The sequence below is a fragment of the Tyto alba genome, unplaced genomic scaffold, assembly GCF_018691265.1.
Source record: "Tyto alba isolate M040663 unplaced genomic scaffold, T.alba_DEE_v4.0 Super-Scaffold_9, whole genome shotgun sequence".
Lineage (NCBI taxonomy): Eukaryota > Metazoa > Chordata > Aves > Strigiformes > Tytonidae > Tyto > Tyto alba.
Window position 1 is genome coordinate 41,777,601 of NW_024881330.1, and position 122,389 is coordinate 41,899,989.

Genomic DNA, 122,389 nt, shown 5'->3' on the forward strand with positions numbered 1-122,389 from the left:
CTATACCCTGTATAATATGGTCACCAGTGCTTTCTAGCTGTACATCATAGTTTATAACATTATCTTGCAAAAGACTAAAAATTGAGTTTCACAGATGCATGGCAGTACTTATTAATTTCCTGGCAACTTTGTTTAAACATTTTTTAAAGTTGTTTATCTCACTGAGTGTTTTCCATGACTGTAAAACCCTTGTTTACTTGGAGTTACTTAGTTTTGTAACTTTTCTTACAAAAAAAAAAAAAAAGTATTTGTCAAGTGCTCCTAACCTCTGTGTTTGCAGTATTTCTATTATAAAGTGTCAGAACTCAGCTGGTAGAGCGGCAACAAACTGTACTGGCCTGGTCATGGGTCTGATTAAATCTCATTTGTGCCCTCAAACTTTCACTTCAAGTGGGATATGAAATTTTGGCTCAATTTTTCAGCTCAGCAGTGCTTGCAGTGCAGGGTTTGTGAGAAGGACAGACACTGCATTTCCACAACCTGCCTCATTCTGCAGATAGATCACTTAGCCAAGCCATGGCTGGGTCTCTCAGAGGCCAGGTTTTTTCCCAGAGTGTCTAGTGAAGATGTAAAATATCAGAACAGTGTATTATTTCAGAAGATCACTGCACTCCTATCTTCTCTCTCCAGAAGGCTGAGGGCAGGTGGTGAGGGGTGGCTGTTGGTTGCCGTTTTGCTCACAGATGACTTGGTCCAGCCTGGGGGGTTGCTTAGTTGCTTGCTGTTTCAAAATAAATGCTCTCTGAGTCATGACTCATCCAGCATGATTATTTTATTTGCAGGCAGACCTCCACTAGGTTTCATCTTTGCTGTTTGCTGAGCAAATGACAGGACAGAATGAAGAAAGACATGACCAGAGGAGGCAAAGATATTGGGTCTGTCACTTTAGAGCAGAAGCTCAAATTTTTGATGAGAAGCTGGGATAGATGCAGGGACCAATCTACTTTAGACATCCAGTTGTATTCATTGCCCCAGCTGGGTTGGTGTCCTAATACATTGGGAGAGTTTCTTTCCTGGGTGCCAAATATCTTCATGTGGTTTGAGTGGTCCCTAGTCAGGAAAAAATTCTCTCTACCAGCCTCAATGTTTCAGAGATAGGATGTCGCTGACAGTCCCTTCCTTCTGTCCCAGTTCCCTCTCTGTTATTTTACTATATCAGTCAGTGACTGCAATATACAGTGTATGACCTGGTGTCACAAAACAGATGTATTTTTTTTTATTCTTTTGTAAAAATTCAAGTGCAGTGTCAGCAAACTGCTGATGTGTTGGGTTTTTCATCCAACCATTCCAGTAACCAGTTCCACCTTTTCAATCAGAGTGTTTGGACAGGTAGAGAAGAATGCTTTACTGTTCAGTGCTTATAGGAATTTATAGCAACCTGTTTTGGGTAGGCTAGGGAGGTCTGATGATTGGTGATTGACAGAAACAAAGGATTCTGAAGAAAGCCTAAGCATCTGGTAGAATCAAGCAAAACCACTTTTAGGTCTTGCTTAGTCTTTTGTCTCTTTTATTTCTCTTTTGCTCTCTCCAAATAGAAGAGAATTTCCAGTGGCTTTTTGTTTTAAGATACCATTTGACTTAGACCCAGTAAAATGCAAAAGCTCTGCTCCTCTTTACTACTCTGGGACCCCAAGACAAGTGCAATGCATTTCAGAAAAAAACACATGTTGATCTGTAAGACATAACTGCAACTGACTTTAAATGCATCATTTTATTTTATATTGCTTGCCTTGTGAAGAACTGCCTATCCCCAATTTTTGAACTTCAGCTTTGAAAAACAAATTAATTTCTTTGTTTCTTTGGCTTCAGAATGTGGTCCTTTAATATCAATGCTGCAGAAAAACACTCAGACAAAGAGCTTAGAAAGGCTCAAAATGAATGAGATTTGTAATAAACTCAGCTGTGGAGATAGGCTGCAAGCTTGTAAAGTATATAAAGTTTTGTGGTTTTAGATAAAAGACAGTTCCCAAATACCAGGAGCCGAAGAGAAACTTCCCTCATAACACAATGGCAAGAGCCAGCCTTAGCACAGCAATTCTGTTTCATGACAACTTGGGAGATTTTGGAATTCATTTTCATCCTTCACTGGAAAGAAAATGAAACCTCTCCTATATTTTCACAGAGTCGTGATAATCTCAAAAGGTCTTTTTTTTAATTTAAATTCTTCTCTCTCTCTTGTTTTCCCTACAGAAATGACCAGAAAGGTTGCCCTGAACCTTAGAAACCAGAAAACATTGCCTAAGTCTTTAAGCCCCTCAGCTACCCAGTATGCTCACACACACACATACACAGAGGCAAAAGGCAGCAGCAGCCCCCCCCGGCCAGAGTAACGCTCTCCGGCTGTTGGGAAGCACCTTGCCCCTCACAGAGAGGCGTCAGACGCTGGCCGCTTTCTGGAAACGGGTCTGAGACTGCACCCCGTGGGAGCAAATTCTCGGTTGCTAAACATCACAGCAGCTAAAGACCGATAAGAAAATTCCCAGTACTGGGGCGTTTTGTTTCTCTCGTATGCTCCGCATGCCCGTGGCAGGATGCAGCCCCACAGGAGCGCGCAGGGGACAGGGACACAGCTCCGAGCAGCCACACACACTCCTCCAGGTGACACCGAGCACTTGGACCCAGGGCAATAAGCACCTCGGTGCCTCCCTTTGCTTCAGCCAAACACCCCGTGCTGAGCAAGAGCACTAGCTTCAGGACATCCAGAGTTCAGACAAATCCCGTCACATGAAACAGGCCAAGGGCGACACTCCATTAGGAATTTAAATAGTGTCCCATTTGTTTTCTCTCTTTGGGCTTTTTTTCCTCATCTGTTTATTTGCCTTTGTCTCTACTAGGATTTCCATCTTTTTTTCCCTGTTATTTAACATGACCACTCATTTGGCTCCATGACTGACAGCAGCAGCATTAAAAAGGAGACAAGAAACCAGCTCTTGAAAGGATTAAACAGCATGAAACCCACAACAGCTGCTTTTCCAGGAGGCCTTCTCCACCCAATCGCTCCCTGATGCTGCTGCCACCAGTGGCGAGGAACAAATGGGTCTGACAATGGGGAGAAAATTTAGGGATGGGGGAGTGGACAGAGGGGACATTCGTGCAGCCACAGCCTTTGTGAAAGCAAAGAGAGCACATACACAGCACGGATCTGGAGGGGCAGGGGAGCCAGCAATGTCATGTGGAGACCTGCTTTAGATTTCCCTGGTTTGCAGCTGTTTGAGTCATAAAACTGGCCCACACAGCCTCTGCACAAAACACCTTTCTATTCCCACCACTACCAGACTCCTGAAATAAAAATTATTTCAAAAAGTTTAACACCTACCCCTTAAAAAACTAGATTTCTATTTTGGGTGAGCAATATTCAGCTTCTCTGAAAATCAGGACTACGAGGCCTTTCTCCTTATTGTGAAATGGCTTCATTGTGCATATTTTAATGTTGCTATTTTGAGGTAGCTTTAAGAAGCAGTATTTCATACAAAATGGTGGAGACCACAGTGCTAAATTCAGGGAACAGCTGGAATTTGTTGAATTGGCTTTTATACAGCTATTGTTGTGCCATTTTTCCACCCAGCTCTACTCAGAAATGCTGAATTAAATTGTATGAGGAAATTAATGTAACGGTCAGTCTAATTCAGAAAAGCTCAGTAGATAAAATAGAAATTATTACATTATTTGCTTGGGACAGACTGTATGTTCAGGGAGAGAGGGAACAGATTAGAACAATAATATGACTAAGAAGATGTAACTTTGCAAGCAATGAAGTTTTAATTCCTTGTCTTATATTATGCTGCAAATCAGGGAAAGAGTGGGTAGGAGATAGAGATCTCAGTTTGACAACTCTCTGTCTCTGGAGACCCTGGGGGGGCACTATCTCTCAGCTAGACACTCCGAGAAATATCCAGAAATAAGGCAACATCTCCATCAGTGTTTCTGAAATGGTGTAGGGAGGTTTCCTTATAAAAGAAGACCTACAACTAGAGGAGGGCCTGGAAGATCCCAATCCAGATGCGGTCCAAAAGCGAGTGAGTCAGCAGGGAGAGGAAAGGATTGCAGCCTCCCAGGAGGTGGGGACAGCTCTGCAAACAGGGTGGACAGCCCACCTTGAGCCTGGGTGTGCCAGCAGTGGGAGACTGGGACTGCACAGCCTGTGGAGTTTTACAGTTAACTGGTAGCAACCTTCTTCAAAGAGGGATTTTCCTGAAGAGAGGGAAAACGTTGGCAGCTGAATGCAATGAACATTTCTTAAAGAAAATGTAACCATTAGGAACAACTAACAGGTTTGCTGTATGCGATAAATGTTATGATAGCACATGTAATCTGGATCTTGGAACGTTTTTTTGGGTGAATGGTAAATTCAATGAGAAATCACTGTTTCTGGAAGAACAAAAACATTTCTAAAAATTGAATCAAATTTCATTAAAAATTTCAGCCAATTAAATGAAGTCATAGAATTTTGCTTTAAGCTGTTTTGAGCATTTCATGTAAAAAATATCTAAGTATTTAATATCTATTTTATCTTGTCTTACCTTTACATTTTGAACAGTTCTTTTCATTAAAAACATTCTAAGGTATTAAAATGAAAAACTTTTCTATGTTTGGATTTTGGTGATTTATTCAGCCTGCATAAGGGATCTCTCCAGTGAACCGATGAAATCCTGGAAATAATTTTACTTCACCTGCTATTAAAATTCAGGGATCAAGCACAGTCTTAATCCTTGCAGTACATCAATGCATAGCCTCTAGAAGATATCCAGATGCTTTCATGAAAATAGAACCTTCGGTACCAAATCTGACGATACTTTAAGCACATGCAATAATTAAGACTAGCTATACAACAGGTAAAATGGTGTAGCCGTGTTTCTTAAGTTATGTGATAAAAGCTCTTCTGCATGTCCACAAAGAAGCAGAGATACTTGGAGGGGGGACCCCAAATAATACCCTGCCAGGCTAGTCCATGACCATCTCAGGAGCCGTCAACCCATCAAAGACCCATTTCCACAAGTGCAGAGGATCACAAGGGCAAGTGCAAACCCAGATTAAAGACTCAGAGGAAGTGACACCCTGTCCAGACCCCTCCCAGGGCTGTCCCAGGAGACTCTCGGCCCCAGCATCCAAACATGAAACCCATCACAATGAGTCAATGCCAGAACATCTTTCAGACTGCGGGGGTTTGCTGTCTAAGGGTGTCAGACACAATACAGGACACAGAGGAAAATCATTTCAGGATTGCACAGGACTTAGTATGGGATGTTTAGGAGAAGAACAAAAGGTGAGGAAAGGGCTAGTTCTAGGTGATCTGGGGAGGAAGAAGTGTGGGAAAATAGAGGGATCAGGAGATCAAAAGTGCCAGTTGCTCACCAGAGTGAGCAAAATCAAGTGCCAGCCTCTGGGGTGGAACCTGAGCTCAGAGGCTTGTGCATCCATGGTGCCACCGAGCTGGAGAGACTGGGATCCAGGGGCAGCTGCTGGGAAGACTTGAACATCTGAGCCCAGCTGCTGGAGGTGTCCTCATTGCATATACATATATATGCACACACATTTATTTCCACTAGCAGCACTCCATCCTGTTTACCCAGAGAGGGGTTCAGGATGAGGCCCTTGGTGCTGTCTCTGTTCATGTGAACTGTCTGTGTGTCTATCAGTGTTGATCTGTATGGCTGGCCATGTATATATGTATTTATGCACTGTATATGTGCGCATGTACCTACTGGGAACAATGCTCAGCCTTGCTGCTGGTTGTACCTGGGGGCATGGGGCTGTGGGAGTCTCATCTCCATCAGGCTCTCAAATCTGTCCCAGCTCCCCTTATGGGGATGATTTGGCAAAGAGCTGTGATAACAGAATATTACAAAATCTGAAATCTGTGCTGATAGTTTTCCCATATTTTCAAATTCATATTAAGTAAATTATTTACTTTTGGCAACCACCAGCATTCAATCCCAAAGAGACAGCTTCCAGATTCTTGGAAATAATAATCATCAAATATTATCTAGCATTGCAAGATTATTCCCCAAACTATTATTCTTCTGTGGTATGTCAAGAAATTGACAGTGAAAAACTTCAGAAAACTGATCAGTCTGAAAGTCATTTAATTTTATTTTGCTTTCTCCCCTTAGAATTTGTTCCACCTGCATTTAAATATTTTCTCTCCAAATTGGACCAGTTACCAAACCAGTTTGGTAAAGGTGCAGTGGCATCTGGCACTGTTGCAAAAGTCTATGTTCTAGCCACACACACATTAGAAGAACTGGAGGCATCCATCCCTCTGGCTTTATAACATGACTTTCCCCCCAGGAAAGCCAATTGCTCTGTTATATGTTCAGAAATAGGAACTGAGTTCACTTTGTCTTTGAGGAACGTGCTTGGTACTCTTTATCAGTTTAATTCCCACTGGGCTATACCCTATAAGCAATAGAACTACATGACTGCTGGGAAAAAAAAAAAAAAAAAAAAACCCAAACAACAAACAAACAAACAAACAAAAAAAAACAACAACAAAACAGGGATTCAGGTAATGGGAAATGAAATGATGTTCCCTTTCTCCTCTGCTCCAGGAATGCTTCGATGAAACATGAACCTGTGAAGTATTTGAGCTCTGCCCAGGTGATTGATGAGCAGGAGGTTTCCAGCTGCTGTGTTGATGTTCACCAGGCTTTCATCAGCACGGGTTAAAAAGAAAAGGGGAGGCAAAAGAGATTTTCATCCTCTGCTAGTGAAGCTGCCTGCTTTGTGCCTGCAGCACAAATGCTTAGGACAGAAGCAAAAAAACACCTCTTTACTGGAGAACAGTCAGTTCCTGAATTTGCATGACAGGTTTTTGTTCTTGATTAGGTCTTTCCCATGTTCTATTAGATTCATCCATTTTCCTAAGGGAGATAGCCACAGACTTTCCCTCCCTTCCATCCAGTGTTCTATACAAGGAGATTACCAGTGAATGATTAGCCACAACATAAGGATCTGTAATTCTTCTGTGCTGAAGAAAAAGGAAATAATTTTCAACTGTCTGCATATTTTCATTCCAATTTTTAATTCATCAAGTTGATGGCCTTACCTAGATGTTCATTTTTCAGATACAAATGCCCCTTCCAAGTCTGATTTGCCTGTTTGTTCAAAAATCAAAATAAAATGTGAGTACAGTAAACCAAAATTACTGATCTAGGCTGGTGTAACTGAAAACTCTGCGTACTTGTTACATCAACAGCAAAGAAGAGCTTGACTAAGAATACTATATTTCACTCACAACATGGAAAGGGAAGGTGTTGAAAGTCTTGGCAAAAGCTAATGTGAGAAATGATGGTCTCTTGGTGGTTGCCCAAGGCCCAGACCTCTAAGCCGTGACTTGTGCTAATGATGGTACAAGTCAGGAGCACAATTTCAAGGTCAGAACCTGCACCCCACCTCGGCAATGGTGTATCCCAAGAGCCAGCTATGAGACTACAAATTTTTCTATTGAAAGGTCAGCATTATCCATTATTATATAGTGTGATGGTGTCTGAGACCTTGTGTACATCATTGATGCTGTGCTTACAATATTAAAATATGTAATGGCTAAATAGGTCTGGACAGATGATGGCTTCATCAACCCACGGGAATTTTTGAGGTTTTGATGTTTTGTCTCAGCCCATTTCAGAAAGAAAAACAATTGCAAAGATTTTCATCCACAGTCAACAAAAATAAAAATAATACCTCAGCTCACTAAAAATTTTGGGTTTTTTTTACTATTTTTACCTCTCCAGAGGTAAACTATAACTAACATTTTGAAATAAAGATGTCTTAAAAATAAAAAAAAAAAAAAAGAAGAAACCTCCTGGCTCTAAGACATTGAAATGGCTGTTTTTGCAACTACCATTTTTAATTTTTATTCTTTAACTAGGAGATTTATTAATACCAACTTTTTAAAAGAACAGTTTAATTGTATTAATGCATATCTGTTGCATATGCAGCAGTATATGTAACCAAGTGGTCAAAGAGGAACTTGAATCGGATGTTTCATAAATGAGAACTGTTTGTTAGCATCGACAACAGATTTTCATGTAACCTTAACTTGTGATTTCCATTTTCTCTAACATGGAGGAGCAACAGTCTGCATGAAGCTCTTCTCACCACTTATATTTGCTAACAGCACACTGGCTTCATAATTACATATTGCTGATGAATTTGAAATTGTAGACTCTCTAGGATAAAGGCGGTACAGTAAGAGGTGTCAACAGTCCCACAAATGCTTTTAGATTGACTTTCTGAAAACTCAGCAAGTAATATTCCTTTTAAGATTTTCATCTTTGCAACTGTCTATATTTCTAAAGATGTCTTACATTTTTGCCCTGTCTTCATCTCTCATCTTTTAGAGACCATAATAATTTTCTTTGATGTGCAACTTCCAGAGTCCTCAGCCACTTTTGCCTGTTCTTTCTAGGCTTCAAATAACCATTTGTTGAATCAATGAAGAAAGTCAGTGCAAAATCACCTTTCTCCCTTCCTATAAGAGGTTAATCTTATACATATAGCCTATTATGTCGTATTAATTCTTATCCCCTTCCATCCACTCAAGGTGAATTACGTGAGAACCTGTTAAAAAGATGCATATTTACTTTCCCTGAGGATGTCACACTAGAACCATCCCTTTAGCAGATCTGAAATGCAAAAGCCTTAAGTTATGTACATGCCACCCCAAATATCCCTGAGATTAGAAACATGGCCTTGTCACAAAAATGGATTAATATTGTATCTTTTACTCCTGTATTTTTATTTCCGAACAGATTGATCTGCTTTCAATTTTTGATATAATCTGTGCCTGAGTACTGAAGCATGAATGAATGAAACACAGCAATATATTGCAATAAACCATTCTTGTGAGAAAAACTTTTGCTTTGAATAGAAATGAAAAGAGGGTGTTTATCCTTTATGGAAACAATCTTATCTTGAAATGAACACAAACAAAAGGTCCTGCAGCTATAATTTCTTACAACAAAGACAAGATGAGAATGTGAAATGATACTAAATCCACTTTGATTCATGATAGTTTAAAAGAGCATACAGTCATGTTTTCCTTCTGTATTCCTTAATACCGGTAAGTGACAGTGAAACACAGTGGGATTAGCATGTATACACAGGAAACTCCCTAAAATTATGCTCTTAGAACAACCAGCACAGCAAGTTTTCCGACTCAGCCATGAATTGCTCAGATCCCACACCTCCTGTTGCTCTTTGCCCCAGTAGCTCTGAGCTCAACCCCTGATGTTGTAAAGCCACAGACACAGCCCAGTGTGAGCATCAGGGGTGCCCATCTCTGTTGCTTCCTGCATCACCGAGCGGGTCTCAGTGGAACTTTTTATCAGTATCAGCATGGGATATCTTGTTTCAGTATGAGACAAAGGGCTTAGTGAAGTCAAAACCTGTCTCTCCAGCATCATCTATTTCACCATCTATCTTGAAACACTGACCAGCACCATCCTACATGCCAATGCTCAAGTAGCTTGACATGATCTTCAGAGAGCCCTTCCCTGACACCCACTGATCCATCTGCTCTATGTCCATTAATTTAGTTCTGTATTATGTTTTCAGCTCAGCTAAGCAAAAGGATAACTTAATTTTCCATCTCTCAGTATTTGATTTCTCTGTACTTTTCTTTCCCATCTTTTCTGTTCTTTTGTAGGTGTTTGAGTTTTTACGGGTGATTTGGTGACTTGCAGGAGCCATCTGGCAGCCCTGTGGTGTGCCAGGGCTCACGCTATACAGTGCTGATCTGTTAGGACTCAGCTGTCAGAAGAGGCAGACCTCTGCCAGGTTCCTCAGCTTCGAGTGTTAGAAAACGCATAGCATGGGTGTAAAATTAACTAAGAAAATAAAACAGTTGAATTATAAAGTACTTGAAAGACCCAGAACAGCTGAAGCTCTCAGTAATCTTGAAAGAAGTTTAAATGTTTGATGATAATGTTTAGGCCACCATCACCACACTTTTCTGAATGGACAGAGAAACTCCTTTGTAATGGTGAGCAGTGCAAACAAAATAGTGCTTATTTTTGCTGACTAAACCAAGAACCTAAGGCCCCTTCTTGTAAGAAAGAGGTGGATGTGGGATACAGAGAAACTGAAGGAGATAATCTAGAGGCCCCTCTTACAAGATACACAGACAGCAAAAGTAAATTGTCTGGAGATATCTCCAGGATGGCTGTTTGCACAGTTGCCAGATGATGGTGTAATCAGAACTGGAAATCAGTTGTTTGTGTTGTAGTTGCACTAAAGAAAACTGAGTATCTTCTATTCAGAAAGGCAAGGAGGATTTGACACAGGGAAATATCTGACACTGCCACATTTTGAAGTACAAGACTGATCTTAGACTTTTCTTCATGTGAATGCAGAGCCTTGCATTTAGCTTAAACTATAGGTAACTTTGACAATAAGGAATATTGAACAAATATCTCACTGAACCTCAATCAGTCATTTCAGTGCTGTGAGTGGTTGCCAGCTTTTCAACTCAATACCAGAAAAAAGACAGTTGTTTTCCATTGAATGTTACAGATTAAATCTGCCACACGGGGGGCATGGCATGAAATCTAACAGTATTCCAGAGTGTGTCAACTCTCGTTAAGTCACACTTCCGTAATAGGGAGGGACGATGCCCATTTTCTTCTCTTCCTGCTGCAATACTAAACCCAACAGGGGACCTTCAACATTTTGAAGGGAAAAGAGGAAATTGAAGGCCAGTACAAGAGATATATGCAAAGTTTATCCTTTGCATACGTGTCGCAGGGATACAGTGTAAGTACGTCACTCTCAAAAGCAGGAAATCATTTCTTTCAATGCAATCTGCTCTGCTTTAGAGGGATTGAAGTAACTGCTACTGTAACCTCTATGCACTCTGTGATGATTTTAATAACTTCTTTTCATAACCAGGTTCTCAGGTATATTTAAACTTAGTATTATTCACAAATGAAATGTTCCGTTTACTTTTGCAGTCCCACCACAAGAGTCTGCAGAGGGAGGAATCCTAGCCATGTGAACATTTAGAAGGGATACAGTTTCTATCAGTGTGTGAAAAGAGAACAGGGCACAATAGAACAAAAGATTACTTTTTTTATTTCTTCATGAAGGCTCTATTCCTTCTTTGAATGGAAAATTGGAAGCCCCAACCTCATCCTTTATCGGTTAATTACAGATATTTAATGTAATTCTCTTTTATGCTTCCTTTGCCAAATCAAGGTTACATATAATGCCTAATAAATCTGGTAAATTACCTGTAAAGCTGATAAAAGTTCAGACAGAACCATAGCTATATTTATACAATATAAATGAGGGAGGAGTAAAGCATTCAATGAAATAAAGCCTTTTAGCAACACTGCTTTGATCTGTTTGTATCTAAGACCACACAGAGCAACTTTTCTTGAAAATTAAGAGTTAGTATTATATCAAAGAATGAAATGTTCTTGAAAACTACAAAAAGATCGTGATGCAAGTATAACTTAGGTTAAAAAAATATGTCCTAAACAGACAAAAGAAAAAGATTAATGAAGAAGACTCCGCTGGCATTTTGTAGAATTTTATTTTACTTATAGAAATATGAAAGACAAAAAGAAAATAACAAAAAATGACATAATTAATTCTTTTTTGAATGGCTTTCATTTAAAAAATATACTTGGAACAACATGATTTTGTCAAACTGTGCAATTGTTAGGATTGGGGTTTTTTGCTTTTTTTTTTTTTTGGAAACTGCATCCTTTCATTGTCATCTCAGATGAGATCAGAAATTCCTCAGCTCAGTCTGTGAGCTGTTATAGCACTCAGCAATGAGACAGTGGGTTGCCAGCAGCACTGGTCTCAATCTGAGGTCTACAGGCAATGTCATACCATAGGAATACAAACGGTATTTAATATCATAGGTATTATGCAGTGGGCTTAAAATTATTTTCCAAAATAATGTTTGTTGTTCTTCTAAGGCGTGTTTTTGAGATGCAAACACTTTTTAGCAAAGTCATAATGGTTATGGCTACAGAACTCTCCAGGATAATCTGGGGACTTTTCTGGCCCAGAAACCAAGTATTACAGCACAGCTCAAGTCCTTACAGCTACACTTTCATCCACCACCTCCAGATATTTGAAATGTCTGCTGATGCAAGCTGGTCCTCAACCTTGCCTGACCATTGCTTGGGACACCATTGGGACACATGAGTGAAAAACTCCAGGAAGCATGCTAACAATTTAACAGTGCAAACTAGAGCCCTACGCCCAAATTACTTTGTTAATACAGACATAACCTATACTGAACATCTTTCCCACCATCTGGTGTTCTGACGACTTCTGAAAATAAAGCCCATAAAGAAACAGAAGTCTACTTTTTCACTTCATGTGATGTACAATTTATTGACCTGAAGAGAAGAGCCTTAGGACATCAAGGTGGTAGGTTGAAAAGCCAGGAGACCAGTGCCTCTGTGGGACTTGGAAAGATGAAATTTCTTGTGGTGCTGTCAGTAATGCTTCCTACCCTACTGTGAGAGCTTTGTAGGATCTACCAGAAATGTGGTGTAGGAGGAGCTGTTCCCATATGTTTGCATACTGACATCACTTGATACCTATCAAAACTGGAGAACTAGTAGCCCTTTTTGACTTACTATAACTAAATGTTTCTAAGTTCCCTTTCTAGTCTGGCAACAGCCCCTGAACCCCAGTCAGCAGCACCCAGGCTGTTTCAACTAGCTGAATACAAGCAGCGAATTGCAGATGACTATTATTTTTGTGTCAATCATTAAATGTTATTTGCAAGCACAGTGTTTCCTGTCCCTGATTTTGCAGGTCATGTCTTAAACCCATACTGCATATTAATATTATATAAATAATAGAGGGAAACAAACCCACTTGTCCATTCTGTTTTGGCAAATAAAACCTTAAACTTTCACAGTTACAAAGTGCTTGCCATATAATCACATCTAGTTCTTAAGGAGGCGTTTTCATAATTTGGCCTCAGAACAGTGTATGAAGGATGGAAATACTATCGCTGCCATCCCTGGCAATGAACTTGAGGAGCAGAATAATAAAGTGATATCTCCAGCATCTCTCCAAATAAATGAACTGAAAGCCATTGGCTTCACATTGTATACATAAGATTGTATCAGCTATGGCAGGTGATAATAGAAATGCCATAAAGCTTTTGTGTTATTCAGGCAAATGACAACTTTATTCAGCAGATATTGGAAATGCTTGGGAGACCATCTACATGAAGAATGTATTAGACTCCTTAGGCAATGCCTGACTAGACCAAATTACTGTCAATATTAGGTACTTGTGTTGCTGAGCATTCAGGAGAGATCCACACCAGTTTGCAATCAGGCAGCACAGTTGCTAGAGCAAACTCTTGATGAATCACGATGAAAATTCAGAAGGCAGGAGTCAATGTAATCTCCAGAGGTACAACACACCAATTCCCTTCTCTGTGCCAGGGTGTTACATAGGTGCATCTACAACTACTGCCAGTTTGCCTAAACTGGATCAAGGTTGATTCTAACTGTAGGCAAAGTGACAGTGTTCCTTGCTTCACAGTAGAGACTGCCAAAGCAAAACCACAGGATTAAGAGGTGACAGGGTGCTTGAACAAATAGTTTTTCTTTTAATAGAGGTTCATATAAACAGAAGGAAAGCCAAAGGCATCAATCCTGATGCATTCTGAAAATGCAGATATTTCAGAATATCTGTAGCAGTCGAGTCAATTTCTAAAGTGTTAAACACACACTTCCTGACAGAGGTTTTCTCGTGATGCTGTTTGCTCTGCATCACCATCCACGGCAGTTCCTGGCCAGACCATAAACAAGAGTTGTGAGTACAATTCTGATGCAGTAAGTTTCAGAGGCATGAGAGCATCTATGTCTAAAGGAAGCTATATTTAATAAAAGGACAAATGCCACAGGTAATTGTAAAAATTTATAGGAGTTCTTGATGAAGGAGAAACAAGCGCTGCTCAGATAAGAGCCCACACCACTTACATCCTAGGGGAAACCTTCGCTGTCATCTCTGACTGCTGCTTGTGTTACATATTAGAAAGAAGGGAATAGATTAATGGACTTGCTAATGACCTTCCTGCCTCAATCAGGAATTTAACTTCTGTATCCTGCCTTCCACTCATTGTTGGAAAGTAACTGATACTACGCTATGACAGAGATAAGTCATCAAGGTTCATCAGAATACAATTTGAAGGTGATCAAATCTTCATTCATTCTGGGCCCGTTTTTATTCTGTTCAGGCTTGGTACCCTGTAAATCTTTCCAAAGGGTATATCAGTGCATCTCTGTGCCTATGAATGCCAGTATTTCTGTTCTTTTCTGTCATCTTGAATAGAGATTGCACATGCAAACAGATGATCTTAAGGAATCAGTCATAATTCCGGTATTGGAAGCCATCTCAGGATAGGGATTTCACCTTCCTAAACTGACTCAACATCTGCTCTGATTAGATACTTTGTGTGCATTTTGACTTATATTCAGTTGCATATTCACTCCAAGATAAAGAAACACCTGGCTTTATACATGTATGTTAAGAGATGTCTTCATTTGCACATGTAGAACACGGGAAGATATGAGCTTTCATACTGAAGAACTGGTATCAATACTTACTAAACGGTATAAACAGTTAAAAGGAAAGAAACTAAAATGCACCTAAGACTTCTCTTCTATTGACAACTATAAAGCTGATGACTGCTATTCCAGCACTTTTACTCCAGTACCATTCTCTTATTGTGTTGCATTTTAACCACATGCCCAAGACCTGCTGAGGACTCCTCTTTCATCACAGGATTATCTATGTTCTAAAATGGCAATAGAGAAAACCAGCAGACAAATTAACAAATTTAGTGTTTTCATCACCCTAGGGAACATGAAAATGACAATGTGAGATGTAGAATCCACTTTGACATTCCAGGATACTGGCAGAGGTGTGGAAAATAGCAACGTTTCCCTCCCTCGTTGCCTCCTGCAGTCAGGGGAGGAGCAGGAAGATAGCTGCTCTCCATCCCTGGGCATCCTGAGCCATTCCTGGGACTGCAGAGACAAGTTTTGTCTCCCTGAGTGCTAGGAGAAGCTGCAAATGAGTTGAAATAAAAAAGTATCACTGAAGGCTGATTCCCTACCTGGAATAAATCTTTACTATGAAGCCTGTGATGATATTTCAGTTCTTTGAGCTATATCAAAATGATACAGAGATAATCTTTAATGATGAGACACGCTGACTTCATTGAAGCATAATTCATGCAGCAGTTAGTGCAGAAAACTCTGATGTTTATGAAAACAAATAACTGCTGCTTGGAAGCATGGATTTAAGTGCTCCAGTTTCAATCCCTAAGAGGAAACGATATCAAGAGTTTTCCCAAGAGTTTCACCTCTCTGATCTGGCAGGATGGCAAAATGACAATACCATTTTTTACACTTGATACAGTTGATTTAGCCAGAAACAGAATCAAATAAGTAAATCAATACTTTTTGGCATGTGAATGAAAAATATATGTTCAGGTCACTATAGATATGCTAACTGTAAATGAAGTTAAACCATACCCAAGCTCAAACTGATAGAAAATTTATAAAATTATCTTTTATGTCATTTCTTACATTTTTCCTCTGCAACTAATCAATGTACCCTCTGCAATATGGTATATGATTTGGCTTGTAATTTTGATATTAATCTTCTTATTCCTGTCTATTTATCTTCACAATGACGGCAAAGTTCTATGGGCTTAAATAAATTGTCCATGGTAAATACACCTTATTGGAAGTACTTACCCAGAAACAGGACTACTTATTCTTTTTTTTTTTTTTTTTTTTTTTTCATTTAAAAGGAATCCAAATAAACTTACCATCTACCAGGGCATGGAGTATAACCAACAAAAGAGGAGATGGTTATTCCTCATGGAATATTTAGCCTCTGACCTTGGATAGAAAGACATTAACATTTCTCCCTCAGAAAGAGCCACTTAACCCATAAACAATTCTGTCTTGGGGCAACCCCCTATGATGGAATAGGAGAAGTTACACATCCCACATCCTCCCCTCCCAAAATAGGCGGTGCTGGCAGGGGTGATGGTGACTGCTTCCACGCTGAGGCAAGTGAAATGTCTGTCTGGGAGCTGGATCTGAACCACATCTCGTGTCCTTCTTCCCGGATTGCTAAATGGGAGGGAGGATGTGCTGAGGTGGCCTGGCTTTGCCCAGCTGGCTGAGCACACCGGGCACTGCTTGCACTGCTCTGCTGCAAGCAGACTCGCCGGTCTCACCAGAAAGGTGGATGTGAGACCATCCCACGTCTGCCTTTCCCTCTCAGGAAGATTTACTTCTTCAAATATGGAAAGATGTACATGTGAGGTTGGTTAAGGATGGACACTGTCTCGCTAAGCTAGTAAAGAGGGCTTTAAACAAGACTCATGGGAAATGTGGATATGTGTAAGAAAAACTTAAATTGGACAATCTCTCTCCTGAGACTGGGAGACAAGGTTACTCAGAACAGGATTGAAGGATGGAGAAGAATAAGTGTGTCAGTCCACAGAAAACATGGGGAATAAGCCAGGCGGGGATTGTAAGGTTTTAGCTAGAACAAAGACTTAATTGGTGTAACAGGATATGGAAGAATAATACACATGACTAATAAATCAATATAAATACATAGAAATTAATGCAAATGGCCTGTTCTGGAAGAACAGGCAAGGCAAAGAGAGGAAATGCTGGATAAATTGAAAATAGAGTATCCAGGCTGCTTTGGTAGGTGTCAGTTACAGACCAATACACCAGGCAGGGCAGAATCCTCCAGAGCACAAAATGTGGTTCCTCCAGGGGATTTTAGCTGATTGAATGCCAGATGGAAAAGCAACACAGTAGGACACAGTCTGACCCTGTACATGCACCATATACTCTCAATACATGGAACCCGGCTAGAAATCTAACCAGGTCTGAATCCAGGTTATTTGCAGAAGATTCAACAGTAAAAGTCTTGTAACCACCTCTTCATCTCATGACTGGATATCAAATATTTTAACTGATTTTACTTTTTTCACAGGAACGTCAGATAATTCTTTAGACTTTCATGCTGGCACCCAATATTTTCCATGAAAATCTATCATTTTGTAAAATGAGTATGTGGAAAGGAAATGAGAACAAAAAGTGGAGTTTTGTTTAACAGAACTTAAAACTGATAATTATTGCTAATATTCATTTGTGATGCATATCACACTGAGCTGCCAAAGAAAATTCTTGCTGCCCTGTAATGTTGAAATGCTTTCCACCAAGATCTGAGTAATTTTGCCTGTCAGGAAAACAATCAGCATGCTTTATTCCATAGACTGGTTCCACCACCATCTCTCGTTCTTCTTCAAGGGGCAGAATACACTCTCTGCTTAACTTTCCCATAAACACCTGCTTGACGTTTCTTTTAAATACCACACATTGTCACTGTGTGCAATTAACAATCCTTGGCTAAGTGAGGAACCTTATGCACATTTCAGACAAACTGACAGGTGACAGATTTACTTCCCACATTCATACATTGTTATGAAGCACAACTCCCCCACTGAAGACTGACAGCTGCTTGCATTTACAAAGCCAAAGACCTGCTCAGACTGATTTGTACCAATACACTAGGCAAGATCGGGAAAATGTTCCTATTGATTCTTACACCCACACTCTAGGTGATAAAACTGGTTGGGTGATCAGGTTTTTCATGCTGCCATAAGCAATTGTCTGATTTAACATCCAGAGTTCCTAGAACAATTCACTGTCATTTCTGGAGGCTGTTTTGTGCTTTTTCCCTTCAAAAAGCTTAACAAAATACCATTTGCTACACATTGCATGGCTTCTTACTCCTTCCTACCATTTATGCCACAGATTAAAGGTTTATCTTCATATACTGCACAGTACGTGAACAAGTGTTTGTAGTTCAACGGCTATTTCAGCAGATGCCAGTTCATCTAAAAGACTTTCTGATAAACTGTGTACTTTCCCTGGTATATAAGGACTTCCCACGTGATTGAGGTAACTGAGCCACAAGTCTACCTGGTGTGACATGTAGAAAAGCAATATCATTCAACGTTGCTGGAGGACTCCACACGAGGTAGGACTGCCAGATTAAGACCTTTATCAAGGATTTTCAATTACAGCCTTGGTTCTGGTGATGTGACTTCTTCCACCATACTGGATTGTAATATTAGGGGCTTCAAAGCAGATGAGAGGAGCTTGCTCGGGGGAAAATGAGGATGAAGTCTTTCATCCTCAGTTGATAGTCAAGGAAACTTTTTGAAATTAAATGAAGGTGACAGTTCAAATATTGGATGTATCTGCTTGTTCTTGTCCTCCTTTTGCCTGGCTGCTAATCACACTAAATTAAACTTCACCCTGTAAGTAGCACCCTAGAAGCGAGTGGAAATATCCAGCAAGGTGGTACTCGCTGCCAGAAAAAGCATCAGCCTTTGAAGAACATTTACATGGTATTAACTTGTGAAAACATTATCTTTTTGTTGTCAATAAGGACAGTGGCAGGAGTTTTTCCAGGCAGAATAAACAGTCAGTCATCCCAAGGGGACCACAATCCAACATCATCTGGGCTTTGATCTGTGCTGCAGGAGAAACAAGGAGAGAGAATAAGAGCTGCTTAAATTGCTTCTCCTGCCAGTGGAGGGAGGGATGTACCTTGACACCTGCAGATGGGGGTCCAGTCATCTAACATAAGGGTTTCCCTTAGTCCGCAGACTCTGTAGATATCTTCAGTGACTCTAAATACAACCCAGTCCACTTATATTTTAACAAGGGAAGATGCTAACTTTACCCAGTCTTTTTGAAGACGTGTTGTGTACTGACTAAGGAAGAGCCAAAGAATATTGGAAATTTAAAAGACCTGTAGTGGACAGACTGTGACTACATAACACAAGATATAAAAGAGATCGAGCAAAATGGGGAAAGATTAAGACATAGAAGCATATTTATGTGGATTGTGAACTGCTTACTAAAAGTGGATGGGGATAGCTGCTATCTAGATGCAAATCAAATAGCTTTATTCCTAGAAATGAAACTGTGAAGTGGCATGCATTCCGCCTGTCTGTGTTCATATACACGGCAGGAACTTTTCTGAGGGACAATCCCAAGAATTACCAGTGGGATTTGCAATTTCTTGATAAAACAGAAGAACTGTTGAGGAAACAGGCCCCTCAGATCATCTAATCTGTGCCCAGAATCTATTAAGCAACATCATTTCTTGTTTTGACAGAACTTGATTTCAATTAAATCGTGAAATGAATGCAAAGCCCTATGTTTCATTATCACTGAACAAATCCACATCAAATATTTTTAATTAAATTATAAGGAGATTAAAATACCTTGGAGATGATATAATTATTCTTCAGTGTTTGGCATGTGGACATGGGGATTTAAGAAAATGATATAAAAAACAGGCAGAAACTTTTTTCTCCGTGCTGAAAAAGAATATACACTTGAAAGCAGATGATGAAGAACTGAAAACTCTTAGGCAACTCAGACTGTAAAAATTAAAATTCACAGAAATTCTGCAATAGAGCTGAAAATATAAAAGTAGAATAAAGTGCTTGATTTCTAGCAACAGTTTCCATTTTTACCATTTAAATTATATCATTACATCAAGGTTTTCTTCATTATGAGAAAAAATTTTTTAAAAATCTATGCATGAGTTTCTGATTTGCAAGTTACTTATACAAATCTATACTGATAATATACAGTCTTGTTATACCTAACACCTTTATCAGATGGGTCCAAGCCAGCTCCTGTCAATGCAGAGGTAAGCACAATGGGAGCCAACCTGGTTGCTTAAGACAGGGCTTTGCTATCCTTTATGAGTAGCTATATGAACTATAACAAACTTGAGCATGTCCAGATATCCAGAAATTTGAAACTTTACATTTTCTAGTGGCTCAAAAAGGAAGTCCAAGGACAGAAGAATGTCTGTCTTTATCTGGGTTTTAGTTAAGAGCTTTCACTTTGGAAAAGGTTTATTACTGCTCTGTCTAAGCCTGATCCTAAACACTTTGGAGGAGAGCTTCCAGTCATTAGTGGTATGTTTTTTTCTTCAGTGGACATCTGTTCAATTTGGGGCTGAATACTGTTCCCAGAAAGAATAATTAATTTAGGGTAGGAGGAGCACATTCTGTGGTCACAGCTTGCAAAAAAAATTTCATGACTTTATCTTAGCATACAGTCTTGGTCTTATTCCCTGCCCTGGCCATGTGCATGCTTTAGACTATGCTACAGAGTCACAGACCCTTTTGCCTGAGGTTCCTTCTAGAAGACCCTGTGGATAAGCACCACCCCAGCACCGTGTGTAAGGTGCTGGCTGCAAAGGCCCAGGTCAGTGAGGGGGGCAAAAGTGTCATCCATTGAACCACACTGAGATTTTCAGTTCTTGTCAGGAACAAACTGTGTATTGGGCAATAACATTTATCATGTCTCCACAAGCAAACAGAAACCCAAGAAACTGTCCATTTTTGCCAGTCCTTAAGCAAAGGTTGTGCCCGTACCACCTGGTGGTCTCTGTCAGTACCAGGATCAGCTTCTCAGCACCCTCAGCAATAGGGCCACCCAGCCCTTGGTTGCGTGCCAGAGGGACAATGAAAGCCATCATGATGTATTTCAGCTCTGAAGCCTTCATGGGAAAGGTACCCTGCACCATCACTTTGCTGCTGGGAGCTGGTGGGACAAACCAGTGCTGTACGGGCTTTCCAGCACAGGTTCAGATAGCTACCACTGGGATGTCATGCACAGCTGACAACCCAGAGGATCTTCTCTCACTCGTCACCACTATCCTCCACTCATCTGCTGACAGACGGTCACAAAAAACAGCAAATTCTCTTAATACAGGGTATTGCAGTAGAGTCCTGGGCTGAGAAAATAGCAGAGTATGGGGACAAGAGTTACCCTGGAGGTCTCTCATGGGGAGCCAAGTGGAGCCTGCCAGCCTCTACTTCCAACTTTGAGGTTTCTTGATTCGCTATCATCTCACCTCCCAGAGATAAATGCTGAGACTTACTCTGAAGACCATGAGTAGCAAAGCTAGTGCAGCATGTGTACTGGGAGAGGGAGAAAGAGCACAGCTCAAGAGTACCACAAATGGTAATTGTGTTCCTGAGTTCATTCACATGTGTGATTAGAGGAAAAACATGAGAGAAGTACACCCCAGATTTTAAGATTACAAGTGTTCCATTAAACAATGAGAAATAACCTCAGTGGGATAATATCACTGACAAACTGTCAAGACATCCTTATTTTGCATAACTAAACTGCTATTCCTGACCAGCAGGAATCATTAAGGGTCTCTGCATGCAGCCCACTGACATAACTGCTTTGGTCTTACTAATATCATATTTTAAATATTCATTTTACTGATATTCCTTCTGAAGGTAGAGAAAAATATAATACTCATCAAAGGTTCCCTTATCATTGCCAAGGCACAGACACAGCATCAACTCTATTCTCGCTAAGCTGAAATTTAACATAAAATTATCATCTGCAGTGATATTCAATGATTAATTGTCTTTGCACATCCCTAGCCAAAACCCCCATGGTCAAACTTATTATGAAATGAGTACCAATAGCTATTAGTACTGCTTTGAAATTATAATCAGTGACTGATGGCTCAAAAGATGACATAAACCCTCCCTGTAGAAGAACCTCAGAATATATTTTTGTAGAGGGGAAAATTATCATTTTCAACTGACATTGAAACATGGCAACTACTAAGAAAATGTGCCACATTCATTCTCTTCACTCTGGGAAATTATTTCTGTGCCTTCTTTCCATTTAAAACAGGACTGAAATAAATTACCTTACAGTTTGAATCCGTTTACGAAGAGCAACATCAGATGATAACTGCTCTTTCTGGAAAAATCAGGACATGTATGTAATCCAAACAGCAAAACTACATATACACTTATTAGCGTGAAGGTTTATTGAAAAATATGTACTGGGACTGCAAGCACAAGCATGTCAGGAGAGGTGCTCTGGGAAACAACCTCAAATAAGCAGTGGTCCACATAGCCAGTACTGCTTTTAGACAACAGATAAAAATAGAGATATAACTGTAGCTGTAAGACAGTGAGGAGAGCTGAGTTTCTTGCCGCCACGTTAACTCTTAGTAACAGGAGCCAAGACAGTCTATGTTAATAGACTAATTTACCACAGAGACTTCTGTGACCTTTATTAGCATTCATGTCATGTTTGTGCCCCCTAAAAATTAATAAATGTCAGAAATGTTACTCCATCTTTTCTTAAGTTACTGTTTGGAAATTGCAAAGGAATTGATAAGTATAGCACAACTAGAAGAGTTTACTCTTTGTTCCTGATGAGCCCAGTACAAAACCTGCTGAAAACAATATAAGCTTTCTATCATCTTTGGTGGATTTGATTCCAGTCTCCCTCAGGGCTATGTAATATGCAAGTTACCTAACACAGTCAAAAAAGAGAAAATTAAAGTGCATTACCAGATAGCTTGAATCAAATCAACACCAATTCTTTGATTACCACTGAAAAGCAACAGTTTCGTTCATAGTAGGAAATATTAGTTTTTAGCACAGTATTGCTATCCATCTGAGAATTTTTTTATTGAATTTTATAAATATGGGAATATTATGAGTTTCACAGTGGTGTATGGTATCATCAAGAATAATAAATCAGAACAATTTTGAAGTTTCTGGTGTTGGAAGTATAAAAACATAAAGACCTGTTTGCATTAGAGGTAAAGAAATTAAATATCAAAGAATTATTTCAATCTTGAATTAAACAAAAGTCAAAATCTTGAAAAAAGCTTATAAAAATGATCTTCCCAAAATTAGTGAGAGATTTCACAAAATTATCTGTTTTAAATAATTTTAAAATAGTTTATTTTGAATGCCTCCTTTAAAGGTTTATTTTACCATTAATTGAATTGTAAAGTCAAAAATATAGTTTCAGCAAAGCACAAAGCTTCTCATTTTGAAAACATCCAAGGAGAATAACCTGGTTATTTTGAAAAATCTCACAAGGGTGAAATAGATAAAAACTGATATTTCCTTATGAAACATTATGAATTAAATGAAATTATGTTTTACAATAAATGAAACATTGCTTCAGAAAAGTCCTAAGGGCAGATGGAAATGTAGTGACTTAGGTCAAGGAGAGGAAGTCAGGGGGCAAGAAAAATCACTTTGCCAGAAAGTTTTATTCTGAATCTGTATTAAAGTTCCCTTAGGGCTATTCAGCTGTCAATTTAGCATACTTTTCATCCATGTCCATGATAGAATTGGTTCTATATGGCCACGTAATCAGATAAGAAGTGGGTCTTTTATTTTCTTTATACCTGAGTTCCAGGTCTGCCTTCATAGGTAAGGCTACCACTGGTGCTCTGGCTTCCCCCGTGCTGAAGTTAGAGTTATGTGCAAAATGACAAATGGTTAGACGGAATTTAAGCACCTTCAGAGCTTACTCCCTCTGAGCTGGAGATGATCCCATCCTCCCACAGGGAGGCTGAAGGGGCGGACATGGGAATCAGACCGGCACAGCTGCGGTCCAGGCGATGGCCCTGGGTGACCCAAGTGGCTGGGAGGGAAAGAGGCATCGAGCTTGACAGCCCCAAATCACCTCTCCTCTCACATCTCAAGCAGGTCTCACCCCACTGCAGGCGCATGCAGAGCCCTCAGCACAAGCTCCTCTGTGCTCTGCACCCCCCGTGGAGTCTCCACTGGCCCTGGAGAGGTGAGAGGGGGCTCACTTGCCCCCTCGCCCTCCCCTGCCCCGTGCCGCACTCTTTGCCATCCCCAGTAAGGAAGACTTGCCATGAAGTAGAGGCAAGAGTGGCTCCTGGGAGAGCCCTGACCACAAACTGGGTGCAAGACCCAACACAAAATACCGATTAAGGAGGTTGGCAAAGTTCTGTCTCCTGCTTACAGCTGGCAGAGGGCACCCTCTGGACTGACCCCAAACACAAGGGCAGACCCACCCCGAGATCCCTGCTCTCACATCTCTTGTCACTCAGTTCAGAAAGGCACAAACTCAGGTTCATGCTTATGTGTGGGAATAGCCCACACAAACAAACTTAAACTCCAAATTTTCTAGCTATGAAACCTAAGAAGGAAAGTATCAGCCACTTCCAAGTGCAGTAGAACTGGACCAGTGGGACTAGCACTGGTCTAACAAGAAAATTATAGAACAAGTTCTTTCAGCTTTTCACTCCCTGTTAATTTAATATTTTCCCTATTAATTTCAACATCTGCAGAACTATTATTCAGCTGAACAGCACTAAGATCACAGACATTCAACTGACTGTTTATCTTCTACAGTCAAACACAGCTTTTATTTTTACCCTGCCCAAGATGCAGCATGATAATCCATGTTAAAGACGGGTTTGTGACATTAGCAGTCAGATTTGATAACTGTTTACAATTCCAGCTGGGCAATTAAACAGTGTTAACTTTTGGAACCCTACTTCACTCAATAATATAACAGGCACTTTCCTGATTGATAAGAAATTAGACTATCCATAAACTCTCTGCTGGATGCTGAAAGCTTTGTTGTGACAAAAGTCTTTCATTGTGTGACAATTAAGGCATGCATCTAGCTTCCTAGTTTCAAAATCTTCCATGCGTTGTTATTCTCCTCTGTCGTCATTGCATCCACAGAAAATGCATAATATCTTCTCATAGACATCTGCTCAGAGTCTGACTCCAAAAAAGGCTACATGAAAAGTGGTGGTACTGAAATTCTGTTTCTGAAATATGAAAGATTTAAAAACCAATTTAACCGCAATAAAGGGGAGAAATTATTTTGCTGAGTAAAAGCCACCCATAAGTACAAGACCAAGATATGAGACAGGATGATCTACACCAATGTCTAGGCTGCAGCAGTGACTGCTGCACCCTCTCTCTCATATTAATTGATCTTGGGTTTCGGTGGTTTTAGTCTTGAGTCATGAAGACTTTAGTCTTTTGAAGTATTCATGATCTACCTGATCTTACTCCTTACATGACTTACTCCTATACGCAGTCAGTGTCGAACATCTACAGAAAGAAGTCATTAGGGAGTGATGATGTCCCACAATTTTGCATCTCCAGCCACAGCTGAACTGAGTTTTGCCCTGAGTTTAGCAGATGGGCTAAAATGTAGAGCTGATTATTCACTAAATTGTTACTCGAGTCCACATACTAGGAAGGTACAAATTGCCCTAGTTCATATTTTGAAAAACAGTCTTTGTTATTTAGCTCAGAGTCCTTTCCTTAAGGCAATGAAATCTAAACAAGTATTTCCCTTTTCTTATACCTCAGGAAAAGATATATGGAAAAATTATAAGTAAATGAAAACAGCTAGGAAATCAATGTTCAGAAACATAGAAGTTCTCCAAGTTAAAATGCTTTTTGTTGCTGAATATGCTCTTTTTAAAACATTGACTGTACCATTTCTTAAGCTCCCAAAGTCAATTCAAAAATTGCTCCAAGAAAGAGGACAACATAATATTCAATTCTCACAGTTACTAGTTTTCACATTCCTTATGGCTTAATCAAGATTCTCCTAAATTAGTCAGCAAAATGTTTGCTATGGGGACATGGACCCACATCACAAGCAAAGATTCAGGCACAGCAAATACAAGGAGCTTGAGATGAAATCCCGATTTTGAAATAAGAATGCTGTGGAAGCTTTTTCAGGTCCCAGATACTTTGTTAATGAAAAAAGGTAAAGTATGTCCTTTTTATTAGAATTGCTAATGTTTTAAATTAAGCTTGAAAATTATAAAAATCCTGGAATAAGTTTTAAACAAAAAAAATCAGTATCCACATGATCGATGGTAGGACCTGTGAGGTGGGTCAGGTTTTGTGAATCAGGTCATCTATCAACAATGATGCATCCATTGTATCTTGAAATCCCATTAAGTAGGCCAGTATTTTTTGTATCTATGTCAGTTTACAACTCCTGGAGATGCTCCCGTCCCTGTTCCTGTTGGTTATTCCAACTGTGGTATAGGCATCACTTAGGCAAGAGACATAATCAAATTACTATGATTTAGGTAAATCATAAAGAGGAAAATGTGAGATAAAATTTGTTAATACCTTATTAAAATAATAGGTACCATTTGACAGACAAAAATTGCATTTCTATACACTAGATGCTTGGCTTTTCATGGCTTTCATATAAAAAAAAAAAAAAAAGACAAAACAAAATAAAAAATCTATTGGTTGACTGATGTTTTCCTAATTATCTGCATCACAGGCAACAAAGTTCTTCTGACACCACTGTTACTACTAAATTGAAAAGGCAAGTATTATATATATACTACATTATATATACATACACAATTACAACAAAAAACGAGACAAGTACACTCACAGTTATTTTAATATAACATTTATGAGTAAATTGGTAGTGAAGAAATAGTGACACATGTTATAGTACAAGAATGCAACCATGGTTCTTATCTAGGATCCTCCTTTTTCAAGGGAAAAAAGGCCACTAAGGCCCAACACAAGGTCTCATACAGACCACAGACTTGAAGTTCCCAGTAGTCACCCAGCGAGGTAGAGGTGGAAGGTTGGTCTTTAAAAATGTTTGTCTATTTGTTTCATGACTGCAAAGGATAAACTTTTTTTTTTTTTTTTCCATAATAGTAGAGTCAAAAAATTTGCTTTCTCCCCAGCTAGGAACAAAAACAATAATGGAAGCTCTTCAAACTAATGTTCAAAAGAGGAAAAGAGATCCAACAGATTATTAACGTCTCAGCAGGGAAGACATTATTACAGTAAAAAGACTTCAAAATCCCTTCTCTTATGCGATTCATTAACAGACTTCCAGACCTCTTTGTCCTCTGAAGAAGCATGTATATATTTCTTCAGTGGTGTGTCTTCTGGGAAGTTGAAGCTAACAGTGCAAAGCCTGTTGTCCAATTATTTGTCTCAAATATGGCACTTTTGTAAATGTCAGTGCTAGATGGATATTAAAGTCATCCATCAGTGCATGGTCTCTGAGCTTTGCTAAACAATAAAAGAAAATTACGTCACTGCACTCTGGAAAAAAAAAAGAAAAAATTAAAATCTTTTATATTTCCTCACTACCCAGCACAAGATATTAAGATATTAAGATATCAAGATATTAAGACATTAAGCAAATATCTAATGCAGATCCTACATATTACTGTGACTTCTAATACTAAGTTAATGGCAAATTTCAAAATGGGAGAAAAATCCATCTCCTTTCTACCATAAAAAAAACAAAAACCTCTTGAAAATTATACTGTAGTACCCATTGTGGAGCATTATTTTGGCTTTTGGGATATATTTTTCTCTTTTCAGATAAAAATACATTTTCAAGATCAAGCTTACATTGTAAGCACTTCATAACATTATCTGAATTTATCAGTCACAAATAAATAGTTGTCACTTAATAAAGGTATCCTATTATCATCATTAATAACTCTATGTTATAATTGTCCTGAGTATTTTTTTTAAAGTTTACTAGCAAAAGCATTTATGGAATTAATTTTCTAAGACAACAAATACCTGCCCAATATTTGCAGCAAGATCAGGCTCACAACTGTGAAGACCTTTACTGGAATTTTAAGTTCTACCGATCCAAAAGAAGAAAAAGAAGTATGTAAAATGTGCTATAAATAAAATCCAGATATAAATTTCAAATATGAATGCATATAAGACACAGGAATAAAGACAGTATCATTAATATATTTAAAGAAATCACAATGTGACTAAAAACATATAGAAATACTGAATACATTCACACAAATCAATATAGACTTTTGCTATATTTGTAGCTTAAAGATATCAGACTGATTACCTCAAACAAGAAAATTATAAAAACGTATCCTCTAGAACTGACTCATTCTTCAAACCATTAATGGTATAATTGCTTTCCTGAGACTCTATAAACTGACTAAGAAGACATCTCAACTGTATGGATGTATTACCCCCCTTTACCCCAAAAAAAAGATAATTACAGTAGCAGAGAAGTGAATTTTGGGTGGGTGTACGGTACAAATAAATCATTCTTCCTGCTACCCAGTATAGCACACAATGAGAGCACATTCTGTAGTACACAGATGTGTCCTCTGTTTTTGTTTGCTACAAATAGATAATTCCTCCTAGAAACTATGTCCAGTATATAATTAATGATATTCAATTTTTTACAAAAAAATAAATGTATAAAGTGAAATCATAGACAATTGTCTTTATCAGTTCAAAATGTATAATCCCAAATTAAGACTATAATAAGAATCTACTTTAAAAGTCTTAATTTAACTTTAATAACATTGTGGAACAAGAATTTTGCCAGTCACATAAACTTAAGAACGGTACCCTGTACAGTATTTTACTAAAAATAACTATGTGGCAAACTGATACTTGAGTGACCATAAGCCCATTGTGGTTTTGTGATTGTGCACAAAGCTGAACTTCTTTGATTTATACCATCTCTGTAAATATTTTTTAAACATTTCAGTTTTATTATAAAATAAAAAATCTGTAATGCTTTGGAGAAACTTCCTTTCACTGAGAATTTTGAAATTTCTGAGCCAAAGCTAAATCCAAAGGCTTAAACCTTCTCACAGGAAAACTTTAGAAGCAAAGGTTAACTTCTGAGCAATGGAAATATTTTCTTTCTATTTTCTTATTTTGACTACTTAAATTTGTATCTAATATTTAAATTGACTCAAACAAGAATGTCATATTCAAAAACTGAAATGTTTTATTCCAAAAGTTACTGCTTTGGAGACATTAACATTCTCTGAAATTTTCCTCAAAATTTTCTTGTAAACAAATCTTCTATGAAATCAAGTTTTCATTAGAAATAAACTTTTCAAGACATCCACTCAATGTGAGAATACAGGCTTGTGAGACATTTTTAATTTCTAACTGTAACCTACCAAATATAAAACCTTTTGGTCTGCAGCCCATCTTTAATTTACAACATCCTGTAACAGGTCTTTGTTATGAGTTATAAAGTTTAGCAGTTATCTAAATAATTATTCTTGTAATAAAAGAATGTTTATCAGCATGCACATATCCACTATTATCTGCCCTTCACCCAAAAGGTCAATTTAGTAGAAATATAAAACAATTTGCTCGTTCATTTCTTGATTAGAAATTATAATATCTGCAGAGCAGCTGCGACGCAGGGGTACATTTAGATCCTCTTTTGTACCAAAGCAGGTGGCAGAGCCCCGTTCAGTACCCCCTACAATCATGTATCCCTGCATATAGCTAGGCTTATTCTCGATTATGGTTATTCTTACTCCTCGCCTTTCCCTGGTTGCAGCACATACCCTGCTTGAAGCCAAACCCCTCAGCCAGCCCTGTCCCAAAGCTTGGTTTTGACCCTAGGCTTGCCTGGTTTTTAGCTTGTTCCCTGCTTTTTCCATCCCGCGTGAGTTATGTTTCCCATTTGAGATTAAAGTCATGAAAAGAACAACAGTTGTGCCGTTTATTCTCTGAGTCCAGAATTTCAACCCTAGTGTTCCAAAACCACCAAATATTGTCGTCACTTTGTTCCCAAACATGGGATGACTGTACTAAGCGTTTGGCACCAGTTGCTGGCTGCACCGGGCACTTACAGATGGAGGAGTTGCCGGCAAATAAGGTGGCTTCATGAAACAGTCTTCTGCCTGTCTGCCCATCTCTTTTCCCTTACTGCATGATGACTGTTATGACTACATAGAAATCCAGAAGCAAAATGGGCAATTATTTGACATCTGGTTTTAATTTCTCTTGAAAAAAAAAAAAAAAAAAAAAAATTAAATGGTCTCAATTTTTAGAAATTTGAAGTGAAAATGAAGTGAGTCTTTATAAGGCATTTTCCTGAAATTGTTAATCAAACATTAAGCAAGAATTTGGGAAATCAAGAAAGCAGAAGAAGATACTTTCTAGAAAAAATAAATAAATAAATAAATTCACCTTAGCAACAGCCTGCTATAGCCCCTGCAACGTCACACACTGTGCGCTCCTTCTTGGCAAACAGGCTGCAGAGTGTGCTACCAAACAGGCATTTATGGTGAGAAACAAAGTTAGAATTTCTCGAGCTCCATGTTGATTAATACTTTCCCTTCTCAGTTACTCATCTGTGGCCCTTCTTCGGTGCAGAGACTAGAGGCTCTCACAGGGCACATGGGACATGGGGCCGCAGAATGGGCAGGGAGAGGGAAGCCTCCCCTCCCGCTCTGCACCACGATCTGCACGGACTTCAGGGATCTCTTTCCACGCAACTGTGAGAGAGCTGTTAAGCCAAAATCTATTAAATAAGCCATCAGAAATGTCCATAATCAGTCTCTAACTATAGGTAGCACCAGGTGGGAGGAGATTCCCTCAGACACGGGAGCTAAGAGGTCTCCCACTGGTGTCTGTCTCAGAGGTATATGCGATCAGACTATGGCCAGGCGGCTGCAGCTCTCTTTCCTGCCATCCGCCTAGGTCTGTATCACACTTGACATCAATAAACTGATGTAGAAGAGCATTAGAAAATGGAGGATTTCATTGCAGAGGTGGCAATATTACAGCCTTGGCATTATTCAATGTTTGATCTTGTTATAGGTTTAAAAGTTTAAAAGCTTTGACAACTTATCGTACTTAAGCCTGAATTCCTAGTCCCACTAATGTATTCACACATGGAATACATTCAATTAATTTCTAATATAGTCTTTAATTTTCCTGTGTCTGTGCTAACAGGACATTACATGGGGCTGTGGCAAACTAAGACACATTTTATAAAAAGAGTTTCTTAACCACCTGAGTGAGAGCTGAGTGAGGGAAGCAAACTGGGAAGAAAAAGCACTAGGGATAAAAATCATGCAGCAGCATGCATCCAGCTGAGCACTGGAAGGAATAAAAAGATATTTTGGGTGAGAAATAAAGCAGTGAAAAAGTAGTCTGAATTTATAGGAAAATTATATTTAAATCAATACCTAAAGCAGTATTGTTTTTTTTCAATCTCATAGCCTTTTTTGCTTACAGTGGTAAAATGGTAATAAAAATTCCTAGTGGCTCTTCTGTTAAATGGGCTGATGTGCTGTCAACTAAGTGAAAAGGTCCCAGATGTCTGACTGGGTGGGCATGCCGTCCTTCACCCTTGATAGCAGCTGCCTCTAACACTGTCCAGGCTGGACCCAGCTGGGCTGAATCTGGAGGGAAGGAGAGCTGTGGAATGGTCGGTAGACTGCTCGGCTATGGCAGAGCAGGGCTGTTTTCCTCCAGGTCCCTCCTCAACTGTTTCCACTCTTGGCTGTGTCAGACGTTTCTCTCGATATGCTCCGCAGAAACCACCATAAGCAGAAGTGTCAGACACACGTCAGCACAGCCTTTCTCCCGTCAGAATGCTACCCTGCTGCAGAGGACTGAAGCAGACACACTGCAACACATTTAGATTAGGATGCAGCAAATTAATTTTGTAAAGTGCAGGGGACGTGGATCTGTGGCACTCTTACACTGTGAAATGATAAATTAAAGTGTAATGGATTATAAAGTACAGACATTATGCAAGCAAATGTACATGAATATTGTGTACATTAATATTATCCAAAAAAATTAAAGAGTAATCAAACTTCTGTAAAAGAGCAGTTGTCACTGGATATAGACTGCCTCTTCAGTTGTTCACAGAAGCTTACTGGAGGAGATAAAAATCTACCAACTAGTAATTAGCATAACAGTAATTTCTAACAATTCTCAAGGCAAACAAAGGCATTTAGAGACCAGTCACAATGAATATACAATCTTATGGGCCCATTTCATATTTGCACTCAGGCTAAGAGTAAAGGAGCAAGTAAATCTACATGTGCAAGGTATAAAATATGGATGAAATTAAAAGCAGGGGATTTAAAGAGAGGCACAAAAAGTACACCAAAAATAGAGGAACAATCATCGGGACATTACATTTTATTCTCCTGTTTTAATCATAATCATGCAATAAAGGACAGTTTGAAAAATAGAGTAAAATCAATCTTGATGTGATAGAAAATGGAATTTTTATGGTTTATCAAAAAGAGTTTCAGGGTGAAAAAGAGCAAACTGTCAGCCTCCTGTCAGCTTTGAAACACCACCTTTCACTCCTAATCTCAATATCCGATATTAAAATCAATGGTGCCCAAATCCAGGAATTGAAACTGTTGTGATATCCTTGTATTTGTTTGGTCTGTCAACTGTCTCTGCCTTAATCCATTCTTATGGTCTGAAAAATTATTGCAATCGGTAAGAAAGCTGTATTCAGGGGTTTTTACAGTGTCAAAACTGACATGGATGGTGAGGGCTGCTACATGTCAACATACAGTCACAGCATGCCTGGGGTCTTGAGGATGTGGCTGGTGCCTCTCCCCCTGAACAGGTGAGAGATAAAGAGGCTACAGAAAAATTTTAACCCCAAGTTCACCAAGTAGAGATTGCACGTGTTGTCCATCATCTCCTCTACTGCCAACATGATTTCCAAAATCTTAACTCAGGGTCTGTGAGTCAGGACATCAAAAAAACACTGCTCCACAAGCAGCATATTCATGTAACTAACGATCTTTGCTTCCTCTGGCTGGTTGCTCTTTGTGCCCTAAACATCACCACAAAAATCCTCCCTCTACCCACATACACTCCGGTACTCCACCTCTACAGCAGTTTTGTGCTGGCTGGCCACTGCCCCAGGGATGACTGCCAGCTAGCTGATTATAACTAGACCTTTAACAGCTGCCCCTATTTTTTTTCCTTTTTTTTTTTTTTTTTTTCCCAACTCACTCTTTGTTCATTAAGTATTCACCAGCCTGCACAGAACTAGGGAAGGATTACACAGTGTACATGTGGTTTGCAAACGTACACAAAACAAATAAATGATCGTTTTTGCTTCCTTTACTTATTAAACCGAGTTAAGACAGGTAGAAGTGAAAGTCTTTCTATTTTCTTCTCATTGAGGATATTCTGACATTTACTTTTCAGGTTCTTCTCTTTGTCACTAAGACAGCTAGAACAACACACTCCTTTCTGTTATAGGTGAATTGGAAGACTCACCTCTACGTCTGCCACAAGCCAGAGCTTTAGCAAACAACACTGGGAAACTGGTGCCACAAGGTTGGCAACACTGCTGTGCTGCAGCCCCATAGCTCACCTGTTAAAAAAGTACTTTTATGGAGGAACAATATTTTAGTGATGCCAGGGACTGTGAAGGCTATAAAGTGCCAGTGCATGATGCATGGAATGACTTAGGGGGAGATTGAATATGCATTTATATAAACAGTTGTAAAAATAAGTATTTTATGCAAATAAATGCAAGCTATGCAGCAGGGGCAGAGTATGACAGAAATGGAGAAGGAGAGTTGGAGTGGAAAGCTCTCAAACAGAAAAAACCTGAGAACCATGCAACAGAGCACAGAGCTGGCGACCTTCACCATGTGTGGCTCAGCCTGGAAACGCAGCGGCTGCTCCGCAGCAGCAGCTGCCCTTGCAGGCAATCAGCTACTGGCAGGTGAAAGAAGAAGAGCAAATAGTGTCAGGAGCCATTGGTCCTTCCGCTTACTTATGTCATTGCTCATGTGATGGGAACTGTGAAGGGGAGTGGGCTCACAAAACAAAAACTTGAATATGGTCAACTGGGAGATAGTGGTACCTGAAAATATGACCCTGCATTTATCTTTTCCTCTTGGTAGTTCACAACTGCCTTCACATTGTTACTCAGTGAATAATCTGGGGAAATGTGCGCAGGGATGATTAAAATAATTTTTACTTGCACCTTCTGAAACAACTTTATATCCCCCTCCCCAGCCCTTGCTCTCCAACCAACTAGTTATACAAGTTCTAGGAGATAATCATCAGGAAAAAAAAATTAGCTGACATTCCTAAAAGCAAAAAGTGCCCAGTACAGTTAAGGATATCTGTACAACCTGAAACCACCTCTATATCATTTTAAGAGACAAACTATGCTTCAAATCTGTCTTTCTGGCTGTAATCTATTTAGTCTATAGGTTAATAGACCTAAAGAAGATAGTCTATAGAACAAAAATGTTGCAATAAATGGGTACAAGCAGATGAATTGTCATACAAGCAGTGTGGCTGGATTCACACAGTACTTCACAACAACACTTGCAGTTCCTTGGCTCATAAATACTGGAGTCATCAGTCTTGCTGGTACAAGTTCAACAGTGCTAGTGTTCCCTTGTGTTCCCATGTGTAGGCACAGACCCACGGCCATGAACTAAAATGGAATATGATGTACTGAGGACAAGCAGAGAGCAAAGGAGAGCTCACCATCATAGTGACAAAATGCTGGATGGGTAGATTTCCTTGACCTTCCCCTTCTGCATTGTATGGTCACCCGTGCATCACTGCTAGCTGCCCTACCTTCTTAGTGAAGTGACCTGAGCGATGGATTGAGTGGAGGGAGGCAGATCCAGCGAGGCACAGCAGATCCTCAAAGTAAGGCAGGAGGGCTTGGGAAGGCACATCCAACAGTGAAAAGTATCTCCAAGGTCTGTTTCCCTCTCTTATGTGAATGATCAAAGGAATGAATAAGGGTTTGAAACAAAGTGAAATACAGATTTTTGTTATGCTTGTGTATTTTTTTCACAATACATTAAAATAGCTTGCATAAGGTAGGTTACTTCTTTCATTCTTCAGAACAAGTGTGAAATAATGCATTTGGGCAATGGGAGAAAAAAGGATTTATATTGAGCTTTGCTAGCCCTTAACATACTGAGATATTGCAAAATCTGAATGCATCCTGGGAAAAGTTGGTAACATATCTCTTGACCAATAATATATTTTACTGAATATTTAATACAGATCAAACCAAAAACTCATTATTTAGAAATGGAACCATTTAATTTAAGTATGAAGTACAAGCTTCCAGATAGTTATTAGAAAGATAAATTTATGAACACGACATGAAAATTACAATAGTCATAATGAATTTCAAGAAAACACCAGGTCACCGTGGGTCTGGATGTTGGGTTTTACAGGCCGTTCACTCCAAAGATTTTCCCACATTGCACTAAAGCGTACAATCAAGTGTTAGATAATGCCATTCAACCACAAAGCCTCAGGGAACCACTGATTATGACTGCCAGTGTCCACATCCCCAAACACAGTAGACTTTTCAATTGTACAGATTTGTATTAAACATGCAATTGTCTTCTCACTGCAGTCTAAGGAGCATTTGCCCATAGTCTGTGGGGAGCTGGCTGATCTCCTTTCTCTCCAGCTGCCAAAATGCATTAATGGATTAAAAAGCATACACAAGAGACATTCCTAATAGTATTTGTCAGTAAACAACAGCAGTCATGCCACAGAGATGTTATGCAACTGAGAGTGCAAGCCATGATATAATTTCCATATTAACACGAGGCCAATACACTTAAGTGTCCCAGAAGCACAGAACAAAGTGGAAAGCTTTGTTAGCTAACCTTGGTTATCCATCCTTTCTTTTCTTCACAACCTAGTCAAACTGCCAGATTTCCTCTCTGTTTATACTAGCACAGCCAAAACTCTGCAGCAGCTCAGAAATCTGAACCTTTCCATAAATGGACCATGGGTCAGCTTCAGCTATCTTTTCCTATGGACAATTTATGTCCTGCTACAGACTTGTTTTGCATGCTGTTTTTCTCTATTTCAGCTTCCACAAGGGAGTAGCTGTTGTACTTCCTCCCCTTTGCAAAACTAGTCCCTGTATTTCATGAAATCCCTGGGATAAGGTTTACCGTCAACATCTTTTGATTCCTAATGTTTTCAGGTTAAATTGGATGAAGTATAACTGTAGCCCAAACCCTTTCTTCCTACAGTTACCCAGGATACATGGTTTTAACTGGAGGATCACCCTACCTCCCAACTAAGCAGAGGGCTACTTTAGACTCCTTGATGGTCCTCCTGGGAGTGCAGGTCAAGAGACTGACAAAGTTTCAAGGCTCTGTCAAAACTACTCTGAAGTCCCATTTGTGCATTCCCATGCAAAATGCTCCAATGTCATCCCATGTATCTCTAGCTACCAAAGCTGTAGTGACTGCAAATGATACTAAAAGAAAGCTTCTTCAAGGTCCTGAGTCATAGAAACCTTATGGGAGTTACTACTAGTCTCTGACTGTGCCCAGTTCACAAAGGATAGTACTTACCCTAGCTTCAACTTCTAACCAGCACCTGTAGCTCAAGCAACTTCTCTCATACTTTTAGTTCTAGAGATCCTTTGTTCAAACTCCTGAACAAACTCCCAGTGCAATATCAAACACCATAAACACACAGACTAGTAAGGGAGAAAGGATCAGAGAATGAATATGAACCTTTAAGGAAAAAATCCTTCATCACAAGAGTGAGTACAACTGAAGTAGGTGGCCCAGGAAGGTTGTGGCATCTCCATCCTGAAGAATTTCAAAACTTGACTGAAGAAGGTCCTGGGGGACTTGCTCCAACTTTAAGCAGGAGTGTGAACTAGATGATCTCCAGAGATTCCTTTCAACCTACTTTTTGCTGTGATTCTTTATTCTCATGTGCATTACTGTGTCTTGAATGGACACTACCTGCACGGGAGTAGAAGTGCCACAGTAAGCTCTAACAGGACTCTTGCTATGGCCAGCCATTAAAGAACTTCACTCTGTCAGGCAAGTGAGACGATACTACAAGGAGAGAATACTATGAGCAGCATGAGAAGATACTTGGATCCCTAAGAGGCTCCTGATTCCAGTCCCAAATACAATATAGCCAGCTGTGGTTTGGGGAAAAAGAAAACATCAAGGCTGCTGAGTATAACGAATTCTGCAATTTATTAAATAATTATCTAAAAGAGAGGGGTGCTTTGAAATTAAATATTCCTAACTCCTCTTCTCTCAGAACACAGAGCTGGTAATGCCCAACTTGTTTTCTGCACTGTTCAGGAGGGATCCAAAACTGCGATACAGAAGGTATTGATGGTCTGTTAGGCTTAAGTGAGACACATCTACTTCATATTTATGGTTTTATTTTTTTACACTCAATCATAGGTCAGTGTTAAGTCTACTGCCATGACAACATAATGTCAAGTGTTATTCTTTCTTCTTGCAAGTACTGCCATCTTTTAACTAAATGAGTATTTTAAGTAGTTTTTTAGTGTCTCTTCTCCTTAGGTTCATGTCTGTGTTTTCCTTGAGGCTTCCTTTCCTCCCTCTTTTAATAATCACCCCATAAACTATGACATGCATGTTCAATAAGAATATGCAATATTGAATTTACACAAATCAGCAAAAGATTACTATGTAATTTATGCAGGTCTTCAGTATTGCACCTTTGCTATTTCTCCCTGCTTTCTCCCCTGAAAGTGCCCTCACATAGATGTGTTGCGTTTTCACTGTGGGTGTCACACACAGCCGCAGCAGTCACCGCACTCATGTGCAGCTTCATTTCTGACCCATCATAGCAAGTAACTTTTGGAATTCATTCCAATACTACAGCCCTGATCCTGATGAACTTACTCAGTATTCATGTGAAAGGGGCACACATTCTCTTTCATTATAATTTAGTAACTGTCAGGACTCACAGTTTTTCCCATTTTTCATGGTGAAGGTAAGCCTTGTAACATCTTTCAGGATTAATAAAGCCTTGAAGGAATGACACTGGGAAAGTCTCTAAAGACAAGTAATTTGATAAAAAGCAGAATTAATGAAACTCAAATTTCAGGTTTCTCTCTTTACTCTCCTCTGCGGATTCTGTTGTCTGATAAAGGGTGAGGCTCTTAGTCTTTCTATCTACACGGGCACTTGTTCTCCAAAGTCTTGTAATAACTTACCAGCTGAGAGGTTTTCACCCTTCCATTAAAGAGGGTTGAAGCTGAGCAAGTTCAAAACTTGTTACAGGGAGTCTGATACAAGCACAGGCACACACAGTAGGACTGCACAAGTCTTACTTCCTGCAGAAATCTAGGTATAAAAAAAAAAAAAACAGGATATGAAAGTAAAACATACCTTTGGAGCAAAAGTGAGAAAAGTATAAAAAAACCCTCCACTATGGTCCTGGGAAAGGAAAGTGTCACACGAAAAAAAAGCACAAGCAACCACATTTCTGCTCAGAAGTATCTTTGAGTGTGCCATGACATCCTGGTAAAAGACAGATAACTTCATCCATTGAAAACTGACATGCCTTAAACTACACTTCATCTTAAGCACATTGAGGAGAAGGGAAGGGGGAATTTACAGTAGCCTTCGGAGTTTCCATTACCTGGCATTTCTTTGTTGCATCCCATTTATTTTTGTTAAGTTTTGTAATAATGAAAGATCTTGAAAGCTACTAAGAAATGCAGCATCAAAGTATTTAATGTATTTCATGTGTGCTGTCACTGTATGTTTTATAGTAATAAGATAATGATAGCAAAAAGTATCTCTTACCATGATAGACATTTATGAAACGCAGAAAAAAAGCCAGCACGCTATCAGCAATGACAGATACACAAATGTGCCATGTCCCACTATGGTTAAAAGGGTCAGAGATTGACTGAGGTCACAAAAGTTCTTGTTGATTTTGTCAATTTAGTGGTAGCTGGTAAAGTAAATACAGAAAATAGTTTTAAATAGTTTTGGGTGGGGTAATAAATACATATATAGATATATAAATGTATATCTAGCATGTCACATCAAAAAGTAACATTATATCTCTATTTTAGTCTCCACAGTAAATTAAATTTTCACTTTCTGAAGCAAAATCATGTCTTTTCACAGAAAAAAATAAATGTGATTGTGAGTGGCAGACAAAAAAAATATGCTTATCCAATGAAATTAGATTTACAGAAAGTGAATCAGGGCAATAATTCATCTTTCTTGCCACTGATTTTACACATTAGTCACTGCCACAAGGTTTTCACCCCTGTAAATTACATCCTCCCAAATCACTACAATGAATCACAGATCTTTTTGATTAGCTGTTTTTATTTAGCTCCATAATCATTTGAGTCTCTCCATGCAAGTAAAAAACAGAGCTGTGATCCATCTGTTAAGTTATAGACCATAAGTTTCCATCTGTCGTCCATGGACCAGTGGTAGTCCCCAGAGCACTCTCTGCCTGTCTGCAGAGAGTTGGCTGCTCTCCTGGTGCTGCCTTCTCCTCATCTCCAGCTGTTAAATCACATTAAAAGATGGGTAAAGAAACACAGAAGAAAAAAAATGTGAATAGCCTTAATTTTCCATGTAAACAGTTGCTTTAGCTGCAAGAGGGATGTTATGCAATTGTGGGTGCACAGAGAGGAACCTCAGAGCCACGTGCCTTTCTCGGCAACAGCTTTGTGAATGCCAGGTCCCTGCCAGCAGCAAAGGCTCCGAGTGGGGACATCTGCGGCTTCAGGGTGCTCCTCCAGAAACCCAGGGCCCTCATTTAAGTGTCAGCACCGTTAACTGGTTCACTGCCATTTGCTCCATCTACCGCTTTAGGGAAGAAAGACTTGATTTGGATTAGGATGGATCGGTTGTCCCCGCTCCCTTCCAGCGGTTCATCTGCTCCTGCACTCGAAGCACCAGCTCAGACCACGGCTGAGCAGTCTTGTGACAGTCTGGGGTAGGAAACGACGTTTTTGTTTACTTCAGCCTGCTAAGTTCAGCAAGTACTACAGACCTCACTCCTGGAGAGGAGGAATCAGTGGGGCGTTTCAATCATTGCAGTTCACCCGGCCCCCGTGCGCAAGGTGACGCTGCCCAGTCCCTACCCCTTGTTCCACGGGACAGCCCATGGTAGGGCAGCAGCAGTGGTTTCTGTTCCCTCCATCCTCCCAGCCCACCTGCCCAAGGCTACTGACCCCAACAACGTCACAGCTGAACATGTTATCCACCCACCTCACTCACAGCCCGGCATATGAGTGAAAACGCCATCAGTTCTGCTTTGGTTTAAAATAGCTCAGGCCTTCGCATCCCCAATCCCTGACAGATGATCTGCCGGGGTAAATTCTTCACCTATCATGTCAAAATCTGACTGAGATCCTTAAACCTATAATACGGTCACAAACTGTCCCACAGATACTTGAACCCATCACACGGTCCCTCAGTCAGCACCCTCCGGACATTGCACACAATATTGCCATTACAGATTAGACTGAAAGCCGAAGATGTAAGAACAGCATAACCAATCAAGATTTCATTTCATATAAGAGTACCTGAAGGGAGGGTAGGTGCAGCAGTGACTCTGTTATCAAGTTTTACTCACATTTAACTCAAAAACATTTCCCATTTTAACGTGTGCCAAATATCTCAAAGTGTCCCTGCACACAGTGCCAAAGAAACACAGGCAAGTGCCACATGGCAAAATGAAGACTTAGGTGATTGTGAAGTTGATACATGATATTTATTGTCATCTGCACAGGATAAGCTGACACACATGGGTTACCACCCTATAGCACTTTGCCCGGCTGATTCTATTTAGTAAAGCAAATCTATTTCTGTGACCAACAGCACATCCGAGAGTACTACAGCTGGCATCCATCATGAGTTCAAACAGCCCAGCACCAATTTACTGCTGGGTCTGGTGGGAACATCCTTACACACACAGCTGGGACAGAGCTTCAGTTCATACGTGTGGATTAACACTGAGATGGCTCTGCAGCTCTGCTGCCAGTCCTGAGAACACCAACGTGTCTAAAAACAAGCTGACGTGGAAATGCTCTGACACAAAGTAAAATATCATCCCTTACTTAACTGTCCCCAGAAGTGCTATTTCAAACCTTAACTCCTCATTCTTGGAGCACACATGCATGTACTTACTGCCTAGTAAAACCAGACCTACTGACTATATTTGAAAGTCTCTGTGGTTGAAGACAAACATATTTGTAGGTGTCCACAGCAGTAGCTTCTTGGGGTCAGTAGTGCCAGGCTCAGGGCTGTTTGGTCTCTTCAAATTCAGCATGTGTTTAAGCACTTTGTAGTGTTTAATTCTGGGTTTATCAGAGCCTAGAATACTCCACACACTAAATATATTAAGCACTTGACAGTTGGGCCCTCAGTGTCTCTCAGTTATTCATTTGGAACAAAAGGCTGTGCTTTTCCTGGACATTATGCTTTGCTAGCCTGGAATTAGCATTTTGCCAGCCCCTAAAGCCCAAATCTGAGCTCATCCAGACTTTAGGAAGGATGAATCTGGCTCCAAGCCCTGTAGTTCAAGGCCATCTTTAATCTAGTGTTAGCAAAGAGGGGGTGTTTTATGCTAATTCTCCACTTTCTCGTCAACTGACAGAACAAAAAGAAGGAAAACTATCTGGGTCCTAGGGATATTATCTTCCCTTTCTTTTGGAAATACATAGATGATGAACCAATCGGCCTGTGAATGATAAACAACTGCTTTAAATAGATAAGAAGCAAAGAGACAATAAGGTTATTAAGGGATAATACTGGGAAACTGAGTGACAGATGATTATCTGAACTTCATTTAATTTCAAATTTAGCATTTCTTTTATGTTCACTCCTATAATTTTTCTTCTCTCTTTTGTTCGCACTCACTTTCTGAAGCAAAAAAAAAAAAGGGGGGATAGATTCAAAATACAGAATTTGTCATCATCTAAAGTTAAAACTAAATGATTTGCCAAAAACTTAGCACTTTGCCACAGGTCTCTAGGGTCACATGCAGTGGCTTTCATGCAGATTGTTACCTCCATTCCCTGTTCTTGCTCTTTGGACAGAAGCCAGCACTTGCTGATACAGGAATGGTTTAGTGCAGTTGGTAAGCCCTGCCTTGTCTGCCTGTTGTGGAGACCTGAGCTGGCTCTGTTCCCTACTGCCCTGGAGCACAGCCAGAGATGACATGTGGCTTTCTGGCCCAATCATGCAGGCATCACTTCAGAAACTTCTGTTTAAAAACAGAGACGGAAAGATTAAAAGTCTCATTTTAATTTTTTTTTTCTTTTAATTAATAAGTTGAAACTTACTTGTGAGGCGTATCAGTTCATTTTGTCATTCATTTCCCTTAGAACAAACAGGAAATTTGATTAACTGAGATAGTCGTGGCCTCATAGGCCTGATGAGCGATGTGGCCTGTACATGAAAAGGGCTAAATACTTTTCTGAATGGTCTTGCTAAATTCTATGGCAGCCATGGAGATGGAGAGGACTGGTTGTGTACCAAAATCATGTCATGAAAGGAGCAGCAACGCCCTGCTACTGTGGAAGTTATCTATTTTTAAACTGCTGACCTGCAGCTCAATAGCTCTGTCATACACCACTCCCAACAGAGCTGACATCAAACTTTCACCAAAATGCTCTCAGTTCTCTCTCCTCTTCATCTGGAACCTCAAAACCCATCTGGCAGCTTCTATCCAAAAGTACAGATGTTTCACCCTTTGCTGACCCTTTGCTCTAAATCTTACCACCTTAAGCAAAAAGAAATTCTCAGCCTCTCATCCTCTATCCTCACCTTATTCTTCAATGTTTGGCTGTTCAAGGATGAGTAGCTTACATCTTTCAATAAAGTATCAGAAACCTATGCATGATTTCATTCACTTGGCAGTTTTATAGCTGTTAATGCTACTGTGAATAGCATCTTTTTAAATAATGCCTGAAAATAATGTAATTTTATTCTTAGAAAGTAGCAAAGTTATGTGTTTCTATTGGTTTGTACATGAATATTTCATTCTTTAACCAACAAGGGTCACTAAATGGTTTCACTTATTTTTTTAAATCCCTGCTAGAAGGAAAGCATAACAAATCCTGGTTTTATACTAAATTAAGGCCAACAGCTCCTGCAATAATGTTTCTGATTTTATGTGCAGAGAGCATACAAAGTGACATAATAAGCAGAACTATAATGATGGGCTTTTTCATCAAAAGAATAATTTGGTATGGAATGACATCAACATTCTAATATTTCTTCATTGGTTTCAGGTAAAACATTAAAGAAATGCTGTGAACTGATTTTTCATTATTTTTAGTTGAGGTCCCCAAGAAACATTTTATGACTTTTCAGATCAGACATTAGCTAGTAGGAAATGTTGGGTAGAAATTGGTAAACTAAACAGCCAGTGCTCAATGTCACTGAAAACAACTTTTCCTTCATGGAAAATTCAGACTGTTAATATCCCTTGTGCTAAAGAACTTCAGCAGGGTTTTATTGAAATTAACCTAAAAACTCAGTACCTTCTTACTTTATTTTAGGGGAACTGTTGTTTTTTATGCATTCAGTGGAGGTATTTTCATAAATGCTATTGATTTTTTGAACTGTGTAGCTGTTCTTAAATTCCACTAAATTGTACATGGGCATAGTCAAACAGTCCCTGTTGTAATACTGACAAACATGGATTAAAGCAGAAGAGATAGTCTTTCGGGAACACTGCTGCAAATCAGGGGAAATACATGTACCTTGCCATGTGTCTAACTTCATGAATTTACATACTGAATGAATTCCAACAAAATATCTAAGGACATAATACAGGCCTTTTCTAGTCATAAATTGCTTCATCCCAACATCTCTTGGGAATAACACTTATAAGAATATCCCCTGGTATTTATTTCACTAGAACAGCTTGACAGAGTTAGTTCATGGAAAATACAAAGCAGGTTAAACATAACCTCATTTGCCTTCTAGAAAGTGTTGTAGTTGTGTTCTTTTGGGGGACCTTTTTCATTGGCATCAAATTCTTTGGAAATCAGAGCAAGAGAAAGACAGCTTCCACATCCTCCGGGTGGAACTGTAGAATAGAATTGAATCTGGATTTCAGCCTGCATCTTTCTATAGTGAGGAAATAAATGGACTACCACCATGTCTTTCAGAACCTATCAGGTGGGATGGGACATCAAGGTAAAGCAGAATAGCTGCTTCATCAGCAACAAGGTAAACCAAAGAAATTCTGTTGTGAAGAACACAGCAAACCTAAAAAAAAAAAAAAAAAAAAAAGAAAAAGCTGATGTGAACAGCCTGCTGTTCATTATCCTCTCGAGAAGTGTGCTCAGAGCATCAGACAGCCAGAGATATTGAAGAACCAGTAATGACTTGACATGCCTCTACAGTATGCCGCTTAGGAAACAAGCACTGTTCTTGCTCCCAGTGAAGCCTGGAATTACATTTCCAATTATTCATTCTGCCTATCGGAGAACAATAAGGTAAAAGCTTATCAGTATAAAGCTTATGCAGAAATAGTATCTAGTGTAAAACTAAATAACATAGCTACATAATGGGCACTACACTACTATTTGTGCTATGGTGCTACGTCTTCTATCAAATACAGCTACAGTAATGCAAAGAAAACCAACCCATCTACTCTCCATAGTTAATTAACATGGTAAAAAGGATAATCTGCACATTTTGGTACATATTTTACTTTTACCTAAAATGTCTTTGTAAAACAAGCATATGCCTGATAGGAAAAATGAGTTTGGATTAATTATTTGATAGCTGTGTTCCAAAGAATGGAACGAACAAATGGAGCAGGAGCACTGCTCATACACACCTTAACACGTCTGGGAGTGATGGGGATGATGGTGACAGTAGCACAGAGCAGAGGGAAGGTTAGTGAGGTTGAATGGCATTTTCTTGTGCACATAAAATGTGTTCAGAAGTCTTTAAAAATATCTCAGCCCAAAACAAGGAAAGGATCTCTTCAGCTCCTAAGCATATATAGAGCAAGTATTTCAGAAAGCAGATAAAGAGTTGCATGCTTATATATTGTTAGAACACAACACACACTTGTGATCTCATCTTTAAGAAATATACAGAGCAGAACCGGAAAACTTTCAGAGAAGGGCAAGAAAAGGAATCAAGTCACAGATCAGTTTCTATGTGAGGAACTGCTTCTTAAACCAGTGTGTTTCAGTGTGGGAAAGAGAAGAATCGTGGAGAATACAACAGAGAGCTGCAAAATCATTAGTGATGTGGAAAGGGTGGATAGGATTCAACAGTTCACTGCCTCTTCTCATACCAGAACTACAAATGAAGATATGAGGAATCAGCTTAAAAAAAAAATAGGGGGAAGTTGGTGGTCCCACACATATGGAGTAGTGGATCTGCTGAGGTTCTCAAGAGATGACCCTGTGAATGCTAAAAATTGACAAGGTTTCCAGTGGAGCTGCTCATGTGAGAGGAGTCCTCTGCTACAGGGCACATGGAAACCAATCCAGCCCAGCAGGCACCTGTGCTGAAATAACTAAATGCTAAGAAAATATAAGAGAGAAGTATTACAAATGTTTGGCCTGTTCTTGCACTTTCCTATACAGTGATGTAACTAGGTACTTATGGACACTGTGGGATACTGGATGATGAACTAAATGGATCACTGGTCTAAGCAGGATGGCTCATTTTATTAGGATGAGAGAAGGAAGAGGGAATTTTTCAACATGAAAAAAGTATCACAAAATTAACTTGGTTTATGATCACAAATTCTTGTGCCTCACTCTACCAAAGAGAAAATCCATCAGTCTCCATCCAAACTTCTGCTTTTATTTGCCATCAAAATGTCACCAGTTTTGAGGTTAAAGACACATCTAGTTCAGAAAACAAACATTTCACAACTACATCTTATCTTCAGCTCTCACTGATTTCAAGGGCTCAGCAGTCATGAAATTCTGACTATGGGACTGCAGAGGTAGAAAGCAATCAAGTTATTATTTACAAGTGTACTAGAAAAAGAATAATTATTTTTCCTAGATAAAAATTGTCACAAAATAGGAGTTATTTCATCAGGAATCTACAAATATCTCATGTTTTCTGGCTACCCTTCTTCATGGAACCTGTTGTGATCCTGCACATTAACAAGCCCAACTCAGAGCCTTTCTCAAAACCATTCTGCAAGACCAATTCCTTTCTGTCAAAGGGGCTGCTAAGGAGCACACAGGACTCTGCATGTCCCAGGCTATAAGACAGATACAACATTCAGATCAATGAAGTTCATATCCTGCAGGGATTTTGTTCAATACAAGGAAGTATTCAGAAGCTTTCTGCATTTTTCATCTTTCAATAAATGGTATAAAGATAATTTTGTGTAATATTTAAGTGGTAAAACTGTATTAAGCCCTTTCAATTTCACAATTGTGTAAAAGGATTTTGTGGACCACCAAATACTTAGGAAAAAAAAAATCACAAAACTTCTTGTTAACAAGATAGCCATCAGGTATGTGGACATGGTGCCAGTGGGTTGGCATAAAATAGAGCGGATGGTGGGCTGGGGAGAAAGAAACAAGAGAAATAGTCAGGCTCAGTTTTAATTACTTCATTATTAAAATAACTTCAAGAGGGGACTAGCATGAATAATTTTCTTTGGGGCCAAATTTTTCTTACTTTCAGTTACATTGAACAATACCGTGCTGCATGTGTGGTTCTGCAGATATCAATGTGATTCTCATCAAAAATTATTTAGTGTTAATCAGAATATCTGCAGATAGCTTGTAGAGTTTGGGAGTGAATTCTAAAACCAGCTTGAGATGAGGAAATACATCATGGCATGGTTAGAAGCCCTTTCTCCTTACAGTTCTGGGGTCAGAGAGGGCTGGTATCCCATTACTATCTCTACCTCTGCTTTCTAAACTTGCAGATTATCTCCCAAGTTTACACATGATTTAGGTCACCTGTCACAGAGACTGCTCCTCCTGCCCTGAGAAAGAGATTTGGATACACCTGATTTTAAGAAATTAGAGGGGCGGGTGGGCAAAAGGGGGAAGCTAATCACTTTTTAAGGGAAACTTGAAATCTGTAGATTGTTAAGCATTTGGCATTCCTAAGCATGTTGGAGAAAAAAAAAAAAAAAAAGTACTGGTTAGTTGGTTTAGCATAAAGGTTTGATGGAGTTCCTGTTTATGCTAGAGACAGGGAGACTATTTCTCCAGTTATGAGCTGAAGTAATTACAGATTCAGTAGAACATCACATAATATTTACCGATAGGAAAAGGTAGTTCACACTTGTCAATGTGGCAGAGTTATGTCAAAAAGGTCTGATTTCCTTCTTTAAGATAACAATGTTGATAGAGAGGAGTGCCGGAATGATGCATCCCCTTATGGGATCAATGTTCTCTAAAGGCATTAGGAAAATAGAGGGATTACAAGAACTATTTGAGAGTTTGAAAAAATCCTTTACTGTGAGAGACCAGACAAGACAGATCGTAATAGCTCATTTGAAAAAGTACATTTAGAAAAAATCTGATTACAGTGCATAAATATTACCCTGGAAAGAAAACATCAGATAGGATAGGCTGTGTAATCCTGCAGAAGTAGAATTATAAGGATGAGGAGCCTAAAAAAAACTAATTTAAATTAAAAATTAGACATCACTGCTTAATTGCGGGGAAAGAGGTTAATTACTGGAAAAAGCCATGAAAAGAATCTGAGCATTGTCCATCTCTGGATATCCTTAAAACAACATGACGCTTCTAAAGCCAAGATGTTGGCCTCATGACAGGGCAACTGGACGAAGTTGAATGACCTATGATAACAAGAGGATAAGACTAGCCTTAATAGTCAGTTCTGGTCTTAAAATCTACAGAAAATAACATGAATCAAAATTTGGAAAGCTGGAAAATGTGGTAAAGAACTGCTCTGCAGACTTGATGGTATCCACTCTCACCTAATGCAAGTGTTGCTATTGGAGTATCAACAGTATTTAGGAGCAAAGTCATAGCCCGAAGGGTAATCTGTTGTAGTAATACAACTCAGGAAAAAAGCAAACAAAAATGTTTTGGTTATCCTGGTGCTTGAAAAGAGTGTAAACAAGTTCCCAGGCATTTTGCAGTGCTCACCATCAGAATAACAAATAAAAACATTAAATAACTTGCATCTTAAAGTCCTTTCAATTGATTGATGTGTCTGGGATGATGAATCTTCATGGAATGATGCACACAGGAATTAAAAAGTACTTTAGATGGAATTTGAATCTTTCTAAAACCCCAGGAATTGAAGGAGGAAATTTAAATAAATGGTTTTTCCCGTGTGTGACAAGGTGCACCATGGAAAGTCTTTTCACAAACACTTGAGGTTTTTAATGAGAAATAAAGAGTGGTAGGGAAGGGCACATGAAATGCTGGAAATGTAGGCTGGTGTTTATGTCACTTGATAATTAATGAGATAAATTCCCCGTTGTATTCTGCTTTCCTCATTTAAACTCACTATCTTAAATTCTGAAATATAGAAACTAGTACTTTCAAATTAAATGAGCAGTTCTCAACATCTTTGTTGGTGAAATATCAACCATGCAGCAGAACAATTTAATCAAACTTAACCAGTTTTCATGTTTATACATGCATCAGCAAAAAAAAAAAGGTCTTACAATTTAAATGTTTTTGATTTTAAAGTTGAGTAACATAGTTCTTTTTCAGGGTGTTAATATGGTTCATTAAGACAAAATGGAAAGAGAACTAAAAAAGCAGCTGAACTTTTACAAGACTCCTCTCCTTATGTAAAATTCAATGAAGTTGTGTCCAACTTCATTTTAACAACACATTATATATGCACTATTTTCATGGAACTTACTACAGAAAAGTGGCTCAAGAAGATATTTATTAGACCTTAGCATTGATTTATATGATGAGTATCTAAAAGTAATATTTTCTATGCTGGCGGTAGCTTGAAATGTCATAAATGTCATAAATGCAACCTTCCTATTATTCTTAAAATTAATCCTTCCTGATATCAGTGGTAAAAGGACCTTAGTTGGTTTTCTTCATTTATTTATATTATTCCTCATTAAAGAAATCTTATTTTCACTCTTCACCATCTGAAAACAAAACAAAACAAAGCAAAACAAAAAGCTTTTGCTTTTCAGAGCAGCAGAGAGATGGACTTGAAAGAGAAGCTAACATTTCTATTTGTCATTTTGCAGTGATAACAACTTATCAAACATCACTTTAACCCCTTTTATTTAAAACCTGTAAATTCTCTGTCTCTTTAAAAGCCAGTCAGTATGAACTCATTCTTAGGTATATGGGATTCAAATAAAAACATAAGAATATATTACTTGCTTTCTTTCCTCTCTCATTATAGAAGTAATGTTAAATATCTTTATGAATATTGAATAAAGATAATGATGGTAAAAAGCATTAGCTGAAGATGGGGACATATGTACTATTTCTTCAGGGAGCAGTATACGACAGACAGCAACAGATTAAATTCACACACGGCCGCACCATCTCACACATTGTTGTGGTTTGGGCCTGATCAGCAACCAAACCCCCGCAGCTAACCACCCTCCCTTCCCCCTCCCCACCTGGGAATGGGGGAGGGATTAGAGGGGTGAAGGGAGACTCACAGGCTGAGATAAGAACAGTTTAATAATGGCAATAAAATGAGAACAATGATAATAATAGAAAAAAAAATATAAACAGGCAATGCACAACGTAATTGCTCCCCACCCGCTGACCAATCCCCAGCCCGTTCCCGGCCAGCGACCCCGAGATACCAAGATCCCACAATCGCAATCCTGGAAGAGAGAGAGCTCCTTCCCCACCACCCCTTCTTTATATAGTGAGCATGACGTGCCATGATATGGAATATTTCACTGGCCAGTTTGGGTCTGGTGCTGTGGCCGTGCTCCCTCCCTGCTCCCTGTGCCCTTGCGCACGGGCAGGACATGGGGAGTCGGAGAGTCCTTGAAGTCTCGGCAGCAGCTGAAAACATCAGTGTGCTATCAGCATTCTTCTCATACCAAACCCAAAGCTAAATCCAAAACACAGCACTCTTCTAGTCCCTGAAAAGGAATATTAACTCTATTTCAGCCCAAACCAAGACACACATGTACTGCATTTCGGCAGAAGGAAGTAATTGCAGTGTCTGTAACATTAGACAACACAGAATTAGATTGGGATTTCCGGCATATTTGGCATAAACGGCTAATATCTGTGAAAACTGAACATAGGTTGGATGAAACCTAAAATCTTCATGAATTAGAGATGACAGTGGTGGTCCTGAGCCACGGAACTCCTCAAAAGAATAATAATGGCCATTCAGAATGCATTAATCTGTTGGTTCTTCTGAACTTGCTTTGTGCCTGCAAGCTGCTGTGCACAGATCAACATCACTTGGCCACCATTTCCACCTGAGATTTCCCCTAAGATTTTTAAAGTATCCCCTGCCATTTCAGCACTCCAAACAACCCAGAAGGTTCCTTGGTGTTGGCTCATCACTGGCTTGTTTCACTCAGCAGCCTGAATGAGTCGGGGCTTTGGTAACCTTGCCCGTGGCCCAATGACTCCAGCGCTTCCTCGTGCCAGCAGGGATGAAGAGCTGATTTCTTCCCTACGTCCTTAGATGAGACAGGCAGGGTTATGTTGCAGAATTCCAGGACTGCATTTTGTTTAAAGGCCCACATATGATGAATAAACATAGGTTCTTAGCCCTTGAAAGTCACCTTTAAAATAAGAATAATAAACATTTTTCTGTCACTGAGATTTTCATCATTAGGCAAGACCTACCAAGATAATGTGCTGCCTAGCTTGCTACTGACTGAGTTTGAAATCCAGGTTACTCTCCGAAGGCTGGTTCCATACAGACAGATTTACTATAGAGAAAATTGCCTTTCAGTTTAAGGAGTACATATAACAGACAATGATGTGCAGTCTGAAATGGAGGAAAGCTATCCTTTGTGCAAGTAATCATATCTTATCAAATCTGTCTTGTAGTAAACCAAGATGGAGGGAGTGATGGATGAGAAATAATTTACTGCCAAGATAACATTAGTCTGAGAGAGCCTTGCAAACTGCAGCTCCAAATTATTTATCAGAGTTTACAGAGTTTGTCTTGGATTTGAAAAATGTAGACATGTCTTAGGCAAAGCTCTGATTGTCTTAACTGAAAACTACAATCATATACATTTATTCTTTACTTTGTCTGCTTTGTATCCTGCTGCCTCTCTGCTGCTTCTATTAAAATTAAGAAGTTAAAAATTTGTGTTATGAAAAGTTGATATTTTCTGTCTCCTGTCCTTGAATAGTAAAAGACATCATGGTCTAATCAATGGAAATAAAATTTCATATCCATGATGCTACCAACAGCTTCTTAGACATAACTCTCTTGTTTTCATAAACAACGCCTGTGACAGGCAGTTAACATTTTCTGATCATTATCTGCTGTTACCTACATTTTTAAAGCTTGTTTACTGAATTGATTTGATAACTTCAAGAAATTGAGTCCTTTTCCCTATCAGCATGAAGCATGAAGAGTCATCTGTAGTGGTACTGTATAGTAATGGATATTTTTTTACTGTAATAGTAAAGCTGCTGTGTGACAGAGTAAAACTCAAGCAACTGAAGGCTGTAGCTAGCTTTAAAATAAATGTAGATGCCTATTTAAACATGAAGAATTGTTTCACTTGTTTATATATATATATATTTACATGATAAATATGCAACTGCAATTTAGACAAAATTACAGACAGAACATATAGCACATGAATTTTGTGTATGAGACAATAGAAGTCCTTGAAATCTATGTATGCCAACACTTGAAAATATGGTCACATAAACTGTGTTTTGACAGCAAAAGAAATGGTCTTCTATTCTATAATGCTGCCTGAGATGCAGTGATAGAAATGTTAAATGGAAAATGTCATTCAAGAGAACAAGGAGATGGGAATCATAAGGTTCTGATCTTCTCACTACTCATGCACAACATTGTCTTAAAACAAGGGATAATCCTTATGAGATCAGGATATGGTACAATCCTGAGATAACAAAGAAATGTCAAATTTTTGCAAAGGTCACCCTTGAAAGGTTTAGTAATCTGAAGTAGGTCTTCAGGTGAGGATCACCTCCCCCATATTTTTAGAAGAGATTAGAAAAAATTGACAAAGTAAAATCAGAAAAGCTCAAAGCATAAAGGAACACACATGATTAAATTAATTGTATAGGAAAAAAATACAAATATGTTGATGTAGAAAGAAGCAATTCAGGTAATATCGCACCAGTAGGAAAATACATAGATGAACGCATTGATTCCTAAACCACACAGAGAGTACTGCCTTTGCAGGAATGAGACAGACTAATTTGTTCAATGCAAGTGCTTTGAGATGCTTGGATGGGAAGTGTACAGATATTTAAAAAAAAAAAAAAAAATCCAAACAAAACAAAAACAACAACAACAACAACAACAAAACTGAGCAAAATTACACTGAATTTTAAAAGAAATCAAAATTTTCTTGATTCTTTCAAGATAAGCTTGGCTTTGCCCATAGTAACAGAATTAATAAGGTCTGCAAGGCTTATCTTCAGTATATAGACATTTATGAGCTTATAGGTACATTCTCATTGAAATATACTGTGCATCAAAGCATCAAATCAAGAGGTGGACTGACCTTTCCTAAACATCCTCACTGCAGAGTTACACTGTTCTCCACTGCATAATTAAATCAACTGGCTGAAACTAAATCGGGTAATAACGGTGCCACCTCTTACCTCACGTGAAGCTTAATTTGGGGGAACAGTCTAAGCACTTCATTATGTTAAAAAGTTTTCCTGAAAAGCACATCAGATATTAGCTCAGTTTAATGTCACTGCTCACGGTCATGCATCTATCTTCTTCTTTTCTGACTGTTTTTCTTTATAATAAAGCAGTTATAAATCATTGTCTGTGGTGGAATTAAATCAAATGATGCATAGCAACTAAAAAGATTGGTGCCATAAAAACTGGCAGACTGGAAAAATATTAACATGAGTACATGACATGCAGACAAGGGAAAGTAGCTTTGAACTTCATCTAGAATACAAAATATGGTATCACTGTAGCTACATGAATTTGGACCAGCCAAGATTTTGGCACTAAATTTCTAAAGGGTGACACTTTCTACTTCTTGGCCACAAAATTATTCCTCATGGAACTGAGACATGAGATCTTAATTCTTAGGTAGAGATTAAGTAAGTTTAGGCAAGGAGGTTGCTCTGAACAGGCAAGGAAAGGTGAGGCACTGAAAATCTCTCATGACTTAATGGGTTATTTTATTAAAGAGAGAGTTAAATGCTGGTATTTTGGGGCCACTCAAGAAGCCCAGATTGCCCAGCCAAGTAAAATACCTGTAACCCTTTCCTCCTGCCCAGAAAAGGTGGAACAAAAAGGAAGAGTAACCCAGAGAGTAAATATTACCATCGGTACTAATACCATCACTTTGTTTTCTGTATCACATTGTAATTGGTTTCTATTTTAAGTTGATGTTCAAGGAGCAATGATCAATAAAAGTAGTAATTATTTAATACTTAGATCACTGCACTTCAGATACTATTCCCCTGCAACTTTTGTATGTTCTAATTTATAACTCAGATAACTGCACGATAGATACTAATCACAACTCAAAGAAAGTGAAGAGTTTCTATTCACAAGATCAAGGAGGGATTAAATGATTAAAACTGAACCTCTGTTTTAAATCAGCTTCCTGGAACTGAATATGATATAGCCACACATAAATTAGCCATAAACCACCACAATTAAGGGGTTTACACAACAGCATTAATTCTGCGTTTGCAAAACATATTTGAAAATAGCAGATTCAGTTCGATTATAGTTTTCTTTTGGAGAAAAAGGCTTACAGAAAGGTTCTCACCCTGTAAAAATATATATACTACTCATTTCCCTGTGCACATTAATGGACATTACTGGATTCTGAACATTGATAGTGGTAACCTTGTGAGGAGGCTCCAAGTAATAATTTAATTAAATTTTTAACTGAAGACATTATTAAGAAGTAAAGTTACCACCTTTCTTTGAGCTTCATATTGCTCCATAGTACTTACATTTAATTTAGCATTTTTCTTGCAATATTTGACAAAATAAAACTAATTACTCCATATCTGATAAATTAAAAATGCACTCATCCTTTAAAAAATTTAAATTTACATCTGTCTCCATTATTCTCAATCCATTTTACTGATTATTTTTAATGTCTCACACTACAGTTCCCTTTTTTGAATGGACATGTAATAATACAATTACTATGTTGTACTGCAAAACATTCTCATAAATAATACCTAAGTGTCGTGGTTTGGGCCTGGTCGGCAGCCAACCACCACGCAGCAGCTCTCTCTCCCTTCTATTCCGGCAATGAGAAGGGACAGAGAGCCAGGCTTGGGGTTCGAGATAGGACTGGGATGGGAAAAAAAAAATCCCCCTTTATGGTCACGAGCAAAAGGCAGACTTGTTAGGGGAAGAAAAAAAGAACATACATTTATTACAGACACTAACAACACATAACAGAGTAGGACAGTGAGAAGCATTGCCACACCTTGAGAACACCTTTCCCCCACCCCTCCCTTCTTCCTGGGCTCAGCTCTGCTCCCGATATCTCTACCTCCTCCCCCAGAGGTGCAGGGGCAGGGAATGGGGGGTGCAGTCAGCGCTGCCACTTCCTTCATCTTCGGTGAGGGGAGTGTCCGGAACTTGTTCTTCCTGCTCCATCGTGGTCCCCCTCTCACAGGAGACAGTCCTCCACAAACTTTCTCCGACATGAGTCCCTCCCACTGGCCGCAGCGTTCCCCACACTGCTCCGTCATGGGTCACTAACTTCCTCCGACTGGATTCTCTCCCACGGCTGCAGCCCTTCCCGAGCTGCTCCGGCGTGGGACACCCCCGCATGCTGCAATCCTCCCAGCACTGAATTACAGCAGCGGGGCTGCCTTTTCCCACAAGACCCCGGCCTTCTTCAGGCACAGAACCTTGATTAAGGCAGGCGGAAGCCAGAGGCCATAAATCAGTGTCTGCTCCACCGTAGATCTCCATGGGTGGCAGGGGGGGGCCACCCTGCCGTCTCCCCACAGGATACAGGGGGGTCTCTGCTCCGGCACACCTCCCCCCTCCTTTCTTCCTCCGTTCCTCCACTGACCCTGGGGTTCATGCAGCTGCAGCAACTCCTCCTCACCAGTCCCACTGCCCGTCACCACGTCCCTTCTTAAATACGTTATCACAGAGGCGCAGCTGATGGGCTCAGTTTTGGTGCAGAGGTGGAGCTGACTTGGAGCTGGGGGAGCCTCAAGATGCTTCTCACAGGGGGCCGTCCCGATAGCCCCCTCCCCTGCCACCAAAAATCTCCACCACTCACTCAAACCCAGGACACTAAGCCACAAATGTCAACTAAATTAATACTGAATTGCCCTGTCTTTTTTTTCCTTATTAGTTTAGAGACCATGATAATCTATAAAGGGTCTCCCAGTCATTAGCCTTCAATTAGCATTCTGTTGTCTAACTTTTTGATGGAAAACTCTGGAGGTATAAAATAGAAAATACACTTCCCTGTAAATATTAGCAGAGAAGACAGGTAGCTTACAGGAGAAAGGAAGATGTGATTTTTGGCTCAGAACTCTGAGATTCAAAAGCAATCACTGGGGTTCATTACAGTTAAGCAACCAATCCAGGCCCAAAGCACCAACCTTGGATTTCAAGCATTGGTTTATCTCCACACAGAGCACATTTTTATTAAAATGGATTAGTAAGTATTTTCTTGGACTCAAGTACACATTCAGATGATGTAAAAAAAGAGAGAAACCACTTCTCTTCTCCAAAGCACCTTTCAAAATCCCACGACAAAGGATAGCACAAATACAGATATCAGACCAAACCTGATGATGGGCGGAAGATTTTCACAGTAATATAAAATAACTGGCAAGGTTAAAAAACATGATGTACCTCATACTTTCTCCCATATCTGTTTTCTGTTGCTGCAGCTCCATTCTTCATAAAAACTAATCAGAGATGTTAATTTTGCTATGTCCTACCAGACAAAAAGCCAGGGAGCTCCAGCTTGGATGTAGGGAAACTGGAGACCATCAAACATCAGAAGACAAGTCTTCAGACAAGATAAAGCAGAAAGCGCTGGAACTGTGTCTAGCAGACCTCCACAAGCACTTAATTTTGAAAAACCTGGAAATTACATTAATGATGCATTTTGTCTGACATTTTTCCTCATGATTTCTAACTCTGAGCTTTACATTTGTAGTTACAGTTTGCAGATTCATAGTTACAGTTTACTGATTTATAGTTAGTTTACTTCACACATCCCTTCTGTAGGCTTACATGCATGCAAATTGTGTTGGGCATCCCATCCACAGCTCTGTTCCTGACTTTATACATGGTCTTAACAGAATAAGAACCAGAAGCTCAACTGCTGAGCACTGTCAGAAGTTGCATCATGGTCCTAACAAAACCAGAAATGTACCACGGAGAAAAATCTTGACATCTCAGGCATATTTAGAAGGCAACGAGCCTGAATATTCTGTCAGTGGTGAAACCTGACACAGTTCCCCTGAGGACGCCACCACCACCTCCAGGTAATCCTGTACATTTCTGCACTGCCTAAAGAGGTGTAAAACCAATGGGCTAAGGCTCAAAATGACAGTCAGCTCTTACGTATGGGTATTGCTTTATTCACCCCATCTTCAAAGGGAAGCAAAGCAGATGTGCAGCAACACTCAGCTCTATCCCCAGGTTCTGAAGCCAAGAGCTGAACAAGCAGGCTGGAGGCAGCAGTCACCCTTGCCTAGAAGCACCCCAACCTCCTTGAAAGCCTCCCGCTTCCTTCTGTTGGTTTGCGGTGGTATTTTGATCAGTTGACCAAGCAATACAGATGCTGATTATTTTTTCCACTTCACTTAGTTTGTTATCATTTTAAAGATATTCATGACTATTTACTTTTGCAGTCTTTCAAATAACAAGTTTACCGCTTTTCGAAACTAAACTGACATTAAAATAACCAGCAGGAAAACACCAAGAAAGAAAGCTCCTCCAAATTCTGGCATCATTCTGTTGGCACACACGTTACATCCATTTTTAGCACAAAGTATACACTCTGGTGTATTCTGGAAATTGCAGCCTCGTTTAATCATAAAAAAACAGGACAATTAGACAAATGAGTCATTTTATTTATTGCCACAAGAAAATAGCAGAACACTTTGGTCAACTTCATAGCACAGAAACTTTGCTGTTGCATTTTTGGAGAGTAGTCCTCATTTCAGTAAATGATTTATCTCTAGTCATCGTGTCCCATGATAAAACTCCACCTCACCCTGAAGATCTGGGTAAGGTGACACGGCAGTTACTGGGATGCTCTCGGAGCAGGTGGAGGGTCTTCCTCAGCCACTGACCAGCACGGCTGCCTGCAGAGGAGTGGGGAACACACACCAGGCAACCACAGAAAAGTTAAAGAAAGATAATCAGCTTGAGGAATGTTTTATGACATAAACTAGCCTAATCTCATAAAAGCTTCACAATGGTGACTTTCCCCATTCTACCTCATCCCAGACTCAATTTTTCTTCTCTGTGGATTATTTGCTTAGGGTACTCATTCCCTATACTCAAAGTGCTGATGCACTTGAATAAGTTGAAGTACAACTTATTTTTGCTTACAATATATAGTATTTCAGTATTGTGAGATTTGCATTATTTTGTATTCTATGTCTTTTTTTCTGAAATCTTAGCACACACCAATCTGTTTACCTTAGATGTGTCTGAACACATCAGCTGATTAAATCCTAGGGTACCAGGATAGACAAGGGACATGCCAAAGATAGCCCAAATCACTAAGAACTCAAAAATATCTGATATTTTAGTCTTGTCTTAGAGGTATAATACTATACCCGATACTTTGAATGAATTCAGTCAAAGGCTATGATATACTATCAATTGCTTTGTCTAGTAAAATGCTGCAAGCTAGGCATTATCAGGTCATAACTGATAGCATTTACATTACATTAGAGGGAAGTGGTGAATTCACCACTTTGAGGTGACACAGAAAGCTTTTGACAGAACTAGAAAAGACATGACAGCACTGGTTAGCTGTGTAACAATATCATTCAGACCACCTTCATTAAAAAGAAACCTTGCATTATCCCTCCACTCCAGCAGTGGCTGCCACCCTGATTTTACAAGCTTTCAAAACGACAAAGGAAAAGCTACGTATCATGACAGCAAGGCCATATAACAACCAAAATGTGAGATGTATCTTTGGAAGGTTGGAAAGGAGTCAACCACAAGGCAATCTCCTCCAACACACGTATGTTATCCCAAAATAATCAAAACGTCTTTACCACATCTGCCATTTTCCTTCACTATGCACTGTCACTGCACTTATATTTTCACTCGATGTGATAACTCTTCTGCTTCCAAAATCATTCATGATCTTCTCAGCTTCTGCATAAATTCAAACTTCGGGTTAAACCCGGGCCCCAGTCAAATTCACAGCTTCAACTTTCATGAAATATTTTCATCAGTTCTGTACAAGAAAAGCAATAAAGGCTCAGCTGGCTGCGGTCGCTTTTTAGTTTCTGGAGTGTTCAATTATGCAGAAGGAGAAATTAAATTAATTTCAAATATAAAGCAAACAGCTTTAGAGAAAAAGAATGCAGACTGGTAAACTGAGAGAGGAAAGATCAGAGTTCAGTTTCCAGGTTTTTTCATAGAAATACAAAGTGCAAAGAGGTACAAACAATGGCCAGTGAAACAGGTCAAGTATGTGGAAAATGAAGGAATATGATGACAGTGTTTCTTATTTCATTTTCAAATGCTCTTAAGATGTCTTCTTATGTCAGCATCTTTTTCCCTGTCCTAAACTAGATAACTTAATTAATTAAACCTCCAGTTTTCCTTTCTAAGGAAAACACTTTCTGGAACATAAATGAAGTCCCGATTCATGTAAAGTAACTAAAAATCTTTTACATTGAAAGAAAGATGGTGGACCTTTCACACAATGTTTGTGAAATCCCTGTCTCTTCTGCACCTTTCTACTCCATTTTTTGCATGAACATCATCTGTTTAGTATTTGCAGTTCCTCGGGGATTGCAAGTGTGGCTGTAGCTAATCTAGAGTGAACTCTGCCAAAAGTGAGCATAAAGTTGCTTTTGCAGCTGAGGAATTTAGCCCACCATCGGACCAAGGCATGTCGTAGGAGCACAAGAGGCTCCGTGCTGCTTGCACGCGGGCTGCGCGCTACAGCCGCAGACAAATTCCCAGTGTGGACAAGGGAATTCCCAGCAGAGCTACAATGAAATGACGTATGACCCTCCCCTTGGTGTCTGGATCGCCTCTGGGGAATCCCTCCAGCGTGAGAGTGGGAGAGAGGGAGCACACGTGGCCCTTCGCCGCTCCCGTCACGGCCCGGAGACAGCACGAGGGAGGGAGGTTGTGCTCCGGCCGCGGCGGGAGCGGAAAGGAGAGAGCTCAGTGCTCAGCCATAGAATACTCCCTGTTGGGCTGCTGGAAACCAACAGCAAACCACCGCCCCTGTTTTAAATTACGTTTCTGAACTGCCCAGAATAGGGGAGTTTCAAGCCACCTCTGCCTGCCCCGCAGCACCCAGCAGTGCTCCCCGAGGAACCCGGCCGGCCCCCTCTGCACGCAACGCGCCAGGCTCTCCTTACAGCTCCACTCTGCCACAACAACTTGTTCTGAGTGTTGTGCTAAAGTGTGAACACAGCACTCCCCAACTGGGCAATAAAATATTAGCAATGAAAATGCGAGGCTGAAACCGAGGAAGGAGCTCCAAAATTCTGCTGTATGAATATAAATAGTGGGAAAATAGTAGAAGCTTGCACTCCAGATACATTATTTAGACTCTGATGGTTTGTTTTTCTTAATATGACTGAAGTGATCAAAATCTCTCATTTACAATTTTCAGCTAATCATTCCAAATATGCATATGCATTAGACCCTGCAATCCTTTTCATAGATGGAATCTAATACTTCCTTTGTAATTCGTGGATGAGTTTTCTTAATTAAAAAAATGAGGATAAATCACTCAACTCATGTGGAGTAGTTATTGTCTTAAACAATAATCACTGTGCCTGGATTTCATCACAGTGTATTTTGCTACTAAGCACCCTGGTTTTTTTCTTATTTTATTGGAAATACCCCTCCCATGGCCTCTGTGGAAATGAGCGACATAATGCTTTTATAACAACTATGGATTTTGTACAGTTTGTTCTACTTAATCTGCAGCCCATTCTACTTACTGCAGTTCAGGCCTGATCTCTGAAATCTTTGAGTGTACATATTTGTGTGCCTGTGAGAAACAGAGAAGCATATAATAGAGCGAATTTCCATGTATCACCACAGATCAGTATATATTTCTCTGCTTCATTCTTATCTTGTCTGATACAATCACAGGTAAAAATATGCACCAAAATTTATATTTGCTGAATGCTTATACTGAATGCTTGTCACATTATTTTGCTCAGAAAAAGTAGCATGAAGCCCTCTCCCCCCTTAGAAAGCTGCATGGCATCAGCCGTGAGACAGGGAAAGTAGCTGTCACTGCTCTTTCAATTAAAAAAATCTCCCTATCACCACTAGATCAGCATATGGTTTTGTCTTCTAAAAAAGGTATAATTTGTTCAAGGACAAAAATATTGTTAAGAAGACCGAGCTTTGTCTGAGATTAAAAGTTCAGCATTCGAGTTCTTCATACAAGACTGTCTTCAGCAGCTGTTAGCAGAAATGTCTGCATCACCGATACCTTTCTTATTTCTTCATATCTTAAATGATACGCCTAGATGTATATTAAGGGATACACAGACATATGGGAAGCACTGGACCATCTCCGTCCTGTAAAGGTACATTCTGAGTAACACCATACCAACCACACATTGAGTACCTCTCTGTATTACAGATCCTCTCTGCTTACATTAGACATAGTTTAATAAAGATATTTTAAAAGTAGGAATGCATGACTTTTACCTATCGATTAATAACTCATGTCTCTACATTGCTTTGATGGTAAGTTTGGTACAAGAGGTATGACCTGCGATGCCTTCCTGTGCTCTGGTATTAGTTATATATGTTCACATTAAAAACTGAGCTCATTTAGACTAAGCTAAATAGAATCTGACTCTTTGGTCTTAAGAAATGCTGTGACCTTTTGCACTGAGTTGAAGAAAATAATCAACACACCATTTTACATTCCCTATTCTTTATTTCAATTCTATCAAAAAGGCTCTGTGCTGTGAGAAGGGTTGCTTGGGGTGCTAAGAGTGTGTTTGTTTCATATTTCTGTAAATCCATCTTCATTTAATGATTTTGTAGTGGCTCAATTAGCATGATGAGTATAGTTTGGAAAGGAAAGCTAGTCCTGCAGTAAAGATACTGATGTGAAATCCAAGAGACAGAGATTTAGTTTCTAACTTGGCTGCCCACTTTTGGCAAGACTTTGTAAAGTCATTCAAATTGCGTTCTCACTCAGTAAAATGAAGATGATTTCATCTTGGCTTCACCTTGTTCTAGCTTAAGTCTGGGAGCCTGGACAAGCCATAGGACAACCGGGCACCTGGGGCTGCAAGCACTACTGTAATATAAACAGATTTCTTTTGACTGGTGCATTTTAATGACAGATAAAAAGCATTTGGTGTTTGTGGTAATTCTGAATTATATAAAAGCTGATGTTTTTATCAACATCGAGACATTTCTACTATAGAGTTAGTAGGGAGCAACAATTATCATCTTTATTGATGTGAATAGTGTCCTCTTTCTTTTTATGCCTCCCTGTTTCTTAGTTTCTCAATCCTCCACTGCTAAGGAAATGTTATCCTCCACTCCTACGGTGAGTCACTTTCTTTCTGTAGTTTTTGCTTTGCAGTATTTTGTGAAAATTTTCCAAATCCTCTGCTGTTTTCATCCTCTCTCAGCAAAGAATACTTTCCCTGTACAAAACTGGACTCAGACAGGGAATTACAGAGCTTTCATCTGCTGACACTGGGAGAAGTGAGCTCTTCAGTAAATATTTTCTTAATTACTATTTCCTTGTATTACTACTCATTCTTTGTGAGTATCAGAATCTTTCAGGAGGAAGATGAGGACCCTGTGTAGCAGTCACTGCTACAAGTGGGAAAAGGGTAAAACAAGAGTCCAGCTGGGACCTTCTTCCCACTCCCCACTCTGCCAGGCCCTGGGGACCCTCATACAGCCTCTGTAAGGATGCAGGATGAGGACCAGCGATAGAGAGGAACCAGGCAAAGATTCAAATGACAGAGGATATGGAGAAGGCAATGAGCCAAAGAGTCGGGGATACCTGTAGCACTTCCAGCAGCCACAGCTAGATTTCTTCTGCCCAGTGCTGGCTGTGCACATACCTCCCCTCTCTCCCTTACGGTGTCCTTGCACCTGCGCATTTCACACCTGGTCCCTTTTCATCTTCCCTGATCTTCATCAGCAGTCATAAAATTTATGGCTTAAGACTTATCCAGTGTAAAATAACCCTCCTTATTGCTCCACTTCTACGTAGAATTCACATCTTTTATCTGGTCCTTTTATATGCTTTATTCCTTCGTCTTTTCCTGTTACAATCTGTATCTTACATACAGAGATTGTCGGCACTTCTGCACACAGTGTCATTCTGACACTGCCTGGGATTTCATCCCGATCAGATTAAACACAGTAAGTGACATGGCAGACTGAGCAGCTGAGCGGGCAGGCTGAGCATGGATGCTCGTATGCAGAATGACGAAAGCAGGAGCCAGTCAGCCCGGGGACATGGGATGTACACTGCAGGAGGAAGAATCGGGAGGCTGCTGGGCTATCTGTCCCATCACGCCATGCCGACTATTAGAGTACAAGCCAATAAATGATGGCAGAGCTGAGGGTCAGGAATTGTCCCAGAGGACTAATCTGATGTCCATCACAAAAAGCTCTGCTTGTAGAGAGCATCTTTGCAGCAAAAGAGGCACCAAATGTGTCACCTCTGGAGTTAGTCAGTGCTTCCCTAACCATCTTAGGAACAAACTTTATAGCATTCCTGCTGATTCAGTGGCATAGAAATTTGCTCATTGTTCCAAATGTAGATCCCTCACATGCTAACATAAATATACCCACTGGGATGATTTTTAAAATGTCTACTTCTTCTCTTGAGGGTTCACTTACAAAATTGGCTGATATTACTCCATCAACAGAGAGCCTGATTCGCTTCTCACATACACTGATCATACACAAGAGTTATGTCTTTGGCTTGCATGGATGTATTTCCAAAAATCCAGACATTCATTTGAGTGTCCTTAACCTGAGTCAGATAGCTGAGGTAAAGACTAACAGGTGGCAGAAAGCACAATTTCCATACAATAATAGTACTGGATTTTGTGTTAGTTCTGATGGATAAAGACCTGGCTGTATCTCAGTTACCGGATGAGTGTGTGACATCGATGTACTGCAGCATTAGAAAAGTCAAATGAGATCTGAGGAGGTATAAATTGAGGTGTCTTCCTCCTCCAGGGGGAGATAATTATGCATTAATGCCCTAATGAAATTTCAACCGACATACTGTGTACTGTTCCCATCACTCATGCCCAGAAATTATGAACTCCAAGTACAGCAAATGCAGAGCAGAATACTTACATGAAAAGGGCCCATCTCAAGATAGAAAGCTGAAGAGCACAACCTGTTCACTTCAGCAAAATGAGGACTAGAGAGAATAATCCCATGCCAGAAACACACCAGGAAGGGAAAAAAATGCTCTTTAAACTGAAGGACAATGCTGAAAGGGGGCTGGGGACATTTAAAGGTCCCTTCCAACACAGACTGTTCTATGATTCTATGAAAAAAAGAACAAATAAATATAAAACGCTAGAAAAAAAGTGGGGGATGGAAATAGAAGTTGGTTTCTGACAGCCAAAGAAATGCAGTTTGGCAAGGCTCAGGCAGAGGCCTCTACAAACGAGAGGTGTGAGGGATCAGCATCATCACTCCACACCAGTTCCCCGGGATATCAAGCCTCACAGAGCTGCGAGCTGCCCCAGCTGCTGGGGTTGAGAATCTTGCAGGAATGCTTGGGGGTTTGCCTCTATTTGGCTCCTTCATATTTGTGTTTTCCTGGTCACCAGAATTGGGAAAGTAAGGTAGATCTACCCATACTTGTGAAATTCCAGTACTTATAAATCAAAAACCTTGTCTTCCCGCTCGGTCTGGTAAAACCTGTTTCCCTCAAACACAATGTTTTACACCTGAGACTCAGGGAGGGGACCTTCAGCACCAGCGGCAGGGTGGCAGAGAGAGAAAGCCACAAAAAAAAAAAAAAAAAAAAAAAAAAAAAAAAAAAAAAAAAAAAAAAAAAAACCAAAAAAAACCACCACCCCAAACGCAGTCCCCCTCCCCGGCGCTGTGCAGGGGAGCGGAGCTGCCGCCAGCCCCGGGGCGCCTCTCCCCACGTCCCCCCCCTCGGGTGACTCACGCCAATGTCTCATCCCCGCCCGCCCCCGGTGAAAACTTCCCCCGGTAACTTCCCCCGGTGCCGGGTCCTCGCTGCTCCCCCCGACGGCAGAGGCACACCCCACAACTACACCACCCCCCCCCCCCCTCCGCCCCCCCAATTTCATCCCGAACCCCGCCGGAGTCACTGCCGGCGGGGCAGCGGCGCGGGGCGGGGGGGGGGGGGGGGGGGGGGGATGTCGTAGGTGCTGCGTCAGCGGGAGCCCGACGGCGATTGGGGGAGGCCGCGCTCTCCCCGCGTTCCCGAATTATAAAGTGCCGCCGCCGCCTCCCGCACCCGCTCCGCTCCGCAGCGGCGCTCCCGGCCCCGGCAGCGGGTGCTCGGCTCGGCGCCCCCCTCCCCAGCGCACACACACACCCCACACACCCCCCCCCCCCCCATTAAAGCTGTCAGCGGTGGGGGGCTGCGAGTTCCGTCCCCACCCCGCCAGGGTTTCTCCAGAAGCTGCTCGGCCTCGCTGTAAATAACAGCGGCTCCGACGCCGAGGCTGCAGCCGGGCGCAGCTCGCTTCCCCAGCAACTCCCGGGAGCCCCGACGGGAGCCTGTGATGTGAGTGACCCGCTCTGCCTGCGGGGTGTGTGTGTGGGGGGGGGGGGGGGGCAGGGGGACACGCACGCCGTGGGAGGGGGGAACCCGGGTGCCCGTCGTCGGGGCGGCTGCTCAGGGCTCTCCGGTGGGCAAGCCTTCCCGGGAGGGGCTGCCGGCCCGGCCGCGCCGCGCCGCTGTGGGTCTGTCCCCCTGAGCTTTGCGGGAAGGGCGGGATGGAGTGCTTGGGGGCGAGCACTTTCACCGTCGGCAGCTTCATCCTTCGGGTCCCGCTCCTCTCCGGGCGCGGGTCGCTTGCCTCGCAGCCGCCAAGCGCCCGCGTACCTTCCGCGCCCGCGCAACCGCCCCCCGGGCTCCACAACCCGGGCGAGTTACCGGAGTTGCGTGCGCCTCAGAACTTGGTTTTGATAAATCGCGGCGGCCGAACGGTTTCGTACCGTTTTTCCCTGCCCCGAAGGTGGGAGAGGCAATGCGGGGAGGGGGGCGAAGCGGAGGGGGGGGGGGGCAGTGGGCTGCCGGCTGACCTCTCCTTCTTGCAGCCCCATGGCTTTGCTCCTGAGACTCGGCTGCTCGCTGCTGGCCCTCAGCACTTGCCTCCTCCTCGGGGTGCGGGCGGACTGCGGCCGCGACTGCGCCGGCTGCGCCTACCGCCTGGGCCCCCGCGCCGGCATCCACCCTCTGGTAAGCGGCAGTGGGGCCGGGGGGGGCGGGGGGGGGGGGGGGGGGGCGGGGAGGGGGGGGATCGCCCGGCCGCTTCAGCGCCGCGGAGACCCCCTTCGGCCGGGTCCCCCGCGCCGCCTTAACTTTGGGAAGGGAGGAAAAGGGGAAGGGGGCGAAGGAGGGAAATCACAAAAAGAAATAGCGGGGGAAGCGGCCGGGGTCGCTTGGAAGAGATTTTTTTTTAATTTTTTTTTTTTTTGAAACGGGGAGGGAGGAGCGGGCGCTGGGGCGCTGAGGAGGGGGCGAGGCGGGGGGGGGGGGGGGGGAGCGGGTTGTGCGGGCAGCGCTGAAAGAAACCCAGTGCGCCCCGAGGAGACACACGGACACACAGACAGACATACAGCCCAGCCCGCCCGTCCATCCCGCGGCCCGACAGCGAGCGGCTGCTTCCGAGGGGGGGGTGGACACCCCGCGCCAGGCAGCCCCGGGGGGGCAAAAAGGACAAAAAAACAAGTGAAAAAGTAAGGGGGAAGGGAAATCCGGGCCGAGAGGGCAGCTCTGCAGGGAAAGGAGGGGTCGCTGCCCGGTACTTCAGCCCCGGCTGGGCGGGGGGAAGGCGGGAGGGACGGGAGGGGGGTGCCGACCCCCGGCCGCGGGCTCGCCGGCGGGGTGAGCTCCCTCCAGGCAGGATGGCTGTGGAGCTGAAAAGCGGCGGATCTGCCTGAGATCTCGCCAAAAAGTGGGGTTCAAGCCTGGTTTGAGGAGCAGTACCTCCCGCTGCTCTCCCTCTGTGCTCGGTGCTGCAGGAAAGTTCCCTTTGACGGCGTCTCCTAAAACAAATCCTGCTAAGAAAACCCCAGAATGCGGGGTGGGGGGTGGGGTGGCGTGTATCTGTAATTTTAATGATATTAAAATAATCTAAAAGTATAGTCAGAGGGGCGACTCGACTTGAAATTTAAGGACCGCGGTCAGTGTCGGTCTGGGGCCCCTCAGCCCTCCCTGAAGAAGGCGGGAACTGAGCCTGCCGAGTCCTTTGCCAGAGGCTCCTGCGGTTTCTGACCTCACGCAGACGCCTCTTGAGGCATCTAGCTCTCGGCACATCTAAATGACCTGAAAAGTTTTGTTCCTATAATGCCGTCGATTACTTGGGAGCACACAAAAGGAAGGACTGGACCCTACGTTTTCACAGAATTAGGAATCACTGAGTACTGCTTACTCTAAAAGTGAGGACTCACTCTTAACCACAACAGGTTCATAAGGGCAGTATTCTTAGGAATACTGGCAAAACCGTTCCCCATATTCTTGCTTACATTGGCTTTCAATCAAACTTTAACATCAACTAGGGACAAGGCGGTAGTTTGTGCTTTCGGGGGGAAGGATTCATGCTTTTCAAATTATATGTTGTGGGTGTTTATACTGATATTCTCTCCTGGAAACCTTCAGCAATTACTGAAGAAAGAATCAAAGTCCCATTCCATAACAACAGCAATTAGTTGAAATGGGAAAAGAAGCCGTGTGCTGTACCATATATTCTTTATACAAATACAAACAGCTTTTAGAAACAACTGTTTCTAGATAATGTTTCTAGATCTAGTAACATTATAACTTATTTTATTACACTGTATCTGCATATGGGGTGGTTTGTTGTTTTTTTGTTTGTTTTGTTTTTAATAGAAACACATGTTTCTAGATAGTGTTTTTAGATCTAGTAACATCATAACTGATTTTATCACATTGTATCTGTAAGATACAAGATTTATCACATTGTACCTAGTCGTTCACACCTATGAGATAGCATATGCTAATTTGGCCATAAGGGTTATTTAAACGAATTGAGAAGGGAAAAGGAAGGGAAGCACCTATTCTTGCTTTGATTTAGAGCAATTTCAAAGTCAGACTGAAGCTGAGATCACATTCTCTTAACGGCATAACTATAATATATAACAAGCATGTAGTGACAGTTATAATAAATATTGTTGTGAAATACATAAATCCCTTAATTTTCTTTTGATCGTACCAACAGACAGGTAAGGCCAGAGGTAGGGAGCTGGTCAGTTAGCTATTAGAGAAAACTGTGCTGGGGTTTAATTTCACACTTCTAAAGCATATTGAGATCCTTAGCAAACATCAGCTATAGGCAGTATAAATGTTTCTCTTATTGAAAATATTAATGATTTCTTGTTTAATCATTGTGGTACAAAAAACATGGGCCAGAAAAGAAACCCCACTGGGTTCACTTTTTTTTGCCGACTGAAGAGTGTGTCTTCACAAGAAGTAAATTCCCCTGTCACTACAGAGATAGTAGTAGCTAATATGTATGTTATTATCTTTACATTATGACCTACGCACACAAGTAATGAAAACTTTTTTTATGTCTTAGCCTGAAAATTTTTCATTAGATTCAGAAGCCACACGTCTTAGGATTTTTTCCCTCTTTCTGATGGTTGCTGCTTTGTATGTCAAGCTAGCAACATCAGAACCTTGATCCTGCCCAGGACAGCCTGTATTTTTATGTTTGTTTTTGTACACATTTGAAAGATCTGTTCCACAATGAGACACTAATTATAACAGACAGAAATACAGCCTTTAAAGCTGTGCAGTATATTGAAGATACTGAGCAATACAGTGTATCTGGCTTCTTTGCAATGACAATGCCATGTAACTTCTTTCCTAAAATTTCTGAATGGTACTTTTAATGATGAAGAATGAATATACTTCTATACGTTCGTTATGAAGCAAACCACAATTGGTTTTTAGCTTCCCAGTAGTAAATACAAAAAAAAAAAAAAAAATATCATAACAACGCACCTGAGCATAATGGAGGTGCAAGAACTGTACATGTGGCTTCCCTGGAAACAGAAATTTAGGGGCCGCCCTGACATATAGGACCCACGACCCATTTTGTCCAGTATTCTGTCTCTTAGAGTGAGACTACCATGTCCTTCAGAGAGGGATATGAAGAACTTAAGAACAGACAGGTACCAAATCTTTCCAAGCCACTCACAAAGAGAGGCTCGCTCATGGTCTTTTAAAAACAAGAAAAGCTAAGACAAGGTGGCAGTGAGATGCTTGTTACACTCAAATCATTCTCAGTAAACCGCATCCATTTTTCAGGCATGTACACTAGAATGTGAAGGAAAGCTGCCTTCTGCCAAAGCCTGGGAGACCTGCAAGGAGCTCCTACAACTGGTGAAGCTGGATCTTTCTGAGAATGGCAACGTTGCTCCAGGAGACAAGAAAGAGCTGGATGAGAACCATTTGCTTGCGAAGAAGTATGGAGGCTTCATGAAAAGATACGGCGGGTTCATGAAGAAAATGGATGAGCTCTATCGGGTAGAACCAGAGGATGAAGGTAACGGAGGCGAAATCCTGGCTAAGAGGTATGGAGGGTTTATGAAGAAAGACTCAGATGATGATGCCCTTGATAATTCCTCTGATCTGCTGAAGGAGCTTCTGGGAACAGGGGACAACCCTGAAGCGGGGCATTACCGCGAGATAAATGAAAACGATGGGGATGTCAGCAAAAGGTATGGAGGCTTCATGAGAAGCATAAAGCGCAGCCCCGGATTGGAAGATGAAGCCAAAGAGCTGCAAAAGAGATACGGTGGTTTCATGAGAAGAGTGGGCAGGCCAGAATGGTGGCTGGATTACCAGAAACGATACGGTGGGTTTCTTAAGCGCTTCGCTGACTCCATTCTCCCTTCAGAAGAAGATGGGGAAGCTTACTCCAAAGAGGTCCCAGAGATGGAAAAGAGATATGGTGGATTTATGAGATTTTAATACATTTCCCTTTATCCCTTTTGTCCTAAATGAGAAAGACTGCCTTATTGGTCATAACTTATTGTAACGTGTTGCTTGTACTGTACAGTTTTTTACTGTCCTTGGTTAATGATGCAACCTGCGATTTGTTGTTTCAGGTTCTGTGTTCTTTCCAGTCAAATAACTAATTTCTGTTTTAGTCAAGTTTCAGTCTGTATTGTAGTTTCCATGCTAGAACTATTTTTATTACTGTATTCATTTTCTTTAAAGAGGAAGTACATTGACAGTAGAGTTGCTTAACTGTATATACAATAAATTCTTCATCCTAACTGCATAAATTCTGAAATGTTATTTATTTCCTCTCAGTCATTTAATCAAACATCATCTCAATTTCTCTTTAAGCAACCAGAACAATGCCAATCTCTTTTCTGTATTTACAGAATTTGTACTGCATACACAAGAGCTGAAACACATTTTTGTCTTTAGTTTTCTCAGTTTCTTAGAATATTAGAATAATAAATATGCTATAAAGTCAATATAATTGTATTTGCTCTAACAGCTCTCATTTTAACCAGTTAACAGAATAAATGTTTAAAGCCTAAGTTTATAATTCATAATGTTCAGACAACTCACATGAAAAAAGAAAATCGTGTGTTTGACTTAAAGCACTAAAAGCATTTCTCCAGTGCACGACACAACGCCACGTTTGATTAGTTACACCTTTTATATCCATCCAATATAGGATTGTACAGTTGGCCTTAAAGTAATAAACATTAACTCAAAAAGCATAAGTGTGAAATCAACATAAACCAAAACTGCATAAAAAAGCTTCAGAATTCTAATTGTACAGCGCACCAGACAGTCTTCCATGAAAGAGCTTTGTGCTTGATTCCTCAGCTGATATAAATCACTTTGGCACTACTGAAATATGGGAAATTGCTCGTCAGTCTTTTCTGTTTCAAACAAAGGCAGTATAAGTAAATCTGAGAAAAAAAACAGACTACCCAACACTAACACTGTAGATCCTTTGGCATTTACATAAGTGGCATTTACACCAAAGGCCATCTCCCATCCCAGCGTGCGCTTCCTTCCATAACTCTGACCGTCCCCCTAGATTCCTAGTCTGTGAGCACTTTACCTACTGCTACTAGTTACTGGTTACTTCCCATTTAAATTAACATGATAAGAATCGCTTTGACCACTGAGGCTGACAATAATTTAAAGTATCTGTAGCCGAAATCCTCAAAGCTGTTTAGATACCTGATTATTGCTGAAATAGTTTATGGGAGCTAGATGTCTAAAACCATCTATGGCTCCGCATTCAGTATCTGTTTTTCAGTTTTTCACAGTACTATCTGTTGACACAAGGGGCAAGATAAGGGTCTGACTTTTCTTTAACTTCAAGTCAATAGGATGTCCTCAGTACTTAGGACTTTTAAAAATTAATCTGTGTTTATATATGCACTTAAAAGCCTCACTACATACAATTAGATGTGATGATTTTCAGCTTGGCCCTTGGTGGTCTGAAGTGGCCAAAATCCTGCTGAAGTGTTCATAAAACACAATGCATTCCTTTTCCTTCAGTAAAAAGCAAGGCACCTATTTTCATCTTCCTGCTGTAGAGAATTGATACCAAATTTTAAAAGGCAGAAATACAGATGCCTGTAGAAGCTCCATGGCCTTTTCAGAATTCAGTTCTGCTCCCTAGGGACTTCTAGAGAGTTCTTCAAGATGCCACCAGCCGCAGGAAAAGTCTTCTGCCCATTCCTTCCCCCCATAGCACCAGCCCAGCAGTGGCTGAAGGACATCGGTCGGGCTCCTGGAGCACATCACCTGGTGGGTTTCACCCACAGGGACCTCAGGCTGTGCACACTGAGCCTGCTCTGCAGCCCGAACCCATGCATGGGATGCGGGCACCAGCACCGGGTTTGCTTCAGACATACACTCCAGAAGGAACTAAAATGACAAGGCAGTTGCATCCTTCATCTTTCACTTCAACATTCGTTCACTTCTTTTCCCTAAAACTTACCTCCGATTCAATCAAAGAGAGGCCCTTGCCAGACTTTTAACTAAAAGAAGCATTGTTGCACCTGATGATGCAAAAGGTTTATGTCGTTGTCACCCATCCTTCACAGTTAACAAAAAATTGGTGATGTAATGAGGAATAAAACTCCCAAATTCTAGAGACCTAGTATGTATCTTGCAGAATGAAGTTTTGATCTGCTAAACTTTCCCATTTATAGCAATTTATATAGTAGGAAAAAAGTACTTGATACAAACTTCTAACTGGGATATGTGTACGCAACCCAAAAGAGGAATGAAGGCAAGCAAAGTGAAGGACTAAGTCTCTTCCAAGGCTGAACAGGCAGGTGGCCATGTGCATAGAAGGAGAATGCCATTTTGATTCTCTGAATGAAACAGCAAAGTTGAATAGTCCTCATTCCTCCCATTATAATTAAAAACCTTTCCAGTTAGACACTTTTTTGCTTTAATAATTATAAATTAAAAGGTGTGCAGTTAGAATAAGATCCAATTTCTTCTGTTGAAGTGGAATTTCTTATTTTAGACTTTCAGTTATGCCATCACTCAGGGGCTCTCTAACACTAAAGTGCTCTAACATTCTCAGTAATTAACATTTCAGATTAAATCAGCTCAAAATATGCCAGTGAATCAAGAAATGTTTCCTGAAGTTCACTTTTCTAAATCACAAATCAAAACTAAGGTTGAAGATAAGGTCTATTGGGCTGCAAGATGAAAAAGGGCATCTCATTCTTGGTCCAAGTTCTGAAAGGGTCCCCTAATTTTCCTCTTACAATACATTCCTAGAACAGTCACATCAGTGGAAGATTATTGAAACAGCTGTATCACTTTATATAAATAAAAGTAGAAAGGAGGAAAGCCTGATGTCTGGAAAGAAAAATAATTACAAGATTATTCTGAGAGAAGAAATGTCATCCTGAGATCAAAAAACAGATTCTACATTTCCTTTCCCTGGTTCTTATAATTGGCTTGGCATTTTTACACAGCAATCAATATTCCAGAGTATGATCAAATATAGTATCATTGGTCTGAATACTGAGTAAGTATAACAAAAACTGAGTATGAACAATGAATGCTGGAAGGGTCTAGACCAGTGAAACTGATTAATTGATTAATGTCTCTGCATGAGGAAGAAAAGGAAGAAAAAGATAGTATAGTTGAGGTTAGGCAAGGATGAGCTGGGCTTTTTTAATAGGAAATAATTAGAGGAAGGAATAGAAAAAAAAAAAAAAAAAAAAAAAAAAGGGATTTCCTGAATCGAATGGAGTTCACATACAGGAGCAGATCATGGGGAAGAAAGAAGCTGATGAATACAATGATTTCTGACTACCAAATTGCATTCAGCTGGAGCTCTGCCTGAAAACCTAAGCTTAAATCTCAGGATAATGAGGATAGGTCATAGAGCCATTCCCACATCTCAGATGAACTTGGCATATTCTATGAACTGAAATATGTAAAATATAACTTTGAATTTCCTGGTGGGTTTTTTTTTTGTAAATTAATATGTAGTATGATATATAATATAAATAACTACAACATTATTATTACAATAATTATTTTGTAATTATGTCTAAATAATTATAATGATTTACTTTATAATTGTTTATAATCATATCATAAATACAAGTAATTATAACATCAATGTTGATAGCTGTTTCAGATAATGTTTCCCAAGATAGAATCTTTATAAGAACAAAAACATGTTCTAATTTAATATACTGAAATAAGTATTATTAAACTGTGTTCAACATAGACTCTAAATATACACTGGCTCATTTTATTTCTGAAGGGAACTCAATTAACATGAACCAAAGTTTTCAATGTGTGGTGTATAAGGGCCTCTCATTAGGATGGTTTTGGAAGACTACATATAAGACAAAATGACAAATTCATATCACAAATCTACAGCTTGTGCATACATCTCAGTGCCACAGAAAGTTTTCTTTACAGCCTTCTTCAAGCACTACAAAGCTCAGCTGGACGCAAACAGCAGGATTCCTTCTTATGCCAACAACTTCCCAGAATTTGCAACTTAAAAAGCAATTGAATGGTTAAATTCCCTGACCCTAGGTTGTTTTGAGAATTAAGAAATTCCTGGTAGGAGTTAGCTGGCCTCAAAGCCCATTTTATTGGCAGTGATGTTCTGGGACAACCCTGAGGAGCGTACCATATTTCTGGCCTTTTAAAGCACTGAAGTGGGATCTAAAAAGTCACACAGAGAACAGTGTAACCACTTCCCTATCCGAGTCCGAAAACTTCCATGCTTCTCTTCAGTTCCCACCAAGCTGAGTGATTCAAGTATCAACAAAGAGATCCTTCCACCTGACTAAGCTTTGCAGTCTGGTCTCTTTCTCTAAAAGCAGCCACTTTGGCAGTGCACAGACTTCATTTCTTCCACTTCCTTTGCAGTCCTACCACCTCTCATAGAAACCCCTTTTGTCAGTCTCCGCTCGCAGCCTTCGATGTCATTTCACCACCTACAACACTGAGGTTTGCTTTCTGACCTAAACCATTAAAGACAAATGTATACCTTTAATTGAAGAATGACTGAGACCTCCAGTTCCAAGTCCTAACTGTGGAGGCTAGGTGGCTATTTTTAGATTTTTCTGCTTTTCATATTTTGATCATAATCCTTTGCTGCCCGTGGTATTAGAAATAGTAATACATATCAGCAGGAATGCACTAACTACATCAAACCTGTACTGTAACTGTATTTCATAATATCATAACTCTATTGTAGTTGTAGACCACTATTCCACCTACCTGATAAGAGTAGGGAGATATCATGAACATAGCTGTTAGCAACGATCAGGGTAGCAAAACCAGCTGTAAATCATTAATCTGAGCATTCAATTACTAATCCCATCAGCTTCATTTAAAGCATTTAAACTGACAGTTGCATATCCATTTAACTGTTGCTATAGAAAATGAAAATGCTTAGAGGTATTTGACAGGCAAATCTTTACTGGCCCAGCAGGGATTTAGACTGAATTTGTTTAATTAGATTGTGACTTAACCTAAATTGAGCATTTACTGTAATCCTTGCTGAAACCACAGAATGAAATCTCTTGAGGTTAAACAGTCATCACAAAAGTACATCAGTCTGCTAAATAGTTTGTTAAAAGCACTGTGCTGCCCTGCGTCCCCAGGGAGAAGGCTGGCATATCCTTGTACACAGATTACAAGTGTATTTCCATAACTATCCATGTCTGTAGGTGTACAGGGGCATACATGACCTTTGCCTCTTGCCCTTCTGCCATTACTCCCTTTCTCAACACAGTCTTCTCCTGCCCAACAGTGAATGTTTGCAAAAGTTCCTACCAACTCTGTATTTTCATACTAAATTTAAATGTATGCAATGACTTGCACTCCAAGTGCAGTGAGATCTGTGCGCAGACCTCTGATCCGAGCTCATCTCAATTCCAATCCATATAAAATTACAGGACACAGAGTTAGGAAAACTGTTCCTACACTCCTGTCAGAATCTGCATCTTAACTCTTAGACTTAATACCTCTGGAAAATATTCTAAAACACTTAGTCACGTAATGCTTTTTGTTTCATGAGCAGAAGACAATGGCAGCAGCAGTATAAATAACAGGTAAATTTCTGTCATAAAAGCAGCAGAGGCAGATAAACCACATAAGCCTTTCCTAGAAAAGCAGCATTTTTCAATCATGATCTGCAGTATAAATGGGTTTTACAGTGGGACTTTCACATTTTTCTACATTTCCATCTTCATCTCTGCAAATAACTAGCTGACAAAGGTGGGAAAGGGGGTTGAAATTTCAACTGCACCACACTTCTCCATCTAGAAAAATATTCCACAGAATAATATTTTTTTTTTTATTTTTGTTAATATGACATAGCTGTCACGTTATGATGGCTAATGACACAGCTAATGTGACAAAGTAATTCTCAGAAAGTGATTAACTCATTCTTTGCCCATCAGCCAGAAAAAAAAAAAAAAAGCTGTCATCTTCTATCTGAAGAGCAGCAGTGGAAACTACTCAAAGCAAAGTCACTGGTGAGGCCTGGCCAAAGCAGATGGCGGCATGCCGACACAACTAATCTACATTCTTCGTGTAAATGTGAATACCACCATCATTCAGTTTTCTCAGTATCTTAATGAAAAGAGCAATTAAATCACTATCTAACCGTAAAGTGAGGCAAGACAAATAGGAATAGCAGTGGGTAAAAAGAAATGCTTAGAGGAAATAATTTTCTGAATAATACTCCTCACTATTGAAGACACCTGCCCCTCCAATTCCTGCACAGTTTTGAGATCTGCTGTGGTTCGTTGGCACTGTTAGTACACTCCAGCTGTTCTGGTCTCTGCTGTGGTTGCACTTCTTCCTGGCATCATTATTCTCTGGTGATTTTCAGACTATTCGATTATTCAAGTTCATTAAATGCATTGAGTCACACCTTGAGAAAGCTCCAGCTACTCTAAAACGTAACAGCTTGTGCCCAGATATCCATCAGCATATCCCCTTTGCCTTCCGCTCTGTACTGCCTCACTACTGTTGGAGTTCAGAGTCCCTGAATCCAACCCAGAGTCCCTGAACTCAGAAAGTCATCTCAGAAAAGAGATCCTTCCAGAGCAGGAATACTGTGCTTTCTTCCCCCTTCCCATCACTATTAGGCTCTACAGTGGTGCAGTGACACTGGGTACTATTTAGTCAGGCTCAAAGAGATCAGGCAACCCACTTCATAGTCCTCAGCACTACTGTCACTAATATAAGAACTCATTTTTTCAGTATGCGAGAAGAATGACAAATTATTTAAGGGTACATTCAAGTGCCATTATATTCAAGGGCCATTATATCCACCTGCAAATAAACAACCCATCCTAGTGAAATAGCCCAACTGGCTATCGTTCAAGATGAAAAGGGTTAAAGAGAAAAAAGAATATATGGTTCCACAGTCATAAATAATTTCAGTCTTTTCAATTAATTGGGAGACAGGGAATACCATTTGACAGAAAGGACTGGTCAGACTAGATAAAAGATTTTGTATGTCTGACTAACTTACAGAAGATATCATTCTCCTCCCCTGTTTCTTCTGGGGAATATGGACATTTCACCTGGCAAGCAAAGACAGTTTTCTTTTTGACCTGCCTACATACAGGAGAAAACTTTATAATTTGGTCCTCTGCTCATTTGCCTAATCCTGTCTCCAAGATGTCCGGATTTCTTCCTTGTCAAGAGCACAGTCAACAGTAGCTTTTCCCAAATGACACACATTTCTAGGGATTTGAGGTTTTGCAGCTTAAATCCTTCAGCATCCTTAGGCACAATAATGCCAAGCACTGTGCTTTGTCCCTTCTTTCTCAGGAATGGTACCATCAGCTGTGTTTATTCCCTGGTGCACTGCGACACTTACGCCAGATATGACTGTATTATCACAGATACCACGTCTGGATACCCCAAGACCACAAGGAGTACAAACCTGGTGCTGGCACCTTCTCAGTCATGGCCTGGTGTTGCCATTTGACCAACATTGCAATTATGGATGGGCAGAACGTTGCAGAACACGCGAGGTTAGGTGTGGATGCAGATGAGCAGCAGCTTTGGATGTGGCATGCACAGGCCTGCCGAGAGATCTCAACATAGATATAAAGATCTGGGCTGCAATGTCTCTGTAGGCTCACTGTAGGCTGGCTTAAATTCAATAGCTGAGGATTTTATTTACAGTATTAAAGTCTTTCTTAAATGCCTATTAGAAATACAAACCCTCCCATAGCTGCAGTAGCCGATAGTTATCATCTCCTGGATCATGCCCCAGCAGCATTGCAACAGCGTCTGATACGGCAACTCATAATTTTCACTTCAAAACTTGGACTGGAAATTAAATTAATTTGGCTGACTTTGTGATGAAGTATACTGAACCAATTAGAAGAAAAGAAAAAACATAGGAAAGGAAGTCCTCTCTGCTCCCTACTATTCCTTGGAAAGAAAGCAACTCATACTTTTATTCAGGATAAAAGATCCAAGTTTTGTGAGCTAGGACTCCTTTTCCTCTTCGTTTATAGGGTGTACAGCCACTTCCCTTGTATCCCTGATCAACTTCATCTTGAGGTAGAATGTCAGGTTCACTACAGGGTGTATTCCCTCCTGGGTGCTCTCTTGTAGTCCTGAGTTTTGGCCAAAGCCGTTAGAATATGCACAGATCCAAGGGATACATAAAGTTTGTGCTGAGGATTTAATTTCCTTCCGACAAAACAATAAAACCACCACTTTGATTTCATTTACCTTAAGTCTTAGCTATCTGATGAGAATTCAGACTAACATCTTTGACCCCAATGGATCAAAAGTATGTTTTGACACAGACATTTAGGAGGAAATTTGAGCTTTCCTTGTTGTTCTGAAAGTTAAAATTATTAAAGAAGGGCTGGAAAGTTAAGGTTGTCGCATATCCTGTATAACAAGGGATTCCCACATTTTATCTTGTGTCTCATATTGGATCACTCTTAAAAGTCAATTACATGACTAAATTCAGCATCACAGATGGATGTTACAAACTTCTTGTCTGGATCCTCATAAACCTGGACATTTTCTATTAATAATACCAATTTACTAACATCACTGAACACTACTGACTTGCAGAGAGCTTTTCCTCACCAGTCCTTACCAGTGCTAAATAACTCACCTTTTGAGGAATTAGGCATATCTGGATTTTTTTTTGTTTCTCCAAATATGTGAATACAAATTACTTTATCACGTGATTTGCACAATTCCATTAATCGCTAGCACTGCTACGATATCAAACTACTTTTGAATGTCTAAAATAAAATTCTACCAGAAATTCAGCAGAGATCTAAAGAACTATTAGAGTCTGCAGAATTTAGCTTTGTCAGAAAATACTGAATTATCATTTAATTTGTCTGTATTTATCAAACCATTTGTTTGGCACATCTCTTTGCAGCATGTGAATATTAAATTAAGTTTTAAAAAGACAAACACAAGCCATTCATCTGCCCAGTAAAATAATTATTCATAAAGCATTTTAATAGAGTAATTTCATTCTACTAATCTGTTTTTTTTCCAGCAGTGCAGTTTTAAGTTTTACATAATGATAATACATGAATCTCTTATTAATATATCGACACCTACTTAATGTCTGTTTATAAAAAGCTGTGGAATATAATAATGACTAGTAATTAATAACATATCTTTAAAGGATTTATTGCAACTCGGAGGTCAAGATGCATTTCAATATCATTCGCCTCAGCATCTTGAAAGTGAGATTCTTCACATTCTCAGTAACAAGAAGATGTCAGTCAACGTGTCATCATAGAATCATAGAATGAGAGAATGGTTTGGGTCAGAAGGGACCTTAAAGATCATCCAGTCCCACCCCCCTGCCCCGGGCAGGGCCCCCTTCCCCCAGCCCAGGGTGCTCCCAGCCCCGTCCAACCTGGCCTTGAACCCTTCCAGGGAGGGGGCAGCCACAGCTGCTCTGGGCACCCGGGGCCAGCGCCTCACCCCCCAAACAGGGAAGAATTTCTGCCTTACATCTAATCTAAATCTACCCTCTTTCAGTTTAAAACTGTTACCCCTCACCCTATCACTACACCCCCTGATAAATCGTCCCTCCCTATTTTGCCTATAGCCCCCTTTTAAATACTGGAAGGCTGCTATAAGGTCTCTCCAGAACCTTCTCTTCTTCAGGCTGAACAACCCCAGCTCCCTCAACCTGTCTTCAGGAGGGAGAGGTGCTCCAGCCCCCTGATCACCTTCATGGCCCAAAATATTCAAAAGGTCCAGGAGGCTTGAGAACAGGAGGTAATTCTCTAATTCTAATCTTTACTACCAATCAAAAGGCTGATAAAATGAGTTACACTTGCATTTATTATGCATGGCTTATAGAAGTTGTGTTGGTTTTGGCTGGGGTAGAGTTGATTTTCTTCCCAGTAGCTACTGCGGGGCTATGTTCTGGATTTGTGCTGAAAACAGCGTTGGTAACCCCGGGCTGTTTTCGGCGCAGCCCAGCAGAGCTCACCCAGAGCCAAGGCCTTTTCTGCTCCTCCCGCCGCCCCACCAGCGAGTGGGCTGGGGGGGCACAAGGAGCTGGGAGGGGACACGGCTGGGACAGCTGAGCCCAACTGACCCCAGGGACATCCCACCCCACGGGGCGTCCTGCTCAGCGTGTAACGCTGGGGGAAGGAGGAGGAAGGGGGGACACTGGGAGCGCTGGCGTTTCCCTGCCCAAGTCACCGTTAGGTGTGAGGGAGCCCGGCTGTCCTGGGGATGGCTGAGCCCCGGCCTGCCCCTGGGGAGTGGGGAGGGAAGCCTGCTTGGGCTTGCCTTGTGCGCACGGACTTTGCTTTGCCTCTTAAACTCTCTTGATCCCAACCCACCAGTTTTCTCAGTTTTACTCTTTCGACTCTCTCCCCCATCTCAACACAGCAGGGAGTGAGAGCGCAGTTGGGTGCTGCTTCTTTGCTGTCTGGGGTTAAACCACAACAGCAGTTTTGACAATTTGGTGTATCGCAACAAACACATACTTGCTGAAATATTATGTCATCTTTATCACCTTGGCAACTGCGAGCGTGCCAGAGGATTTACACCATGAAAAAACCTCACCCAAATCCCTCACTTCATGTGTAGATTTTAACATGTGTGGTGTGTGGCCAATAAGCAGTCAAAAAAGCAGGATAGTGATTTATTGTAATAGACTCACTTGATAGACTTGAAAGGCTTAATTTGATATGCCTGCTATAACTTCTCCTAACATGGAGTATATACAAAATATACAGAGGTGCATGTAGATGCTGGTGTACTGTTATTTTTAGGCATTCTCAGTTGTGTGGTTACTTCTGTTCTTGATCTTGCTAGTGGCATACTTTTAACTTTTAAATTGATCTATTTGTGCATTTGCTCTCTTTCATATATTTAATAGCTTGGTTATGATTAAAACTAATGCCAGCCATCTGAAGGTTTGTTCCTGGAAGGTCAATAATAAAAATACCTCTCATAGAATGGTTTGCATGGCTTCTCTGGCTGTAGCATTATTGACTTCTTCAGTGCAGTCAAACACTGTAAACAATTTCATTCCTGCATTTTTACTATCACTTGTGAAATAGAGTTTTTGGTACAAGCCATTCGAAGTTCAGTACATAGAAAGGTAAGTTTGGGGGTAGGGACTAGTCACTGTGCATACAGCAGCCAGAAGAATAAGTTTCTGTTTGACAACAAAATCCAACATTTTGAAACACTGAGATAAAATTGGGACAAATAGCCACACATACACAGGATTTCCAAATGCTAAACAAGTCACTAAAGGAGCCATCAAATCTAGCTGGTGGTGAGCAGAATGCGACCTATCCTAAATACATTGTGAGTCCCCCGCGTCCCTTGTCACTTACCACATCCGCCCTCTGTCTAAAGCTAGCAATGAGCTGTAACCCTCCACTACCACACTAAAGCCTCTAATTTAGCTATCTAAATTATTAACCATCATTGTAATCTTGACTATTTATGGAATGATTGAGAGAGAGAGATTGAGAGAGAGAGCGAGAGATTCTCCTCCGTTCAGTTCCGTGTAAGAACAGGGAAGTTATGTGTTTACAAACTTGCACAAACGTGCTTTGGAAACAGGCGCCTCCTGTTACCTTACAGCTGGCAACGTTCTGGTTGCAACACCTGTTCCTCACTGATGTGGTTTACCTTGACATGTTGTCCTAATAAACAAGCATCTCCTCTGGTTTGTTTCATAACCAGCAATTCCTCACTGAATCCTTTCACCTTGCCCTTCCCATAATCTGCTGCTTTTGCCATGTAATTACCATTTACAGGGCAAGACACTTGAAGTTACCTTATCCACCTATTTTGCATTGGATGGCGCTTTGCTTGGAACCACAAATCATTGAAGATTTGAGCCCTGCCTTCAGCCTCAATGGGTGTATTTCAGCTTCACCTTTTGTTGGCATCTGAATGGAATACGCAACAGTTAATTGTGCGTGGAAGTACATTACTTCCATACAATAATTAGCACTGACAATGTAGAATTTTCCACCATATTTCTTGGTGTAAATTACATCAAGTTACGTGAACTACCATTTTGTTTCAGCTGAAATGAAAAATGCCCCATGATTCCCCATAGACTGCAATCTGATTTGGTCAATAGATGTGTGGACCAGATCACACCATGACTTTATTCAAATTCTTTTCTTCTATAACTTGCTGATAAACATGACAAGACCTTTTGTATCACTTACTCAAAATGCAAAGTACAGCAAATAAATAGTGCTCTCTTCATTTTCCTTTTTTATATGAACAGTGTGTAGAAGATGTCATGGTGATCGAGACAAGCTGAGCACATAACAGGAAAAGCACAACCTTACGGGCTTAAGTGGGAATGTGGCTTTCTGTTCAATCTTGGAAAAAAAATACTGACACTACAATGGTGTGGGACTGTGGTTCTAAAGCTGGATAATGTATGTGAGGAAAACTGCAGAACCACAACTGCCGTTTTAAAGCTGTGAAAAAAGGATAATTAGGTGGTTTCACTGTTTTATAGAGAGACATTTATGATCAGCATCTCCCTTTTTATTCCCATTACAGCAAGCGGGCAAGCTGGAGAACAGTAAAGTATGACATGAAGTAAGCAGCGTTTAACCTCATAACTACAACAAAGTGGCAGCAGCAGAGGAAGGAAAGAGCACTTGCTCTCCAAGTCCTCGGCCGGGTGATTTCTCAAGTCCTAAGAGAGCTGCCAGCCCGCCGTGCCGCTCTCCCGGTGCGGGCAGGCCGGCCGCGGGAGGGGCAGGGGTGCAGCGGTGCCGTTTTGGCAGGCGGGAGCGTAGGCTGCCGCCCAACAGACGGCCCCGGGACCCCACCCGGGAACCTTTTCTCTGTAATTTGTTCACGGATGAAAATACGTTGCATGAGTTCAGCCCATACGGCACTGGAAAATATACACGGTGCGGATGAGTTCTTGTTGCCTGCCTTCTGAAACAGCGGATCACATTTGCTGCTAAGGAGGACACCCTCCTTTCTAAGGTGGATATCACTCCAGTGTTTTCAGAAGTTTTTTGTTCAGCTAATATCACCTTGCTATGAAAACAAAGTACTTTATAGTCAATGCCAGAACATACGTGTATAAAACGTATGTTACTAAACACAACGTGTATAAAATGTATGATACTAAACCTTTTTAAAAACCTAGGAAGCTGAGGACGCTGGAAAAAAACAGCAGGTGTGTAGGATCTAGCAGAAGATATTTGCTTTAATCCTACTAGTAAGAAGCCAGCAGCTTTTACAAAACAAATCTTGAGTAATGTATTTTACACCTACACAAAAGAACAATGTAAAAGAAATAGCTGTTTGAAAGTCAATCCTTTTTTTTAGTCAATATTTCAGTGTTTTGAAGGGCCAGTAACATATCGTATTTCTGGGTTTGTATAACAGAAGAGCGGTGTTTATATCTGAAAAATCATGTTCAATTTCAGAAGCATGCTGAAGATACTACAGTTCCTGAAATTATTTTTTTTTCCTTATTCATATTTCCTCCATGCAAAAAAAACTTTTGCTGGGGAAATAGTGTTTATTACTGGCTCTGCAAATGGGATTGGAAGGCAGATTGCCTTAAAGTTTGTTCCTTTGGGAGCAACATTGGTTCTTTGTGACATTGATGAAGAAGGTAACAAAGAAATAAGCAGATTGGCCCCAAAAAATTGAGCTAAACAAGGGTTTGACTGCCGCTGTGACTGCAGCAATAGGGAGGAGGTCTATGAACAGGCAGACAAGGTAAGATGCATCTTCTGATTTTTTGCTTCTTTTTAATAGTATATGCTACTGAATTTATTTATTTATTTTTAGAAACTGTATTATTAACTAAAGGGAAGAAATCATGTAGGGTAATGACTTTCTTTTTTTGACAAGTAGCTTCTAGATGGAACTTAAACTATGTTTGCAATAAAGAAACTGTGTTTAATCTTTTTTTGTCGAGATTTATTAATTTCCAGTCTTTGTTGGGAGATGGTAACTTCTTTTAGATTTAGAGTATGGTAAAACATGCAGCAGAGGTTAGCTCCCTGTATTATCTTGTTTAAGCTTTAAAATTTCTTTAATATATCAAGTAATAAAAATAATAAAAAAAAAAACAAAAACTTAAATAAACCCAGTGAAAATTGTAAGAGGGGGTGGCCTTTTGTCCATTTGTTTAGAAAACTGTAGTTCTGTAGGAATAATGTGGGGTGTAATGGTTTCAGTAAGGTAGAGAAGGACTCTATTTTAAATGTGACTCTTCTGCTGTGCTGACCTACACTTTGTCGACTATTACTTATTATTAACAGAGTACAGAAATTTAGCTTTAAATGAACATCATTAATTTTTACCTGTCCTTAAACTATGTGCTTCCTGAAAATGTTTCCCAGTATAACTTCATTTATAATCCAGCTAGCCAGTCTGCCATTTTATCCAAGGATAAATTCTTCTGTTAAATTCTCAGTATAGGTACTTACATACATAGCTCTCAAATCACATCTTTAACATTCTATGTCTGAATACATACATCAGAGAAATTAGCTAAAATATTTGATGATACGTGAATGTTGACAGATTGTTTTGAAATAGCCTTGAAATGTAACATTAATTTTCTATGAATTGTCAGGGAGGCTCTTTGTTTTCTGGTTGTTGCTTTTAATTTTATCCAGAACAGATTAATTCATTCTGAACACAGCTATAAAAGTTTGAAATAAATGTTTTTCCTCAAGAAATGTTCCTGATGAAAAGTACTTCTAAATGGTAAGTCGGATTCAGCATCTGTAAGTATCTGGAACTGAAATTCTCATGCTTGCAGTCAGCAAGGTATTATTTTACCTGTACTTGTTAGCAGCATTTGGAACACAGGCAACTAACAGTGCAAAGTAAAAATTTCCATTTGGGGTCATTGGTGCTAGATTTTAAGAACCACAAGTGATATCATAGCATTATTTGAACAGGATGGCAAGGATATATTGTAGCATAATAGTATGTTTGCAGAAATGAGCAAGTTGTTGAGTGTTCTGGCCTGTGCTGACCCAATAGGCAGTGTTCAAGGAGGATGATCTTTGCCAATTACTTGGGCAGTACAGATTGACGTGATCCTCCCTGTGTAAGACACTGATTACGACTCTGCAATTCTGGAGTAGGAATCCCAGTAATTTCAACAATCTTAATATCAGTTATCACTTCCCAGCAAGATGAAAAATCAGTCTGAGCAAACTTGCAGTCAGTACTTCAAAGGTGATGCTTGATCTTTATTTGGAATGATACTATAAATCAAACAGCAATTCTTCTAGAATCCCCTTTTTTGCAGGGAAAAAACTCACTTTAGAATTTACCAAGATAAAATCTCTTTAAAAAATAACATTTTAAATTAGCATTAAATCCCTGTTCCCATAAAGGTTATCTGCTTCTTGCAAAGACACTCACCAAAAATTATTAGCTTAAGCTTATGTAAGTGATTTCTCTGTTGGACTTTCTTGTTGATGCTGAATATTTTGAAATTATTTGTTTGTTCGTAGTTTAACAGAATCTCAAAATGTTTGTTAATCTCCAAACACATTAACAGCATCAGCCACAGGGCTCCAGCCTGCCCACATCAACATTTGCTGTGCCCACATCAACAAATAGTACTCTAAAGTGCACAGACTGACCTGCAAACAGAAACTCAAAAAGCTGTTTAAAATCCAGGAATTGCTGTTAAGGTGTTTAATTGTTGCTAACAAAACCAACATCTTTGTAGGTATTTGCACAAATTGAACAGTCATGATGGAGCTGGAAATTTTTTTAAATAAAGTTTTTCAGCTGGGGGCCTCCAATACTCTTGGAAATAGCTGCAACTTTTTGACTGGTAATATGAAAAATCTTGAGCTTGGACACAGAAGATAAAGCAATAGCAGAAAAGTTAAATTAATTGCTTTTACTTGGTATATTCACAGCAGAAAAACCTAGTTATTCTCCCATAATGGAAGCTTTCTTTCTAGGAGGCAAATTAGATCATCAAAGTCCCTAAAGAAGAGGTTTTAGAATAAACCAGTGAAGTGAACAGCAACTAATTTTCAGGATCAGTCAGTGTGCGTCTGGCAGTTCTGAAGGAAATCAGATACTGATCTGAGGAGCTAGGAATGCATGGGGGTGTTTTGCTACAACAGGTGTCCAAGGAACAGAGAGTAGCACATATACCAGTTTTAAAGAGCACTTGAGAGGACACAAAGAAACTACAAACCTGCCTTATAGAAAACTGGTAGAAATTATGATAAAGAGAAGAATTAATAGGCACCTAAAGAAATGCATAATCAGCTTGACTTCGTAAATGGGAGTCATGCTTCCCACATTTTTGGGGGCAGTGAGTAAACAGGTCAAATGAAACCAGATTAAATAAAATGCTGCCATTGGGGAAGCTATGTTGTCACTGAAGAAAAAGAGAATCATCATATGGACTGACAGAGTAGTTAAAAAGTACGAGTGGGTAGAAAGTACAGATAGAGCCCACAAAGGAAGAGCTGGGCATTCCTTCCATACTCAGCAGTGTCTAGATTTGCATTAATTTGTGCAGGTGGGCAGGTGTTAGTATCTGAGCCCCGCTTGTCCATGATGAGGAGAAAGACTGACACAGCTGGAAGAGTATCAAATGAGTGTTCACTGAACACTAAGGTTCCCTGACAGAGCCAAAAGAAGGTCAGATATTGGGGCATCAGATCCTAGCACCTATTACCTCTTTCAAAATTTCTAGATATCAGTTTATCTGGGATTTTTTTTATGTTTTTGTAGTCATTCTATAATTTTTGAGACACCAAATAACCGTTTGACTCTAGCACAGAAATCTCTGCAGCAAGCCTGATTTGTAATACTATAAGTGAATCTTGGTCATCTGCTTTGATATAAATCCAAATCATGGGATAAAATCTTTTTATAACAAAGAAAAAATGAGCTAATGGTGATTTTGGCCTTCTCTCCAAGTAATGTAATCTATTTATTTCATGGTACATGCTTCTGTACTCAAAGGATTGGTATCCCTCAGGGATCTGCACTGAATTCTTTCCTGTTCAGTAAAAATTATCTGCAAAAGGGGTTGAGCAGGCTTGGCTGAGGAATACAGATTCTCACAATACCAGAAATAAGGGAAAAAAAAATGTTCAAGTTGCAATTAAAGCATGCTCACAGTGCACACTAAAGCTTTGTAACTCATTACCTTAGGTTCCTGTGGAAACCAAAAGTATTTTGGAGTTCAGGAAGCAATTAGACAAATTCTTGGGGAAAAAAAAAAAAAAAAAAAAAAAACCATCATGGGGATATATTAAATACAGAGATATATATATCTCTCTCAGGAGGATCGTAAGCTTCAGAGTGTGATAAGTTGAGGAGTACACTGGAGGAGACCTTGGAGTTCTGGTCCTTTTTTTCTGCTTGCCACCATTAGTCAGGGGTTATGGGGCTAGATGGACCTTTGATCTGATGCAGTACAGCAGTTCTTACATACCTACATTTCCAGTAGATATATAAATAATTACAAATATCACTAAATATTTTCATAAATGAAGAACAAGAGGCAAGGGTATGTTCTAAACCTTTCTGCTTATCCTTTTTTTTTTTTAATTCAGGTGAGAAAAGAAGTTGGGGATGTTAGTATTCTAATCAATAATGCTGGCATACTACTTGGGAAAAAGTTCTGTGACATTCCAGATGCAGATTTTGAAAAGACCTTAAGAGTCAGCTTCTCGTCTCAAGTCTGGGTAATGTATTTTTTTTCTCTGCTGTGTCACCAAAAGGTGCCGGCAAGTATTTTAGTGTGAAAATCACCATGGTGGCACCCCACCTGGGGAACCCAATTTGGAATAGGGATGGGAAGGTCATTAAATGGGGGAAGATACATTTTTTTAATCATCCTGTAATTGGGGGCACACTAAATTGACCGTATCTCTACTATGTCTCAGTAATGTTAACACAAACCTGCCTGGGCACTCTGGTAAATTAAAAGCTTGTGTGGCTGTGCCGTGAAACATGCTCTATCTGTCACAGCTGTGGCTGAAGTTACTGCTGACATGGCACATGACTTTCCTGCTCTTGAGGTTTTCTGGCATCAGAAGGCTCTGTCTAATAGACTTCTAGCATTTGGGGAGGCACAGGCATGGTTTAGTGGTGGACTTGGCAGTGTTAGGTTTACGGTTGCGTTCGATGACCTTAAAGGTCTTTTCCAACCTAAATGATTCTGTGATTCTATGCTGCGCCTGTTTGTGTCAGACTTCAGGTTGTGCTTTCATCCCTAATCACCATCTGCTTATCTGGATAGTATGTATTATCTTTGTTTTGTTTTCATACCTCTGAAGGTATTTGCTGTTATTTGGGGTCTCAGCTGACATTTAGAAGGTTTTGTTGTGAGGGAGTGTTACTCTTGCCTCCTCTTGCATTTGTTGTTTATATGCCTGAGTGAGCAGCCTGCATCAGGGAAAAATGTAGCATTGCAACTCCCTCACTAAATGGCATTTCTCACAGAAAATCGTTGCACGTAGAAATCCTCTAATCATTTCCCAGCCCACGGTGCATCATTCTTCCAAATACTTGAGGCAAAGGGACTGGGAGAGGTGTTCCACTTGACAGGTCTGAAGAGACATAGGGCAGGAGGACAGTTACCGTGGGCCCTCAGTGACAAGATGTACACACATCTAGAGTTGAATAGGCACTGCAGGACATCTCAGCTATTGAAAGCAAATTTGTTATTGCTCTTGTCTTTTATCTTATCTTCACCCTCATAAAACACTAGCGTTCTCCTTATAAAGGTAGTATCACCCACAGTGGTGGACTGGGGTGCCGGAGCCGTCAGGCAGTTTGGTTTGTGATAAACAGGGCCCATAGGCAGCAGAACTCCCCTTGATGTGTTGACTTCTAGCTCCCTCTTGTGTACTGAATCTTTGGTAATAATCTCAAACAAGCTCAAACCGTGACGAACCAGGAGTCAGAGAAAATACAAACTTTGCTGCTTTTCGTAACACGATTTTAATGCTGACACATCTACAGATAGAGGGCAATCATTCAAGGAAATGGTGCCTCTCGTTTATAAATTCTTACAGACATAAAAGGTCGGTTGGGCTTCTCGTATATTGGAGCCCCAGAAAGCAAATTGTATTGTGAAGCTTAATTTAGAATTCAACATTTTTGGCATGTCTAGTTACAAAGGGATTTTTTTATATGTCTCAGACTTGCAAGGCCTTTCTTCCAGCCATGATGACCTGTAGCCATGGACACCTGGTTAGCACAGCCAGTGCAGCAGGATTGTTGGGCATCTACAGGATGTCAGGTTACTATCAAGTGCCATTACAAACTACATCTACATATCCATAACTTTTCTTGGAGATCTCATAAACGCTTGGCTTAAGCAGTTTATACTGACATACTGAACACTTAGGAAGAGCCTGCAGATATGAAAGGTGGTGGTGTATTGAAAAGGACGAGGGTGTCATGTTGCCTGAGTGGCACAGGGAGCTCACTGCAGATTTTACCGTCTGACTGCAGCCTGTCTTATCTCCACAGAAGAAGGACAACACAGCTCGTACGTGTGCGGTGGGAGGGAGCCCTGCGTACAGGTTGTCTAATACTTTCTCATGCCAGGTTTTCTGCAGATCCATGTTCAGTGTCCTGAGACATACATGGGTTATACCTGGAGCTACTACTTTAGTTGGGAAATGGTTTTCAGGCCCAGGAGGCATCTTGACAGAATTTTAATGAAAGTTAATTTGAATGAACTGTGTTGTAAGCTATTTAACAGCTCCATATTCTCAGCTGTTTTCCCTCAGGAGAGCTGTCTGCTGCAGTCCTGACTGTTTCATCAGTCTGGATCTGCTGCCCAGTCTCTCCTCAAGCCTCTCTGACATCCTGATCGTATCTTGCGTCGCACTATGAGAATGTGAACTTCAGTGTAATAAGTATCTCTTAGTTTCTTCTGCTGGTTGATGGTGCCATGGTAGTGGGTTTTTTGCCACCTGCTATTGTTGGGTAAGATTCGGTATTGATAATAGGTCACATCCAGCTTTCATCATTTAACTCCAAGGCTTATGAGAGTGGACCTACCTATCCATGCATTGTAACTTTTTACACCTTAGCTATGCATTTTTAAGTTGTATGGTTCCATTATCCACTATGGGTGAATCCCTGAAGAATAACAAACTGTCTCTGATGCCAGTTTTTGATTTTACTCTTCTAGCAAAATTGGATTTCATTCCATCTAACAATTTTTTTCACACATATTTGAAAAAGCCTTAGGAAACCACATGTAAATGCCTATCTTAAAGTAAGGTTCTTACAGTTGCAAAATTGTAGAATAAATTGGGCTAGAAGGAATCTCTGGAGGTCATTTGGTCCATACCCCCAAATAAAAGCAGGCCCAACTCAGATCAGGTTGCACAGGGTCTTGTGAGGGCAAATTTTTATTATCTCCAAGGACGGAGTTCCATACATTCAACATTAAAAATCAGACAAGATTCAATCTTCCCAGTCAAAAAAAAATAGTACTCTAGTTGCAGGGCAAACCAGCAGAAGAAGTAATATGTTGAAGCAACATTTATAAGTAGGGTATTTAGATTTTTACAACTAAAAATAGTTCTTACTGAAATGTAACCTGTGATATTAAAGGGTGAAGAAGTTCTCAATTGAAAGAGTGCTTGGCTTGTATCCGAGTATCTGGAAATGTATATAAAATGTTGAATAAGCTCATTTTCCTGTATTTCTCTACAGTCCGCTGAAAAAAAAGTCCTCTGGAATGGATGAAGTCTTGTCCTTAAACAACTGTGCATCAGACATGGGAATAGACATTAACCTTCAGAGTCAGCAGTACCAATATGTACAGCATCCTTAAAATATTAATTGCAAGACTGCTAATTATATAACTAAGTAATATCAGGGCTTGAATAGTATTACAAAACATTAAATTCTAGATATAATGCTTACTGTGGTGCTTTTGACATAGTTTGGATATTTCTTCTTTCTTCAGTTTTCAGATTATTCTGCAAGTAAGTGTGCAATCATTGGAATGATGGAAGCCACAGAACCAGAACTCTATCATGCAGGAAAACAAGCCATTAAAACCACAATCATTTGCCCTTATTTTACTAATATTAAATTAGCCAGTGGTTTTCAAATCAAGTAAGTAAAACTTGGATCATGTACTATTTCATATGTAAAAAAATAATCATTACTTACTAGATATGTCATATTCAATCTCTAGCTATTACAAGGTTGATTTGCTTTTCAATTCAGTATTTCTGCCCTATTGGGATATATAACTACATAAGAAATCTGAGTCTTGAGTAGAATTAATAAGTGACGTGGAACAGGGACTGTGTAACAACCTTGCAGTCAAGGAAGGGTTAGGGATGCACAGCAGTGTTTAAGGCAACCTCATTTGTCCGTAGAACGGTCACTGTTGAAGTTCTCTGCCCCAAGTAATTTTGGCATTCTGGTTACAGTTATAACTGTCCGGATACCCATGACCTGTCATTATTAACTATCCCCCGCTCTCTGTATTAGCAGGTACTGCACTCCTCTGAGTCAGAACGGCTGTGGTGGTAGTATCTGGTGGGTGTCTGTGTGGTTGTAGCAATGGGAGATGCTTCAGGCACCAAATTAGCCACTGCAGTAGTGTAGCACCAGGGATCACGGTTTTTCAGCGCTCTGCTCCTGCTTCCACCATTCATCGTGCGGGAGTAGCGTATGTTATGCAGAGCACAGCCTTTCTCCTGGCTGGAAACAGGCCTGGTCAGGGTCTCTTCAGCTGTCGCCTCAACATCTACAGTAGAAAAGGAAGGTGGAACTCTCATGTAGACAACAGCGTATACTATGGATTAGCTGGGAAGTTCTCAATGCTGCCATCACTGTGGGCATTCACTTCATTTGGGACTGAGCAGGTTTTGCACAAAAAGTTACTCATTAGTCAATAAAATGCACAATCTCACCAAAGTGGTTTGAGTTTACTTTGATAATAGAAGGAACAAAGAGGATTGGATACTCCTTTTCAAGACTACTTGAGGGGATTGGGAAAAATTCTTAAAGGATTTAATTAAATTATTTCTGTGCTAGAATACAACTCAAAAGTAAACTTTTATAATGTTATAATGCTTTGTTTCCTGTTTCACCAGAAACCCACTTATTCTTCTTGTTTATGATGTAGAGTATACAGCCAGCAAGATCATGGATGCAATTCAAAAGGAAAAGTTTTATTTGATCATGCCTCTGACTTCATACCTTTTGCTATCAGAATGTAAGAATGTGACTCTTCTTCTAGCATTGCATTCTTTCCTTTGACATATGCCTGCAAAATCAGTGGGAATGTTTAGTAAAAACAATCTTTCAGTTAGTATTCCTGCAGTCAATCCAGTTATACCTACTCAATTATGAAGAAACAGTGGGTTTAATTTTTAATAATCTAGGTGATTAGCATTCCTCTGGCCACTGCTGTCTTTAATATACATCTTAAGCAATAGGCAGGTATAGCAATTTCAAAAGATTTCCTGGGATGGCACACTGGGAGCAATGTGTGGGCTAAAACTGTCTGCTTCCAGGAACTGCTTCCATCACTGGCTGGGCTTTCACAAAACGGCTTGGTCCGTCATTCCTTTCCCCCATTTATATCATGGGAGTGCCAAATGAGTTACTGCCAGACATCGGAAGTATTAAGTACATATAATGATTTTATAATTTGTTTATTTATAGAGTATATTTTTCTAAAAAAAAAAATCCATAAGGCTAACTCTGTGTTTGTCTCATCAGTCTCATTCCTAGAAAAATAGTACTACGCTTCAAATCTTGCTTTAAGATCCCTAACAGATAAAGCCTTTGGTCCAAAGAGGATTGAAAACAAAATATTCTGAAGACCTCAAGTACCATCTAATCGAAAATTTTCAGTAAAAATTAATTTTGAACCCTGTTTATTCTTTCACAGAAAATTTGCTTCTTGTATGATATTTGACATTGGTCAGTACGCTATTTAATTCTTCACAACTGTCTTCTAACCACTTATTTTTAGCCACAATCTGCTCTCTTATGTCATGACTTCATGCTTCTTTTATCTGAGCTCACAATAAAAGTCGGTAACACGAATCAGGGATGTTTGACTTCATTTCATACTCTGAATTCTCAATTTCTGAGCAAAATCTCAAAGCCTGGGAAAAACGTACTGCTGTTCATGCAGAAAGAAAAAAAAAAAAAAAAAAACACAAAGCATTTAACATATTTGCCTCACTGTGAGAGGATGAGCTGTGGCTGGCGAGCTGTGCAGGGAGCCCGTGTCCTGAAGAGAACTGCCGAGAGGGCTGATAAAGTGTGTGCAGAGCTGTGCCGCTCACCGTGCTCCTCCTTAGTCACAGCACCCTTCTCTAAACACAGTCCTATGGGATGTGTGTGCCTCAGTTTTAATCCATAGCTAAAGGCTGATATCGGATCATTTATCAAAAGCTGCGGCTTAGAAAGAGCATTTGCAGAACTGTAGTGATGGGGAAAAAAAAAAAAAAAAAACATGTGCTTTCTCAGAAAGGAAAGATAATGAAGCTCCACACCAGTGGAAGCAGACAGGAAAAAAAATCCATTATAGAAATTACTTATGTGGTAATTAATTGCCTCTGCAAATTTTGTAAAATGTTCCTCCAGCAATAGAGTCACATCTAGACATGGGCTTTGTGGTGAGCATCCGCTGCAGGCGTGTTGAGCACTGGTGAAGTCCAAAGGCACCTGACTCCCTTCTCTGACCCTACAGCACCTGTGCAGCTCTGAAGAACCCTGCCGAGGCTGGAAAATTGTGTTCAAGTCGTTGTGTCCCAGGTTAGGTCCCTGATGTCAGCAGCTGAACCTTGAGCTGCAAACTGGTCCATGCAGTTCTTTTTAGTTCCAGTGACCTTCGTGAAATTACTTAGAAAATTGTTGACCTAAGAGTATTGTGAGAAATCTTTGCAGGAGGTCTTTGCTAATCTTCTGAGTCATTTTTGAAAAATCATTAACATTTAAAATTACATAGGTATTATGTTAAGTGACCAAGCAACAATTCTGCATGGACTGTATTGTTTTCAGAGACTGAAACTTCAGTGAGGTAGCCTGTCTGTTAGCGTGAAACATAACTCCTTTGTAAATAATGGGAAAAGAAATATAGACAGGAAGAATATCTCATGTAGTCTTGGACAATTTGGGGAAAAATCTCTTCTTATATTTGGAGAGAAGTTACACCCATGTCCTTCAACTGTCTTTAAATGAAATTACAACCTAAAGGTCCTAAAGAAAAAAACTCCCCAAGAGCAGAAATTCAGATTAGTTAGGCAAAACTGTGTGCCGGTCCTCAATTGACAAAAATCAATCCTCATACAACTTTTCAGAAAATGCTAACATAAAACATTCATAATTTGCTTAATTTAAAAATAATTAAATAAGTTCCAGACCAGAATAGGGAATCTACAAAGAATAGTTTATGAAACTCCACTGTAAGGAATTAAAGAGAACCTTGAACAGTCATTTATTACCCACATTTGTCACCATATTTCTGTTGTACTTAACTAACCCCATACTTACAAGCTCCCTTCTAACTACAAATGCCTATAAGAGTGCACACTCCAATTAAAACCCTATTTCTTGAAATTCCAGTGTTTTCAAAGTACACATATATTCAGTAAAGTCTTTCATGTACCTTGTAGATATTACGGTGAAAATTTTAGCTGTGAGGAGAAAACTATCTGAAGTTTGGCTCTTTAGAAAACAAGGTTTATTGATTTATATTCTGAAAAACTCTCTAGGTGATCAGTAATTGAAACATGCTTTTCTTCCTACTAATGAGACAGGAACAAAATATAAATTGCTCCCTGCAAATAATGATATTTTTCTCAACTGCAAGCAAGTATGTTGAATATTGGGATTCCCTTATTCCACATGAATGTTGCCATTCAGCTCTGGATCTATGATTGTTTTTAAGTATGGTTACAGGAGACTACATGAACTGGCATGACACTATATTTGTGAATGTATTGTGTGTATTTGTATGCAAAACCTCACTGATTATGCTGCAGAGCTTATGAACAGAGCTTACTAGGCGAGAGACATACATTTTAAAATGCTTTGTAAAATGAGGCTCTCATTTGAAGCAGTTAACCTCTTAGTGACATTAAGATTTGGTGGACTAGCCATCATTAAAAATCTGGTGTGTCAGGATGAAATATTTGTAGACAAAAAGCACATTGTAAGGGCTCTCCTTTAGGTATCCCTTTTTTTTTTTTTTTTCAGTTTCTTTAACTAAAATATGCCAACTTTACTGCTGACATTTGCAGTTGTAAGTTTATCATCTATCTGCACATGGCATGAGAAGATTAAGAATAATATAAAGGAAACAATCCTTGATTTCCTAAGCCATATTTCACCTACTCTGAATAGTCACCGTGCAGAGCCCTACTCTGTATTGCTGCAATCTCAGCCAAGTGCACTCTTTGGCTCCATTTTTTCTGGCTAATCTGCTTGTCTCAAGAAGGACTTTGTAAAGCTTATACTTTCTAAGTCTCACCATGATCTGTTAGATCTTCTTATCAGCCCTAGAAACCAGTAATTCATTCTTCTCTCTGAAAATACCAGGAAAATATTTCAATTTTTATTTTTACAGAAAATAATTGTGATGGATCCTGGAATACATTTCTAAAACTGTAAACCAAGACCTTCCTATTAAAGTTCAGAAGATACAATCAGATGCCATTCCTGGGGTTTAATATAAAATTATCTTTTGTGTTTTGAAATAGAATGCGCCACTTAAGAAGTATCTGAGTTACTGACAGCTCCTGAGAAATGTGTGCTTTCCTTCTTTGAGGCTTTCATCTTATTTGGAATTCTTCCACACTTAAACAATGTTGCAGGAGAAATTCTGTTACTACTGAAGCTGCAAATGGGACTGGAATATCTTCATTTTTTCTCCTATGGGAGCACTCCTGGTTCTCTGTGAAACTGATGAAGAGTCAAGCAGATTAGGCAGATTAGTCCTGGGCTGAATCTACCTGTGTTGCTACATCAGTAAAGAGATAATAATCTGTGATGTCAGATAAAATACAGTTTCTGCCTCTTGTTTTACACCCATCAGCGCAACAAACCTTTTCAGAGCATATTTTGCTTATAGAGGAAGTTGTAGAATTGGGTATCTTATAAAGAACAGTAACCATATTCAAATTATAAGCATTTGAGGAAATAAACATTTGAATGATGCTGGGTCACCTTGTAATATAACAAAAATCTTTATATAAATCTTAGTGGCAACTGCACGCAACTTCAATTTCTCAGCAATTTCTGCAATCTCTTGGGTATTTCAGCACCACTCTGTGACACTCCCTAAGCACCTAAGCAAGGGCTCAGGTGGTTTTGGTGATACACAGCATCCTGTGACGCCTGAACTCCCCAAGCATGAAGAAAAGAGAGAGACTCACTGTAGCCCCTTGTTGCATTCAGTCCACAGGCTGGACGGCTCAGTGCAGCTCAGCTCCTGCCCTACATCAAAGCTGCTCCTGGAGCAAAAGCATTTTTCAAACACCTGCAGAAAGCAGAGAATACTGTACGATGTCTGATACAAATGTACGATACGCTATACCATACACATCATTATGCAGTGGCCTTCTAGGCTCAGATTAAAAATGACTGCAGTTCCTTCTGGGTCTATAATGCCAAAACAGGGTAACCATCTGAAATACACAGCTTTAGTGAAGACAGCCGTTGCGTGGAGGTGGAGATATATTACATATGTTCCCCTACATTTTGTAGTTCCTCTTTCACTTGAGAGATAAATGCTTCCACCCAATCAAAAATTCATTCTCTATTTCATATAAGTCATCACTGCGGTTTCTCATATATGCTCAAATTCTTCATTTATATACTTAAGCATATAACAACAGCTTAGAGATGCTGAGGTGTAACTTGCAGCACATCACAGAAACAACTAGACTTTCCCAGAAATTCTGGTAGCCTGTTCTGTTTAATCAACTGAATTGGCATTATCCCATTAATATAAAACATACCCAAAACAACCTCAGGCTTTCCAAAGGCCCGATCATCCTCCATAAATATCAGCCTGGAAAACTCATTATTTTAAGTTATCTCATGAGTTTCTTTGGATCCCAGTTTTGAAGAGTGAAACCAATCCAAGAGAGTAAATGACTAGTACAGGCAAAGAGAAGACCAAAGGAAACAGATGGGAGAAGATAGCATGACACAGGGGTCAGTCTGAAGACCTTTGTGTGCAAGGTTTCCCTTGCACGCCGTCAAGATACCGGTGCTCACAGGAAAACCAGCCAAAGGTCTCGGGGTACCAGATAAGGACAATTTGTTTCCATCAGGTGCTCCCACCCTGTACAAAGGCTACAGATGCATTTGCACACAGGCCACAGAGCAGCACACGTAAGCATTTATGTTACTCACTGTGGGGAAGATTCCCATTAATTATTTAACGTTGAAACACGTGCTATAGACATGTTGCTTACTAGACACGAGGAATCCCCAGTGTCACCTTATTCTACTATTTTATTGAGCAATAATTCTGAAATTGGGGAATCTATTGCAAGATTGCTTAGAGTGGGAGAAACAAAGGAAATTATTTTAGTAGGACAGCTTTTACAAAAAGACACTCTAAGATTAGTCAAAGCTAATTTGAGGCTAGTTTAATATACTAACTCACAGTGAAAAACATATTTTCAAATCCTGCAATATTTGAAGTCTTGTTCATGAGTAACTTTTATCTTCCTCTTAGCCTATGCATGGAAACATGTTTAGTTCACAGTTCCCACTTGTAAAGGGACAATTGTGGAGGAATAAACTGGAAGGAATAGACTGACTTATTGCTGAAAGTCAGGAAATTCTCTGTTTCTCAGTCATTACTTTTGTCATTGACCAAAAGGTTTAATCCCGCTGTTCCAATGTCCTTATTTGTACCTTCGGAAACACAAAAAATAGTGAAAGTGGCATAAAGTATGTATAAATGTACTGTCCCTATTTTTCACTATTACAAATTCTGGACAAGGAGGCTTCATGCTTATACAATTTTTCAGGCTAACTAGAAATAGAATCTTCACCTCTTTACTTTTACACCTAGAAAAATTTTATTCGTTCCTGTATTATCTCATGACTTTCAATATTTCATATACTTTCATGAGGTAAAAAGGGCTAAATCAATCCAAAGAGCTGCTATTAACAGATCAAAATTCTATGTTGATTACCACTGTGGATTTTTCTAGTTTCTTTCTTCAGTCAATACAATGCCTCTGTTCAATACTTCGGGTACTTCAGGATGTCACAGACCGCTAATAAAGAATGAGTGTTTTAATTTTAAAAATAATGAATACAGATCTAATTGTCATTTATCATTGTACAGAACTGTTGCTGAAGCCAAATAAATGATCAGGAGGCCCTCCGTTTCATTAACCACTCTCAGCTGGCAGCACTGCCTGAGGTAGCAGTGAGTAAACAGCCATGAGGCATGGCTCAGTGCTTTCATGAGCTCCGTGCTTCCCGGGTGCCCATTGATCAAGTGTTTTCTGTTGGTGGAAGTGGCATTCTAGCAGTTGCTCTGTCACTTCCTCCATTGCCTCTTTCTCAGAAATACGGTTAACGAATTAATACATTAATATTTCCAATACGCATTTTGGGTGTCGTTCAAGTCACCATTCAGCTGATTTCTTATTGCTGTCTGGTTTAGATGAATCATACCCAGGAATGCCTTCTCTGTTGTACTGTCATCAAAGGGAGTCTCGGTAGCTTATGTCTACAGGTGTATATGATGTAGATGTCTACTTTGGGTCAGCTGAGTTCCCCAGAGCAGGGCAGCCCTCCTATCTAATGGAGGGAAGACTCAGAAATCTTACATAGTATTTTTTTTCACTGCACCAGTGTAGCAGTTTGTCACTTGAAGCATTGCTTGCCATCCCACCAAGCCACCGGCTGATGATTAAAGGCACTTCTTCATAAAATTGTCCTATACAACACATTTGCCGTTTCGATATCTGCATTTGTAATCTGGGAAGCATAAAAAAATAGTGTGACATAATATATATGTAAATGTATTGTTTCTATTTTTCACTCATGAGACAAAAAGATGAGGTAAGGACAGCAACTGTTGCTTCATTCCTCCGTTTCTCAATCACTTACTCAACAGACCCACAAATATTAAAAATTCACTACTGAAAATTATCTTTTCACTGCTTGTATTTTTAAATTATTAGCATTTTTAATTACATATTAATGGTCTTTCAAATAATTTTTTTGAAGTATGGGTACATCATCAGTTCCATATGAAGAAATTACTCAGTAAATATCTTACACAGTTAAATTATTTACTTTCTACCAAACTCAGCTCCTTCAAGAAAAAACATTGGTAAAGTAGCAGCAATGATGAGCCCAGTACAAACAGAGGTGTTGACGCACAGACAAAGAATCCAGGAATAAAATTCAAATATCTTCCATTACCTACCCCATCTTACCTGGTAACTAAGAACTATGCAAGTCTTGTGAAATACATGTTCTAAGACACTAAGAGCTTTGTAGCTCTTCAGATGCTGCCACTGTTGCCTGTGGGTTAGTTCTAGGCATCTTGCTATACTGCAGTTTATTTTTTAAAATTTTACTCTTCCTTTTGATTGTATAATCAGGCAAGCTGCACGTGCCTTGCTAAGGCTAAGCTTTCAGGGCACTTTATCACCAAATGAGTATGTCTAAAATAGATGTTATGAATTTTGTTCTAAATCCCTTTGGTTTTCATTTTAGTGGGAATGACTTAATATAATTTTCAGCTCAATCATAATATACTTTAACGCGCTGCCTGAGTTTTGGACATGACAGAATGTACACAAGATTCAACTGTCCTGTAAAGAATGATACACAGAATTTTAGTCCAGTGTTGAAGGAGAGTGCATATATAATTAAAGCACAATATATATATATGAAAGAGAGGGGTAAATAAGAAGGATATGGTTGTAGCTGCTAGCCCATGTGTATTAGAAAATAGTTTCCCCCAAAGGTTTAAATTCCTTGAAATTTCTCTAGCTGAGTCACACATACTAACCTTTAAGAAGTATGCCAAAATCATCTTTTTTAAAACGTTAGTTAATGCTTCTTTTCTCACTTTTTTTTGGTTTCCCATAGTTACATGAAATACAAATTTGACGCAGATGTAAGTATACATATTCTTCTCTTACATTTGCACACATAAATATACTTCTTTTTCTACAATAGAATGGGCTAAGTAGGGCTGGCTCGAGAGTCAGCGGTGTCGCCTGTCTGCCTAGGATGATATGCTAGGAGGTAACAGGAAATAAGGAATGGGACAGATACTCCTCCAGAGCAAGAAAAGAGTTTGAAAGAAGCCAGAGAGTCTGATAGTCCTGAAAAGGTCTTTGAAAGCTACTTAGTGTCTGACAGCAAACAAGCTTAAAGTAGGAAAGCAGGCTAGACCTGATGTCTACTTCGTTATCTAAAGTCCGTCGTCGTTATCTATAGCTTACTCCTCCCTGAAAATTTAAGGAATAGCAGTGTGTCAACTGCTAAACTGGTAAATCTGGGAGTCCTCACACAAATTAACAACTGACACTTAAGAGAAAAGACATGATTCTGACCATGCCTTTGAATGCAGGAGGTGAGCGCTCACATTGTGGGCCCATGTGAGAGTGGAAATTAGAAGAAAATTGTTCCCATTCAATATTTAAGCCATGTGACATAGGACTGTGCTTCCCTTACACAGATAGGTTGACCACTTGGTAAACTGGTGGTATTTCCTTAAAATTCTTTAACATACATAATTTCATGACAGCTGATTGCTTGCTATGCAAAGACTTTACAGTAACTTTCTAATTAATGATTTCCTTCAATTTGCATGTTTTACAATCTCCTTTCCAAAGAAGGCACATACTTTTACATGAGAGTCAGAAGCCACTGCAGTAACTAGGGTAAGAATTGGGAAAAGAAATACCATTTCTTTTATATAAGAAACAAGTTCATTGTATATCAGCAAGAGTTTCTACATAAGGAAGAACCTCCATAATTTGGGAATCATGGTACACTTCTCACAATGTAAGAATCAGGTGGCTTCAACCACATATAACAGCAACTTATGCGTTGTTGGGATAAATTCTCATCCCACGTACTTTGTAAATGAAAGGCGTGTTTCCATCTTGGAGATGGCACCTTATCTAATGACATTAATGTTATTTGATTGGTTTTAGTGGCTTGTATTCCACTAGGTGCAAAATACCTTTAAAATAGCTCCTTCATTATCATTGCAATATAGATGCATTCAGATATTTATTAACATAACCTGTTAAAATATCTAAAAGGAAAGTGCAAAGATTAATATTAGGAGAGTTTGATAATACCACACTTGCAGCATTGAGTTTCTCTTGTACTATTAATAGGAAAAGTCATCCTTCTGGGGAAATATGAGGAAGAAGCATTTAGTGTTAGCTAGCATTGCATGCAAAACAGAGAGGTGGGACATATTTGGCTCTTAAGTGCACAAGCCCTCTTTTTGTCCTAGTATTTTTATGTTTTAATTAAATGTTTTTGCTTCTGGCTTGTTTGCTTTCTTCTTAAAGAATTGTCCTTTGTGTTTCTCATGTGCAACTTAAAAATTATCTCAGAGACACTTCAAACCCTGTGAGTCTTCTCTGAGGCTTTTGATCCATCCGTATTTCCTCCAGACAGAAAAAAACACTGTTGAAGAAGCAGAGCTTCAGACGAGATTGAAAGGCAGTTTCCCTTGAACTGTGATACAGCTGGAGCTACCCTAGTGCTCTAGGTCACTGACAAAGAAAATAAAAAGAGGGACTTAGGTTAGCTGGAGAGAAAGAGGTGTAAGGAATATTTGCCTACTGGCATGGCTGCAGGAGCAGGGAGGAGGGACACACAGGTAAGAGAGGATTTGTTGCTTATGTGTCATTCCCTAGAAGAGTGAATCTTCTAAGATCATGTGTTATTAAGCTGTGATGTTTGGAAAAAGGGATTAAACAAATAGATTTTTTTCTAATTCAACAAGGAAGTTGTAAACAACACTTAAATCATGTCAAAATCATGTCTGTAATAAATAGTCCAGTGTGCCTCGGAAACTGCCTCACCTTAATCTGTCCCATAAAACAGATTAGCTGCTTTGATCAAAGATCAGAATTAGGTGTAAAAATTGAAGTTTTCCCCTTTGTCTGAGAATTGAAGTTTTCAAGGGGTACCAAGAAAGAATAAAAAGCAGGAAACTTCCATCTGCGTTTGTACTTTATGGTTAGTCAAATGTACATCAGTAAGCAGTGCCTGGTAATACTGTGGTTTCAGGAATGTGACTAGGAATGAGGATGGTATTAGGTTCTCAGCCTAGCTGATGCCTTATGCCTGGGTGGCTCAGCAAGGGTAAAACTCTGCTTGTGGTATTCGCCACAGCTACAGCACAAAGACACGCCACTGTCTGCCTCCACTTGGCGCTTCAATTGCACTTTCTCCTCAGCTTTGCTGGCTGGGACCCAAACGTTGCTAAAATGCAACAGTAAAATAATATTTCACTGATTGCAAACATGAGAAGATCCATTTTCAAACGCTCCTGGCTATTAAATGAAGCCTATTTACTAGAGACAGACTTCAAAGACTCTTTCTTATAAGGAACACTTGTTTCCAGATATATTTATTTCAGACTGTCACAGTCGGAAAGAACTAACCAATTTTCCTAAAACTGTAAGCCTCAACAAAGGTAATGAAGAGCAACAAAATAGAAAGCTACATGGACAAATATTTTTATCACCTGTGCCAAATCAGCGTTCAAACTCTCCAGGTATGGAAGAACATTTTCATTTCTTTCCCTGAGATATGCCTTTATGCAAAGGGCAGCAAGCAATTACAGTCACGTGTCACGATTTTGGTAGAAAGTGCTAAGAATTTGGAAGAAAGGGGATTTATCCTGAGTGGATGTTGGCAGAATAAATTACTAGCTCTGGATTACAGGCAGGTATCTAAGGAAGGAAAAGCACGGAAAGCCACAAAAAGACACCTAACAGTTTGGACCTCTTTCCTCCCCCCCAAAAAAACTCTTCCTATGTTAAGGCTGATGTCCAACATCGTGGCTTCTTCTCCCCAGAATGTCTGAGTCTTTGGCCTGCAACAGTTCCAGTTTTCCCATAGGTGACTCTGGTCCAAAAAGCAAGAGATTCTTAGCATCTCCCTTGGTTTGAAAAGTTATGAAAAACTGCATTTTACTGTAAAAATAAACCTTTAGCGTAATTCGAATTATATTCAAATAGTCATGAACTTGACTCAGTCACACTGAACTGGACCAGCTTTAGCGAGTGTCAACCATCTGGAAAGTCTTCTTTAATTCAGCAGCTCCCAATATACTCTGGAATGTGCTGGAAACCACATCTGTGACACTAGCAACCTCTTGCCTCCCCACAAATGTGGGGGGAAAAAATTCAGGAGCTTGCAGTCATTTTGAAAAATATGTATCAGAAAGGTCTTGGATGAGACTGTATCCCAAAACTATGTAATGCTTGACAGTAATATTCTGTAAAAAGGGCTAATTCAGTAGCTATACACATGTCCATTTAAGCAAAAAGTGCTCCTGCAAGTCTGATAAATACCTAGCTTATGGTTGGTCCACAGTTTACTATTCCCATCCTGAGGAAAAGAGACCAAGTAAAGAACAGGTGACTCAGAAAAAGGAAAAGTCTGTCTGAAGCTGGTTGCCACCATCCTTAGCACAAACAGGACAGGTAAAATACCTGCTTGTGTTTGGAAGCAAGGATGACTCCTCTGAAAAATGCTGCTTCACAACACTGAGAAAGACAGCAAAGCTGTCTTCCCTGTCAGTAAAAGTCTCTGATTGGACCAAAAGTGGGCAAAACACAGGGGGGTTTGGTGCTTCTTTTTTTTTTTTTTTACCCAATCAATTTGAAACAAATGTAATAAATAAAAGTTTAAATGTGTCTATGGCATTTATTCCTAGATGTCCTATTTTTCCTCACAAAAACACAGAATGAAGAATTTGAATTAAACCAATTATAGTCTTTCCTGATTTTCACTTCTTAATAAAATGATGTCATTTGCTTTGTTTGCACATCAACATCTTCCTTTTCATCACCGACTACCACAGAAGCGCTCTCCAGAGCTTAAGCAGCAGAAGGAATATTCCTGATGAAACTCATTTAAAATCAGAGCACATTGCATTGAGTTGTGGCACACTTTAAACTGAAGATCAAACCATGCAGCGCTTGCTTATTCATACTAAAATGTATTCGCTCACTTGAATGATCCTGCAGCAGTATATGATCCATCTCACTTCATTTTGATTATCTGGAGGCGAGGTGGCAGACCCAAGCTATTCGTTTCATTGACTGATTGGTTTCTGATAGCATGGATCACTTTGCAGCAATTTATTTCTACCAGCAGATAAGGAACTCTGGATGGATTTCCTATCCTGAGACATCTATTTAATTGTTGAAAAATGAGGTAAAGGAATTCTACGGTATGTTCTTAGTGATACGAGTTCAAATATTTGGACGTTTAATATTCATCACAAAACAGACAGGAAGGATAGAACTCATTTGTATCCAAGTTTAAACTGTTATTAAAAAATATATGCCAAATATGTATATGCACTATATATGATGCCAAAACATCACAATGCTGTAAATATGTTGGATTATTCCTTCTTTCTTCACTCTATAGAGTAGCAATTATTTATAACTTATAAATTTGTGCTAATTGGTCAAGCTGGAAACAATAGATTCTGAGTTTAATGCAGCAGGCAGTTAAAACACCAGATGTCTTTCCTATGACTACTGGATTAGCTACAGGTGTTCAAATTAGTATTTTAGGTAAGCCTTCCTCTGGTAAAATCTGCCTCACATCACTCATTCTCTGTGGAGATCAATGCTGAGTGAAAGATTTTTATGCTTTATGGGATATGATCCTCAGAAATCCTATTGAGGTTAGGAATGAGTAGTTCCCATTTCTACAATAGCTTTAGTGAGTGTGGTCTTGGCTAAAAGGATTGTTTCCCATTTCTTATTCATAACTTCAGAAAGGCAAACATCATGAAAAGTACTGATGAAGATGTGAAATTTGGGTTCAAATTCTGAATTTTTTATCTATTATCATGTAAATTGCTAGGGTACCTTATAAGATTCTATGTAAACTAGAAATGATGGTTTTCACTCGTGAAAACTAAGCTGCTATAGGACAAAAGATGAAAGTCTTTGTATAGATAAACAACTGTCTAAAAGGTAGGGACAACTAATAGGAGCAAAGGGTTGATTTCCAGAGTGAGGGCGGGCTGCTCAGGGAACCGAGCAGAGAGAGATCTGTGCCGGGGGCTGTGCTCATTTCAAGCATGTGTTACTGATCTGGAATAGAGGGTGAAGTGACAAAAACATCTGATGATATTAAGGACACTTTAATCATTGATTTCACTCCCTCCTTTGCTTGGTATCTTTGTGTCCCAGGCACCCACAGTGCAAAGGTACAAGTTAGCTACCAGCTAAACTAAGGCAAACCAATTGTTTAGGGTTTTTTTTTCCCCCAGATGAAAATCAGTTGACATTTTCGAGTTAGTTCACTAAAGGCGTGACTCCCCAGGGGCCAGGAGGAAATAGGAACTCAATGATAACTTTGAAAGCAATTTAAAGGTGATTAATATGGCAGGGAGAGCTTGAGAAACCCTCGCTGTGGCCTGCCTCCATTTACAGTGCAATGCCACAGCACTGAAGAGCAGAGGGCTCAGGTTTGGTGGTGGGTTGCTTGCTGTCCCCGCGGTGCTCAGACTTCACTGCTGGAGCGATGGCCAAGCTGCACCCATTCTGGTTTTTTATCTGAGAGACAAAGCTCCTAAACTCTGTAACCACTGCTTCCACCTGGCTACACGCTTGAGGGGTTGAAACTAGAAACACGCCGCTTATTGCCAGCAAGCCAGGGCTGCTGGACCCACAGGTCGTTGCGCATTTGGGTGACCCCCAGTTTTCTTGTAGGGGAGAGGTATGTGGGCAAGGAGGAGGATACGGGTTATGCTCCCTTTGAACCTAGCACTTGGACTTGGGCCTCACTCGCTCGGCTTTACGTGCCGACAGGCAGGTGCCTGTACATTTGGCTTCAGAGGGTGCTCGGGCACGGCAGCATCGGCAGGAGCCCCTGCCCCCCAAGGGTGTCCCCTCGCCTCATTGCCGCCTGGTGCCCTGGTCTCCCTGCCCCACGCTGTCCTGTTTGCCATACAGCAGCCTGGTCGGGCTGGATCTTCCTCCCAACATCAGAGAGGGCGGGAGGGGCCACGGCCCTGCCCTAAACCCAAACCCGTTCCCGGGGAACCGCACGCTCCCCGCCAGGCCCCGACACCCGCCGTGCTAGGCCCGCCGCAGCCTGCAGGCGGCCCCCGGCCCGGCCCGGCCCGGCCCGGCCCGCCGCCTCAGCGCCCGGGCCCAGCGGGGAAGAGGGGCTGTCCCGGGAGCGCGGAGGACGGCAGGTGGGAGCGAAGGCTCAGCCCCCGGCTGGTGCCGCTGGGGGAGGCGGGCGGGAGCGGGGCCGGGCGCCTCCCGCGGGCCCAGCCGCGGAGCGGGAGGCGCCGGGCGGCGGCGGCGGCAGCCCCTGCCCTGCCTGCGGGGGGGGGTAACTCCACAGCCGCTCCACCGCCCCCTCAACTCCTGTCGGCACAACGGCAGAAGGCGGGCTGCTTCTTGGGTTTTGATGCTTTTTTTTTTTTTCTCCAGGTGCCAGTGATTTACACTGCCCGTTCAAACTGAGGCGCGCGGTGCCATTCCGGGAGCATTCACCGCTGGAGGAGACTGAGGGCTCCGTCCTCGTTTCGCTCTGTTCCACCGCCTGCCTTCCCAGGCCCCCGGAATGAGGAGTTCGCCTGTCAGTGGCACTATAAGAGTCGTACAGCCAGAAAGCAATTTAAAGGAAACAGGTCCACGTAACGCTGTTAGAAAACGGCAAGATCCTCAATCCAGCTGACGCTTTTCAGATCTTGCCTGGCTGTACTGCGCCATATAAGCACTGTGCACAAGGGAGTGCCCTCTGCTGAGTAAGAACATCTGTGTAATGAAAGCAATACCTTCCCATGAATATTTCAAAGTTTACGTGAAATTTTCATGTTTTTGAGGTGAAAGTATTTTTTCACTTTTTTTGGAAAACTGTCCTGCGTATCGGAAAAATTGTGTACACCTTCTAAAGCACCCTGGAGTCATTCATATTCCTGGGACACTTACTGTATTCCTTCTTTAAGATTTTCAACAACAGCTTTAATAATATCTTAATTAATTGTGAGCCTGGCACTAAGGAAAGACTGGGCACAAGACTGAAACTGGGAGGGCAAATTGTTATAAAAGTGCAGCAAGATATTTAAAAAGAGATGCCCAGAAGACTGCTGGATCCAGAAGATTAGACATGGGGCAAAGCCAAATTTGGAAATCCTTTGTAACGTGAAATAACAGAAGCCGAGGAGGTTGCCCAGTGTTTATAGGGGGAAGAGAAGGATGAACTCAGAAAAATACAGAAGAGTTGGCAATGGAGAGCCACAGCTCCCTGTGCCATCGGCTATGCTGAGTGGTGAGGATACACTTATGAGCACATAACAGAAATGGTGTCCTCCGGGGCATGATAAAAGGGCAAATAAATCACTGGTCTAATTTACACTGAAAAGTCATTTAGGGTCTACTGCAGGAGACAGTTCCTATCCTTCCAGAGCAGGTTTCCTTTGCATTACATGGCTGAGATGTCCTGATGGAGGCTTTCATCTGCTATAAGCAGGAAGACATCCAGGATGTCCAGCAGGGTCAAAAAATAGTGATGTCGCTGTGGTCCAGGTCTAGTGCTCAGGAAGGCTTAGTTTTTCCCTCTCATAAAGCAGAGGAAGCTCCCTGTGGAGCACAGCTATTCAGCAAGTAACCTCAGAAACAAGTTAAAAACAAAAAAATATGTCCTTGTACAGACATTCGGTGTAAAAACCATAGGTGCTTTTGTGCACCTGCCTGAGGGGGTCAGATACTGGGAGAGAGATGAAGTCATCCTCAGGCTCTGTCACTCGCTGGCTCTGCAAAGCCTGCACAGCACGGGGTTATGTTTTACTGGCGAATCCAAACCAGAGTGACCGTGCAGCTAGCCTGGAACTAATGTGTAGCTCTCTGGGCCAGAGACACCCACTGCATGGCTACACGTGTTTGTAATAAAACTTTTTGTACATTCCCTATATGCTTCAGCCTTGAAGAACAAATGTTTCCTCCCAATCAAGTTTACATTCAGTTTGAACACCCCATCGAATGACGTTGACATTCTTCATGCTTTTACTTCCATTTCCATTGGAAGGCACAAGTATTTCACAGCATGTTATAGCTCCTGATGTGTGATGTAGCACAAGAAAAAAAAAAAGGGCTTTCCCAGATCCCTGTCATCCTTTTTAGTTACCTAGACAGACGATATCCCAGGTGATGTTGATACGGTCCAGGTGTCCCAGCAGTACTGCTCATTAGCCATGAGCTTCAGCTTTTAGCACATTGTATCTAATGAGTACGATGAGAACCATCAATTGTAATGGCAAGCATGTATTCCCCACGCAGCCAGCGAAAAGACCAAAGAAAAGGAGACTGAAGGCAGGTAACCAGTCTGAAGTACTGGTGAGATTTTGAGCCTTCTTTTTGTATGTGAGTGTGTGAACTAAGTCTGCCTTCCCAGAAAAGTGTCCGTATCCCTGCGGGAGACTGAACATGGAGAGTTGCCTTCAGCTGGCCCAGATTAAGCAGGCATTTACAGAAGTGGAACCCTGAATATTTATACATAGCACGAGTTAGTAAACATTTGAACAAGACAGTTACTGTGGGGAAAAAAAAAGTCCTATAAATTTCACCAGGCTCTGGAATAAGTGTTATTTATTCATTGTTAAAAATCTCACAATGCCTGCAGCCGTTCTTACAGATTTTATTAAGAGGGAACTCTGTGACACTCAAGAATCGATACTGAAATAATTTGCCTTAAAAAAAGGAAACTTGAATGTGAAACTTTACACTTCCTTGAAATCCCCGTTCCTTATTTTATCCGGTGCACATTTTCATTTTCTACTTTAGACATAGAGTACACCATCAAAAAGATCATGCTTGAAGTTCAAGTGGAAAAATGCAAGTGCACTCTTAGTTAAGCACTTAAGAATGTGTCTTTCCTCTTCACAGTCTCTTTCTTCTCTCTGCCAAATATCGATTAGCAAATATTGATTACTACAAACCTGGTAAAAAATTGCAATAAGATAGACTGTCAAGCTCTCAGTCATTTTCAATCTGAGTCACAAAGAAAAAGTGTTTTCAAATCTTGTTATGCTTTAAGTGAATAAGATTCCTATAGAAACACGTGCTTCATATATATTTTTCCAGTCCCATGCATGCATATATTTAGTCCAAGAATTTCCATGAGTTTCAAGCAGAATTCTCTGGCAAAATGCCCTCCGAGGGAAGAATCAACAATTCCGTTTCTGAAGCCTCTGTTACTGACTGTTCTCTCAACTACAGGGCTTGACTGAAGTGAGGGTCCTTCTTCATCTGCAACTTGAGGAGGTCAGATAGATCATGAAGAATGGTGTCGGAAATGCAGATGCAAGATCATAAAATTTATTACTAAAGAAGATAGTATTATAGTAATATCTAAATAGCATATTGCAATGACTATATTAACAAAGATGTTGTGAATTTACGGGGGGTTTAGATACAATTATAGAGTTTTCAGATATCATTAGTGAGGGGAACATACAGTATCTTCAGAGCTAACTAAAAATGTCTCCTCAGTTTAGCACCTTCAAAAGTGATGCTAATATCTTTCATTTACCTTGCAATCTTTCACTGAGTGAAATTACTTCATTTGTTGAAAATTCACTCAATGAAAGAGACATGAGTGAAATAAAATGGCTCTGAAGATCTTAAATGCCAGAAATTTAGCAATTTCTATTATTGCATCTACCCTGTATTCTTGGCCATATGGATTCACCTACTTTTGTTGCCTCCTGTGCAACGTTGCAAACATAAACTGAAAACGAAACCCAGAGACATAAAGAAATGCTGTGAAGCAGGACTTAAGCACTCTGATTTTAGATTGTATTACTGGGGATGAGGAAGGAGAAGGTGACTTCTAGAGTTTTATGGGCTAACAGAAATTCTGTATTATTTACCACCTCAGTTTTGCACCAGGATAAACAGGAACACTCGTTTTGAATTAATTTGGGATTTTCAACCACCCAGATACCGTCATTGTTCAGAAAAGGCAGGACTGAAACTAAATGGCTTTAAAACATTAGTAATAGTAATTTAAACTTCTTCTCTAGTCATTAGCAGAATTAATGAGTTATTTAGGTTTAGTCCTTGTTTAGGTTATATTTTCTGTATGATACTGGAGATTTTTCAGGATGTTGAAAGTTAAAATGATGCTGTGAAAACTGCTCTTTATTCTTTCACAAATACAGTTCTATTCATTATTTTTTTAAAAGTGCGTAACTCACATTGAGTCTCATACTATGTCTAGCTGGAATCCTAGCACTTCCTTATAAAACAGGAAAAGAAAGTAAGTTATTTTAATATATATTTACACATTGCATATAAAACACTAGAAGAAGTACTTTCACACAAGGTTATTTTTAACTAGTCTTTGTGTAAACTCTGTAAGCCATGTACTCTATTTGTCAGTAAATAGTTGACAATTTCTCCTGTTTGTAATTTCTTGCCTTCTGTTTGATGATGTGGGGGGCTGTGGAGGGTGTAAGATAACTGCCTCCAAATAATAGGCCATGAAAATATTTGAATGCAAACAAGCACATAATTAAAGAAAGAGGGAATACGCTATTATAGAGTGGACACAATTTCCTTCCTCTCTAGAAACTAGTTTTCTCAAGTGATTTAAGTATAAAACAAATAAAAAGGCACATCCTCAGAAATAAATGATTGCCTTTAAGTTTCCTCTCTTTAATCATCTTTATCTTTTTTTTTTTTTCTTTTTAATGAGTATTCTAAAAATTTCTTTGTTTTTTTACTTACTTGTAATTTCTCAAATTATAGTGTGATGGAAAGAAATCACAAAAATAATTCCTCATGTTATGGCATTCAGCTGCAAATTCCACATCAGTGTGTGCAGATACGCACACAGTTATGCACTGGGACAAATAATATGCTCACAAATTTCACATTGAAATACAGAGAATGTTAGTTCCTGTCTCAGAGCACTCTAGAAGCATAAAAGTAACAAAAGGCAATCCCAATGCAATTCACATTTCAACCCGGAATAGACAACCAGTATTCTCACCAGCTTCTGAAATGAATTTGCTGTGTCTCAGTCTTTTATTGATCTCTGAAAACTGTAGCAGAGGTTGCCTGGAGAAAAGCAAGATCTTGCCTCTGAGAAGGGCATCTGATCAGCTCTACCTGCCTTCTGCCAACATACCTCTTGTCTCCACCATACCAAAATCAGTCCCACACCCGAAGAAGCTGGAAAATCAAGATGGGATGCAAACACAGTGGTATGTGTCAGTATGGGACAGTAGCTCCTGCAGGCTTCACACTGAAACCCTCTGGGAAAGGATAAAAACATACAAAGAGCAAGTCCCAGGAAACATTCTGTGGTGCCTCTGGAATTTACTTAGAGTCTAAAAGAAAATAAGCTTCAATTAATGGTAGCTAGACTTGATATCTTATTTATTATTTATGGTTCCAGAAGTGTGATCTCCAGCCTAGACTTTAGTGTTCAGTAAATCTACTTATGGGTTAAGTAACTGCAAATTAAGCTGTGAAGCTATCAGTTGAACTGGGAATGCTTTACAGGGGAGTGCTACAAGATTATATTTTTGTAGAGAAAGGGTGGTATATGTCAGTTATAACTTGTGTTTGCATGGCACTGTCTGCAATGGTCAAAATGACCAATGACCAGTAAAAAAGGTGTCCCTGTACAGAGACAGAATTCATACTTATTTAACTACAATTGAAAATGAAAATGAGGCATGGAAATTCACATACTCTCACAGGTCCTCCATGCAACTTTGACAGGAATCTCTGTCACCAGGTTTCCAAGACATTGGTTCCACTGCACATTTTGTTTAAGTGCACACAACTCTACCACTAAAATGCCTTACAGCTTGCGTGTTAAGTTTTTTTAAGTTTCTGTTGAATTCTCAAGAGGTAGAAGATGAAGGAAGATGAATTCTTATAAAGGACAGAAGATAAAAATACAGGCACTATCTTAATTTAGTTTTATTGCTTTATTAGTATTCGTTTATGCGCTTTCCTATCAGTATGACAATCACTTTTTTCGTTTGTGTGTTCATCTGTTTGCCAAGTCTGCCTGCCTAAGAGCTCTTGTCATGGATAAGGAAGCTGTAAGCCTGACAAAAAAATTGGCGTATGGTAGAGGGAGTGGAGGCTGGAAATCATTGGGTAAGCGGTTTGGGGCTGAGCACAGAGAAGAACTAGGGGTGTTTTTTCAGGGTTTAGGCCTCAATCATAAAAACTTCTACAAGAGGAAAACTTTACAGTTTGTATGTCACGCTCTATGGTAGTATTGCAAACGGTCAAATGGCAGAACTAAATGTATTTGAGAGAAAGGGTGCATTCATTTTCTCAATTCCATTTACATGTTGTTCAAAGAAGCAGGTATCAAGGTTGCCTCGGGACCAGCTTACAGCATGGGAACTAGGCAACTTTCTGCTCGGCTTTGCAAGAGTTCTTTATACCTCACGCACCAGCATGGCACTGGAGAGTCATTCCAAAATATATTAAGCAGCATGACTTCTTGCTTGTTGCATGCTGTTTGTTCTCTCATCTTCTTCCCAAGGGAAGATGCCTGAACAGTGAAGTATCATCATTCGGTAGAGTTGGTTTCATTATAAATATGTATGGTGTCTCAGTGTTTTTGCTAGAGAAGGTCAAATAAATGTGTCTTGCGCTTTGAATGGAAGGTCAGGTTTGTGACTGTCCTTATTTCCCAGGATATTTGTTTCACAATCCCAGAGTGGACTCCAAGAACATTCTGTCTCCTGGACAGACAACTTTTATGACAGTATTTACCCCTACTGAGGTGGAGATAGGGAGCAAAGGGAATGGTCTGCAGTGACAGATGAGTGTAGTTGTCAACACGAAGCTGTAGATGCTTTTTGGACATTGTGGGAAACCCCACTGTGATGTGAAGGACCAAACCTTGCTTTTGACTTCTTTGTGGGAAGAGATTGTAGACAGCTGAGGACAGGTCTGATGAGACAGTCAAAATAAACAGCACGGCTGAGGGCTTTTTATTCTAGGTGAATTGTTCTAAGTGCTGAAAAGCCTAGTGACCAAACACATCAGACTCTTGTAGTCCAGCCAGGAAGCAAGTGAAGCATGAATAACTGAGTAACATCTCACTGTCTGCCAGCATGTGATGGGGTCTTCTAGCCAATCAAAGACCACAGAAAGCATTACTCATGGGTAATGTTATGTCCGAACTTAGCGCAATCAAGGAATGCACAATCAAGGAATGAAAAAGGACTTCTAAATTATAGATTCAGCTGATCAATTACAGATGTGGATCAACTAACTCCAAAGTAGACTGCATTTTGCACTCCTCAGAAAGGCTTTCCTCACATCATGATTCCTGCATGGGTTCTGTTTCACACAGCTGTTTTTCATCCTTGGGCTAACTTTGTCCAAGTGCAGAGCCAACAAGACAGAAACAGCAGCATGGTTGTACGGAGTAAGTAATAGACAGAGCAGTGTATCATCTACCTTTCTCTAGCACTTGACTTTATGCCACCTGATCAGTTTATCGTGGTGATAAAAAAGATCCAAGAGAGATTGTTCCTGAACTCCACATGTGAACAGTCTCACAGTATCTAGCGATTATTCATCAATGCAAGCCTGCAGAAAGGACCCAAAGCAACTCAGTACATTCCCCGGCATCTTTCCCTTTCAAGGGAAACAACTTATTTTCATGGCTGACCATCTTAAGTGCTGCAGGAGGATATGGGAGGGTGTGAACGTGCTAGTTCTCTATAAGTAGTCATTTTTATTAATGTTAGTGACATTTAGCCACTCAAGCTAAATGTCTCTGTAGGTCAATGGCCAGGGCTGAGGTCAAGTAATCCTATTTCTTATATAGTAAGTGCTTGCTTGTTGGAACCCACAGGGGCGTGACATGTAGTCCACACCTGAGCACTGTAATGTCTGCCACTCTATTTTCTTCAGTTAATTTATCATAATGAAGACTGAATATTTAGTGACTGGAACAGCTAAATACAATGAGCCTGTCAGAATTTTTTTTCCAATTCCTTTTCAGCCATGAGAGTCCTTTACTTTCTTATTCACAGCACAGAACAAACTAGTGTTTGGTCAAAACAGGTATTCTGTAGCATTGCTTTATACTTTGCACATCTTCATTGCAATGGAATATGAAAAAGTAAGAATATCTGTTTACTAGTAGGTAGTCGTCCCTGCATAACTATTCAGGAACTTTTTGATGGGAAAATATAACCTGCATCAGCAGTATTTCTTGATTGAGGAAATTGTGAATGGTAAATGTGCAACGTACACATTGTTACAATTCTGTCAGAAGATTATTAAAGCAGTGCAAACAAAGCAAACTAATTATATATTCAAGAAATATTTTTTCTGCATGATTTCAGGTGTCCATTTCCATTCATATCATTCAGTATACCTCTACCTACGCTAAGCAGACACAGTATCTGTTTCCTGTAAATTGACTGACACCAGCAATACAGAACAAAGATAGAATTTCATATGCTTTAGGGGGGCTATTACATTGCTTCACAGATCTACTGTTCTTCTTGGGGGGAATCTAGAAGCCTACAGATAAGGGAGAAAAAGTTAATATAGTCTACAGTTTCAAAAAAGACATTTGACAAGATTAAAGAAAAAATACACTGACAACGGCTAGTAGGAAAAGCCCTTGTGTCATTACAATTGTTCAAAAAATAGGAGGCACAGGAATAAATGCCAGCTGTCACGGACTACATGGAGTGTCTCTAGGACCTGTGCTCACATCCAAAATGTTCATCATATCTGCAATGACCACAAAAAGGTGTGACTCAAAAAGAAATATGGTGTGCTGCTGCTGCTCTTATACATGTAAGAATGAGGGCTGAAAATGAACCGCAGAAGACCCTCAGAAGACTGAGTGACTAAGCATGAAAACAGCAGAGAACATAACATTTATGTAAACAAATGTAAAATTATACAGAAAAACACAATTCTAACTTTGCATACAAATCTAATGATGGCCCCAAATTGGCTATTACTACTAAGGAGTGACAATTTAAAGATATAATAGGTAGTTGCATGAAAATATCAACACAAACTTCAAATATCAGTGTTGAATAATTATTTTTTTTAAGTGAAATGAAATGCTATGAATTGTTAGGAAGTGAATACTGAACAAGACAAAAAATGTCATTATTCCACTGGGTAAAATCAATTACATGTATTATGAATGCCAAGAGAATGACTGAAAGGGCATGGGAGAAATTAAAAAGTAGAGAGGAACCTAGCAAGGGTAATTTTGAACCACAGAGTGGCCTTCCTATAAAGCAGAGGTAGAATAGATTAGGATTACTAAAGCTGGTGAGGAGACATCTGAGAATATAATAAGAGGTCTAGAAATCAAGGGTGGAATGAAGAAGGTGAATAGAGAATCTGTTCGAAAACATCTGTGAGAGATCAAATGATACTAGCAACAAAATGCACTGTAGATACAAATGTGCATACCATTATAGCTTCTTTTTCATCAGGACAGCTGCAAGCTCATAAATAATCTTAAACACTTAGATGAACAAGTTTTAAGGTACCTGAATCTACCAGCAATACTCCAATGTTTGCCACCGACTGAATCTTCTTTAAGTCTAGTGAGTCACCTGGGAAACCACACTCTTACTTGACTCCTTGCAGACACACAGAGCTATGGACATTTTTGTGTCGCAGCAAGCATGTGAATAGTAAGTAGGATGAGTTGCTGAGGTCTATAAACTTAAATTCTCTTCCCCTCAAAAATGAGGTGGCCTCAGGGAACCACCCCTGACCCATACTGTCCTCAAAACCGTGGTCATGCATTGTTTGAGAGAGTGCTGACTGGTAAGGACACAACCCCCAAATAATGCCACAGTGTAGGTGACCGTCGGAGAGGGCTCAGGCTCCGATGCTGTTTTCTTTACTAGTACAGATGCAGGCACTGATAGATGAAGAGGAAAACCAAGGGTATGATGCATCTTTGCAGAGTCCCGGGGGAGCCAGGGAAGGCTGTGGTGACTGGTCACTTCCTTCTTATGAATCATGGGCCACTTGCTGTAGAAGTATTTAAAAAACCCACGGGGTAGAGGTGGTTTCTATTCTTGTTTATAGATCACATATCCACAAGTAACCTGGGATGAGGACTGTAGGGGCTTCATAGATATTTCTGTTTTAAATTTGTGCCATAAAGACATCTATTGACAACCAGAGAACGATAGCAGTGATTCTTTGTAACAATTGTACAGTCCAGAGCTGTGTGAATGATGTCACTGTGTTTGGAATTCCTAAATCACATGAAAAATACTCATGGGCTGTAGTAAGTGCAGCTGAACTTTGCCAGCTTTCAGTTCAGGCAGGCAGAATTATCTTTCATTTTTCACAGGACTTATCACAGAATCATGGACACGTTGATTAGAAGGTGTCTCTAGAGGTTTCTAACCCAATTTCCCACTCAGTGCAACCATGGTCTGTCAGTGCTTTGGCTATCTGAGCCTTGAAAACTGGAAGGAGATTCCTCCATCTTCCTGGACTCCCTCTCTAGTGCTGAACTATCAGCCTAACAAAGAATTTTTTCCTAATGTCGAACCTGACCATCCCAGGCCACAGTCTGTTTTTACTGCACCTTGTCACTAGATGATTAGATGAGGACAATAACTTCCCACAACCTGCTGGCCACGCTCCTCCCAGCGTAGCCCACTGTGCAGTTTGCCTTACTGTCTGCCAGAACACACTCTTGGCTCATATTTGACTCCTCTTTGTTCTGTGTAACACCCAGGTCTTTTCCAGCAGGGCTGCCACTCAGCCTGTAAGTGTCCCTCCGCAGACGGGAGGAGCCTGTCTTTGTGTCCGTAAAAATGGACAAGTTGCTTTTCCCACCACATATTCAAACACTGAATGGGATTCAGCCCTTCTGTGACACAGTTAATGACAAAGTTCAGATGAAAGGAATATGAATTAACCGATGAGTCAGCAATTATGATTTTGTTTAGAGAGGGCATGAATCAGGAACCCAAAATGTGGTGACTCATTGTAGACCTCATCTGTCCTTGCTTTCAACAGATGACTGCACAGAAAATGGCTCAGAATAAGAAGCATAATTCTGGTTTTTTAACATGTCTTGTGGGGAAAAAAAAAAAAAAAAATGGCTTCCTGACAATAAGGTTCCTAACAAGCCAAATACATTCATCCAGTTTTACTACCATCTTTTTAAACAGAATTAATTTAACACATAAGATGTGTGAAGTGGGGTATTCTCCGATGCTCAAGCATTGTACAAATTGCCAGTCCCATGACAAGATATCAGATAGTTGTTCACCGACATTACAATCTGTACTTTACCTGATTCAGAATGATAAAAGCTTCTTATTGAGCTTGTGAGTATATTTGGTTACACTGTATGGGGCTGACTGCATAATCACTTTGAGAGTTGGTTTCAGTAAATATCAAGTAGCACACTTGTTGAAAGCTAGATTTGCTTTGATTTGCCTTAAATTTCCATTAACAAATCCAGAAACTAAATTTATTTAAACGATTAAGTCAAAAGGAATCACCCAGGTATATAATGATTAGTCATAATTTATAATACCTGGACTACACTTTAAGAGATAAAAATGCACTTTTCCTACCATACCATCCTGGATGAACTCTACTATTTGGTTTGAATAGGACTAGTTTTAAGCATCAGAATTAATCGTTTTAAAGTTGTCTTTGAGATTCCTTTAGGACAACCTACCTTGATTTTACAAAGGAAGGTGGAGATAAGCTTTCCAGCTAGGATAGCAGAATCCAGAATCCAAGGAGTTGCATTACTCTGAGCACTAGCTCAGTCATGTCACTTTTATTAGAGCACAAGGGACAATGTTATCATTAGAAAAAATTATAACATACCTTTTGAGTACTGGTAGCCACAAAAAAAAAAAAAAAAAAAAAAAAAAAAAAAAAAAAAAGAAGCCCCCATAACAAGCTTGGTTTCTTTTTCTGAAATGTCTTAAAGAGTAAAAAAAAATATCTGAGTTTCCAGAACATAAATTTTACATCTTTTTTTCATCGGGCCTTTTTTTTTTTTCTTTGGATTATTGTTTCTTTGGGGGGTTTTTTTTGTTTGTTTTGGGGGTTTTAAGAGCAAGATAGTTCTCTTCTTTTGTTGTGGACTCTTGCCAACTGACTCTTCCAGTTTTCCTACCATTTGCTCTGCTAATTCAACAACACCCAGTAGGTGGCCTCAGCGTATAATGTATTTCTTTAGTCTTTTTTATTAATTCTGCATTGTTTTTTTTCACTTCAACAATTTTATTTTAGTTAGAAGCTCCCACTTTTGATCACTTATTTTCAACATTTCAGCATCAGCTATTTGTTAAGTACTAATCCCTTTAAATATTACTCCTCTGTTGTTGGTGAAAAAAATTTCATTCAATTTCTAGAGTGCAACTAATGATTTGGGAAAAAAGAACAAACAAGATCCATACAGTTCTGCTCTGGTTTAAAGATACCACCAATATATTTCTTGATTCTCCCTTTACCTCTCATTTTACATTCCTCAGGACATAGAGAAACATTTTCTTGAAAACATCATGACATATTATCCAGGTCCAGACAGATACACTCCTATGGGATGACAAACACAGCAGATCCCTAGAGTCTTCTGCTCTGGATCTTTCAAATTGCTATTGCTGACTTTTATTCTCTTACATCTCCATCTTCAGAACTCAATTAACTTTTGGAATATAGTCAGCCCCCACTCTTGAACACAGGTGTTACCTACATTCGTCATCTTGTGGGAATGCCCTTCCAGATAAAGAGAAGGAGGTTCTTTTGATATGAAAAGTGTGAAATGCATTCCTAAGTGATTGAAGATCTTAATTATCCTATTTCTTGTTCTTGTGGGAAGCATTTCTTAGTTTCTAGGTAAGCAAGAGTACATATAGCTGTGATCACTGACACAACGAATTTGCGGCTTTTTATATTTTCAAAGACCAGAATGAATTAAATGCAAATATTTAAAACATATTCAAAGTCATACAGCTACCCGTTATCACAAAACAGGAAATTCTGAGCTGTGCCAACTACTGGAGCCACTTCTATATTTTGTATTGATGAGACTCTGTATTCATTCTACCTCGTCATGCATCGTTCAATAAATCCTGTAACACAAGATCAGTTGTCATTTTCACTGTGACCTTCTACACTGAAAGAAATACCAATATATTTGTGAAATATATTTGCCCATGAAGTATATTTGTCTATCATGGACCCCCTCAAACTTCCTGACCCTATTTTTTGTTGATAATTGATATGTAAACTCAGTATTTGGCTATTGCCAGTAAGCTAATAAGACAGACAGTCTTATAGTTTCCCTACCATAATGAGGCCTGAAACCAATTTGGCTAGGATCAAGGAAATATGAAGCCTCCAAATATTTCTGGAATTGCCTCACTATGAGCTTTTTCAAAAAGGCAGATTGAAATGTCCTATAATAGACGTGACTGTTTGCATCAAGAAGCTGATATTTTTAGATTTGTATTAACAAGGGCTTCCTATAGAGAAGTTGGTGTCTGGTCCTATCGTACCTCAACACCACTCTCAGCTAAGCTTGGGATCTTCATTGCCCAGCAATGTGGCCCCAGTGCTGTCTTCACTTCAGGTTCCGTTTACATGGGGACGCTAAGGAAAATGTCAAGACAAATTAACTAGTTGATGTAAAGTGAGGCTTTATTACATTTTCATTCAAAAGAAAGGCAGTTTTATTTCACAGTAGGCTAGGATACGGTGACCCAAATTACAATGAAAGAGAGCATCCACACAGAGGTTTAGCACAACTTATCATGTATTTGCATTAGTTTATTTCAATTTAACATTCCTAAGTGTCCCAGTGCAGGCAAGTCCTAAGAAAATAACGTTGGCTAAAATGAAAACTTGGGTTTGCATTTGTCCCCTCCATAGCCCGCTCTGCTACCGTGGAGACAGGCAGCTCTGTCACAATCTAGTAATCTCATCTTCAAAGAAACAAAAATATTCTTGGTGAAAGAGCCTGCAAAGCTATATTGGCCCTAAATGTGATCTTGCACCCTTCATTGAAATCCCACTTCATCACAAAAAGAAACAGAACTATTCCTTGCCACCCCTGTTCTCTTCTCATCTCTTTCTCTGAATGGCAATCAGAGTTCCTACATTATAAATTTTTCCATAGGCAACACAACTAATGGGTCCTGCACAACGCCCTACATGTCCCCAGCAGCACCGTCACAGCAGCCCCGTCCTCTCCTGCCTCCTCACCTTCTGCTCCTCAGTGCAACCCCTCCAGCTCTTCCCCAACAAGGCAGGACCCTGCAAAACCTTCAGTCCACCCTTGCATGCCTAGCTCAGGCTACTTAGCTCACGCCCTTGTTGTCTCCTCTCCATAGCTCCAGGCAGTATCTCAGTTCTTCCTGCATTTCCCTCAGTTCAACTCCCTTCTCTCCCACAACTCTTCACAAAAAAAGTACGGAAGCGTAACTCCTACATTCTTCTGCCAAATATTCCTGATCAGATTACTGGCAGAGCAGCCAAAACACGGCCTGGTTAGTAATGTGCCGTCTTGGTCAGAAACCAGGCACGTGAGACAAGAGTCCTTGGGTCTCAACCCATACTAAAAACCAGCTTTCCCTGTGCTCTCCAAGAAGGGACTTCACCTCGCTCCCTATTTCTTTGTCTATGTAACAGAAATGTGAAATTACTTAGCGAAAATAATGTTCCGAAAGGTGTTAGGAGTTTAAGACGCTGGTTGTACATTGGGAGACTGCTGTTCTTTAGCACTGAAGAAAGAACAGAGTAGGTCTAACTCTCAAGAACATATTGAAATGAATAAATTAAAACTACATTCAAGTGCTTGGGGATATTTGTATTTTGGGGGTATATTCTGAATACCGAACATAACTTAGAAGGAACTCCAACTATTTTTAAAGAGAGAAGTGACACATGGAAGTTATTTTCATGTTAGTTGGAGAGACATCGAGGGAAATGCAAATTTAACCCTCAGACTGGGAAGGACAAAACTGCAGCACATTCCACTTTCCTGAGATTTAAATAAGTCTCCTCTTCACCACAGATGAGCAGACAGAGCTCTCACAAGCAGTCACAGATCTCAGCTCTGTTCCTTCCAGAAGCTGCTGCCAGAAAATCTCGACCTCTTATTTCTTACTTTCCTGGAGCATTTTACGCCCATATGGTTATACGTGACTTGGGGGACTACAGTGATCACAAGCATGTTAACATACCTGTGCTGTGCATAAATTACTGAGGGGTCACTGGCCTGGGCTCATCTTCCACCCAATCCAATTAATGTAGTGATTTAACTACTGCACTGCGTTCTCTGTTTTCACCAGATCTTGGTACAAATTCACTAGGCTGGACGTGAGAAGAGTCTCACCCTTTCCTCTTCAAAGAAAAATAATCAAGCTAAACACCCCATTATAAAGAGGTATGTCCAGGTGCAGCACATCAGGTACCTCGGGTAACCCAGAACTACTGAACCCCAAACTAACCTGATGTCTATGGTGCGTCCAGCAGCAGAAAATGTGAGATGGAAAGTACCAGCTTTTTACACACCTATAACTTTGCCACTTGCAACAGTTCAAAGGGAATTAAAGAGGGTGAGCTGGGAATGCTGCCTGGCATAAGTATGACATATTTGGGGGAAAGGTGAGCAGGTAAGTGGAAAGGAGAGGGATGTCCCCAATACGCTGTCAGGATTTGGCAGAGATAGACCAAATTTTTTGTTTCTCTCAATGGCCCTAACATATTTTAGCTATTTCAAAGTATGACCATTAGCCCTGTTCCACTACGGAGAGGTATACAGTGAGAGGAAGGGTCAGGCTGGGATCACATACCAACCATGCAATGAGTTCAGTGACACTCAAACTCCTGAAGTCAGGCAATAATGAGTTAAGATACACACCAAAAACTCCTAAGTTCTGCTCTCTTTGGGCAACAGTAGTTTAATTCACATAAATATATTTTGACTGTGAAGATCATAGATATTGTTCTAGAATTGAGGCTCCAGCCCTGATTCCATCTCTTTGCTAAATCTAAATCTATGTTTGCGTGAGACATATTAAACCAAAGTGTCCCACAGAGCTGTGCACTCATTTAGTCCAGTACCCAGAATTAACCCTGTTAAAATTTACAACTGTTTCTTTTATTCTCAGCCACATGACTTTTACACAAATTTACACTTTCAGAGGCCTACCATGGAACCCCACAGCCCCCTCTTACCTGTACATCAGCAGCCCTTACAAGACCACGGGAGTCCACCTCTAACTGGTATAAAACAGCTTTGGCTGTTCCAGATCCCTTAATCTCTCTTCTTTTAATCATACGCATGGGGTGGATCACCTCATAGCCCAAATAACAGCACTCTCAAGCTGCTCCAACTAATCCCCTAATCCCTCAATTCAGCTTCATCTAAAAATGGGGACACAGCTGGATACCAGCAGACAACTCCACATGATTATTGCCCGTTCCAGAAAACAGAGCTCCTACTGCAGGAGCACATACCTTTATTCCTCACTCTGTTTTTCAGAGGTCAGTGTTATTGAACTGCACGTCCTGAAAGACCGTGAGACATTACAGAGCAATTCTGACAATGCGTTGACACGTTTTTCTGCAGTGAAACCGGTAGGATTATTGAGCTAATGGCCCAGCTTTTTAAATCACAAGCTCACCTGCTTCCCCTCTCACCCTTCTGCATTCAATTCTCTCTTCCCCTCTGCTGCCTTCCCATTCAGAGAAATTGAAACAGTTTATCTCTCATGAGCCTTTAATGTACTGCTGGCCCTGTTTTTCTGGTTTAAGAGCTTACGCATGGTGTTCCTGTTGCTGCAAACTTAGCCATAAGCCTACCAAGCTTGTATTTTACCTATGCAAACTATTCCATAGAGTACAAAATCTGTACATTTTTTTTCCATAAAGAGAAACATGATTGCATTTGAAACGGATGTGGAACACTGAAAAATAACAACCTACAAAGACTGTAGCCTCTTCCAGTTTTGACCTGCAACCATGCTTCTAGGTGCTGCGAAATAGAAAAAGTGAAACCTGAACTGACTTGAAGAAACGGGAGAAGTTTTAATGGACACCTTTATTACTTGGTTTGTGAGACTGTAAAGTGCTTGTG

At 40.2% G+C, this 122,389-nt stretch overlaps 2 protein-coding genes and 1 long non-coding RNA gene across 3 annotated transcripts; 2 read left to right on the forward strand and 1 right to left on the reverse strand.

The window, feature by feature from the left end:
* Nucleotides 1-56,731: 56,731 nt before the first annotated feature.
* Nucleotides 56,732-121,527, reverse strand: LOC116961942. Its single transcript, XR_006164728.1, has 3 exons — nucleotides 121,489-121,527; nucleotides 57,855-57,957; nucleotides 56,732-56,924 (listed from the first exon to the last, which is right to left on the reverse strand). It is a non-coding gene; the product is annotated as an uncharacterized LOC116961942 (long non-coding RNA).
* PENK (proenkephalin) lies at nucleotides 64,296-69,311 on the forward strand. Its single transcript, XM_042786250.1, has 3 exons — nucleotides 64,296-64,561; nucleotides 65,098-65,239; nucleotides 68,333-69,311. Exons 2-3 carry the CDS (start codon nucleotides 65,102-65,104, stop codon nucleotides 68,996-68,998), a joined length of 804 nt encoding a protein of 267 aa, XP_042642184.1. The 5' UTR covers nucleotides 64,296-64,561; nucleotides 65,098-65,101; the 3' UTR covers nucleotides 68,999-69,311.
* On the forward strand, nucleotides 82,457-91,341 carry SDR16C5 (short chain dehydrogenase/reductase family 16C member 5). Its single transcript, XM_032994425.1, is given in 5 exon segments — nucleotides 82,457-82,768; nucleotides 86,608-86,739; nucleotides 88,202-88,301; nucleotides 89,998-90,142; nucleotides 91,135-91,341. Coding segments are annotated over 5 exon segments (855 nt in total). The 3' UTR covers nucleotides 91,301-91,341.
* Nucleotides 121,528-122,389: the final 862 nt, after the last annotated feature.

Excerpts from the sequence above, each read along its gene's own strand:
- PENK (XM_042786250.1), top strand. The coding sequence starts at position 65,102 with ATGGCTTTGCTCCTGAGACTCGGCTGCTCGCTGCTGGCCCTCAGCACT. Across the intron at positions 65,240-68,332 it reads GCGCCGGCATCCACCCTCTG|GCATGTACACTAGAATGTGA; the intron begins GTAAGCGGCAGT and ends TCCATTTTTCAG.